We start from the raw sequence: 138,592 nt of genomic DNA on the forward strand, positions 1-138,592 counted from the left end.
CTGCATCGGCAGGCAGACTCTCAACCACTGCGCCACCAGGGAAGTGCCATATGCATATATCGCTTTTATATCTAGTTTATTATTCTGCTCAGGCTGCCATAACAATACCACAGATTGGATGGCTTAAACAACAGAAGTTTATTTTTTCACAGTTCTGGAGACTGAAGTCTGAGATCAAGGTGCTGCCAGAGATAGTTTCTGGTGAAGCCTCTTTCCTTGGATTGTAGACAGTTGCCTTCTTGCCATGTCCTCAAATTACCTTTCTTTTGGACACACATGGAGAAAAATCCCTGCTGCCTTTTCCTCTTCTTAGAAGTACACTAGATTAGGACCCCACCCTTATGATCTCATTTAACCTTAATTATCTCCTTAAATGATCTGTCTCCAAATATAGTCACATTGGGGGTTAGGGCTTCAACATATGAATTGCGGGGTGGGGAGCACAATTCAGTCTATGACATCTAGTAAACTCGTTAAATCCCCTTATTAGGTCTGATAAATTTTCCATAGATTCTTTTAGATTTAGGACAAGAATATCATCTGTGAATAAGGACACTTCTGTTTCCACTATTTACATCCTTTATTTCTTTTCTTATTTTCTGCTTTGACTAGGACCTCCAGCCAAGTGTTAAGTAGAAGGAATGATAGAAATTTTTGTCTTATTCTTGATTTTAAAGGGAAAGATTTTAACATTTCGCTATTGAGTAGGATATTTGGTAGAGGTTTTGGGCAGATACTTTTTGCCAACTTATGGAAATTCCCTTCATAGCTGCTAAGAGTTTCTACCATAAATTGAATTTCATCAAATGCTTTTTCTGGAAATATTGAGGTAATCCAATGGTTTGTCTCCTTCAAGCTGTTAACATGGTGAATTTTCCTAATATACTTTCTAATGTTAATTCAGCCTTGCCTATCTGGATGACATTTAATTTCATCATAATTTGTTTTCTTTTTTTCAACATTTCTGGATCCAGTTCACCAATATTTTGTTTAGGATATTTGCATTTCTGTTCATGAATGATATTGACCTGTAACTTTCCAAAACTTAGCAGCTGAAAACAATAAACATTTATTATCTCACAGTTTCTGTGGGTCAGGAATCTGAGCATGGCCGTAGCTTCAGTCTTATCTGATGGCTCAAGTGAGGAAGATATGCTTCCAAAGAGATCTTAGTGAATTGGATCCAGAAATGTATCTGATCACAAGGAGGAAAAGATCATGATCAATGGCTACTCCTTCTCTCCACGGAGTGAGCTCACCAACAGCCGGGTCCCGCATTCCTCTCCCTCCCCTGCTCTCAGCCACAAAGCAGGGATCCTGGGTTTTAGTATCCCAACAGCATTCACTAGCTATGTGACTTTGGGAAAATCATTTAAACTCACTCTCTTTTCTGGGTGGAAAATACCTTGGTCTTTTGAAGAAGCACTTGAATGTGACAGATCAACCTCAGATCAGGTCTGAAAAGAAAAGGCAGAAGAAAGGGATAACGAAATGACTCTGCATAAGGAAACGGGCTGGGGGTTTTGTCCCTGAGAAGTAGAGGAAAGACAAGGGCTCTTATCAACAAGAATAACTAGTATTTAATTTTAAGCTCTTTATTATATAAGCAAATCTGACTCAATAAAGTCTGACACTCTCAAAGGCCTAAGGACTCTGTGTGTGTGTGTGTGTGTGTGTGTGTATAAACCAAGGAAAGGAGATGAGGCCCACAAGGGAGCCGGGTGCACATACAGAAGAGAGACAATCTCTGAACTGGGTCTACTCAGTCAAGACAGCAGCTCCGAGCTTGAAGGCGATATGGAAGCATAGCCATCTGGAGCCCCCAGAAACCTTGAAGGGGGAATGAGTCCACACAGAACATGGAAGGAAATCTTGAGCCCATCTTTGTGGTTCTTTACAGGCATGGAGTCCCAGTTGTCATGGAGACTGGAGGGACCTGACAATGCTTCCCTGAAGAAGGTGGCTTCCTGGTGGCTCTTACAGCTTGTCCCCTGTTCAACAGCCTTTCTGCACTGAAAAAGGGAAAGACGTGTGTCTCTCCGTATGTGCAAAGAAGTGTTATTCTCCCTGAGAAACAGGACTTGGGACCATAAAAGTTTTGGGGAAGAAAGCGTAGGGTCTGGAGGGTGAGGAGGCCTCCTGGTCATCAGGGGGAAACTGGGTTCCCGACAGCTCCACACAGCCTGCTTCTGGAGTCTTCTCTCCTCTCTTTTGGCTTTGGAGGTCTGAGCAGTCCTGGAGCCCCACCTCTCCCTTCCTCTGGACAAAGGTGGCCTGGGCTGGCAGACATCGAGTGGGACAGGGACCTCAAGTTAAGGCCCCTATGCACAGTCCTGGAAATCCTAAGCTGCTGTCTACAGGGGAGCAGCTGCTCCATGGTTGGAAGCCTCAGTCCGGGCTCCCAGAGAAGGACTGATGCAATCATGGTGGTTGGGAACATTCTTGGAACAGCTCTGTTCCATCAGAGTCCTCAATTATGGCTGCTGGGGCTTCGTCTGAAGCTGTCCCAGGAGATGGCCTGCTCGGTAATTGCCCCGTTTTATCTCAGGATGCAGATCTGGAGGCTGATCTCCCAGACTTATGAAGTTACAACCGGCGCAATGCTTTTTCCATTTGCATAAAGCAAATCTGAAACATACACGTACATACATTTTGCCTTGAACTTGTGAAGATGTACAAACCCCAGCAACGCCAAGAGGACTAAACTCCTGACGGTTTTATGAATCCAGGTTGTGCATCCCAGACCATCTGGGGCAGCGGCGGACCTGTTTCAGTGTTCTCGCAATTTCACGGGAATGTCTTTCGTGGATCATGTTGGGTTTTCCCTGCTCCAGCCACACACATTAGTGGATGGTGGACATCCCTGGGGGACAGCCAAACTGTGCCCAAACCATGCCACCACTATTCCACAGAGTCCTGTGAGCTGGCTTGTCATGTTCACAGTGTCCCCCTCCAGCCTAGAACCTTGATATTTTGATACTCCACAACCTTGAAAGATTCACAAATGTGAACACACGGTGCCTGGAAGCATTGTCATGTAGCCCAGCACTTCCCAATCCTATTCCAAAATTGTGGTTCATAGGAAGCTGATTAGTGGGCTTCAAAACAAAACGAAATGAAAGTGTTTATTAAATGCTGGGTTAAATTTTTTAAGAGTTCTTAACCTTTTTCTGCAGGACTTCTCAGAGCCTTTAGTATGCCAAGGTGCCTTGTGAATTTCTAAGAGGGGGATACAGTATGTAGCATTTCCCAAACTAAGGACCACAGAGCCCTTTTGTGGCAGGTGCAGTGGGCAATTCCTGTTTTTGCTTTCCCAGCATCCCTTCCCTCTTTCAGCAACAGATTCTTCTTGTTTCCATGGTGGTTTGAAGGGGCTGAATCTGAACCTCTGCCATTTCCCTCATCACAAAAATAAACAGGTGATTCAGGGCTGGTCTAAAAGAGTCCTCCTTGGAAACTCTCTGCTGGCTCTATTTGTGAAGAAGTCCTTTTTTTGTCGGAGTTACTGACCTGATAGGATCAACTATCAGTGGGACTTAAAGCTAAGAGGCACAACATGGTCAGGGTCTTTGGATCCAGCCATGCCTGAAGCCATCTCTTCCTCAGACTCAGAATTGGGTTTTGTCCCAAGGAGCAGGAAAAGCCCTAGCTGGTACAGAGAATAAGCTAAAGGACAATATTGGTACACACCAGAGAATGCCTGTGTTGGTCAGGATGCTTCCAGCTACAAGGAACAGTCTCCGCCCCTCCCCCTCAAAATGGCTTCACCAATACAGAACATAGATTTTTATTATCCAACCAGAAGCCCCTGTAGGGTGGCCCCTGGTTTGGTGAATACAGATGCTCAATGTTGCATCAAATAACTGGTTCCTTCGCAGTTTCCATCCAGGATGGGGTCCCTTTAAGAAGTGTCACTTGGGCTTCCCTGGTGGCGCAGTGGTTGGGGGTCCGCCTGCCGATGCAGGGGACGCGGGTTCGTGCACCGGTCCGGGAGGATCCCACATGCAGCGGAGCGGCTGGGCCCGTGAGCCATGGCCGCTGAGCCTGCGCGTCCGGAGCCTGTGCTCCGCAGCGGGAGAGGCCACAACAGTGAGAGGCCCTCGTACCGCAAAAAAAAAAAAAGTGTCACTTATACTGGTGCCTTCACATTTCCAAGCCGCAGTTTCCTCATTTTTCAGGCTAAAACCTTGGAGTTATCCTTGATTTCTACCTCTTTCCCCTTCTCATCTGCATCCAGCCCATCAGCAAATGCTTGGAAATAGCTGTCTAAACTGTGTGGTCCAAGCCACCCTCATCTCTACCCTGGAATTTTTTTAAACAGCTTTATTGAAATGTAATTTACATACATTTCATCCATTAAAGTATATCATTCAGTTTAGTGTACAAACATCACCACAATCTAATTTTAGAACATTTCCATCACTCAAAAAAGAAACTCCCTACGGTATAGCGGTATCCAGCACCTCCATCCACCACCACCAGCTCCAGGTAACCATTAACTGTCTTCTGTCTCTATAGAGTTGCCTATTATGGACATTTCATATAAATGGCATCATACAATATGAGGTCTTTTGTGACTGGCTTCTTTCACTTAGCATAGTGTTTCCAAGGTTCATCCATGTTGTAGCATGTGTCAACACTTCATTCCTTTTTATTGCGTAATAATATAAATAATAATATAAATAGACCACATTTTGTTTATTCATTCATCAGTCGATGGACATTTAGGTTGTTTCCACTTTTTGACTTAAAGGAATAAAGCTGCTATGAACATATTCACATATAGGTTTTTTTGTGGACGCATGTTTTTACTTCTCTTGGGTATATACCTAGGAGTAGAATTGCTGGGTTGCACGGCAGCTCTGTTTAACCATTTGAGGAACTACCAGATTGTTTTTCAAAGCAGCTACACCATTTTACAATCTTCCTAACAATGTATGAGTGTTTCATTCTAACTAGTGTGAGGCAGTATCTTCACTATAGTTTTGATTTGTATTTCCCCGAGGATTAATGATCTTGAGCATATTTTCATGTGCTTATTGGCTATTTGTATATCTTCTTTGGAGACATGTCTAAATTCTTGGCCCACTTTTTAATTGAGTTCTTTGTCTTTTTATTAATTACTGGGTTATGAGAGTTCCTTATATATGCTAGATACAAGACCTTTGTCAAATCTGATTTCCAAATATTGTCTCCCATCCTATGGGTTGCCTTTTTATTTTCTTATCCTTTGAAGCATAAAATGTTTTAATTTTGAGGAGGTCCAATTTATCGGTTTTTTTCTGAGGTTACGTGTGCTTTTGCTATTGTATCTAAGAAGGCTTTGCCCAATCCTAGTTCACAATAATTTATTCCTATATTTTCTTCTCAAGTTTATAGTTTTACCTCCTGCATTTAAATCTTTTATCCATTTTGAGTTCATTTCTATAAAGGGGTGAAGTGAGGGCCTGGCTTCATTCTTTTGCATGTGGATTTCAAGTTGTCCCCATACTGTTCATTGAAGACACTATTCTTTCCCCCATTGAATTGTCTTGGTATCTTGGTTGACAATCGATTGACTATATATTTGAGAGTTTATTTCTGGACTCTCAATTCTATTCCATTGTTCAGCATATCTGTCCTTATGTCAATGCCACACTATGTTGATTACTGCAGCTTTGAAGTAAGTTTTGAAATGGAGAAGTGTGAGTCTTCCAACTCTGTACTTCTTTTTCAAGATTGCTTTGGCTATGATGGGTCCCTTGAATTTCAACAGGGATTTTAGGATCAGCTTCTGAAAAAACACCAGCAGGGATTTTGATAGGGATTGTATGGAATCCGTAGATCAATATGTATCGTATTGCCATCTTAACAATATTAAGTCTTCTGCTCCATGAATGTGGGATATTTTTCCATTTATTTCAGTCTTCTTTAATTTCTTCCGCAGTGTTTTGTGCCTTTCAGAGTATATATTTTATACCTTTTAATTAAACTTCTCCCTATTTTATTTTTTTGATGCTATTGTAAATGGAATTGTTTTCTTAATTTCGTTTTCAGGTTATTCACTGCTAATTTGTAGAAATACAATTGACTTTTGTATATTGATCTTTTACCTGCAATGTGGCTGGACTTGTTAAAGAGTCTTAATAAATTTTCAAAGGATTAGTTAGGATTTTTATACACAAGATCTTGTCATTTGCAAATACTGATAGTTGTACATTTTCCTTTCTAATCTGGATGACTTTCATTTCATTTTCTTGCCTAATTGCCCTGGCTAGTACTTTCAATATAATGGTAGATAGAATTGGCAAGAGAAGATATCCTTGTCTTCTTTCTGATCTTAGGGAGAAAACATTTAGTCTTTCACCATTAAGTATGATGTTAACTGTGAGATTTTCATAGATGCTTTTGTCAAGTTAAGGAAGTTCCTTTCTATTCCTAGTTTGTTGCGAGTTTTTATCATAAAAGAGTATTGGATTTTGTCAATAATTTTTCTGCACTTATTGAGATATTCATGTAGGTTTTTGTCCTTTATTCCATTGATATAACAATTGATTTTGGATGTTGAACCAACCTTGCATTCCTAAGATAAATCCCACATGGTCATAGTATATAATCCTTTTTATACACTGCTAGATTTGGTTAGCTATTATTTTGCTGAGGATTTTCATCCATATTTATGAGTTATTAATCTATAGTTTTCCTGTAATATCTGTGTTTAGTTTGGTATCAGGCTAATAGTAACCTCACAGAATGAGTTGGGAAGTGTTCCCTCCTCTTCTTTTCTGGAAGACTTTGTGAAGATTTGTTATCAACTCTTCTTTAAGTGTTTGGTGGAATTCACCATGGATCCTGAGTTTTTCTTTGTGAGAAGTTTTTAAATTAGTAATTCAATCTCATTACCTATTATAGCTGTCTTCAGGTTTTCTATTTCTTCATAACTCAGTTTTGATAGACTGTTTCCTGGAATCTGTCCACTTCACCTAAGTTATCTAGTTTGTTGACATAGTTATTCATAGTATTTCACTGTAATCCTTTTTATTGCTGTAAAGTTGGTTGTGGTGTCCTTCTTTCATTCCTGATTTTAGAAATTCAAGTCCTTTTTCTTTTTCTTTTCTTTTTTGGTCAGTTGAGCAAAATATTTGTCAATTTTGTTGATCATTTCAAAGACCCAAGTTTTGACTGCATTGATGTTTTTCTATTATTGTTCTATTCTCTATTTCATTTATTTCCTTTCTAATATTTATTATTTTCTTCCTTCTTCTTGTTTTAGGTTTAGTTTGCTCTTCTTTTTCCAGCATCATAAGTAGGAAGGTTAGGTTATTGATTTAAGATCTTTCTTTTTGAAATATAGACACTTACACCTATAAATTTCCATCTAAACATGACTTTAGCTGCATTCCTATGTTTCAGTATGTTGTATCTTCAATTTCATTCGCTCAAGGTATTTTCTAATTTCCCTTGTGATATATTCTTTGACCCATTGGTTATTTAGGAATATGTTGTTTAATTTCCACATATGTATGAATTCCTCTAATTTCCTTCTATTATTGATTCTAATGTCATTCTACTGTGGTTGGAGAACATACTTTGTATTACTCCAACCATTTAAAAATTTATCAAAGCTTGTTTTATGACCTAGCATATGGTCTATTCTAGGGGAATAGTCCATGTGCAGTGAGAAGAATGTGTGTTCTGCTACTGTTGGGTTTTATGGATGTTTGTTAGATCTAGTTGGTTTATAGTGTTGTTCAAGCCTTCTAATTTCTTGTTGGTCTTCTGCTAGTGGAAATTTAACCTTATGAGCAAGCTGGTGACTGGGGCCCCAGTAATCTTGTCCTGCTTGTAGCCTCAAATGGGAGGAAGGGGGAGAGGGATCGATCCTATATTCTTCACTCCACTCACCCAGAGTAGAGCTTTTGTCATGCTAAGCTGGGAGTGGAAAGGAGGGGGTGGATTGTACATCCATTGTCACAGATTTAATAGCTTTTATTTTATTTTTTTATTTATTTTTGTGTGTGTGTGTGGTACGCGGGCCTCTCACTGCTATAGCCTCTCCCGTTGTGGAGCACAGGCTCCGGATGCGCAGGTTCAGTGGCCATGGCTCACGGGCCCAGCCGCTCCGCGGCATGTGGGATCCTCCCGAACTGGGGCACGAACCCGTGTCCCCTGCATTGGCAGGCGGACTCTCAACCACTGCGCCACCAGGGAAGCCCTAATAGCTTTTATTGAATAAATGTCTCTTTATTTGCTGTATGCCCTTAGAGTAATTTCCAGAGATTTTAATTGTTGTGCTTTTATGATTTTCACTAGTTGTCATTATTTCACTAGGGAGGGGGTTTGCAGAGCTTCTCACACTGCCATTCAGGAAGCCATTTCCTCTGCCATGAATTTTTGCAACAACCTGGTAACTGGGCTCCCCATTTGCACCCTTATTCCCCTACACCCATTCTCTACCAGCAATCAGATTGATTCTCAAAAAGCATAAATAAGGTCATGTCACTCCCTTACTTATCACTTTCCAAAGACTTCCCATCAATTTTAGAGTATCAGTGGCCTCTTTATTCCAGAATATTCCAGCTACTGTCTATCCCTCTAACCTCACAATGCATCACTCCTCTCCTCATTCTGACCATATGAGCTTTCTTTCTGATCTCAGAATATGCCAGACTGTTTCCCACCTCAGGGCTTTGCACTTGCTCTTCCTTCTGCCAGGAACACTTTTCTCTCCAACTGTCACATCACTGGCTGTTTCCTGTTATTCAGGTCTCAGCTGAGATGTCACCTCCCCAAAGAGGTGACCATCCATTCTATCAAAGTTGCTCTCCCTCCACCCAGAGCTGCATGTCACTTCTCTTCATCATATTGTCCTGGTCCATTTTCTCCATGGCTCCCCCCACTCCCTGAACTTATCTCACTCATGTATCTTATCACTTTCTCATTATCAGTTTTCCACCAGTACAGAATCTGAAGCCCTGCCATCCTACTTCCCACTTTTTCTCCAGTACTTGAAACAATGCCGGACACGTTGGAGGGGCTTGGCAGCCAGCCAAATTCAGCACTGGATTTTATACTCCTTTTAGGTAGTTTGGTAAGTGTGACAGTTAATTTTACACAACAACTTGGCTAAGCTATGGTGCCCAATTGTTTATTCAAACATCAGTTTTGATGTTGCCGTGAAGGTACTTTTTAGATGTGATTAATCCTTAAACAAGTAGACTTTGGGTAAAGATTAACTTTTAAATCAGTAGACTTTGAGGATAGCAGATTACCCTCCATAATGTTGGTGGGCATCATCCAATCAGTTGAAGACATTAAGTACAAAGACAGGTTTCCTGAGGAGGAGGAATTCTGCCTCTAGACTCCCTTTGGACTCGAGAATGGCAATATTAACTCCTGCTGGGATTCCCACCTTGCTGTCCTGACTTGCAGATTTCAGACTATCAATCCCCACCATCACATGAGTCAATTTCTTAACATAAGCCTCTCAGTAGAGAGATAGGAAGAGAGAGAGAAATACACACACATATGTACATATTCCCCACCATCATATGAGCCAATTTCTTAACATAAGCCTCTCAGTAGAGAGATAGGAAGAGAGAGAGAAATACACACACATATGTACATATATACACACATACATCTTGTTGGGCTGTTTCTCTGGAGAACTCAGACTAATATGATAAGAGTCGGTCCTACTTTAGGAGAAGGACTGAGATTCCTCAAAGGCAGGAACAATAACATACCACACTTTCCATTTCTCCACGTCTCCCCAGCACCCAGCGTGACACCAAGCGTACAAGAGCTCCTCCATGAGGCCTTGATGACTTGACTAATAAATCAACAAACATCTCTGGATCTTCTTGCATATGGACCCTTCGCAGCTGTGCAAGAAAGGGAAAAAGAAAACCTATCTGTGCCCCAGGTTTCCAATCTGTTTCCTTTAAAACCAATGAAGTTTATATTATACGGGAGCCTCTTAAAGGCAGCAGGCTTTAGCCCATTGAAATTGAGTCTGTAAATGCAAAACATTAAAAAAATAACGAATTGGTATTTGATATTCCTATATTTCAATATTCCTTTGATATTCCAATATGAAATTGAAACTGCTGGGGTTTTATGCATTCTTTGTCTTTCCTTTGATTTGGCAAACTCGTTGCTTTGAATATGTTTGCTTTAATCACTGGACCATGGAGCAGGAGGGATGTGCATCTTGTTTGGGGAGGGGCTGGAGCGGGGGTGGTGCAGCCATCTGGGCCCAGAAAATGACTGCCTTCTGCGATTCACTGCATCTTCCCGCTGGAACGCGGCTGGTGGGGATTGCCAGGCCCGTGGGGAGGGGCGGACTTCCCTGGCCTTGCTCCAAGGGGGACACTTGAACCTCTCTACCTTACAGTTCAAAGGCAGAAAAGCAGAAAGAGCAGCTGTGGCAGGGTCCCTGGCAGGTGTCAGGACTGGGGACAAGATCCTGGGACATCTGATTGGCCACAAGTGTGCTAAGTGCCCGCTGCCAAGGTTCTGTGCAGGGGAGTCGGGGGCGAGGAGGGGTGGAAATATGGGGAAATCTCTCCTCATTAATCAGGCAGGCTTCTCCTAAAGAGAAGACCTGACTTTGATGATCACAGGGTGTTGACGGTAACAGTGTTGATGATGTGACAGGGGAATGATAGAGCTACAATGGCCCATGCTTATTAAGCCTTAACTACATGTCGGGGATGGTGCTAAGCTCTTGAGATGGACTGCCTCATTTTACCCTCAAAATAACGGTCTCCATTTGCATTCCCTAAAAGCAGACCTCCCCGAGACCAGGACTCGGGTGCGGTTGTTTATGTGGAGGCTGTCCCAGGAACAGTAAGTAAGGGATGGAGAAGCCGAGCAGGGCAGGAAGTGTGTGCTAATGCATTAGTCACCTCTACAGGCACTGGGGCTCCACCTGGTTGGGGACCCTCTCGTGGATTATGGAATACACCTCAGAACTGTCCCATTGGACGACGTGGAGGCTGGTGCATTTATCCACGGACACCCCACTCCCATTGGTGGAGGGTTTCTCCGAGGGCGAGAACTTCCCTGCAATTCTTGAGTTGCGGTAGCCAGCTGGGGACAACCCTCATGGTGACCTGGAGCCAGACAACGCCCGTAGGCAGGACAGCAGGGCGACCCAGCCTCTTGACAAGGAGAGCTATCCTCCAGCCAGAAACAGTCCACCACCACTAAGGTGAACCTGGAGATGGGCCGAGGAGATACAGGACCTGGCATCAACAAAATCTGCTACAGCACTTTTTGGATAAGTATTTTTATGAACCCCATTTGCCACAGATGAAACTGAGGTTTAGAGAAGAGACCAGCTCTTGTCCAGGTTTGTCTGCCTAGAAAACGTACATAAACCTCAGCAAATATTTACTCACCACCTACTGTGTGTCTGATGGGCTCTGAAGGCTGGGAAACAGATATGATGACGACAGTCCGTGTCCCCAAGGATGTCGTGCAGGACGTAAGCAAGCAAACCCCAGCCCTGAGTGACACATGCCACCTGAAGGCAAGGACAGAAGGAACACGGGAGAAGGGAGGCTCCTACTCGGCAGGTGGGAGCTGGAAACGCCCCCTGGAAGAGGTGACAGCTGTTATGGGGGTGGATTTTGCTGTATATCGTTTATTTTTATGTCAAACCATCCCGTTTGTTGAAGAACAATTGAGAAATATCTATAAGCAAAACAAAGCTGGGAGACTTGTGCATGGTCCTGGCTGAGGTCCCGGCACCCTCCACGCCCTGGGCCTTGGTAACCCCACCCGCCTTCTGCGCAGAGGAACCGAGGATGGCCGGGGGCCTCACCAACCTGACAGCCAGGCTGCCCCCTTTCTAAGCGCTGGTTACTCTTCAGAGGGACCCCAAGCAGCCTGACGGGCTGGCATTAGGGGAGTTGGCATGGAGTTGCCCTGAAGGGGGACAAACGAAGGAAGAGTAAGGACTCCGAGAGCGGAGCCCTGATTTCCACTGTGCAACCAGCCACGTGCCCCAACTTTTCTCCCACCGAGCCTGACCACCCAGTGGATCCAGTCTGCAGGAAAGAGCCCCAAGGCCGGGTGCCGTCTAAGTCCCCTTCGTACACTTGGGACGTCTTTGGGTGCAAAGGACAGAACCCAACCCAAACTGATTTGGACCAAAAGAGGGTTGATGGATACCTATAGGGGAGTTCAGGGGTGGCTCCGGTACCGGGCACAGGCTCCCTGGGAGCCCCAGGGTGTCAGAGGAACACGCCCCTCGGGCTGGACTCTGCATCCCCCGTGTGGGTTCACTCCACGCAGCTCTGGATCCTCAGTCCACCAGCGCAGCCAAGGGGACGTCCTCCTTCCGGAAGGTTCCGGCCAAGGGCTCCCATTGACCGAGCTGGGTCATGTGCCAGAAGGAGGCTGGCCTCTGCTTTGCCTGACCTGGCTCACTGTCTGGGGTCCATGGTGGGCTCAGCCCCAACTGAACCGTGTGTACTGAGACCGGAGAGAGGCAGGTCCCCAAAGAAACAGGCTGCTGATGCCAGGAGGACCGACACGTGCGGGGTAGAGGAGGGAAGTGGGCTCACAGGCAAAATGATGATGCTTCCAGGAGGGGACACCTACCCTCACTCTTCTGTGGGGAGGAAAAGAGTGTCCTTGTGGAGGGGTGTGTGTGTGTGTGTGTGTGTGTGTGTGTGTGTGTGTGTGTGTGTTTGAAAGGACATGTGTGGGCGTAGTATGGGATGGGAGTGAGTACTGGGGCATGGGGGTGGGGGACGAGGGAGGGGGAGGGGTCTGAGGGTGGCTGCAGGGGCCCATGGTGGGAGGAGTCTGGCCAGCCAGGAGGACACACAACGGGGTCCTGCCACTCCCCCGCCTTTCCCTGAGGCTTCCAGATGGCCCCGAGGATGCAGAGCCGCAAGTGGACATAACAGGCCACCCACATGCCTCCCCGCTAGCCAGACAAGATGGGCCACGCTGCCCAAGGCTACATCTAGGAAAGGTCTGCACCATGGCTGGCCAAGGGGCTTGAAGACAGAGCTGCAGTCCTGTTCGGCCCTGGGCCACCCTGTGGCCCCGTGTCCTCATCTCCAGGACAGCACACCCGGGAGGGGACTGGGCCATCACACATCCCTTCCCAGAAGAGGGGCTCCGAAAGCAGGCGGCACAGCTCTAGATCTCAGGCTCCCAACCCAGGTCCAGCCCAGGACCCCTGGTCAGTCAGCTCCACCACTTTCCTACGCCCAGACCCCTCACTTTTTCCCCTGAGGGTTTCAGCCTCTGCTGGAAAGACCAGCTCCAGCCTCAATCCACCCCTGAGCTGGAGACTTACCCTTTGCTTCTGTTTAAACAGCACCAACCATGCCCTCGGGCTCCCCAGGTATTTACAGGACAGAAGAAAAACCAAACAAACATTCTAGAAAAGGAATGTGGCCCAGGCTGGAGCAGGGGTCCCCAAGCCTCGGGTCTCCCAGATAGTTTGGGCAAGGGTAGGGGGAGCACTTGTGCTCCTGGGAGGGGTACTGTGTGCCTGTGTGTGTGTCAGGATATGTGGCAGTACGTGGAGGGGTGGGGAATCTCCCGGGAGGGGTACTGTGTGCGTGTCAGGATATGTGGCAGGTCGGTGGTCTCAGGACCTTCCCACACCCTCTCGCCTCCTGACTTAGCACTCATAGACCTGGACCTTGACCCGAAGGATGAGAGTGACACAGAGGGCATAGAAGCGAACACTGTTAGTCAATTCATCGTGCCTGGCTCAACACCAAAAAGGATTTGGGGCAGCATGAAAAGATGCATAACATGTAATATGAAAATGCTGTGAAGAAACCAGCCAAAGGGAACCAGAACAGGAGGAACAAGATGAAGCCCAGAGTCAGATCAGGAAACAAAGATGAAACTGAGGTCCCGGGCGCTTGGGCCGTGGTGACCTGCAAGTTGGAACTGCACCTTCCAAAGAGCAAAGTTCTCTGCAAGTCCTGTCACCAAGAGCCACAATATTTAAAACAGATGGGAGTGGGGGAGGGGAGAACTCAGGAGCCCAGGCTCCACCCTCTCCGCTCCCGCTGCCCCTCACAGCTGCCCTGAGCCACCCCCCAGAAGGCTCCAGCTCCCACCATCTGGAAACCTCTACACTGGTTGGTTCTGTCTCCTGTGCGCTCACAGCAAACCCCTGGGGCTGGAGCAACCCAAGCTCTGCCTGGGACTAAAGGAAGAGAGAAATGTCCCCCTTGGGTCCTCATGGGACATGCTGCCATGAGCCGATCATAACATCCTGACAACATAGAAGTGGGTTCTAGGTCTACTTCCCTGTCCTGTGAGGCCCCTGCCGTGCCAGGCACCTCCCCATCCCTTGAGATGGGCCCTGTCCTCCCCCCATCAAAGAGGAGCACATAAAGTGTGACAGCCCAGGACTCAGACTCATGCCTGGCACTGCCACCTCTCTGAGGGCTGTCCTTGGGAAAAGAGAGAGGCTGGTCCAGTGTGTCCTCAAACCCCAGAACTGAGACCGGGAGGGCCCGCCTCACGGCCAGCCATGTTCACAGTCAGGACCACCCACAGGCGGGTGTCCAACACCACTGACCCAGAGCAGCACAGGGGACCAGAGGCCACAGGGTCGGGAGCTCCCACCCACCCCGAAGCCCTGTGCACCCAGAGCCCAGGGGATTTCTCCCTCCAGCATCCCTTCACCTCCCCTTCTACCCCACACATCTGGACACCCAGACGGGAGCTCGTGCCCTTGCTGACCTGGACGCTGACCTCTCTCTGAGGTCATCTGGACCCCGCACTGTTCATGAAAGCACAGCCATGACTCTCCACCACCAGGGGACAGGGTGCAAGGGAGTTAGTTTCCCCTGACTGGTCGCCTGGCAACGGGCATCTCTTTTATGCCCTCTCTGCGGTGCACATGTCATTGACGGGAATTCCTCTCCTCTAACAGTTTGCGTTGTCAGAGGGCAAACTCTGATGAGTAGCAAATGTCTCTGAGTTCATCAGTAATAACCCCCAGGAGATCACGCCGAGGAAGTTATCTGCTACCAAATAATAAAATATCTGCCTCTACTTTCAGAAGCTTTGGACGGCAAAGAGAGACCGCCAGGGGACTCCGAAAACCTTCAGACAGGATCTGTCTGGCTCGTCCAGCCTAATTCATAGTGACTTAATACATCATGGGGAAGGGGTGGCGGGCCCAGGAAGCCTAGCACAGCCAGATTTCCTCGATATAAAATACCATCAACTGAAAGATTTACCAACCGTTCAGCGAGGGGCTGGGGGGTGAGTAGCCACACAGATGCAAGATGTACCCTGACTTCAAAAACGCTGCAAAGTAGGAGGAAAGAGAAAGATCATATCCATTTCACATGAAGGAACTATGGTAGATTGCTGCCCCTTTAGACCCGCAGTCTCTGTTTCCAGCCCCTTTCCCTGGGTCATGCTTTTTAGAGGTCCAGTAGCCAACGTGCAGTATGAATCACACACTCTACAAATTAAAGAGAGAACGTTGCGGGCCCAACACATCAAAGGGTCCCAGGCAGTCCAATCCGTCCCCTCAGCCCACTGTACTGCCACCCCCATGCCTCACAGCCTCCCAGCACTGTCCATGTGTCCCTGGACAAGGAGACTCTCAAGGAAATTCAAGGAAAGGGAAGAAATGAACAAGCCTTTATGGAGCACCTGCCCCGGGTCAGGCACTTACTGGATGCTGGCATGACCAGGCTAAATGAGACCCAATTCCTGCCCTCAAAGAGAGGAGGTGAGAAGATGATGACAACCCCCTGAGTGCCTGTTGCACCAGCCACTGTGCTTGGTACCATGCACAGAGTACCCCATTTTGTCCTTGCAACAGCTCCTATAGATAATGATTATACCCATTTTACTGCTGAGAAAATAAAGGCTGGGTGAAGCTAAGTGACTTCAAGCACTGGTCGCCAATAGAAGGCATAGCCAGAACCTGGACTGAGCCACTGTCCCCAGAGCTTGTCTGTGTTCTTTCTACCACCTCAAGTAGCCTTTTCTCCATAGCCTCAAGCCCAGAGCGCCATCGCTTAGCCCAAGATAGTGTCAGGCCCTGAGGTGTCTCTACACGCGGGTCACATCTCTTCCACCTCCTGACTCTCAGCCTCTCCAAGCTGTCCACCTGTCTTAACTTCCACTGCCAAAGACTTAGACCAGACCCCCATGGTCGTGGCCCCAGGAAGCCACCATTACCTCCCAAAGAGCCTCCTGGCTTCCCTTCTCACCGCTGTGGTCCAGTATCCACACCCCAGCAAGCACGGTGTTTGTAAGACACAAACCATACATTTCTCTTCTGTTTAAATGCTCTGAAGCCTTCCCCTTGCCCTGGAGGCAAAATGCTCCACCTATGAGGACTCACACTATCCAGCCCAACCTGACCTCCACCCCCGGGATCACGCTTCAGCACTTCTGCGTTCCTTCTATCCTTCCAGAATGTGCACTTCTTTCCAGCCTATGAGTCTTCGCACATGCTGTTCCTGGGCCTGGAATGCCATTCCCCTCCATGAACCGACACCTCTTCATCTTGCTGGGAAAAGACTGAGGCATCCACGCTACCCGAAGTTATCTTCTCTCCCAGATCCTGGCTCTTTTCCTTAAAGGCCTTATCACAAGGTATAACTATCTATTTTCCTGTTTAATTGTTAAATATCGTCTCCTTCACTGAGCCGTAAGTTCACTGGCCTCTGGAATTGGGTCTCTTCTTCACCATTGAGTTGCTCACAACGCATAGAGTCGGTGCCAAATAAATGCGCTGATTGAATGTGTGAATCAGTGAATCGGAAGAGGGTTGCCAGTCACCATGGTACGTCCTCTGCTGACCGGCACGAGGCCTGGCCATTCCTTGTCATTGTGTCTCAGGCAGCTACCACCAACTGGGCAGACTCGACAGTTCTGATGGGCTTCGGATGACACAAACCATGGTACGTCCACCCTGGGGACTATGCCTCGGTCATAAAAAAGGAACCAGCTTGAATGGATCTCAGGGGCATCGTGCTAAGTGAAAAAACCAGTCTCGAAAGGTTACATACCATATGGCTCCCGGATATGACATCCTCGAGGTGAGCAAATCATAGAGACGCAGAAAAGATAAGAGGTACTGGGGGATCCGGCACGGGGAAGGTGGGTGTCACTAACCCAGGGAAGCAGGAGAGAGTTCCTTGAGGCACACGATCTAGATCTTGATCTTGGTGGCGGTTACATGAATCTACAAATGGGATAAAGTGCCATAGAATGATACACAAAGACACACAAGAAATAAAACCACGTGGACACATGTAAAAACTGGGGAAATCCAAGCAGAGCTTAGAGTCCTGGTCCCTGCAATGTGCCGAATGATGTGCTGGTTTTGATAATACACGTTGTCACCACTGGCAGAAGCTGGGAGAAGGGTACACAGGACCTCTTGGGACTATCTTTGCAACTTCTTGTGGGTCTGTAATTATTTCAAAATAAAGAGTAAAAAAATAATTAAAATTAAAAAAGATAGAATTGATGTGTGACCCCAGACTCAGGCTCTCCATACCCACCTTTCTCCCCCTTCCTTCCTTGGGACACCAGGTGACACCTGCCGCAGGTGGTTGCCTCCCAGCCAGGAACTTGCAGACGACCCAGAGCCATGGACCAGGCTCCCCCAGGAGGAAGGGACTGGACCCTTCAGACCCACCCCCCGGTGTGGTTGGATAACACGTATGTAAGTCGGGCACCCTACACAGTCTCATTTTTGCACCAGATTCTGAGGGAGGATCCCATACGCTTCTGGTGTGATCTGAGATCCAGTAAGAGAACACGTTCCTCTGATTATCTGTTGCTCACACCCGAAGCCCTGCCTCTACGTCTCAGAAGCAGCATCTGGGGAAATGGCCACATGCAAACCCCACACTGGAAACCTTCCCTGTAGACCCCTCCCTGACAATTTAGGAATGAGGAGTCTTTAACTGAACCGCTTTGTCCCAGAGAGGCCAAAGCTTTTATCTATCAACTGTGTCACAGGCCACAGGCAGAAAAGCTGCTGGTTTTTGCTGAGGGTGAACCCTTGCCTGTGCCGGCTGCGTTAGACCGTAAGAGGGATGCACACGGAGGCCCGCTTGGGTCTGTGGCTCAGAGATGGCGGGTCTGGTTTGAGTTTGGTCCAGATTCTAGTGGGGAAAACTGGAAAAGTAAAAGTAAGTTCCCGGCTTGTGGCCACACAGAGAGCAGGGGCTGCGTCTACACTGACACAGGGCTGTGGGCACAGTGTTGCCTTAACCCCTGGCTAGACTGAGCACTGATGCCTACGCAGGCAAAGTGCGGGCAGAGACGGGGGTCTCTGGGGTGAAGCGAGTGACTGAGCTGGCCTGGAGTAGGAGAATGCCCACTGGATGAGGACTCCATGGGGTCCTAGCCCCGGCTCTGCCCCCGATTCACCATGTTACCCTCCATAAGCCCCTTCCCCACCCTGGGCCTCAGTTTCACCATCTTCAAAGTGCCCTGACTTCTGAGGTCCTCTTCAGAGCTAAACATCTACCTGCCCCACAGTTTCTCAATCTTCGCACTATGGACACTTTGAGCCAGAACATTCTTTGTTGGGGGGGTGGGGGGAGAAATAGTGAGCCCTGGAGGATGTTTAACAGGATCCCTGGCTTCTGCCCACTAGGTCCCAAGAAATATGTCCCTCTCCCCCTACCGTGTGATGATCAAAAATGTTTCCAGACGTTGTCAAATGTCCCCTGGGGGTAAAACCGTCCCTGATGGAGAACCACTGCCCTAGACTCACGGACGCTCAAATCAAGGAGGATTGGAGGGTCCAGATCTGCCTGAGGGCGGAGCCTGTATACCTCCTCCATCGGGCCATCTTCCTTCCATCTCGGCTCCAACATCCTCTGCTCTGGGAATTCTGGAGCAAAGTCCTTCCCTCCAGGACAACACTCCCCAGTGAAAAGGGCTCTTTGAATTGAACTGTAGTGTCCATCACTGTTTAGGACCATCCAGAAGTGGTCTGTGCCACCCCTGGTGTTCCAGGCCACTGTCTATTTGAAGAGAACCATAATTTCCCTTCTCTTGTCCAATGCCACACTTGGGAGAGGGCAGGCACATGCTGGTGGAAGGACTGATGTAGAGGGGAAGAGGTGGCCCCCCTGGGCTCCGGGAAGGTGAGCCCGCCCCACTGCTCAGAGCCTGACAACCAGAAACGACACCTGCCTAATGTGATGGATCTGCTGCCTCACTGCTAGGTTAACGACCGACCTTGGAGGGTCACTAATAGCCTCCCTAGGTACAGTGTCCTTACCTGCCCTGCCCTCTACGTGGGTCGATGTGAAGCCCTAGAAACGAGTATAAACCAAAAACACTGTAGAAATGTGTGTGATTCTCTCAGGGTTTTCCTCTTTCCCCACAGACATTTTATTGCATCTAAAATGCCCTGATCTGGGACAAGAAATAGTCACAAACTACCCAGGGCAGATGACCCAAGAAATCCTTTATGTCAGCAGGAACAAAGCCTTATTAGAGAGGCTCTCCTTGAACACTCCCAGCCTGAACTCTATCTTAAACTCTATCCTCTCGCCCTGCTCCATCTTTCTCCTTGGCACTCACTGTCCCCTGGCAGGGAGTACACATCACGTTCCCCCTTCAATGTCAGCTCCATGAGCTGGGGTCTTTGTCTTGCTCACGGCCATCTCCCCAGTACCTCGAGAGGATGTGTAATACACTCTTTTTTTTCGGTATTTATTTTCTTTATTCCCATCATGAGAATTAGTTTGTGCTTCCCTTGGTGAATTTTGTTCTATTTTAAAAAAATTTTATTGGATTATAGTTGATTTACAATGTTGTGTTATTTTCTGCTGTACAGCAAAGTGAATCAGTTATACCCACTCTTTTTTAGATTCTTTTCCCGTATAGGTCATTACAGAGTATTGAGTAGAGTTCCCTGTGCTCTACAGTAAGTCCTTATTAGTTATCTATTTTATATATAGTAGTGTGTATATGTCAATCCCAACCTCCCAATTTATCCCTCCCCCCACTTCCCCCCTGGTAACGATAAGTTTGTTTTCTACGTCTGTGACTGTGTTTCTGTTTTGTAAATAAGTTCATTTGTACCGGTTTTTTTAGAGTCCACATATAAGCGGTATCGTATGATATTTGTCTTCCTCTGACTTACTTCACTCAGTATGACAATCTCTAGGTCCATCCATGTTGCTGCAGATGGCATTATTTCATTCCTTTTTGTGGCTGAGTAGTATTTCATTGTATATATGTACCACTCTTGTTACATGAAGGCAGAGACACTGAGTGAGTTTTCATTGGGGAAATGGCCAGTGGAAGGCAGCCAAGTGAAGATGGAGGACCTAGCCTGAGCTGCCAATGAGCTGGGGTGGTGAGGATTTGGGTGAATAGGGTGACATTTAGAACGTTGGTGCTGGGGGCTTGAGACACACAGGGACAGAAGAAGAAAACATAGAATGCTAGGCTTGACAGCAAACTTAGAGGCTCCAGCTGCCACCGTTATGCACACGGGATTATATACGTGTCAACTACCATGGCAACATACATTAGTACATGAATCGATATATAAATACAACTTTGAAAAGCATTTAATTTGTTTTAACATATGTGAGTGTATGTAAACAAACCAGATGTTATTAATTATAGTAGAAATGGCTCAACAAATCGTTCTAATAATTACTCAATGGACGGTTGATTCTTTTTAATTTTTTTTATTGAAGTACAGTTGATTTACAATATTAATTTCTGCTGTACAACAAAGTGACTCAGTTGTACATCTATATACATTCTTTTTTAAATATTCTTTTCCATTATGGTTTATTAGGAATGGACGGTTGATTTTTAACAATTGTTGAGCGATCCTTTGACCTGGCTGTTACTAACTAAATGACAGCCCTGTCCAAGGCATGGTTTGACATGGGGAACCTCCTGTCAAACTAAGGCCCTGACTAGGCCTGACTAGGGCCTTAGTCAGCCCTGGCTGCAATCATGAAATACCCCTGACTGGGTGGCTTAAATGACAGATATTTATTTCACACAGCTCTGGAGGCTGCATGTCCAAGGTGCTGGTAGATTTGGTTCCTGGTGAGGCCTCTCTTCCTGGCTTGGGTGTCTGTGTACATTGTGTGTTCACAGGAGTTCTCTGTGTGTGAGCAGAGAGTGAGCTCTGGTGACTCTTTTTAAAAGGGCACTAATCCCATCATGCGGGCTCCACCCTCATGAGCACATCTAAACCTAATCACCCCTCAAAAGCCCCACCTCCTAACACCATCACATTGGGAATTAGGGCTTCAATATACCAGTTTGGTGGGGGGACACAAACAGTCAGTTTATAGCACCCACAAACTCTCCCAGGGGCCTGCCATCGAGAAACATTAGGACACTGGTGCCAAGCAGGTGGACAGTAGCACCATCTGTGTGACCGGACCACACACCCACCTGGTGTGGTCCTTCCCAGTTAAACCTGCCTTGGCCACCCTTCCTGATGCTTTAGCATCCCCACTGCTGACAGCCCCTCTGCCTCGTTTTCTCCCTGCATGGGGCCCCAGCTGGCCTTCCATGCTTTGTGAGTTGGGAAGGAAGGAGCAGAGGGTGAGGCCCTCCTTTGGGGAGCCAAGTGGATGCCATACAGTGGCCTATGGCCGCCACAAGTATTTTAAAGGAAAGCGGAGGCCAAAGGAAAGGAACTTTCCCGAGGGCCCAGCACCTTCTGTCTATTATCTCTTTCATTCCTCCCAAGAACCTATGAGACAGGTGTTTTCACTCCCACGTTCCAGAGGTGAAATCCCAGGCTCAGAGGGTTGAAGCTCAAAGTCACAGAATCATTAAGCAGAGTCAGCCCAGCTCTGAAGCCCGGGTCCTCTCTGCACAGCCTCTGCATCTGTGAAGCAACGATCACAAAAGACAGAAACCAAACCCTTTCGGCAAGGAAGCCTTCTTCTATTCATGTCCAGCCCGGGAATCCAAAACGCCTGGATCTCAGCGTCTTCAGAGGGACGTTGGCGGCAAAGACCTGACACTTCGGAGCCACGAGCTTGCGTCCTCCCACCGAAAGGAACCCAGACCCTGTGCCCTGCTCTGTGTTCCTGCCCGTCAAAGCTGTCTGCTCCCATCAGGACAGGGCCCCTGACGTACAAAACCCAGGCCCTGCCTCGGGCTGGTTTCAGGTTTCTACAACACAGTAAATCGGCATGTTTTTATTTCTCCATCTGTAAACATCTCTCTATCTAATACAGTAACTGCTGTTTATACAGAGCTATAAAAACAGAGGTCAGAGCACAATAAGATTATAGTCTTACTTCAATACATCCAGCCCATAATAAAATAAAATCTTACAAACCGTCCAGAAGACCCGTCGAGGCGTTCTTTAAGAATTACTGTCTGTCGTGTGTAAGGATTCTAGCTGGGCATAATATTTTCCACAGCTGTCAGGACCTATTTAAAAGGCAATATCCTTTTGCTGGCATTTGACTTAGACTCTGTTTATACCATGTGGAGGATTGTTAATTCTGCGACATCTGACTCAGGGGTGTTTGATTACACTGAGGCCACCGCCAAGGGGACGACGCATGATGTGGTGTGAGGTCGCGCGGCAGGACCGCGGCCCCGCTCTCGCCAGGCTCCCCCTTGCTGACGAGGTGCACAGGAAGAAGACAGCCATCTACAAGCCAACAAGAGAGGCCTCAGAGGAAACCAATCTAGGCATGTGTTTCCTACTGCTGCTGTAATAATGAATGAGCACAAACAGTGATTTAAAACAATACACACTTATTCTCTTACAATTCTGGAAGTCAGAAGTCCAAGATGGGTCTTACAGGGTTCAAAGCGAGGTGTAAGCACGGCTGGTTCGTGCTGGAGACTGTAGAATCCATTGTCTTGCCTCTTCCAGCTTCTAGGGGCCACCCACATTCCTTGGCTTGTGTGCCCTTCCCCCGTCTTCAAAGCCCGGAGTGGGGCAAGTTCTAAGCTCGCCCTCCCTCTGACTCTGCTTCCTTCCGCCAGCGCGCCTGACTCTCCACTGACTCTGCTTGCATCTTTGCCCCACACAGTTTCTCTCCCACTAAGCAGCCCAAGTGACGCTTATGATGTGTATTTAGATCCTGACACTGCACTCTCCAGGGCTTCACCTCCTGGGAGCTGAGCCGGCCTGGGGCGGCCCAACAGCCCCTCAGGCTCCAGCTCCCGATGCCTCTGGCCGCCTCTCCTGCCAGCCATCCCTCGCTAAGGCCGCTCCCCTCACGCTGGCCTCCTGCTTCTTTCTGGATCGTGCCAAGCTAGTTCCACCTCAGGGCCCACGCCCTCTGCACATGTCACCCAGAGACCCTCACTGCCTGCGGGCGTTGGCGGAAACGCCCCTTTATCAGAGAGCTCCTCCCTGACCCTACTACCTAAATAACACCCCAATCCCCCCAGCTCCCATCCCCCCGCAAACCTCTCCATCCTGCCCTGACTGCGCGCTTCTGCAAAGCACTGATCACAGCCTGTGGCACGTTCATTTGCTGACTGTCTTCCCCACGAGGGTGTCAGCTCCGTGGGAACAGGACGTAGGCTGGCTGCATCCCCACAGCTGGCCGGCCCAGGAGGCCAGGTACACACAGTCAGGGTTGAATAGACACCTTTGAGTGATCTGTGGTTGACGTTGAAACATGAGGAAAATCATTAAGTGGTTCTTTTTTTTTTTTTTTTCCTATCTGCTGTGAATTTTATTTTATTTACATCTTTATTGGAGTATAATTGCTTTACAGTGGTGTGTTAGTTTCTGCTTTATAACAAAGTGAATCAGTTATACACACACATATGCTCCCAGCGAATGTCTGAGCTGGAAGGCCCGTCAGGATCGCCCTGTCCTGCCTTGCCCCACCTTGCCCACCCAGAAATCCCCTCAGTGCTCTGTACGGCAGGTGGTCCACCTGGCCTCAGGTTGAAGAGCTGAATTTCCCCAACTATCCCAGGATTCCCTCAGTGGCAAGGACAACATAGTCATCTTTTGAATGTCAGGATTCCAATAAACAGCTTGATATAGATTGGGCTCTCAGTATACGTTTGAAGGATAGATAGGTGGATAGTTGGGTAGATGGAAAGGTAGATGAATGGAAGAAAGGTAGTTTGGTGAATGGATAGATGGATGTGTTAGATGGTTGGATGGATAGATGGGGGTGATGCAGAAGATAGATGGGACCCAGGCTGAGAAGCAGAAATTTGTTCCCTGTGGACAGATCCTCCAAGATGAAGGGGAGGAGAAGCTGAGCCCTGCCCAGATAAAAGATAGAGTCCACGTATTTCTTATTCTCGAGGTCAAGGAGACCTTCCTGACTATATGTGAACAGAAAGGCTCCTTGGACGTCAAAAACAGAGTGATGTCAACCTACCCATAGACCTCTTCGCTGGAATCCATCTTGGCTAAGAGATGCGTGCACACACATGGAAGGACCCTGAGATAAACCAAATACAGACTCAGAACCAGACAAAGCAAGATGATTGGCCGAAGGAAACCTGGAAGAAATATCCCACATAAGTGATTCAAACTACCACGAGGGCACAACTCTCTCCCTGAGCCCACCAGCGTGTCTATCCATACGTACTCTTTTTCCTCCTAATAAACACTTTACTTGTTTCACTACTTCCGTTTCTTTGTGGACATTCACTTTCTACAAAGCTGACAGGCCAAGGGTCTTGTCACTGGCCACTGGTCTAGAGGCTACGATTCAGCACTCTCACTGCTGCAGCCTGACTTCAGTCTCTGACTGGAGAACCGAAATCCTGCTTCAAGCCGCTGCAGGCCAAGGCCACCTGGGATTAGGTGGATGGATAAATGGTTGGTTAGATGGATGAATGGACAGACGGATGGATGGATGAATGGATGGAAGGATAGGTGGGTAGATACGTGGATGTATGGATGGAAGGATGGATGTTTAGACGGATTGATGAATGGATAGGTAGCTGGGTAGATGGATGGAAGGATGAATGGATGGATGGACTGGTGCATGGATACATGGAGGGATAGGTGGGTGGATGGATGGAAGGATGGATGGGTGGATGGGTGGATGGATGGATAGATGGGTAGAAGGATGGCTGCTTGGGTGGATTGATGAATGCATGGCTGGAGAGGTGGGTGGATGGATGGCAGGTTAGAGGGTAACAGGCATGGTTGGATAAATGAATGAAAATCAGTGACGTAGAGCTCATCACCTCCGAGGCAGCCCTTGTCCATTGGAAAGAAGGGATGGACACAAAGCCCTTCCCTGAGTTGCACTGGAGCCCATTTCCCTGTGTGTCACACTGCTGTTGTCCCAAGAGCTGTGTTCTTTTCATCTTCAATGGATCTTGGGGCAGAAAAAGAGACTGGCAAACTTTGTTATCCCTCGTCTGCCCTCAGCTAACACCTCTGGCAGAGCACCACCTACTGGGCTGTGGCCCGTTAGGTGCACGTCCCCCATGCACCATGGGCTCTCAAGGTCCAGCACAAAACTCAGGACATCATGCTGCAGTCACATAGGACAGCAAGATCCCACCCCACACCTGCCCTGCTCGTTCACACTGTGGTGACCCCATTCTGAAGGAAGTGTCCCCCAAGGGCCGTAGGGAGCCATGAGAAGATGCAGCTTGTGAGCCTATAAAAAGAAGGCAAGGCCAAATACTTCACGCCTGCCCATTCCAGGAGATCAGCAAGAATCACTGGTGTGATGTTTTTACAAATGTATAGTAAATACCAGGCCCACATTCTCACCTACTTAACCTTCAGAACAAACCAGTGAGATAGCATCACCACTCCATCCTGTAGACTGGGGAAACGGATGCTGAGTTCAAACTGGTCTGCCCAAGGCCACACAGCTAGTACAAGGTGGAGAAGGACCTGAACCCTGCTCTCCTGCCAACCCTGTCTCTACAGCTCCACACTGTGCGGCGGGAAGGGCGGGTCACTGGCAGGCACCTGTAGAAGGAGCTGCAGGCAGGACAAGGTGGGCCTTTGTGGGGTCCCAATTTCTGCTCTGCTCCTCTGGAGACCTTTGACTATTCCAGACAGGGAGATTCCCAAAGGCCACCTGTTACACAGGGAGACCAGCACAGATGGGGAAACTGAGGCATATAGCAGGAAAATGCCTTGGCCGTGGTCACAGAGCAAAAACATGGCAGAGGTGGGCCCGACCTCGGGCGTTTTGCCCTGTCCCTGCCCAGACACCACCCGTTTTCCTGCTCTGCAACCTATTTCACCCCTCACAGCTCCCTGGCTTGACCCCCTTCCTGGGCCATGCAGGGAGCCCATTTCAGGCTATGACTCCTATGGTGACTTCCGCTCCCGAGAAGATGTCTCAGTCAGGGTTTTTCAGAGAAACAGAACCGATAAGATATCGATATATAAATATGTATATATATGTGAATTAACTGGCACAGTTATGGAGACTGGCAAGTCCAACATCCGCAGGGTGGGCTGGCAGGCTGGAGAGCCAAGGAGCATGCCAGTGCTTCAGCTCAGGTCCAATGGCGGTCTGCTGCAGAATTCCCTCCTGCTGGGGGAGGTCAGTCTTTTGTTCTAGGCAGGGCTCCACATTAGGGAGGGCAATCTGCTTTACGCAAAGTTCACCAGTTTAAACGTTAATCTCATCCCAAAACACCCTCACAGAAACATCTAGAATAACGTTTGGTCACGTATGTGGACGCCGTGGCCCAGCCCAGCTGACACATAGAGCAACCGTCACAGAAGGTGGAATCATCCCCGCAGCAGGCAGCTGGCGCTCACACAGCCCAGCAGCTCGAGCTAAGGCGCCACCCGCAGCGCCACTCCTCGCCGGCTGTGGGACCTGGAGAAGTCATCTCGTGTGTCCACTGAAGATGGGAGTAAGAGTCCTGTACCTTGAGGCCGGGGCGGATTGAATGTGACAGTGTTGGTAAGAGCTCGGCAGGTGGCCCGCACACAGGGATGTCCAGGAGACGCTGTTTCTCTGCAGCAGCTGCATGGTCCCATTGGCTACTGTGCCGAGGGCCTGCCCCACACCGTCCACTCCCCTACTGCTCTTCCGCTGGCCTCTTTGCGTCTCACACCTGCCCTTTGCTGAGCCTTTAGCTTGACCCCCTGCCCGCCTCCCTGGGGGCTGATCCGTCACTGCTGACCTTCTCCACTCAATTCTGGATGCTTCAGCCCCTAGCTTCTGATTCAGCCACGCCCTTTGGACCCCTTCCTGGCATCTATCCATGTGGCCACCAACACAGCCCACCCTGGAGCTGATCCCCGTTCCCCCGTCACACACATACACACCCAACACATACACACGTGTGACACACACACAGAGGCACCTAAACACACACATGCGCACACGACCCAACCCACATACACACACACACACACACACACACACACACATATGCACGCACAGTCCAGAACTGGGCAGCTCTCCTCTCCTGATTTCTAAAAGAAAGCGTTTGGCGTATGAAATCCCCTTTCATCTCCAGGTTGACATGTGAGCCAGTCACATCCAGCCCTCATAGAGGGCTGTCATCCTGAACTAAATGGTTCTAAATATTATACAGTTTTGTTCAGAAGTTGTTTACAGAGACCTGCTCTGTGCCCGGGCCAGCGCGGCATTATGCATGTATAGACCCAACAGTGAGAATGTGGGACGTAATCTTCTCAGCGTCACGATGTTACTTTCAGGGGTGATGTGGTCGAGGAGCAGACGGACGCTCAGCACAGTAAAGGGGCCGACGGTCAAGGCACTTTCCTTCATCCCACGGTGACTGAGCCCCTACCCGTGTCCTGGGGGCTTGCCTGACCCCTCTGAAATTTCCCACCTGAGCATGTCATGGTCCCAGCCATGAGCTGCCCCTTGGACGGGTCCCATGGGCTGTCCCGCCCCCAGTGTTGCAGGAGCCCCAGCTCCAGGCACGGTCTGTGACTGCCTCCCTCCTCTGCCCTGGGAATGCTTCTCTGCAGAGCCAGAGGTGGGGCCCCATCGCTCAGAGAGCGGCAGGACCCTAACCCCACGTCATCTATGACCAAGCATCATGAGCAGCAAATCTGTACCAGGCCCAGAGACACTGAGATGGATCACCATGGCCCTGTCCCCAGGGAGGAGGATGGTTAAACAAATCCCCTTGGATCACAGGAGCTGACCTTCAAGGCCACTCTGGCTCTGTTAGTCTTATACACAGGGAATGTTCTACATTCTTTCTAGACTGGCAGCAAGCTGTAGCTTATGAAACTTTTACAGGTAACGTCATCCTAGAAAACTGCTAGAAACCATAGCGACACAAAAATTGTTGATAGAAGAACCCAGGGTTTGTCCCAGACATGAATTAGGGCCTCAGATGGGCACCAACAGTGTGTAAGAACCCAGCCTCTGAAGTCAGACAGACCTGGCTTCTAATCCTGGCTCTGCTACTAGCAGGCTGTGTGACCTTAGGGAAGTCACTCGACCTCTCTGGGCTTCATTTCCTTCATCTGCAAAATGAAACTGATGACAGTCACACTGACCACAGAAAGAGAGGTGAGGGTGAAAACATCACACAGGTACTTACCAGCAAACTGCCAGACAAATAATAAGTGCTTCTTACATGTTTGTTGTTATTATTATTATTGAAATGTGTTCCTGGACATATTTCATACATGAAACCCCATCCACCGCAGCCAGCCAGCCACAGGGCCGAGCAGCTCACGGCAGCATTTTGCCTACAAAAACATTTTGGTGCAATTTTCTGACCCGCAAAAATATTTTTACAGTGAAAACGCACATCTGGCTTGCACTGCTTAGTCTCACTGGCGTGCGTAGCTTCTCAGGAAAATAAACAAAAGTGAATTTGCGGACACCAGGGGATGGACTCAAGTCAAACAAACGTGGCCCCGGACAGCCCCCAGCGTGGCCCCTGCCTGACCCGGCTGAGCAGAGGAAATCTCAGACCAGGTCGCCCGACGCAGCCTCCTGAGAGGCCACGGGACGCAGAGCCTCACAGTCTGATGGCGGCTGGGACCCCAGGCCAGAGCCCACCTCTGGCTTCTCAGAGGAGGTGACAAAGCCCAGAGCAGGAAGGGGACCTGCCCAAGATCACACAACAAGATTGAGTCTGCTCTTTTCTTCACTTGTTTGGAGACTTGATATTATTTATTGAAGACACAATGATTTTTTAAATTAATCAATTAATTTTTAATTGAAGTATAGTTGATTTATAATGCTTCAAGTGTACAGCAAAGCGATTCAGTAATACACATATATATATTCTTTTTCAGATTTTTTTCCTTTAAAGGTTATTACAAGATATTGAATATAGTTCCCTGCGCTATACAGTAGGTCCTTTTTGTTTATCTATTTTATACATAATCATATGTATCTGTTAATCCTCTACTCCCAATTGATCTCTCCCCACGCTTTTCCCCTTTGGTTAACCACAAGTTTGTTTTCTATGTCTGTGAGTCTGTTTCTGTTTTGTAAATAAGTTCATTTGTACTGTTTTTTTAGATTCCACATATAAGTGATATCACATGGTATTTGTCTTTCTCTGTCTGACTTACTTCACTTAGTATGATCATCTCTACGTCCATCCACATTGCTGCAAATGGCATGGTTTCGTTCTTTTTTATGGCTGAGTAGTATTCCATTGTATATATGTACCACATCTCCTTTATCCATTCATCTGTTGATGGGCATTTAGGTTGCTTCCATGCCTTGGCTATTGTGAATAACGCTGCTATGAACACAGAGGTGCATGTATCTTTTCGAATTAGAGTTTTCCACACACCAATTTTTTAAGGAGGCCATTCAGATCACTGTAGGGAAGGAAATGCAGTTTGGGGAGACGGCCTGATGTCCCCAAGGTCATCATGTCCAGGGTCCAAGCTTCCTTCCTTCTCTCTGCTCTTGGGAAGCCGCTGCCTTGCCCTGGATGGCTGTTTCCCAATCAACCTACTTTGTCCAGAAAGACGGTGGGAAGGTAAGGAATAAGCGCAAGTTTGGACAGAAAACGGTTTCCAGCATCACAGTTGATTAAATGTGTGACCACAGACATGCTAGTAAATGCCTCTACGTTCCAACTTTGTCCTTTGTAAGATGTCAGGGACAGACGAACAAGCAGTGACAGCTCTGTACAATGGAATATTACACAGCAAACTGCCCCCCCACCCCGCAACACACACTCCCCTCCGACGTGCTGAGTCTCCCAGACGTGGGTGGAGTGAAGGAGGCCAGGCAGAGAAGCCTGCCCCATTTTGTGAAACTCAAGAACAGACAAAACTCTGGGGGTGATAGGGGCCAGAACAGTGGTTGCCTCTGGGGTGGGGCAGGGGCTGAGAGGGCACCCACAGGGGCAGGGCCTGAAATACCCCACATCTGGGTCTGAGTGCTGGTCCCTGACTGCCACATGTGTAACAATGTACGCAGCTCTACCCTGAAGTTTCCTGCACTTTAGTATTTGTAAACCAGGCCTCGACACAAACAATTAAACAAACAAAACAAACAATTAAAACAAAATGACAAGGACAGAAGCGGCTGCTGTGCAGAGGTCAGCGGCACTGCCGACACGCTGTGGGGTATTTCATTCATTGCCTTGATCACTACCTCGAAATCGCACGTTTTTCTCCTGCGTAGATTCCTTCGTGACTCAACTGTTCATTCATCCACTCAGTGGCCCTTGGGCTCCACGAGGGAATTTGGTGCAAGGCACCGCGCGATCGGGCTGGCACCTCAGCCAAACCACTCTGGCGCCAGTGGAGAGGGATTGCTGGAGGGGCCAGAGGGGAGGCTGCAGTGCTGACGGTGCCGGGCAGGGGATGCAGGAGACAGGCACACCTGGCCTCTGCCCTCCTGGCATATGCCAGTCTCCAGCAGGTGCACACGGCACTGCAATCAGCACCGTGACAAGTGCTGCAGGGGAAAAGCAGGGACGCAGGACGCGAAGGTCAGGAAAGCTTGGCCTTGTCTGGGGTGCAGGAAGGCCTCCTGGAGGAGGTGGCATCTCAAGGATGAGACAGCAATTGACCAGAGGAAAAGGGGGGTGGGGGAAGGTACGCCAGGTGGAGGAAACTGCATGGACAAAGGCCCTGCATGGATAAGGGGTGCGCAGGGAGCTCTGGCGGACGAGAGGGGTGTGGTACCTGCCAGCGGGGAGTGTGGACAGAGCAGCACGAGATGAGGCGGGGCCAGCTCAGGCCAGGCCTCCAGGCCGCGGTGAGGATTTGGGTCCTTCTTTGAAGATGGGCCAAGGGGCTGGGGCTCTGAGAATTAAGCAGGAGCCTGACTTGGTGGAAACTAGAGTTTTTAGCATCATTCTGCCCACCAGGTGGACAGTGGCTTAGAGGAGGTAGGTCTGCACAGGACAGGAGAACTTTAGGGCCTCTACGAGTCGTCCAGGCAAGAAGGAGAGACTGACCACGGAGATGGAGAGAGAACAGACCTCCTTTACAATCCCCAGGGCTTGGTGACCAGGCTGGGTGGAGGGTCAAGAAGGAAGGATTCCGGGTGATGCCCAGGTTTCTGCTTGAAGCACCTGGGTGGAAGCAGCGGAGGAAGACAAGTTTGGAGCCCATGAAGACCAGAATGTTCTCCTCCCGACATCAGCCCTTGCAGACCCCAGTTTGGATCGGTCACCCCAATTCCTGTGGAAAACCCAACTGGGCCAGAGGCACTGGAGAAGCAAGTCCATCCATCCTGCTACCCTCCTCGTCCCAGGCCCGGAGCTTCTGCAACACCACATGCCTGCAAGTCACCAGACATCTTGGTAAAATGCAGGTTCTTGTTCGGTAGGTCTGGGCTGAGCCCGAGAACCTGAGGTCAAACAGCCGCTGCTCTTGGTCGGCGACCACACCCAGTAGCGAGGCGTTTGCAAACTCCGCCTGGGCTGAGTGGCAGGCCGGCCGGCCCCCGCCTGGGCCAACCAGGAGCACAGTTACCGCCAAACAGTTTTCCTCTTGCCTGTCCCCACCCTCAGAGACAGGCTTTCCTCCTCTCTCTCTCCCAACCCCATCCTTGGCTGTCCCCGGGAGTCCCAGTAGGTTGGCAGTGACGTGCTCAGGACCACGTCCTCTTGGCCACCAGGTGTCTGCTAATTTTCTGCTCACCTGCTCCAGGAGCCCAGGGCCACCACAGGAGCACGACCAGGTCCTGCTGCAGGGAAGCTGAGCTGCGGGGCCCGAGGAGCGTCCAGGTAGACACGGCCGAGTGGTACTAAGGTAGGTGTGCGTGGCGGGCGTGAGCCGCGAAGGCACCCTAGCACAGGCCTGGAGGTGGATGTGTGAATCAGTGTCGTAGGGCGGCCGTAACGAAGAACCCACACGCTGGGAGGCTTAAAGCAGCAGAAGCGTACTCTCTCTCGGTTCTGGGGGCAGGAAGTTCAGCATCGAGGTGTCGGCAGTGCCAGGCTTTCTCTGAGGGCTTTGGGAAGAATGCTTCCTTGCTTCCTGCATCTTCTGCTGGCTCCTGGCAATCCGCGGTGGTCCTCAGCTGTGACAGCCCAACGCCAATCCCCGCGCCTGTCTTCACATGGCCTTCTCCTCTCTGTGTCTCTGTGTCTTGGCCTGGCCTTCTCATCAGAACACCAGGCGTGGGACTCAGGGCCCATCCTACTCCAGCATGACCTTGTTCTAACTCAATTACATTTGCATAGATCCTACTTCCAAATAGGGTCACATTATCGCGTATCTGACGTTAGGACTTCAACACGTTTTTGAAGGGACACATTCAACCCACATGAGTGGGAGGACCCCAGAGAGTGTGTCAAGCCAGGCGGGAGCCAGGGGCCTCCCGGAGACGCCCAGCCAGGCGGCCCCAAGCAGCAGGCGCGTCCCTAAAGTGTGCGGACCGGCTAGAAGTCTGCTCTCTCCGCAGCCCCTCAGGGCCGCCGGGCAGTGAGGTCCTGGCCTGTCAACTCTGCTCCGCTGGCTGTAAACTGTTTGTAAGGTTTTAAATAAACAGCCACAGTCCCGAAGTCTGGTGGCTCGCCACTTCTCAGGGCTCTGGTAGTTGTCAGCAAACTCCACAGTCCCAGAGCCTGAAAACTAACCAATGGGCAGAGCCACCCACAGAGGCCAGTGAGGGGTGCCCGCGGGGGCCGCCCAAACCGAGCACCTCCCACGGCCCTGCCGGGGCCAAACCAGCAGTGGGGACGCCACCACGGAGACCGGGGACGGCGGGTTCCTCTCTGGTTCAGACGCTGCCTGCAGGGTGGCAACTCGGCACCTCCTTGCCCTGCCGGCCTCGGTTTCCCGGGCTGCACAGGGAGGTCCCGTTCAGCCATCCCTCGGGCGGCTGGTCCAGGAACAGGTCCTTCCCTTCTCCGTGACAGAAGTCGGGGGGGCCTCGGAAACATGGATGCCCGTGTACCCTTGTAGCCCCGGGGCTGGTGGCATGTCTCAGCCAGGGTCACTCGCTGGTGGGTCCTGGGCAAAGTTCAGCCCCCAGATGGGGTTATTTGGGCTACGAAATGGTGGATTTTAAGCATTTTTAGATAATGGCCAATATTTTAAAGTGAGGAAATTTCATATGGAAATCTGGATTTCACGCTTTTCATAAAATATCCCATCTGGCCGAGGGGAGCCAGCACCGCCTCCCAAAAGGCCACAAGCATCCGCCCTTGTGCTGGGGTTTCCTTCCGGCAAAGCTGAAAAGACAGTGGTTCCCGTGCCCGGTGCCTGTATCAAGTGGGAAAGGAAGACATCAGTTAGAAAGGCAATGTTTCCTCCTGGGTGTATATCTGGGAAAGAGGAAAGCTCTAATTAGAAAAGATATATGCACCCCAATGTTCATAGCAGCACTATTTACAATAGCCAAGACATGGAAGCAGCCTAAGTGTCCATCAACAGAGGAATGGATAAAGGAGATGTGGTCCATATATGCAATGGAATATTACTCAGCCATAAAAAAGAATGGAATAATGCCATGTGCAGCAACATGGACGGACCTGGAGATCACCATACATGAAATAAGTCAGACAAAGAAAGACAAATATCATATGATATCGCTTATATGTGGAATCGAAAAAAAATGTTACAAATGAACTTATTTACGAAACAGAAACAGACTCACAGACATCGAAAACAAACTTATAGTTACCAAAGGCAAAGGGGGGGTAGGGATAAATTGGGAGTATGGGATTAACAGATACACACTACTATATATAAAGTAAACAACAAGGACCTACTGTACAGTACAGGGAACTATATTCCGTATCATGTAATAACATAGAAAAGAATCAAAAAAAGGATATAGGTATATACATATATATGTATAACCGAATCACTTTGCTGTACACCTGAAACTAACACAATATTGTAAATCAACTATACTTCAATTAAAAAGAAAAAAGAAAGGCAGTGTTTCAAAAAGAGTAGTGGGATGGGAGGGACGGCCTGCAGAGCTTCTGGGCTCGTAGGACTCCTTTTCAACAGTCGCAGGTGCGCCCCACATCCACGTGGAGACTTCCTGGATTACAGCCCACCAGCACTTTCCCCGGCAATGCGCTTCCCAGACGGTTCCGCCAAGGGCACCAGTCAAAGTGGCTGTTTGCCTAGAGGTTGCAACGTGGGCTCTGACTCTGTAGGAGCTGGAATACCAGCTCCACTCTCACGGGCTGTGAGGCCTCGGGCAAGCGTGTGACCTAAACCTCAGCATCTTCCTCTGTAAATAGTACCTACTGCAGGGAAACGAGAGTAAGTGAAGACGATGTACGGAAAACGGGGAGCCGGCTAAGTGGCAACTATTTTTATTGCTGTTACGGTGTTTTTCTTGCTGTTGCTGTTGGTAGGCATCCCAGGTCTTAGTTTCATTCTCCCAGAAGCAGACTCTGAGATCAGGAGGCAGATGGTTGGTGGGAAGGAAGGATCCCAAGACACACCATGGTGGGGGGGAGGGGTGGCAAGAGGAGACAGGGAGGCCAAGGCAGCCAAGAAGGGGTGCATGATTAAGCCCTGTATCACTGTGGGCAACTGCCCCCCACTCCTGCTGGGGCCTCCGGGACCAATGCAGCCCACAGGCCTCACAGTGTCCACCCTTCCCCCCACCACCTGCGTGAGCCTGGGAGCTGTGGTATTGACACACCCATGCCCGCTGCTCATAGGTTGAGCCGACCCCCAGAGACTGCTCATCTCCTGGCCTGCATGGGGCTGGGTGGTGTGGGCTTCTGCAGCCAGAGAAATGCGGGTGCCAACATTTGGGTGTTGGGTGGTCAGACCCGAAGGACTGAAGGTGAGGAGATCTGGGCAGGACACCAACCGCATCGGCTAGAGCTCTTGTTACTCTTTTACGTGGAGGCAAGATTTGTATTCAATGCCATAATAGGTCCGTGTTTATTTTAATATAAAAGTATTTAGAAAAATGTATATATTGGGCCCCAAGAATTGAGCAAATCTGGCATTATTAAAAAGTGCTTCATTTTACCCTGCAACTCTTTGGACTCCCTGGCACACTGATAAACACACACACACACACACACACACACACGCACACACACCCCAAGATATCCATGACCCAGTTTGTGAAAATAGGACCAATCTCACCTCGTGTGAACCTCACACCAATCTTGTGCATTAGGCATATTTTATCCCCACAGATGAGGAAATGGAGACCGAGGGTTTGGGGTGACTGACTTGCTTAGACCTCAGCTAGAAAGTAGGTGAAAACCTCTGGAAGGTGGCCCTGCAGCTGCAAGACCGTCTGTCACACAGGCTACAGAGGGGGGCTGCCGAGACAGGTGCCCCAGCTAGGCTCAGAAGGAGGACCACCAGCAAGAGCTCTAACAGAAGAATTGGCGGGACCGGGGCTCGCTGGACGGGGGCAGGGGAGGAGGAGGGAGGGAAGGAGCCTGACTCCCAGGTTTCCAATTTGGAGCACTGGATGGACAGAGGTGCCCTCAGTTAAGACAGGAAGCACAGGAGGAGTGGCTTTGGAGGGACTCAGAAGACGACGGTGCTTCATGAGCTGACGCTGAGGGCCATCCGAGGGGAGAGTCCAGCAGATGGACGGATAGATGGGTCTGGAAGTGGGAAGACTGGTGGGACTGGGGACTCAGACCTGGGAAGCCCTTGCCATAATTACTGAGAGTAATTATGACCATGAGGGTAGAAGACATCACCCAGGGAGAAGGAGGAAAGGGCAGGGGAGAGCAGACCCCGGGGCAGAGGAGCTCCCACATTCAAGGTCAGGCAGAGGATGAGCCAGTATGACGACTAAGGGTGGTCACAGTGGCCAAGGGACAACCTGGATCACAAAGGACAAGGTGGTCGAGGGCAGAATGTTAGGGTCCCCAGAGCCTCCCTGGGGCTGGCACACAGTCTTGCTCTAAGATGACTTTTTTTTTTTTATTGAATGAAAAATTCTTTAAATCCTGTAGTGCTTTACAATTTTCACGAGTTTCACACACATGGTTTCATATAATCCCATAATTACCCTTTTCTCCCCCTACCCGTATCTTGCCCCTCCCCCTTCCCTCTCCCCACTGACAACCACTAGTTTGTTCTCTGTATCTGCGAGTCTGCTTCTTTTTTGTTTTATTCACTAGTTTGTTGTATTTTTTAGATTCCCCATATAAGTGATATCATACAGTATTTGTCTTTCTCTGTAAGACGACTTTTTTGATTGAAAAAGTGCGCGAATGAATTGCATTTCCTTAGTGCTTTGCAGCTTGCAAAGTTCCGCCATAGCTCTGGGCCCATTTGACCCTTGGAGGGGGCAAGCAAGACTGACCCCGGGCCTCCAAAAACTTCCTCAGTTGGTGGCGAACTGAACTTACAGGTGCTTCATGGGGTAATTTCTCCTGCCTCCAGCCGGGCAGGACACTTGGGCCCTTCCCTGGCTCCCCAAAGCTCTGTCTGGCCCTGAGGGCAACTAATGGGTGCCCTGGGCTTAAGCGCTTTCCCAGAGCCCCCATCTGCCCCCGTCTCACGCCCCTAAACCCTGAGCTGGTTACTTGCACTGAGTGGGGCTGTTTGGTGTGTGAGAGCTGATTGGTTTTTGACAAATCCAGTTTGGCCTCTTTTTAGCACCTACTCATCCCCCAGGGGCGGGAAACCTGATATTTTAATGATTTACTCCAGACCCTTTGGGGCGTGGGGCAGTGATTGTGTGAAGCCAAATTCCCTGTGGAGGCAGGCCTGGTAGATGTAATTAGCAGGCAGGACTCTCTGGGTTGGGAAATCAGGTGCTGTCAGCGCACAGTGGGCTGTGCCGTTGTTAACCCACTTCCATTCCAGCCGGAGCAACTCTTCATCTCCCAGAAGCACAGGGACAGCCTGCCCAGTCCCGGAAGGAGAGAGCCTTTCAGGAGAGGGGGCTCTTTTGCGTCACGACTGCACAAACGTTTCCTCTGTTTCTGTTTGTTTGGCCCCCACTTGCCTGTTTTCCCCCAACCCTTTTTCTTTCTTCCCTAAAAGATTTTCCTACATTTTGCTGATCCTTTCTTTGGATAACAGAATCTCAGAGGAAAAAAGAGGCAGAAGTTCAACCTCTTTGTTTTATACATGGAGAAACTGAAGCCCAGTGAGGATAAAAGACTTACCCAAGGTCCTACAGCGAGTTAATACGATCATTATCATCGCCACTACCATCATCACCATCATCACTACCATCGGCCTCACCATCACTGTCACTATCACCATCACCACCATTTATCTGTTTATACCCAACATTATTTCAAAAAGGATTTAGGGCACCTTAGCCACCATCATCTTGGGTCTACAGACTCCTTCTTGGGTGTCCTCCTTCCCCCATCTCATCCCCCCCTCTTTCTGCAGGTCTTACACTGCCTCTTCCTCCCCCACACCAGGAGATGCCTTCTGTCTGTCATCTAGGAACTTCCCTCCAGTTCTCCTACCCCCTTTCCAGTTATTTCTCATGTATGACCTTCTTTTCAAATCCCCTCTGTCTCTACTTCTTCCTTTTGCTTTGGGGATGCTAAAATAGAAGGATCCTGGAGAAGAAACATGTAAAACACAGAGGATGGGGGCTGGAGTGGAAATGCATGTGGTATAAAGTGAAAGGGCCCCAGGCAAGCCGCTGCTTCAGCTCCACGGCCACCTTGGCGACACAGTCAAGCCACTTCCCATCTCTGCGCCTCAGTCTCCTCGTTCAGAAAATGGTCTGAGGAGAAGGAAGGAAGGACTTTGCTGGAAGATCTGAAAGCCCCATGCAGTTTTCACATTGCACGATTCCAAGAGCATGAGAAGGAGGGAGGAGGGAGGGGGGCCCTAGTCTGGGCGTTCCTTGAAGAGGGCAGAGGAAACTGTCATCACAGCCCCCAGCCTCTAAAATCTGGGCTGCATCTCCACACCCCACTGGGGGATTAGGGTTTCAGCTCCCAGCTCTCCTGACAGGCCCTTCCTTTCTCTGGATGCCTCTCACTGGAGCCTCCTTACGTGGGGCCCAGCGGGCTCACTCATGGAGGCATCAGTGTCCTGATCTCTGCAGAACAGCCACCCCGGCAGGGTCACCCTCCAGGCTGTGCCCTCCTGGGCCAGCTCCTGAGTGCAGAAATCTCCAGCCTGTATTCTTCCTGCCTCCACCCTCCCCACGTCCTCTTCCCTACGCTCCACCCTCCCAGCCTTTGCTCTGTGCAGCCTGACGCTTCAAAATGCAGGGTCCAACTTCAGCTGGATTTGGCCAGAAAATATGCATCCATCACAGCTGCGTCTTTGGAAGGAGAATGAAATCCACAAACTGTCCTCCAGGAGCCTCCCAGCCGGGAGGAAGGCGGCTCCACTCTCCTCCCCAGAGTGATGAGCGAAGGGACAGATGACTTCAATCTGCCTGGGGGGCCCCCTTGAGCCCAGGGCAAGGGGCCCAGCCAAGGCCTGAGTTATGCCCGGCAGAGCAAGTCTGACAGGCCGGCCGGGCTGCCTTCCCCGAGGCGGCCTAATGAGGCGCTTCCAGTGAACGGCTGCAAGGAGAGGAAGCCAAAGCTCTGAGGATATCGGGGGACCAGCTCAGTCCTGGACAACGGACCTGGCCACGCCTCGTTCCAGCAATCCATCCCCAGCTCAGCCTGGCAGCTCTAGTCTTCTTGGATGTTCACGGCTCCCAAGGGCTGCGCCCTTTCGGGAAAAAGAATGCAAGGTGGCCCCGAAATAAATGGAGGTGCAGCCCAGAGCAGCGCCCTTCCCCTCACTTGGGGGTGATGGAAGGGGATGCACAGTTGTCTTCCAGACACAGATGAGACTTCAGTAAGGACAGGCACGTTTACTGCACATGCACTGTGCCAGGCCCTGTGCTGGGCACTAGAACTTCTGCTACGGTGTGGTCACAGTCACTCTCGTGTGGTGAGGTCAGACAGCTGCTAAGAAGAACAATCTGGGTTCGAACCCAGCGCTGCCTGAGTCCAAAGCTATGCTTCTCCCTGTTATGTCATGTCGACTCCATCTCCGACCATTCGCTCCAAACAACCTACTTATCACAGCGATGCGAAAACCGAAGTCGGGGGTAAGTGGCTTCCACAGATCACCCAGCAAATGTATGGGGCCTAGTCCTCTGTGGCCCACGTGAAGGCGGGTGGATGGCGAGGAGGTGAAGGAGGAAGGCCGCAGCCAGGCAACGGCGGTGATGGGCCAGCTGAGGAGTGAGCCAGGAGGCCAGGGGGTGGGGTAGGTGGGGACGGCGCCGGACGAAGAGAGAGGAGGTGGAAGACGTTTGAGGAGGGCTGGACATGATCTGAGCTGCCAAAAATTCTGCCAGCTGCACGGGACAGGGATGGCAGGACAGGAAGACTGAAGACGGGGCTGCGGCTTAGGAGCCAAGAGGAGGGTCCAGGTGGGCCCGAGCGGAGGGCAGAGCCCGGAACGGTCATAGAAGGATGCTGAGGACAGGAGCAGGGCAAGGTGGCCTGATGTTTCTGGAGATGGAGAAAAGCAGAGGAGAAATGGGTCATCTGGGCGCAGGCTGGGTTTGGGGCGAGCTGGGGAGGCGCCGGGAAAATCAACCTGGGCTTAAGGTCAGGGCTGCAATGTGCGTTCAGGGGCCACTCTGCACACTCAACATTCATTCCTTCATTCACTAAATACGCATTGAAACAACCTCCTGTTTCAGGCTCGGGACTAGACAATGAGGGAGACAAAGATGACTTTGCAACGGTCCTTGCGCTGCAGGAGCTCAGACTCCCCCATCCCCGCAGCAGGGGTGACAGTTCAGAGTCCTCACCTTCTCCTTCCTCTGAGACAAAAGACCCAGGATGCCCTCATCTCAACACCCCCCAGCTCGGTCCATCCCCCTCTCCATCACCCCATAGCCATAACCCCCATATCCTTATCCCATCTCCATCATCGCCTTCTCCATCACTCCCATCTCCACCTATCCCCATCTCTATTCACCCTCCATCTCCATCATCCCCACCTTCATCTACCCCCCAACCTCCATCACCCCCTTCCCCATCCATCCCCATCTCCATCACCCCCATCTCTCACCACCCTCATCTCCAACCATCTCCTATCTAGACTCCCCCATCTCCATCTACCCCTTTCCCCATCCATCCTCTTCTCCATTCACCTCCATCTCCCTCATCCCCATCTCCATCCACCTCCATCTGCCCCCATCACCCTGTCTCCACCTATCTCCCATCTCCACCACCCCTGTCTCTATTCCTCCCCCATCTCCATCCACTTCCATCTCCATCACCTGCGTCTCCCTGGTCCAGGTACGGGTTTCGTCTCACTGCGTCACTCTCTGGTTGCCTCTGTGCATCACTTCCCCAACTGGACTGGCGTCATCTCTGTGGCAGGAGCCACCACCCCCCCCACACACACACACAGGGCCCATCGCACAGTAGAAGCGCAGTAAGCAAATAAGATAACCTTGATTACGGTGCCTCTTTGTTACCAAATAAAGATCCCCACTGACAAATAATCATTGAACTGTTCCAAGTTTTGGGATTTTTTAAAGCAATGTAACTTCCCAAATTTGCGGCTGAAGATAACTCTTTGGGATCAGCTCCCCCATTTTGTTTTCACATTCATTCAGCAACAGACGTGGCCACCCTGAGTACGGATACAGAAATGAATCTGCCCCCAAGTGGCTCCCAGGGGGATCCAGGAATGCAAAGAGTAAGACTGATAACATGTGATAGGTGTGTGAGGCAGGCAGACCCAAGGAATGGTTCTGCCAAGAGGAGGAATCCAGGAAGGCTTCCTGGTGGTGGTGGTGGTGTGTGTGTTGGGGGGGGGGGTTCCTTGAGAGCTGGGTAGGGCCAGCCAGGTAGAGAGAGAAAGTTGTTCTGCAGAGCAGAAGCCAGGAAGTTGAGGCCATGACTGTGGCGTGTGTGGGGAGGCTGAAGAGTATGGATTTGCTTGTTTGGGGGTGGGGGTGGGGGGACTGGGGCATCTGCCAATCTGTTCATAACATATGGACCAAGCTAGGCTATTAGCCTTATTGGATTCTGGAGTTTCCTAATCACATTGTCATTCCAAATCAGTTCTTCTGGGCAACATTCCCAGCCCTTAAACTGTCTGGCACGGATGCCCAATTGACTTCCGGAGTCTGAGCTTCCTGGAAAGCCCGCTCCTACCACTGCTCCAGGGTCCTGCCAGCATCCACCTCCCTTCCCAGGTGCCCCCGATTCCACCTCCACCCACCTTCCCCACAATCCATCACTCCCTTCTGACTCTGGGACCCCTTTGGTACCTCCCTTGGGGTGCAAACTGTGTTCCGGTTGGTTAGTCGGATGTTCAACTATTTCCTTACCCCTTTGTAGGAGGCAGCACAGCATAGTGGGCGAGAGCGCAGGCTCTGGAGTCAGAACGCTCCAGTGGGAGGGCAAGGGAGGAGTTGGAAAGCTTCCTGGAGGAGGTGACCAAACTATGTCTTGAAGGCTGAATAGGAGTTTGCAAGATGAAGAAGGAGGGAGGAGGGAAGAAAGTTCAGGCAGAGAAAGTTCCAAAAGCAAAGGGTAGAGGTATGAGAATATTTGGCATATTCAGATCCTGGTAAGAAGTTGGGTGAGGCGAAGTATAGGATGTTTGGCTGACTAGGACATGGAGTTCCTGGGGGCTGGATCAGATGAACTGCCCACAGAGTATCTAAGAAGGCAGCCACATCCGAGGCCCCCAGCAGATGCTAGCCGTGCAGCCACCTGGATGACACGATACCTTTAAATGTCTCGACCCTCCAAAAAACCAAGGCATGTCCTAAAAGAGTTTTCTAAGTGACCCTCCCAGTGAGGAGCGTTCTGGCCGGACCCCGCTTAGCCCTCCTTCTCCCCTCCTTTCCCAGCGCTCCAAGTCTGCGATCCTATCAGACATCTTTTCTTTTTTTTCATTCATTCACTCAGTGATCATTATCCTCCACCCTTCCGACGCTTCAGACAGGCCGTCCATTTAATTTTGTAAAACTAAACAGCATGCTGAGTTCTTTCAGGACGCACTCGGAGTGTGATATGTTCTGGGGAATGTTTTTCCGAGCAGTGAAAAATTTAATTTTTTACCCCAGCATCAAGATGTGTCAAACATAATTTATGCCTGGACATAATTCATCCCTAAAGATAAATATTGAAACCCAAGAGAGGAGAGACGGCTGCAGAATTGCCAGGGGCGGGGGGTAGGAAAGGGGGTCTCCCTTCCCGATCCCACCACTGAAGGGGTGAAAAAAGTGTAAACTAAATGCAAGCAAGTAGCTAACTCCAGGTCTGGTCCCAGTCTCCTTCTACAACCGCTGCAGACTTTTTTTTTCCCTTTTTCTTTCTTTTTTTTTTTTTTTTTACAAGCCTCTTTTGTGTCTGTTGAACTGTTGCTCTGTCTTGCATAAAGTCTCTTGCCATACAAGTCTTCAATTAAAGTCATCTGCTGGTCTTTGTCAGCTGAGCTTGATGCTGTCAAATCAGGCAGAGCTCCTTAAGCCAATACAAGTCATTAAGGAGGAGGTGAATTAGAGATCCGACGTGGCGGACAGGAGCCATCCATAATCAATTGATATCTTCCTCTGCTGAAGGCGGGGTCTCGGCGAGCCCCCTCCCCATTCGCCTCATCCACCGGGGCCTCTACCCCTGGATCTAATTAGGCTGAGGCTCAGCAGGTCCGAGGCTGTGCTGAAAGGCCATCAGTAGGCGAGCCCATTAATAACTCGCCGGTGCCCTGCGTATTGTAATTGTCAGGCTGCAATTTACAGTAATCCTCTGATGCAAAAGCCTACATCGCCGCAGCTGATTGGAAATTCATACACCCATTTGAAAGAGAAAAACGCAAGATGCATGGGTTAAAAGGCCAAAGCATGCAAGTGTGTGTGTTGAGTGACAGACATTTTAGTACTAGCCTGGGACCATATTTTAAAAGGTCACTGAAAACTCTTGGCTCGGGCCCTCTGACAAACAATGAACGTTCCCTATATTTATTTGCCATCTCTTTGTTTTTACAGCACGCAGAATAAATGAGTTAAATGACGTTGTGCGGGCCTGCATATTGTCAGCACAGGTTATAAGTCATTATTAAACTCCATCAAATCAAACCAACCCCGGTCAAGGCAATGAGACTAAAAGTTATTTGCATTCCTTCTGTCATAAAAAATCATATCCCCTTACTCAAGACTTTCGTTTCTTTATTAAATGCAGCCACGAGAGTATTTCAGGTCTGGCAATAGAAGCTCAGGGAAAACCTTCTCAGTATAACTCAGTGTAACTGCTTAGACCCTATTCCACTAAAAAGTCCCAGTTGAGCGTATCTGGGCACTCAATCAAGACATACATATTACTTTTAAATAAGATTAGCCTTTATATTTTGCTGCTTAAGTTAAAACTTTTCATGTCATTCTCTACTTTTATGTAAACTCCAACATAATTCTGTTTTAGCAAAATACTTCAAACAAATTAAAAACCTCAAGTCGAGCGTGTCCTTAACAAAAACTTTCTTAATGGCATCACAGTGTGTTTGCTGACACTAAAACACTTTTAAATAAGATGGATTTTCCCTCCATTTCCCTGCATCTGTAATTACTGCCGTGCAGAGCCAGGATGCAATGGCAAAAGCAGTTATCTGTACTGCAAGTATTATTTGACCGATAACTTAACCAGTGACCTGCAGCAACTGTGTAAAAATTCGTCTGTCCCTATCTGTCTCCAATTGGGTTCTACATTAGCTGTGAAATGGAAAGTGATGGACGGGGACTATTTGGGGGAGGGCTACCAGGAGGCCAGAGGGTAGGTAGGTGGGCAGGAGGGGCAAATGCGTCCCACCGAATGGCCCTCATGTGGCAAATCACAGGGTTGTTGATCATGGTGTCTTTCTGAACCTGGGGAATGGCTGGGAGGAGATTAGGGAGTCAAAGTAAACGACTGGACACTGCAACCACTCCCAATCCAGAAAAGATGTCAGTGGTCGTTATTAAAAGTGTGAGGATTTGGAAAAGCAAGTGTTTTGAAAAATGAACTACAAGCAACTTCAGTGCCCATTCAGGTCACTGATCACATGAAGGGGAACTGAAGACGTGTCCATGGTGTCTTCAGTTTTACACCCACTCAGTGTATTCAGTGGTACCTGCAGCCCCAAGCAGGTAACACTCCCCACATCTTATACGTCCACTCAGGCACCTCTACCTGCCCGTGGCATGCAGCACACTGCCTGGGCACCGCACCAGGGGCTGCCCAGTTTACCCCCTGATTTCCTACACATTATCTCATTGAGGCTGCCAACATCCTTCCAAGACAGGTAGGAATTACTCCCCATTTGACAGTACATCAGAAGGAAAGCTAAAGAGGTGAAGAGACTTGTGTAGGGTCACACGTGTGGTGTGGCAGGCAGAATTCTAAGGTGCCCCCAGGATTCCCACCCTTTGGCATACACACCTTCTATAACGCCCTCGTCTTGAGCGTGGGCGAGACCTGGGAATACGATGGGATGCCGTTGTCATGGTCAGGTTATGTTACGTGGCAAAGGTGCAAGGATTTTGCAGATGTAATTGAGGTCCTTAATCAGTTGACTCTGAGTCAGTTGATGTTATCCTAGGTGGGTCCGAGCCTTCCCCGAAAAGAAGGACTGACGTGGGAGAGAAGGTCTCCTGCTGGCCTTGAAGCAGCAAGCTGCCAGGAGCTCTGCATCTGCAAGAAAATGAATTTTGCCAACAACCACGTGAGCCTGGAAGCACCCCGAGCCCAGATAAGACCTCAGCCCAGCCAACACCTTGACTGCAGCCTCACGAGACCTGCGCGGAGGACCCAGCTAAGCCGGTGCCCAGACTCCTGACCCACAGAACCTGATAACGAATGCATGTTTTTAAAAAACAATTAATTAATTAGGTTGCGCTGGGTCTTGGTTGCTGCGGGCAGGCTCCTTAGTTGTGGCTCACGGGCTCCTCAGTTGAGGCATGTGTGTGGGATCTAGTTCCGCGACCAGGGATCGAACCTGGGCCCCCTGCATGGGGAGCGTGGAGTCTTACCCACTGCGCCACCAGGGAAGTCCCGAATGCATGTTGTTTTGACCCATCAAATGCATGGTTATTTGTAGCAGTAGAAAACAAACATGCCTGACGAGTAATGAACTCAGGGCCTCCTGCCCACCAACCTGGTAGACTTGCCCCGACATCTACGCTGTGGCCGTATTTCCACCCCAGATGTGTACTCCTTCCTCATGTTTACAGTCTACACATCAAATATAAACTTCCTTTTAAGTTGCTCTTATTCAGCCATTTTCTTATCCTAAAATATACTCGAGTATACTAAAATCCACTTCTTGATTTGACTATTACTGTGAATATTACCGAAGAGCTTTCTTAGAATTCGAAAAAAAAAAAAAAAAACTACAATACCTTCTCTTTTTTCATTTCAAAGGCCCGCAAACAGCAGCCTTCTTGACACCAATACGAAATTTGCTTGTTAAGCCCATAAAAATTAGTACCTTATGAGTAAAATCATACCTTTAAAAACACCTGACTAAATATTTCATAAATGCAACACACACCAAATTCCTACAGTAGATTCACTGGATTTACAGCCATCAAACTATATTAAACTTACAATATCAAGATTTATCACCTATTAAATGGAGCCTCATTTTAGTAATATCTCACATTCGATCCCAAAGGATCTCAAATACCTTTGACCCTTCACCAGGGCACTGTGCTGTAATTCACAACGAGGTAATCAAAACTCTCATTGTAATGCTGCCGCTGCCACATCTGGGAATTAGCTCACCTATCAAGGCAAGGTAGCCAGATCTGGGAGAGAAGGCAGCTGCTTTACAAAGTGCAGAAATGGTACCAAGATCCAGCCCTCGGGGGAAAATCCCACAGAGAACCGCAGATGTAGAGTCAGAGGGTCCGAGCAGGCTTCTGGGCCAATGGTTTTCAAACATGAGTTTTGGCAGTAGGGCCCTTTCTTTCCACACAATGTTCTAAGAAAGCTCAATGAATAGAACAGAGCCAACTGGAATGGCTCTGGCCGAGGAAAGAAGCAGGGGCCTCATCAGTGTTCCGCAGCACACCGGGGAGACCCTGCTTCCGCTCCCGTGGCCCCTCACCTTGGTTACACATTAGGATCATCTGGGCAACTTTCTTTTAAATGCAGACACCTGGGCCTCACCCCAGACATTCTGATTTCGGTGTGATACTAACTCAGAATCACTGGTTTGGCTGAACCCCCCCCACCACCACCACCTTACCTCTGAGGAACCTGAGACCGTGAGATTTGCTGAAAGAAGTACAGGTTTAAAGCTCCCACCCAGAAAAATATAGCCTGCTCCCAGAATGTCTGCAGGGATGTAATTAGCCACATCGACATTATAAATCTGGGTTAAAATGTGTGAGTTAATTTTGAAGACTTATAGTGATCACTCCCTTTAAATAATTCCTCAAAAACATTCAGGGCTTTATGAAATGGCCATATAACATGACCCACGTCTCAGGAGCCTCCCTGGATCCATCATGCCAAAGAATTACGTGGTCTATTAAAGAGCCTGCAAATATCCACAGTGCCATGGACCAACAGCTCCCACAGGGAGACATTCTGTGAGAACTTCTACTCATCCCTCAAAACCCAGCTCAAGTATTGCCCCTTCCTACCATAAAGGTTCCATTAATCCTCCAGCTTTGTTCCACTTTGCCCTGGTCAGTGCTTCATCGGAGAGGACACGGGATTGAAGTTATTTGGTTATACACAATTGTCCCCACCATACGTTGAGCCCTGAATGCAGCATCTTGTGTTTTACTCATTTTCAAGGACATCAGCAGCATCTCTGCGTATCTTTACTCATCTGTAAACTGGTGGTCGAACCTCCTCTTGTATGAACCACAGGGACAGTGCTTAGAACAGTAAGCACTCAATAAATGTTATCTATCATTGTAATCTAACCTTGGCCACACCACTGCACATGCCGCTCGCTTACACTACCTTGTTTCACTGTCTTCCAGGCAATTTTTCTCCAAAACTATCAGATTTCTTTCAGATCTGTCTTCCCTCCCACCCCCACCCGACCGGAATGTGAGAGACCTAACTGACTGAATCCCATTGACTTCGGGGGCCTGGACATTCGCGGATGATTGCATAGCTGATGAGTCGAGCGAAAGAACAAGAACATGGTCTTGGCTTCCAGGAATTCATGATCTCGACCAGCCATGACTCAGATATCTATTACTTCTGCATTCACAAGTTCAAGTTTTGTGGCTATATCAGCTGTTGGATCCTTTACTGTAGAGAGAGGAGGCAGAGGCCTTGGGAGGCTAATGACTTGGCCACAGTGCAGGCTCCCGAGGACCAGCTGACGGCTCCTTTCAGCATCCTTGGTACAGGAGGGTTAAAGCTGGATCACCCTGGGGGCGTGTCTGGGACTCAGGAATTCCCGATGCCTAGAAATGCTCAGACCACTAGCTGACAGTACCTCACCTTTGTCAACAGAATTGGTTTTAGTGAGTTTAGTTCTGGAAAGCTCTGATTTTCTATTTATAAACACAGCCTCAAGCTGGAATTCTGGCTTGTTAAGGACTGATTCAGCCCTTTACTCCAAAATAGGTAAATGTAAGTAAAAATAACTAACCACCAAACAAAACCCAAAGTGGCCTTACGGCTCTTAAGAGAACTTAAAGCTCAAACACACTTTCCCATAAAATCAACTTGTGTCCCACTGCATCTGCCCACATTTGAGCCTGGGCTTGGGAGCGGGGGGAACACCGAGAGCACGACGCCCCCTGTCATGGGAGAGCACGGCTGGCCGTCGCCTTGCTTGTCTTCACAAAACAGCGCGTGGGCTGCGGCTGTACCCATTTAACAGGCCGGCCCACTGGGACGTCACAGCAAAACCGGAACAAAGTTCAAAGCTGTGACTCTACTGGGCTACCGGCCTTCTCAAGAACTACCTTAACTCATTTAGGTCAGCTTCAGGCCGAATACTTAGTAGCTGCTTAATGCATATCCTAGACCAAGGCGTATCGATATGCTTGTTACAGCCCATCTTATTCCCAAGATCTGTGGCAACGACGGTAGAGATGCTGTAACAGGATAGGATGGAGACTTAGGGGGATGAGGGCAAAGGGAAATGAGAAACTAATACAAACACAGGGTTTTATTCCCAGAAAGCAACCACCCGTTGGTTTGGCCGTGGGATGTGACAGCCTGTGATGAGGACGAGGTCTTCGTGCCCCTCACAGCTCTGTCCTCAGTACCTGGAAGAGTGCCGCACACAGACGGTGCCCACAAATGTTTCAGTGAACAGGTGACCCATAGGCCTGCTGCAAATCTGGCTCTGAGCTTCCAAGCAGTCAAAGCAAAAAGGGGAAAAAAGATCAGTTACAAGATCAGTGTCCATTCAAACCAGATCTTCAGGAAAAGCACAGGCTCTTCCACACATTTCTCGACTGGGTTATCAGCTCTGCATGAACCAACTGTGTCCGATGGACCAGAAGACCCACTCTTCACCCCAGACTATGACACAATAGTCAGGAGGACCCAGGTCCCATTCCCCTCGGTGAAGACATTGGGCAAAGCGGGGATTCTCCCCACTCTCTTCTCTGCTGCCTCCACCCTCAACCCTCTCCTGAGCCTGCCCTTACCTCTTGAAGGACCATTAACACCTGCAGATCGAGGGCACACGGCACTGGGCTTGGCAGGGCACGTCTTCAAGTGTGTCGCTCAGAATGCTGGTACCTAAGATCGACTGGGAAGGGGTCTGTGGTCTAATAAGTTTGGGAAATGCAGCCCTCTCTCAGGCCCAAGGCACTTCAGCATAATAAAGGACCTGAGAAGCCCCGCAAAGAATCCTGTTCAACTATGTTTAACCCATAAATGCCCAAACTTAGCGAACCATGGAACCTTTTTTTTTTGCCATATCACATCTATGAACATCCCTGGAATCTACTCAAGTCTCCATCTCAAAGGCAGATTTAGGCACTGATAGGAAAGTGGGGGTGGGTAGGGAGTGTTACGAGTGAGAGGCAATGTTCAGAACAAAAAACCCAGGCAACACTCAGCACTAGTAAGAGGCTCATCAAAAATTATTCCCTAAAAATGTTAGAAAAACATTTCAAGACACCAATAGCACTCGGGTGCTGCTTCATCACCAGATAACTTCCTAGGTACAGATTTGAGGTTGTGCACACACCAACCACCACACCCGGTCCCACAACCACGGAAAACTGGGAGGAGGTCACCAAGATCAGGGAACATCCCCTTCACTTTGCACGGCATAAACGCCATCGTGGGCCACACTTCTGCTGCAAGGCTGTGTGTGTGTGTGTGTGTGTGTGCGCGCGCGCGCGCGTGCATGCACGCATGTGTGTATGCGTGCGTGCAAAGAACACACACTTTGGACTGCAGCCCAACTTCACTCACTCATTTTGGTCCTGTTATAATGGCACCTTACAGCATAACGGGAGTGGCTTTACTGAGGTAAAAGGGCTTTCCTTTCTTTTCAAAATACAGTGAATGCAAAAGCAGGAGGGAAAAAAGCAGAGAGGTTAAAATAAACGCTTATTTCTTGTTGGACCAGGAAGAGTGTTATTTAAAACGGGGAACCAATGGCTTCTCTTACCAAGACTACTGGCCTCATGCACAGCCCTTAAACAGCCGCTGGGCACATCCCTAGTTTTTCAGACTAATGTGAGTTGGGTAACAGAGTAATGGTAGGTTTTAACTCGGGCTCTCTAACAAAGACCATGAATCTTCTCCTCAGGAGCTACTAGGGTTACATACAAAACAAAGAAACAAATCCCACAATTGCCGCCCATGTTCGTTATGAGTCACCATCTGGTTTTCTTCTCAGCGTGAAAAATCTATGACACACACACACACACATTCACATGTTTTAATTTCACCTTTATCTTAAAGGAGCCACATAAATTAGGGAATTGCTGAATGACGGTTAAACACTCCTTTTGATTTAGGCAGATGGGTGTTCAAGGGCCAGCCCTGACTTGCTGTGACCTCAGGCAAGTTACTTCCCTTCTCTAGGCGTTTTTTCCCATCTGTAAAATGGGGATTATAGTAACAATGAGCGTTCATTATGGGCTTAGGATGTGTGGGGCCCTGAGCCCAGCGTTTTACACGAACCCTCACTGAAGCCAAATGACTCTCCCTCATTGTAAAGGCAAGGACGTGGGGCTAAGGGTGGCTTAACCACTTGCCTGAAGTTGCACCGTGCCGGAAGCCAGACACTGTGACCCCAGTTCTCAGTGTGATGCACTACGCTCTACTTCCCTCCAAAGGCTACCATTTCTGTAATCGTGGTGAGGAGTAAATGGCGTAAAATGTGTAAAACATTTAGGACAGATCAGGCACCTCGTACCCGTTCAATAAATCTTAGTTAGTATAGGTCCGAGAGCCCTTATTTGAAATCCTTGAGGCCAACGTGCCTTGCAATTCAGAATTCCTCAAGACAGAATTCTCAAGGGAGTAAAAAGGCAACCCACAGAATGGAAAAATGTATTTGTAAATCACGAACTTGATAAAGGTTTAATATCCAAAATATATAAAGAACTCCTTAAAACTCAACAACAAAAAACAACCCAACTCAAAAATGGGCAAAGGACTTGAAGAGTTATTTCTACAAAGACGTACACATGGCCAATGAGCACAAAACTCCAATAAGATACCAGCTCACACCCACCGGGAGAGCTATTATCCAAAATAAAAATAAAGAGCTGGTGAGGATGTGGAGAGAAACTGGGATCCTTGTGCACTGGTGGCGAGAATGTAAAATGGTGCAACGCTGTGAAAACAGTAGGGAAGCTTCTCAAAACATCAAACAGAGAATTTACCCTGTGATCTACAATTCCATTCCTGGATACATACGCTGAAGAAATGAAAGCAGGGATTCAAACAGGTAAATGTACACCAACGTTCACGGCAGCAATATTCACAACAGCCAAAAAGTGAAAGCAACCCAACGCCCGTCGGCACATGAACGGATAAACAAAATGTGGTCTAGATAATATACATACAACGAAAGGTTACTCGGCCCTGGAGAGGAAGGAAATTCTGACACACGCTACAACACGGCTGGACCCTAACAAACAAGCCAGACGCCAAGGGACAAACACTGTCTGATTCCACTTACCTGTAAGTAGCTAAAATAGTCAAATTCAGAGACAGAAAGCAGAATGGTGGATACCAGGACTGGGGGACGGAGCAGATGGGAGTTAGCGTTTAACGGGGACAGGGTTTCAGTTTGGGATGAAGAAAAGTTCTGGAACTAGATGGTGGTGATGGTTGCAGAACAATGTGAATGTACCTAATGCCATTAAACTCTACAATTAAAAATGGCTCTGTGGTGAGTTTTATGTATAATTTACCACAAAAAGAAAAAAGAGAAATAAAAAAGATCTACGAGTTGTTCCCACATTGCCTTGCACACAGGTCGGGAACGCTCCTGGCCGCGCGTCTACCGTGAGGGCACTCCCTGGCCCCTGGTGTCTCTGCGGGGATCACAACTCAGTCCACGCCTAAGCGGGCTGCACCCAGCACCCACCATTCCATCCAATACCTACATTATACACTTATGGATCCACAAAAAGAAACAAGCTCACTTCCATCTGGACTCTTTTCATGCACATCACAACCTGCAAGCTGATGTGCCTGGCCTGGCCTGGCTGTGTTCCCTGTTCCAGCCACAGGAAGGGAGGGCGAGGCAGCGGGAAAGGGCTGTGGCTCCCAGGCTTGGCCTGAACCACGCAGTGAATTCTGGGCAGTAACACCAACGAACGCAAGTACGTAGAACTCAACCAAATTCCTCAGGATTAAAATACGTATACTTTTTTCTCCTTCAGTTTTGAGAAGTCAGAGTGAGGGGAAAGGAAGAGATTAATTTAAACTTTTATAAAGGAAAACCGAATTTTTTTTCTCATTCTAAGAAACTTATACTTACCATCTTGTTCCTACGGCAAAGGCATTCCTTTTAGTGCTTGGTTTACTGAGTTACAGAAAGGTTAGGTCAAAGCTTGAAATAACGGAATTCTTTCTTAACCAATACTATATTGGAAGTGGGTCCTAAAAACCTGGAAGCCGAACATTCTGTCCACTTGACTTCAGAATAACCAAATTCCCTTAAGGAATGTGTCAAATGTGTCACAGATAATCCAGGACCTGGAAAACATCAGTCAATGTGGCAGAATTTCAGGCAAACACACTGGTATTATTTAAATCAGAAAAAGAACAAGGCAATTGTTAGTAGATAACTCCACCAGTAGATGGGAAGCACAACTTGGTAAACAACGTTTTATCATATTAAAGTATGCGTTTTCAGATGACCATGGAATTAAAACACTTTAAAGACATTTCTGCTACAACTATTTAAACTTGACCTGAATCAAAACAAGAAAAGAAAAAGACAAAAGGACACAACGTGAACTGACCATAACTTTATTGGAGATTTACTTGGCTACAATTATTACAAAAAAAAAACGACTAAAGGTAATTGTGACCCATAAGGTGCAGACTGCGAACTTCTGCAGCATGATTACTGTACGAATGAATGACATCATGTTCCTTAAAAACAGCTGCAGCATGTGATGGTAAATACTGTTTTGTCAATCAAATTATATATGTGTTAGTTTTACTTGATTTTAGTCATTTTCCTTCACTCTATTTACAGCAGAAAAGCCAGAAATTTCACTTCCTGTTCACCTTTGTGTTTTTGCTATGTAACCTGCTGCTGCAGTGAATTCTGAGTGCATCTATAAAATTTAAATTGTGGGTGATGTCCAAATAAAAATGGACTAGAGAAAAAAAACAATTAACGATTAAAATATATTTACAAGTTAGCTTCAAAAGATCATTTTCACTGCTAGTGGAAAATACAATAGTCTCAATGCAAATTCCCTAGATATTGCTACTGGCGAATCCAACAACTTTTAAAATCATTTCAATATTCTTGGTCTTAAACATATCTTAAAAACTTCTCATGTATAATATAAAATAAAGAAATTTATTTGGAAATAATTAAGTTCCTGAAAAGTAATCAGTGGTTGAAAAAATATACCTATTTAAATGTAATTAAAATAACCATATAGGTAATAAACAAGACATGAGTTTCAATTCCGCAGCTAACACAAACTGGTTCGGGGCACTAAAAACTTCAGATGCAGTCGAAATGAAGACATCAAGGTCTCCGTTTGGTGGCTTAAATTTTGTGTAAAAGGATCAGACACCCTAACAGAGGAAGACAGAAAGTTTTAAATCAACTGGGCCTTAAGACTGAACTGTGGTAGGTCTGGGTCTCGATTAGTCTCTGCACTCTGCAGTTACACAGGCTGATGTCAGGTAATGACTAAAAGAGCCGACTGCTGGGTGAATAATTGTATTTATGAACTGAACCAACAGAACCAAAGTAGCCTCCAGTCTCTTACTATTCAGGCAGGGCAATTTGAATCTTTCTGAGGGCAAGCTATTATTAAGAGAGGAAAAATATTAGTATTTCAAAAGGTAATTACAGGAGTGTTAGAGGTCATTCTAAATTTAATCACTTCACATAATGTAAAAGAGAAAAGAAAAAAAAAGTAACAAACATCTTTAAAACATAATTAAGAGTTCAGTTAACAAATCTTCGTCATACTTTCACAAACAGTAAAAATGCCACAGACAAAAATGACCTATTTAAGTTGTGCAAGTATATGACACATTGCAGGCATTATAATTATCTTTTTCAAATTCGGTAAATCAAAACAGCAGCGAGGCCAAACCACATTTTTTCCTCTCAGTTAAGCATATTTTCCTTGAAATGAGGTAAAGCATGGTACCAAGTGCAATGCTTATCTGTGCTACATGAACAGAACAGAGGGGAAAAAAGCTATTACAAAACGCAGCATAGTCAGGACTGCTGAAAGTGTATTATAAAAAAAAAAAAAAATCAAAAAACATTTACAATGAAGGTTCATGCCAACTAACCTCCACACAATCATCGTAAGGAATTTCTGCAGTTGCTTTTCAAAACGCGCCTGCCCAGTCCTTCCCGCATGTGCTGGCCGCACAACCACACCAGGGGGGGTTTCCAAATCACACTCAGTCTCACATGGCAATCACAGGAACAAAAGGATGACAGACAAGGTGGTAAAGTGGAGCAACAAGAGTGATTTTTTTTTCCTTAATTAATGGATGGGAAACATTTCAATAAACGAAACTAGGGGAAAGTTTACAGCATTAAAAATCAGCAGCACAAAAGCGTTCATAACCATTCCATACGTCTAACTCATAGTTTTTATTTTTTAACTTAGTAACCAGGGGATCACAGATTGCTTCAAAGCGTGAGTCACAATTAAAATCAGCTATTGTCCTCCAACCAAAAAAATAAAAAAAGCAATAGCTGAAGTTTGCTGTTGATAAAAACATTTTGAATGGTAGCAGGAAATTTGAACCCCTGAGACTGTGTGACCTAATCTCATCCGAGTCTGAACTTTTCAGTATTAACAGAAAATACTCGTCTTAAGGTTACAAAATATACTGAGGCATTTTTCTCCCCACGGGCATTGTAACTGTGAAACAATCTGATTTTGGTGCCAGGAGGCCAGTGAATCCCTTAACACTGGGATCAGTGCATTAGACACAATGCAAGGCCCTAAGCTCCTGGCATCAGGTAGTTTATAAATTATCAAGAGATTTGTGATACAACTTTATCACGAATCACCCTCAAAAGTGAAATTCACATCCAGCCTTACTTGTTAATTGTATACATTTACAGTTACATAATCCAACAATTGCTTGGTTTTAAATTGCCAGGAGATCTTACATGGAGGTTTCTTAAAAAAAAACCAATAGAAATCTAAGGTTCCAAATCAGAATTAAATATTTTAAAAACATGTCCACCCAAACTGATTTGCTCTCAAGCTCATTTAATAATTTAGATCTCAACTGAAGTTTAAGATTGGAGACAACAAATCACACTGGAGAAGCTTAACGTCCCCTTCACTCAGGTCTCCTTAGAAAGCAGAGCTGACAGTTTTCTGTGTGCACACGCACAGAGGTGTTTCTCCGGGGGTAGGTGGTGCAGATAAAGCAAGAAGTACAGTATTCAACTGCAATTAAAACAGAAATGCAGCACTGCATGAGGCATCACGTTCACAATGATGTGCTGGAAATTATTTAGACGCCTCTGCTCAGCTTCTTGAATTTCAAGCATAATTAATGGGGCAAATTGCAGCAAAACTCTACTGGTATGTTGGTGGGAGTGCAAGACTGACCCACAGCTTTTAAAAAGGTAAATTAAGAGGTATTATAGTTACAGTGCAAAAAAAAAAAAAAATTAAAATTTCAAGCATAATACATAAACATAGCACCAAACAGGGGAAAAAATGCATGCAAAAGAACTGAGGTATTTAAATGAAGAGTGCCTACAAGTCTAATTAAAGAAACTTAGGCAAATGCCTAAAAATGCCTTTTTTCTTCCTTTTCCAAAGATGGAAACAATGAGCTAGTTTGTCTAAATTAATGGCCTAAATCACAGATGTATCAAAATTACGGCAGTTTATCGCAAACGTTAAACTTTCGTGGCATTGACAGCACAGCTTTGGTAGGTGAAATACGCATGCAACACTCTGAAAAGTACAGTCAGAAATGTATGTGAGAAGACTAAGGGTAAGGTGCTCTGTTTTGCTTCTTTAAATAAGTAACCAATCCATTATAAAATCTGCAGCATATTTTAGGTGTGATATGTCTAAAGTTTATTTTGTTAGAGCAACAGCCGACAGGGCAAAATTATTTGCCACAAACAATTTCCATCAGCGGAACTACCTAGCAGGAGGTTTTCAGTAAAATTGGGTATTTAGCCAACGATTATTTTTATGATGGTATTTTAAAAACTCCATAGACTACCTATTCTGGTTTTGAAAATGTCTTCAGTACACATATGACAGAAATTCTCATATAATCCCGTCATAAGTTAGGTTACAACTATACTAGTGAGTTGTAAGTATCGCGCTGTCTCAAGGTCTAATGCATAATAACACAACGAAGGGAATGTAAAACAGTTTGTTCCAAAAAGATGAGAAATGAAAGAATATCCATGAGGGTTTTACTCTTAAGGCAAGAACCTCTTTTATGCAAGACAACATGGCATGAGAAAACTAAAATGTGATTTGCCAACATGCCAGCCAATGTTAATTAAAAATCTGTCCCTTACTATTAAGTGCAACAGCGACCAGGAAACATCATCTTACACGCTCTAACGTGGAAAGGAAAGACAACACTGGCACACTTCTCTCGCAAACTGCATCGCTCTACTCAGCTTATCAACTACGCAGGACTGGCACTGCCACACACACCGTCGGGTGTCAAGAGCTCTCAACAGAACCCTGGGGGCTATTCCAGGTTTAAGCTCCTTGGCCTCCGAACTCTAAGCAAAGCTGACAGAATTAAACTAAAACGAAACAAAACAAAACAAAAACTCTCAATTTCTTTGAACACTTGCTAAATGTCATCAGTAAAGCACTCTTGTGATTTAAACAAAGCAGAAGTGAGGAAAGAAGACAAGATTGTGTTTGCGCAAAAAACTAAAACTACAGTTAGTTCCAAAATTTTTATACATGTGTTAAATGTTTTATTCTGTAACCTATCTTGTTATCAAACAAACTTTAAATTCTGCCTTCAATTCGTTCCACTCACTATCAGTTTTAAATCATCCTTTTCAACTTAAATATTTTCCACCTTAATTCTGCTTTTTTTTGCTTTTTTTTTTTTAATTTTAAAAAGGGGTTTCAGCTGTTGGGAACCTGAGGTTGATTAGCTTTGAGGCTTCGTAGGGCTCTTCTTGCCGCTGCAGATTTGGCAATCCTGTAACTCCGGCCAACACCTTTGAATTTCCCCTTTCCTACTACTTCCACGGTGACTCTGACCTTGCCATCGTAAGTTCTCTCAGCCGGGCTGTAACAAAGCCAAACAGCTTGAATTAGAAGTCAGAAGTATTTATTATTATAGTCAGTCAGCACCAAGTATGTACTCTCAGGCTGAGAGTCCCCGATACAAGCTGACACCACACGAAGGAAACATGCGTTATGACTGCTACATACTACCGACAGACAGGGCTGCAGCTCTTTCTCTCACTCAGCGTTACTTTACAAAACAAAAAGAAGTCAATCGGGCTACAAACAGCAACTGCACAAGAGCATGTCCCAGGGTAAATATTTTTCAAAATCATTCGCATATGGCATCTTCAAGAACTCTTCCCCCTTGTTTTTCAGTAATTTAACTGTTTCCACGCATATTTTTGCTTACCTAAATTTGGCGGTTTCTGGTTCCATTTCAAGCAATTCTCGCACAGGGGAACGGGGCACATTTGCAGAAAATTTTTCTGTAATCAAAATGAAAGAATAATGTGATTAGTACCCTTGAAGTTGTTTTTAATTGTGATTCTGCCTCTCTCGAAGGGGAGCCAACTGTACCTATCAGCGGCCGCATCATAGGATAGTACACCTGCCAAACCATCTCCAGCGACATCCCGCTATCCATGTAAATGGCACCAGCAAGCGACTCGAAAATATCCCCCATGGCCTTTGGAACTTCAATATCCTCTTCCTTCTCTTCATCCTCCTCAGATCTCCTAAGCTATTATAGGGAGAAAAGTGACTCGTAAGCAAAAAGGCCGCTTTGAAAGGCAGTCTACAGAGATGTGTTTCTTTTCTTGGATATGACTCTTACTACATCTTTAACAAGGGTAACAACATCAAACATTTATGACATGCCAATTACACCGTTAATAGGTTCTTCACAAACGTTACCTTACCTTAAAAAAAAAAAAAAGAAAAAGAAAAAAAGCCCTTCCCTAGTTAGTATTCTATAGTCAACAAAGGAAAAAAGATTACTTCCAAATAAAAACAAAAACAATCCTAACACAAACTGGAAATAGGCAATAAATTGATGGAAAAAATTTTCATATTTCACTCATAATCACAGAACTGCACACGGAAACAGGTCTAGCCCCTGGCGGCTTGGCAAGGGGCAGGCAGAAGACTCATCAGGGCAGCGCAAGCAAGGGTGTACGCTGCCTTGGGGAGTGGAAACTGCCACTTCTTTGACAGGGAAATTCTATTTGGAAGATATTTTCCTCCAAGCTCCCCTTTTATTAAACCACTTAATAAATGTTCACTATGACAGGGAACCTGACACACAGTAGGTATTCAGATTAATAGAATAAAAACTCACATACGTATCAAACGCCTTTTAAAAGTTCATAATTCTTTGATGTGGCAATTCCGTCTCTAGGAATTCATCTTAAGGAGGTAACTGGATATTTAAGTATATTTACCGCATCCACGTTTATTACAAACCCTAACAAAAAATACCTTAACCACCCAGTCGCAAAGGATTGTTTAAACACATTACATTATAGCCATATACTCACTAGCGTGCAGCTACTGAAAGTTGTAATCCCAATTATTAATGATCGGGGAAAGTCATCCACAATATATTAAGTGAAAAGAATAGGGTATGGTACACTATGCATGCTATAATTTCATTTTATATCGTACATAACTTTGTGTCTATGTACATTAGGAATAAGACATCACAAAATGTTAATTTCGGTTATTTGTATTTTCTAAAATACACACACATTACTTGTGAAAGAGAAATAAAAAGAAGAGGGGATAGTAATTTCTAAATGGATGGTTTAGCCACACAAAGTTCTATATAATAGATGCTGACTACCGGAAAAAATAAGATACTTACTGTTGTAGATGGGAATTTTTAAACTTATCAAGTTTAATTCTCTCCTTTTACAAATGAGGAAACTGGGGCCCAGAAAGGTGGAGAGACTTTCTCAAGATCAAACAGTAAGTTAGAGAAGCCAGACCATGACATTCCCAATCAGTTTTTGTAACTTCTATACATATGTTTATATAAATGAAGGGAAGGAAAAGAATGAACAAAAACTAACAAAGCCAGTATGTCCAACTGTCATCAAAAGAGAACTTTGGGTTTAGCTAATTCCTCAACTTCTAAGCTTAAATATTTCTACAGAATGAGACTAGAAATAATATTGAATATATCTGAGATGGTTCTAATTCCTGGTCTCACCGCTAGCTGTGCTCCAACTCAGACCATTAATCTTGGAAGAGTGTGCAAGGGTGAAAGGGGAGAGGAAGGGCACTGCCTACTGATTCCCCTTCAGCACATCCTCCACCCCGTTCAACACGCTTGACCCTTCTGCCCCGTGGCTACACCTCAAAACCCAGGCTCTTCATCTCTCCCACAGGAGGCCGAGGAAATGCACTGCTCCCTAACGACGGCTTGTGCGATGAAAAAACAGGAAGGTACAAACTAAAGAAAGAGTAATTAAAATGGCTACCAGAGTTATGAATGGATTCCATGACTTATAAGAAATCTACAGAAAGAAGAACAAAGGAATCAGAATGAGGAGAAGAAGAAATGCAAGTGCTCTCCTGGGTACCCAGGTATGTGGATGGATGTTAGCGAAGGATTAGAGGAGATTGGAAAGATCTCAGCAAAATCCTTTCCTACAAAATTTCAAAATAGTTCACAAACACATTAGAATTAGCTCCATCACCAAAGAACCTTTGGCTGAACTTACAGCAGAAACCTCTCAAATTCCAGTCCCTAAAAATTTAGAAGTTTGGGTTTTAAATGAGATTTTCCCATTTCAAGTAGAAGCAGAACATACATTTGTGATGCTTACCTGAGATATTAGCAAATACTCCTGACCTATTTTAAACAGAAAGAAAGACAGAACCAGCCACGCCGAGCTCTCACTGAGGTTAAAGCTTCTCTGGGGGCAGGGGGAGGGCTGCACCGCTCTGGCGTGCCTAAACGCCTGGAGCCCGGATCAAGGACTGGGGGTGGTGAAGCAGCTGAAAGCCCCCTGGCTCCCTCTCCTCGCCAGAACGACCACAGTATGAGTGGTCAAGTTGAAAAGGCCTCCCCCTGAAGACTGAGACCCATTCACTTCTCCCTGGAACACGCAGAGCGTGCTGGGGACCACAACCCTGGCCTTCGGCTGGCTCTCTAGACAGCTCTGTCGAGAACCCTAGTCGGAAGGCTTATTTTAAACACTGACTTCAACATATCTTAAAATGGCACTAACCTCAGAATCCATCCCTTGCATTTCATTCTTCTCGAGCTGAAACTGCACAAAATCATCGATGACGTGGAAGAGCTCAGGAGAAACTGCTTTAAAGTACTTGTGGTAGTCATACTTCACAGCCAATGATGCAAAGATGGTGTTGTTGACCAGAGCCGAGCGCAGGTCAGTCAGGACCCCTGGGGAGTGCTGCCGTGGGTCTTCATAAAGGTGCTTGGTTATGAGGTAGTCCAAAATTGCATCTCCCAGGAATTCTAAGCGCTGGTAACAATCTGAGGGAAGATCCAAAGTGAAGCCCTGAGCTCCGGCAAAAACGTTTCCACAATTTTCAAATAATAACTCAGATAAAGAACTGATCCCCCAGACACACTGAAAAGACTTTTATTGGGATTCGTTTTCATATATATTCTTCAGTGACAAAATTATTTGACATCATACGGAAGCCTCTGGAAATTAAATTCTAATGACAAATTAAGCATATTTCTTACATAGAAATTGGGGTCATAAAATTTTTAAGTGGCCAAAAGACTAATGCTCGTTAAGAAAAAAGCATTTCCCAAGTGACATCATCATCACTCAACCCTTTTCCTTCGGCACTGTGCTGGCCAGGCAGGTGCTGGGGCACCTTTCTAAAGGCTCCATCACACATCGTCACCTAGCAACGAACGCCGGACCCTGCACATAGTCCTGCCCCACACTCTGCTGTCACCCCTGCACACTGTCCACTCACACTCTGGAAAGTGTGGGAGTGATACCATGCCTCGCCACTCCTGGGTTACATTTGCTACACAAGATGACAGTTAGTACAAGACAGTTTTCTTCTCAACTTGAATGAAAAATGTTGAATTTCACACAAACCAAGAGGCTGAGAAAGGAGAGTCGTGGAGGCGAGCAAAGACCTTAAGCAAAAATGATCGATGTCAAAATGTGAGAAGTTATCGACACTGATCAACACCTCTATCATCTCGCAGTGATTAAAAAGAAGCTGTTCAGGTGAGATGAACTGGGAGATTGGGACTGACACATATACACTATTGATACTGCTATAAACATAGATAACTAGTGAGAACACACTGCAGAGCACAGGGAACTCTACTCAATGCACTGTGGTGACCTAAACGGGAAGGAAGTCCAAAAGAGAGGGGAGATACACACATTTGTGTGTGTGTGTGTGTGTGTGTGTGTGTGTGTGTGTGTGTGTGTGTGTGTGTGTGTGTGTGTGTGTGTGTGTGTATAGCTGATTCATTTTGCTGTACAGTAGAAAGTAATACAGCATCGTAAAGCAATAAAAATTAAAAAAAAAAAAAGAAGACGTTCAACTGTGGAAAGTGAGGCGGGAACAGAGATAGTGAGCTGCCCCCGCACAGCCGATGAGCTCAGAAGCAGGGACCGAGGCAGACTAGAACCCAGGGCTCCTGCCAGTACAGCATGGTAGAAAAGGAGGCCTCGTTTCTTCTCCACAAAGAAAAACAGGTTTTAGTTTCACCAGCCTTTCTAGTCCAGAGTCAGATAATTTTTCACTTTTGGTTTTACATTTTTCTGATCATCTTAACCTACACTGTTTTTCTTATACAAACTTTATACTCGGCTTTGGTTTTCTGAATTCAAGCGCTTATTACTCTGACACAGAGAAAAAATACAGACTTTAGCTGTTTCGAAACCTGAAGCCGATCTTGGTTTTAGGCGCCTATTCTCCCTTCTAATCGAATGGATTGGGAGCCTATTAAATAAAGGAGGAAAAAAAACACGGAGCACAGCGCAAAGCAGAAGGTGACAGCAGAGTCAGAGCAATGAAACCTTCCTGTGAAAGAGTTTCTTTTAATCGGTTCATCTTTAGATTTTAAAAGACCTTAAAGGGAGGGGACTTTTTGTTCAGGAAGAACAATAAAAAGATATGGAAAGACATCCAGAATATACGAATAAATTATTCAAGAACCAAAAGCAGCAGTGACTGGGCATCAGAAGGACAAGGGGGGGGGAAGCATAAAATGGCAAAAACACACCGAAATACTAAGGCCCGAACCTGTCTAATTATGCTGCATATCAATGACAGAGACACGAGGAGCTAAGATAGCTCTGCTCCCAGCTGTCAAAGGTAAGGAACAGTACATGCTCCCAAAAAGAAAGGCTTCTTTCACTTTCTTGTGCTTCCTCCCCCCACCGTGCACACTAAACTCTAATGTACATGCATAGATTATTCTTTTTACATTATTCTACAGAACAACTCCATTAACACAAGGTCTCATTTTCAGAGCAGTGAGCTCTGGTCTGGGGCTCCTTACCAGTGATAGTGTTGTAGTGGTAGGAGGCGTGTGTAAACGCCTGTAGTAGGTAAGCCTTATTCTTGAATCTGTAGTTGATTTTCTTTTCGAAATTTTCAAACCCCGAGATAAGGTGACTCAGTGTCCTATCTGCATCTGGGTGATCAAACATGCACCTCGGTGGGATCTCCAAACACCCATACTCCACGTCTTTCAACACGGAGGAGCGGGGGCCAGCTCCAGAGGCGGCAGCGCGGCTCCCTGAAAGGTTCTTTTGTTGGCTGGTGAAATTCTCCCTGGTCGGGCACATGGCCTTTTCCCGATCAGTCCTCTTAATTACCGGGAGCACCTTCAGCCCCAGCGAACAGAGGAAAAGCTGAGCAGCCCTCTCGCCACAGCTGGTTAAATAGCAGCCCAGCAGGGCTTCCACACAGTCGGCTATGCTTTTGTCAGCAATGCACTGCTCGGTGTGCAGGTCGTAAGAAATGGACTGTTTCCCTGTGTCAACACCACAGTTTTCTTCTGATGGATTCCAGAACCCCACCACAAAGTCATCCTCTTCGACAGCTTTGCTAGGATCCAGATAGCACATTGCATCCCAAGAGCTATAGTCAAAATCCTCAAAATCTGATGAAAATGGTATACTACCTAAGGAGGATTTTTTGGGCATTTTCCATTCATAGGCGGAATCAGTGGCTGAAAAAGCAGAAAGCGAGATTTTCTTGACAAAAGCTCCGGATCCCATCAGCATGCTATCTATGAACTTGATGTGCTCCTGGTCGTACTCCAGGAAGTCCTCCTCGTCGTCGGCGTCCTCCTTCGGAGCCCCCCACGTCAGGCCCCCCCCCTCCTCCTCCTCTTCGAAGTCATCGTCCAGCTTGCCATTAGCCAACATGCAGTCTTTTGTCTGCAAGAGGGAGAATGGGGAAGGAGGGGAGACATAGCTGCTGTTTTTAAAAGGGCTTGAGACTCAATAAAAGCAAGGGTTATGGATAATTTCAAATGACAACCACAAATACTAAAAGGCAACTTTCAAATCATGGCCATTTGTTTTCAATTAACATAAAATAAGTTATTTAATCATATAAACAAAGTAAAACACGTTCTTTGAATGTTCATTTTCTGAGTTATAAAATGACCTTTATCCAGTATGAAGCTTTAAGTCAAGGATTTTATACATGGATATAAAGTTTAAAATTAAGCTCCACAGGGCAAAACTTCAGCTAAGAATTCTAACTGTAGCAGGAGACACAAGGAAAGCTCTCACATGCTGATCACAGAGAGCTTCAAGTTGGCTGACAAAGTTTTAAAATGTTTTTTAAAAGATTTTCAAATTAATAAAATTAAATTCCAGATGTAGAAAAAGCATTATCTTTGCAATTAAATAAGAGAATAATATGTAAACAGATAAAATTATTTTCTTTACAACATTAAAAATGTACAGTGGGGTTTCATAATAAAGTTTTGGTCCCTATTTCCACTTCAAAGCTCATTCGCTACAATGTAAAACTAAACTACTTTGCTTGGAAACTAAAAGTGATCACTGTGAACTAAGCTATGAATTTGAGAAATTATGCTTTTCCCTTTCGGTGAGCTAGAGTAATCAGGGTAACAGATTATAGCATAACTGACAAAAATAGAAGACAATTTAGACTAACATGAAACACAACAATCCAATTTCTGTCAGAAGATCTTTGCTAATTCCAATTTCTTTGGCAAAAGCTTATTTGTGAATGACAACCTTAATAATGGGCCAGGATTCAGTAATGATGTAACTTTTTTGCAATGCTAGAAAGATACCAAATTTCTGTTGTTCAATAAAAAATAAATAAATAAACAAGACTACTTGGAGGGGAAAGGCGGGAGGGAGTGCTTCAATGAGGGTGTGCTTCAATTTCAATAGTGACAACTTTGCAGAGTATTCTGATAAAAAGGTTTTCAAACTTTGTCAACCATTTTTTTAAATGCTGCAAATATTCTCATTTTAAGCCAGACTCAAAAGAGATACAAACAGTGCATTTGTTTGAAAAGAAATAAGTGCAATGAGCCAAGCCATCCATATACCTACAACTATCTGTCTGTATATTTTAATTAAAAAGTTTACAAATTTTTTTCAAGAATAAGGAAGAAAACCAAAAAAAAAAAAAAAAAAAAACCTGAAACGGTGGACACCTCTAGGGACTATTACCTAATAAAAATTACACTTTCCCAAGGTAACGTGAGATGTTTTTGACTAGCTGGTCCTTAGGAAACAAAGGCCAAATTGCAACTAAAAAAATAAATAAATAAAGACTAAATAATATTTTTAATTTTAAAAAATCCTTATATATCTTTAGTAAGATGCTATCATAACCAGACACTGGCAAAACTCACAACAAGGGCTGGGTTTTATCAACAAATAAGCTGTGTAATCTTGGGCAAAGTTCATTAATGCCTTTGGGTTTTGGGGTTTTTTTATCTGCAAAATAGTGGGAGTCTGCCTCACTAAATGGTTTCCAAGAGCATTTCAAGCTCTCAAAGAAAACCCCCCAAAAAACCCCAAAAAAACAAACACAAACAAACAAACAAAAAGCAAAACCACCAGCATGAAACTCCTTTTACAGTTCAAGTTCACTTTCCACCTGCGTTATTCCCACCTTCGGCGTCTGTGTGCAAAGCTTTCACTTAAACCTATCTGCTGAGGAGCGAGGCAGGTAGAACAGGAATGGATCCAGCATATGCTTTCCAATATCATATAATGGTCCACTTCAAGAAGCAGAAATTATTAAATGAAAATATAAACAGTATTTAACGTATTCTAAGAACCAAAGTGCCAGGTCATTTGAAATGTTAAGGAAAATAACTTCATGTTGTATCTTAAAATAAAAAAATTTTTTTTAATTAAAAGGACATGCTAACATCACCTCTATGCTAATTTTTTTTTTTTTTTTAATTTAAAGAACCAATGATACTATGAAACAGGATTTATAAGGCAGGATATGTGTTACTGGAATGTTTTCCAAAGAAATGCAATATTTCCTCTAAAGTTCTCAAAATCTTACACATGTTCCTCTAAGGTTCTATTTCTAAATTAATAACATATATAATTTTTCTAACCCAACTTGCATTAAAATATTCTCTTAATGCTTTTCCAGATAAGTTCAATTTCTGTAGTAAGTCGAATACTGCACGAGTTAAAAATATACTCAATGAATAAGTAAAAATCAAAACAGAGTCACAGAGCATGCTACCTGGAAATGAAGTAACAACGAGCCAGTTTATCATTAGTGCAAAATAAATGCCTGAAAAATGAAACTGCCTGCGAGATGGCCTCCCAGCCAACCACACTGGACAGACTGCTTCCACAGCTCTCCGGCTCGCAAGGCCCTCCGAGGTGCCCTCTGGTGGCCTTCGAGACAGGACAAAATGAAGCAGCTGCAGCTAACGTTTGGAGACTTAAAGTCATTGGCAAGATTTTAAACTATTTCCAGAAAACTACCTTTATGTATTTTTTTTTTTAAGGTCACAAGAGGAGAAATAGTCCTGAAAAAGCCCTGAGCTGCAAAAGCAAGATTTTACTGAAATTACTGCACATACAGATTGGAGATCATAGGTCACTGAAAAGTCATTTCACTGAACAGAGCTAAGGATCTACAATAAATCGTAATATGTAATATTAAAGTGAAATGTTACAGAGCTTTGCTTTTTTTTTTTGAGTCACAGCATCAGATACTCTTTTGCCTTTGGAAAAGGAAGATCACAGAAATTGTTCTCCATCAAAATTACAACACTGTTCTAAATTCATGAAAAGACATCTGTTTAAAGGAATTAATTCAATATATTGAATTTCTACTCTACTATAAACACACCAGGGAAAAGAAACAAAAAATTAATAGAACAAGACTCTGCCCCTCACCAAAAAATAAATCCATCCAGTTACCAAAAACTTACTATTTCATCTTTTTCCCATTTCTCTGTGTTACTTTTGTCTTGATTTACTACATAACCAGGAGGAAGCCAATTCACAGGGGGATCAAATATTGACACCACCATGCGGCTGGGCAGCCCCTTCTTTTTTCCAAGCCGATACAGATTACAGTTGCTGACCTTTAGCAGAAAAAATTTATAAGATACTTATCCATAAACAGTCATTGCTGAAATTCATATAAGGCATTAACATAATTTTTTAGCTAAACATTCTTCATATTCCACAACTGGTCATCAATTATTCAGACTGTATAGTTTCTCTACCTCTTCATGATAGGAAATATTAAATTCTCATGTAATCTGATGATATAAAATTCAAACTGTTAATTGGGACTATCAAAATAGAAAAGAATGCAATTCCACATAAGTCCAAGATGTCACAATATTCTCAATGAAATAAAAGGAGGAAATACCATAAACTCTAGCTATAAAGTGAAAATTGGCACTGAACTGAGCTAAAATAATTTTATGTTCCTAGAACCTAAGCTATAAATATGATTTCGACTGCAATGCTTTCTCAAATATTATTCCTTAGTTTTGGATGGCATTTCAAGATATTTTGTTCAACCATTTTAAAATAGAGCAAAAGGCAATAAAGAAAAGCTCCATGTTTACTGTCATCAATAAAACAGCTTTACTGTCTACCCTCTAGTCTGTTTCTCCTAAGGCCTCCATCTCCTCCTTAATTTACTCAAAGCCATGTTTCCATCTCGTTTTTACTTGGAAACCAAGGTTTAGAACGCTCAATCTCATTTTCATTTTCTAAAAACTGGGTTCCTTTTTATTTAAGTACTTCATGAGCCCTTTTTCCACGTAACTCAATACCCCTGAACAAGCACCCACGTCGGAGAGGTGCTGGCGGGCAGCGAGGCAGAGGAGCGGTCCCTGGAGCCCGCAGGCTGGGCCGGGAGCCCCCCATGACGCTCACCCTGGGCCGAAGCCCTTTCCCACGCCGCCTGCATGGCTTAAGTACACACTGGCTTCCCTTTCCACACCATGGGAACACAACATCACAGATGCCAACAAGAGGATAAAGTACGACAGGGGCGTGAAAGGGACAGAAATCACATTCAAAGTCAGCAGAAATGGTCTGCCGGGTGGAAAAGGAAGAAGAGCTCAGTAAGGGCCCACGTGAGGCACAAGGTGGGGCAGGCAGAGCTCAGCCCGCAGAAACGGGGCGAGCAGCGGGGAAGGAACGACAGCAGGTGTGTGCGCGGGTCCCGCGAAGGACAGCCAGGGGCGGCAGCCCGGCCGGGACCCTTGGGGGCGGGGGGCACCCTGAAAGGGCCTTCACCACCATGCTGCGGGAGCGACAGTGATTTCTGCAGCATGTAAGGAGTCAGAGCTTTCTGAGCAGACGATGGATGAACTTTCAAAAAGGAAAATAATTTCCTTCTTACCTAAGAGTGTGCTGTTACTTTGTGCTCCTTCTCAGCCTCTGATACTTTCTTCCTGCAACCGCCCCTGGGAAATCTCATTTGTTCTCAATTATCACTCTTACGAAGACTGTTTCCCCAGACTGCACCTAAGTCCTAAATTCTTAATTACCTGAACATTCCACTTCCTAGTCCATGAGGTCTAAAAACTCTAGCCCCAACTCTTACTCCTGTACTTCCGTCTTCCTCAGCAGCAGCCCCGTCAGCAGCCCCAGCCGCTATGGTCGTTAGTTCTGCGTCACCCTCTCTACCGGGAGGCAGCAGAGAAGAGTGGGCGAGGCTATGGGCTCTGGCCTCAGTCACGCTCCCGACCATCCCAGACTAGCTGGATGACCTGCACGAGCCAATGAAACTCCCTAGGCAAGAGTTTCCTCAACTGCAAAATGGGGACATGTCATCTACCGCTGAGGGGCACGCTGAGAAGACTGGAAAGAGCAGGTGTGTAAACACTCAGTGCAGTGCCTAGTGTTACAGACAACTTCAGAGGGAGGTCAGTGTAGTGGTCAGGAGCGAGGTCTCTGAAGCCAGGCTGTCTAGGCCGCGCCACGCACTCCCCATGTTAACTTGAACAAGGTAATCTCTCCTGCCTCAGTATCCTCAGCTATAAAATGGGGATGATTAAAGTATACACAATTACAAAAAAATAAAATAAATAGAAGTATACAGAATTAAATCAGGTAATTAATATATGTAAGGTGACGAGGGTAGTGTCTGGCTAGAGTAAGTACTCATAGGTGTCGGCTAAGAATCTCATCGCCTCTGAAATCTCACTCCCCTCAGTGCTTTCCTTGCTGCCAGACTCTACATCTGTCTCATTTTCCACTTAAGCTTAGACTTCTTCAAAGGCCCAAATGATCACGCAGCGCGGTTAGGTTTTGCTTTTCAACTCATGCCGCATTCTGCTTCCAGCCTGACCATTTAAAACTACCGCTTTATTAATATTAATAGTCCCTTACACAAGAAGTACCCTCAACACGCACCTCATTCAAAACAGTGCCGACTCTTCAGCCTGGCACCGAAGACCCTCCATAATACAGCTTCAGCCCACCCGCCTTTTTAAGTCTTTTCTCGGATCTTTCCCCACTTTCTCCACAGTTTATTCACCGAGTCCTGACACGCTCTGCCATATGTTCCCTGTTTACACACTACAAACGCACCTCTTCTGTTAACGCCTCCCCTGATCACAAGTGATATTCCTTCCTTCTGAGCGCTTAGCAGTTTTGTGTGTTACTTGTCAAGCCGGTGCATGGCGCCTCGTGACATCTCTTTCATCATCATTTAAATATTTATCTCCGTTACTTTTCTTCCCTCAATCTTAATTCCATGCTAAATTTAGTGTCACTCCCACGGGGGTACAGAGGAGGCTCCAGCTGCCCTGTCGGGTGTGGCAATCCCTGCGGTAACACTTTCCTCAACCTCTGAAATTTATCCGATGCTTGAGACCACTTTTATGCACACTGAATAACATAACTGCTCAAAATCAAAGGACGCTTTCTTACCTTTTTGCTTCTCATATAGGAAAGGCGGCCCTCGTGAGCATCGGGGTAAGTGCAAAAGAGATACGTGGTGATGGCATGCTTTAGGAAGGAGTCGCCAAGCATTTCGAGCCGCTCCAGGTTAAATCCATCACTAGCATTTGAAAGGGTCAAAGCCTGAAGAATAAGTCCAGGGTTTGGGCCAAGCGTTCTCGAGGAGTACCCGGGAGAAGGGCTCTGCTCAGAAGCCGTCCTGTCCGTGAGCGCCTTACCAGTCTCTGTAGTACCAGGCACGGCGGCCATCGTGGGACTTCCATCTGAGGTAGATTTGTTAGCATTTCCATCAAGGTATTTATTACTCAGTAGAGTACATTCATCGCTGGGCTTGGGCTGGTTCTCATAATTGTATAAATTCTGAATGGGATATGAGGTAGTTGGTTGTACAGGTATTTCCTGCTTGTAGTAATTCAGATGGTTTCCTTGGCAAAAGTCTCTGTTAGCTAAATCGTAACTGCCATTGGCGAGATTTTTATTGTAAGAAAGACCATTAATTGCTGTCAGATCTGTTGAAACTTCAATTTGGAGCTTACCAGGTGACTCGAACAACGTTCTGCAGTTCACAGACATTTGGTCGTGATTTTCTAGACAGGAGGTTCTATTAGCACCTTGACGTGCAGCATTTTCAAGGACGACAACTGTGCTGTGCTTACAGTGATTCTCATTTTCAGCTGAAGAGGAGTTAGCAACTGAGATGAAAGATTTGCTGTCAATAGATTTTTTCCACCCGAAGTCTAAGTTGGGGTATCTGCAAAGACATTTTTATAGCTTTTCATCAGATCCTTCAAAAAGGCTAGGCTTAGAGCAAGAGCAATTTGAGGAAAAATTAAATAAATGAAGATCCCTATAAATATACTCCTACCTTAGAAGATAAATAAGTTTCCAAGGCAGAAACCAACACACCTGGAACTCTGCACAGTGTAAACCATCAAGTGGGACATGGGTCTCTGCACGGTGTAGGGCTTAGCTCATGAAGCCTGGGGCCAGGCTACGGGACCTAGAGCCACCGACTGCGAGGGCTGGGACCCGAGGCCAGCCAGGTAACTAGCTGGGTAACCTGGGACAACTTACTTCATGTGTCTGTACCTCAGCTTCCACACCTGGAAGAGGAACTAACACCTCTTACACCACAGGATCCTAACAATGAAATCATCTGACATGAGCTACAGCATTTAAGCCAGTGTCTGACGCTGTAGTAAGTACTCAATAAATGTAGGCGTGATCATTGCTATTATAAAGTTCCTCGTTTCCTGAACCATCTTGGTCTTGCCAACTGGCTAATTTCTTTACAATGCAGAGTCCTGACAGGTGAGAAGAAAGTAATGAAGACAGAGACCACACAGAGGCAGTTGCTCTTTCATATACATTTGATTTTATAAAAAAAGGAAGCGTCTTAAAATGTCAGCAGTGGCAAACAACTGTTTTCATTTTCACTTTAACTGCCATCTCTGAAGGGGGAATGACTGTTTTTGACCTCAGGCTCTCCTCTCCAGCTGTAACTTCCCAAGAATGTTAGACTCATTGACCCAATGTATAGATTTTCACTTATGAGTCAAGCGATGCATTTATTTCACGTATTAGATAGGCATCCACGTTTTCTTTCTAATCTTTTCAAAATTATTCTACATACAATTAAAATGTGAACTTAATTCCGCTCCTCTGCCAGCAGGACCTCACAAGCCGAGCTCTTCCTGGCCCACAGCACAGGCGTACCTAAAATCCGCGGGCAGTGACCTCACTCCCACACCAGCGTCGCCGGCTGTCTGCGCTCTTAGCTCCTCTGCAGTCAAAAGGCAGTGAAGGCGATAAAGTATGCTGGGGAGACAAACCGCTTTTCTCCACAGTGATGCTGGAATTGGATGTATAGCACAGAGTTCTGGAACCAGTATCTTTGAGTAAGCAAAAATGTGGATAAATATAAATTGTGGATAGACAAATAGAAAGCAAACACACAAGAGAAGAAAAAATGAAACTTAAGGCCAATTTCACTAATGAAAAAAGACAAAAATCATAAACACTAGCAAGAAATCTTAAAAATATTCTTTAAAATAACCCTTTAAGGAAAATGGGATTTATCCTAGGATTTACATGGATGATTTCATGATATAATTGCTATCAGTGGATCAAGTATAAAAGCCAAACCTCTCACACTTACCAAAAAGACATTCAAATGGAAGTCAATACATCATATTAATTAAAGCCAAACAAAACCTAAGGGTTGGGCAACTTCCAGAAACCTCACGAATCACTCAATTCACTTGATAAAATAAAATTCAAACTTATCTTTCAAAACATTAAGTTATGCTAGTCACGATTAACTCACTACCTGTTTATTCTGCAGACTTTCCCATTTGGCTTTCCTCTTTTCAGCACTGCTTAGAGGAAGAGCTTTCCCCTTCTGATTCAAATGGCGAGGTGTCAGAAGATTCAGTCTATAAAAATTTCAAAATAATTTTATCCAACAGACAAAAACAAGTACACTCTCACAGTGGTTCTAAAACCTCAGTGTGTCTACAAGTCACCCGAAGAGCTCATTTAAACTGCAGACCGCTGGGCCACACTCTGGGCAACTCTGTGTGCAAGGGACCTCCTGAGTTCAGAGCCCACATACAGGTGGGCTGTGTGGACTGTGAACCTCCACATCTGCCTACTGACCTCTGGAAATAATGCCACAAGTAAAATCAAAATGTCGTTTCTAGAGCTCCTTTACCTTGAAGATGTGTGGTCCACATCCAGCAGCGGCTGGTTGAGATTGGTCAGGTCAAGGTTATACTTTGTTTTATAATATTCTGCAAAAGTTTCATATTCAGGGGAAGGAAATTTACTCAGGGGGGTAAGATCAGTGTACACATCAGCTACATAAAATCGATGAGGCTGATCAAAATTGCGGTATCTAAAAAGGAAAAACAATCAGTGACTTTCTGGTTTAAATCAACTATTCTCAAAACACAACTGTTTTAATATGCAGTTAATGCAAATTATTTGATTTTAAAGAGTTCAAAAAGGTTAAAAATAAATAACATTAAAGAAACTTCAATTCTAAATAATACATTTCAAGTGGATTTAAGACGAGAAGAACTACATTTATATCAAGTAAAAACTGACTCCCCCCTTTCCCTATTTTACTACCGTCCTTGTTCTAAATATCTATACTTTGATAACACATGAAAACTAAATGGCACCTTTAAATATCTCTTAATTTCATCAGTATAAATAGTATAGAAAACTTTCAATCTCTAAACAACCAAGTAAATACTTTGTATATTACTAATGCTAAACATGAAAGACACTTGCCACATAAAATGTATTACTGCAGCATTTATGATATTGATAGGTTGGTGTTAGCTAACATTTAAAATATGGCTTTGAAGTACACAAAGAAAAAAGAAAACAAAAACAAAAACCAAAGACTGAATTGCAGCCAGTACTTTACTTCTTTAAAAAGTGCAGTGTTTAATTTTATTGATTAAAAACCCCATCCCCTAAATTTTTACAAAGTAAGAAACAAAGCATAGTAATTTACTGTTTTCACTGCACTTAATAACACTATGCCTTTGAACAATTCTAATAAACTATTATTTACACCCGAATTCTTTAAGACTGGGGATTAAAAGGATGGAGGTTTTAAGAAGAAAACCTATCAACATCATTCAGATGATCTGACCTTCACAAAGTCAAATCCCTTCATCAACAGTGTTATGGGTTTTGTTTTTTAAGTAAGTAAACTGGAGCGAACAGGTCCACCATGAAGAGATACCTATATTTTCTACTAGTAACATCAATGCCAAAGTCACAGGTCACTTACATTCCCCATATGAACAAGGGAATCTTCTGAAACGACGTATCACCACCACTTAGCCTTCCACTTAAAATCTTACCTTGGAATGATAACTGCATCTTGGTAATCTTCTAATTTAAAAACAAAGGGAGTTTCTTTTGAATACTTTGTACTGGGAATGCCTATGCGAGCTTCAGACTTCTCGATATCTTCCATGAATTTAAAGTCAATGTCCAAAGTGCTGGAGTCATTAACTTAGGGAAGAAAAAGACCCTTTAGCTTGTTAAAATACAATAATACAGGTAAGATCTTTACTCAAGCTATATATTCATTACATGTGTCTAATTCAGAGTTATCAAAGATATTCCTGTAGTTTATACAATAAGCTCATTGTTAAGCAACAGTTTCATTTTCTAGCTAGTATACAGAAACACTTTAGAGTCTGGGTCCTTCTTACCAACATTAAGAGGTAGAACACAGTATGCTGAGTCAGCGTCTGTGGGTTTAAATTCTAGTGCAGGTTTTTCAAGCCGAAGAATATGTGAGAATATATACTGGTGAAGTCTTGTAATCAACTCAAGCATTTGTAGAGATAACGTGAAACCAGACTTCTTCAACTCAATAGATATGGTAACCTCTCCAGAGCGTGTGTACACAGGAAAGTGCGGAATCTTAACAAAAAGAAAAATAACGCACCCCCAAGGTTAGCAGATGTTTCAGTCCATTACAAACATTTAACTTCAGAAAAGGAATGGTGCTTTGTATCAGGGGAACAGAAGAGATACCTTAATTTTAAAATATTAAACATTCGGAGGTAACAAAAGATAGTTAAAGTAGCTTTTCCTTTTTTAAAAAGGAACAAGACAGTTCAACATAAACAGTTATTATGAAATGTCTACCTGAGGTATGGGTTTGGCTGTCAGTATTCCAAAGCATCTTGTGGTATCCTCAGGGGGATAAAGCTTCCGCCTTCTAAAGTTGAGTTCATCAGGTAAAGGTGTCGTTAGAACCATTCCTATCACATACAGGTAACAAGGCTGATCGGGCTTGGGGTAGCTATCCCTCAAACATTCTGGAATCTGGGATTGGAAAGAAAAATTAAGCATCAAGTTCAAGTGTATTAACCTCTTTTCCAGATGTTGGCAAGATAACAAATTTATTCCTGGCTTTACTAAAAGCTGATGAGAGAAAACTGAGAAAATATCCAAGGCAGGAGACCTCCTAATTTCTTAACCTCACTGGACAGTCGGCACTTCTGGGTCTGCAAAAGTATATAAAACCGTCAAACACTGCAGGGTCTTTCAACACAATACTGTGCATTTGATCTATTTCTTTTGACTAGAGAACAAACTCTTTTCTTTCTTGGGTTTCTTAGTCTTTACTCACTTGTAGAATACCAGAAAATAAAGGTAGCCAAATTTTTAAAATCCCATGTAATCCTGAAACTCAAAGATAACCTTTATTAACACTGTGATATACTGTACCATCTTCCAGACTTTTTCTGGAATAAATGTATACATTCCAGAATAAATGTATATAAACATACACACATACATATTTTTCACTACAAATGGAATCACAAGAAAAAGACTGTATCATAACCTGATTTTTATCTCCAGTTACTACGAGAACATCTTTCAGGGTCAACACAAATCAGTATCATTTTTAATGGCCATCTCATTGAAGGCGTAAACCATGACTTAAACTAAGATTGCTTCTGAACTTTCAATAATCATACAACCTCACCCAATAGTCTTGCAGTTTCTGAGGCTCAATAATATAAATAATTATGCCCACAGTTAAAAGGTACAGAAATGCTGGCTATGGGATAATTATAGTTAATAGAATATCAGATAATACAGAATGCACCTATTAATTAAACAGGATGCAAAGCAGTACTATGCTTCTCAAAACACTTATTGGTGATAACATATGATGTCATATGAAACTAGTCCAGTAATCTCTAGGATAAATGTTAGAGCAGGAAAACTGGATATGAGGAAATAAGCATTTCAGAAAATCGGATAACTTAATTCATGATTTTTGAAAAACTGACATGATTTTGAATCTTGAAAATGTTTAGCTGGGTGCAAACTTTTTAAAAAAGTAAAAACTCAATAAAACTGCAAAAATAAAACAAAAAAATCATACATTTAGGCCAAGATCAAAGTACACAGCAAATTTTTGCTTCTGTTTGGGGTTTTTATAAGGTAAAAATATTGACAAATATTTTTTAAATAAGTATTTCAGCCCAGTATGGTTACAGCTAGAACTATGCCACAGATCCAGCTAGACACAATACATTGAAAAAACTAATTTTAACTCCAGTCTAGCCACATCCTAACTCCCGACAAGTAACTGTGCTTGCACCTGCTGGTGTGCCCCTCATCTGGATGGGCACTTGCCTGTTTTATCATACACACCCTCTACGTTTTAGCTCCAAACATAAGGTAAAGCAAGAACCTTGACACTAAAGTGAATGAAACAAAGAATGTCCCTTTAAATGACATTAACACACTCTGGATAGAATCTGATAGATGAAATTGAGCTATTTGTAATGACGTGGATAGACCTAGAGTCTGTCATACACAGTGAAGTAAGTCAGAAAGAGAAAGACAAATACCGTATGCTAACACATATATATGGAATTTAAGAAAAAAAAATGTCATGAAGAACCTAGGGGTAAGACAGGAATAAAGACACAGACCTACTGGAGAACGGACTTGAGGATATGGGGAGGGGGAAGGGGAAGCTGTGACAAAGCGAGAGAGAGGCATAGACATATATACACTACCAAACGTAAGGTAGACAGCTAGTGGGAAGCAGCCGCATAGCACAGGGAGATCAGCTCGGTGCTTTGTGACCGCCTGGAGGGGTGGGATAGGGAGGGTGGGAGGGAGGGAGATGCAAGAGGGAGGAGATATGGGAACATATGTATATGTATAACTGATTCACTTTGTTATAAAGCAGAAACTAACACACCATTGTAAAGCAATTATACCCCAATAAAGATGTTAAAAAAATAAATAAAAAATGAAAAGCCAATAAGAAAAGAAAAAAGAATCTGATAGATGAGTCCAGGAATCCTTTTGAGAAGAAAAACAAAAGCAATGTCTGAAATGAGAAAGAGTACACAGTGTCCACATGACAGCGAAGGGGCTGATCTGAGAGAAGCTGTGAACGAGGGAGGGAAACGAGCTGAGATCCAGAGTGGGCTAAACTACAAGGGTTTTGGAAGCCAAGCAAAGGAACCTGGACTTGATATAGCAAGAAATAAAGTCAGAAAGGCTAGATTTTTACTCGGTTCTAACCAATACTAACCGCTTTTGGGTAGCACTGTCTTCGTTTTGTGGAGCCTGGTCTTCCTGGAACACTGGTCTCTTCTTCGTCATGTAAATCAAGCTCTTCTTCGTATTTAACAGTCTCTTTCCCAACTGGCATCAAATGGTCATCCAGTTCGCCTAAGAAATGTAAAGAGAGTTAACAAACAATCCTGATTTTGCCTCTCTGACTCATCAGTGAATAATCCAGAGGAGCACTATGTTAGGAAGCAACTGGAAAAGTCATGAAAACTAAAGCATCTGTGCCTTTAATAATACAAAAGTTATCAGATGTGATACTTAAAGTCTATTGACATTTGTATATTCAATATGATCAGGATTATAAATTCTGTTCTAAGATTAAAAAATAAAAACATGAACAGAAAACTAGCACATGTCATCCGTTTACAAATGCCACTGGAAAACGAGTCTTCCCATTAAAAAACAAAAGTTTTAATTTGTACACTAACATAGACTAATTTGAGACCGATACATTAAAACACAAAACACAAATGTTCATGATTCAACAGTTACTAGAAGACCTTTACGTACTTATATACTGAAAAGAGGTCAGGAAACGGGAGCAAATAAATTGTAGCTGTTAAGCTGTGGAAAACAGAGCTCCTCCACCTTACACGGGATCTTCAGTTACACCATACTTACACCTGTCTTCACCGAAGCACACCAAGAGCAACAGGCTCACAGCCCGCATAATCCTTAGGCACCTATGAAGCCCTTGATGTGCTTTTGTTCTACAGTGTTTTTAACTTTATTTTTATTTACACGTGCCTTTCAAACACTCTTACCAATTTTGTGCAGTTTTTCACAGCAAATGAGAGCTACGACTCTTTCAGCCAATCGTATACAGCTCATTGGGGGACCCTGAAAGTAACAAAAAATGTGACCATTATATATGCAAGAAGCCGTATTATCATTAGTGTGTAAAACATATACGAAACCTCTACCCCGAAATCTTTAAAGTTGAAATTTACCAGAACAATGTTTCATTTTGAAAAACGTCAGCAAGTTTAAAAAAATCCTAATCTCCATAATTTGAAGAGCCATCTTTAAAAATCCTGCCCAGGGCTTCCCAGGTGGCGCCGTGGTTAAGAATCCGCCTGCCAATGCAGGGGACACGGGTTCGAGCCCTGGGCCGGGAAGATCCCACATGCTGCGGAGCAACTAAGCCCGTGCACCACAACTACTGAGCCTGTGCTTTACAGCCTGTGAGCCACAACTTCCGAGCCCGCATGCCACAACTACTGAAGCCCATGAGCCTAGAGCCCGTGCTCTGCAACAAGAGAAGCCCCCACTCGCGGCAACTAGAGAAAGCCCGTGCGCAGCAACGAAGACCCAACACAGCCAAAAATAAATAAATAAAAAAGCCTCCTGCCCAGTAAAACCTACATAGTTATAACTAAGATTTTACAATTTTGATGAATTTAAATTTTAGTAAGAACTTAATATATCAGTATTGAGACTAAGAATAGCAGTTACACAAAGGCTGATTTTCAAGTCAACAACAAAATAACTAGAGCAACCCAGCTGCATTTAATGAATTCTGTGTCACTGTAAGTATCTAAGCCACAGATCAATGATTCTGCCAGAAATGTTTATAGCAGTAAGATCTTAAAGGAAACTTCAGAGGTTATCTAATCTAATTCTGGGAGTCTACGAATTATATAGTCTATTGAAGATTGGAACATATAGTTGACTACAAAAGAGATTTACAAATTTACTTTTTAAAGTAGATTTAAAGCCAAATTTATCTGCAACTTGCATAGCCTTAGAGAAGTTGAAAACAAATCTATTAATGACATATTTTAAGGCACAATCATTTCTTTTTCTAAACTTACAACAATGGAGGCTCGAAGAGGTGAGTTAATTGGCAGATAAAGAGTTGAATAAAATGTACCATCAGGCAACTCTCGGGTTCTACATTTAGGAGCCAGGTGAGTAAACGGATCACTTGGTAATCTAGCACAGTATCTGTGAAGAAAAAGAAATTCTGATGCTGAGTCTACAACTGAGAAACAGAGGAAAAATTTTTTATTGATATTCACATTCTAAAGTTTGATTTTTTTATGCCCCTCTTGCCCTCTACTGGATTGGTATTTATATGTGGAGTCTGAGCTACACTGCTTCAAACTTGCAATAAGATGGAACAGTACATTTATACACATAATGGAACATTCTGCAATGATGTTCTTTCTGTATCTGTGCTGTCTGACAGGGAGGCCACTGAGCACGTGCAATGTGGCAAGGGCAGCGAAGGAACTACATTGAAATTTGAATGTAAATAGCCATACGCGTCTAGCGCTACGACTGGACTGTGCAGAAAGTACTGCTCAGAACCCGTTAAGGGAATAAACTGGCAGTGTTGGTCCTTAATGACCTTACATTTGCCCACAACCGCTGGGGTCTATGCAAGGACGGCATCAGAAGCGGGCCCAGTGTTCACACAAAGGAGGGCAGCAGAACAAGACGACCACCCAGCAGCAGCACAAGGAGAGCACTGCAAGCAGGGCAAGAAGCCAGCCTCGAGGGAGCTGGGGCCCAAGTCAGGAGGGTGCTGGGACAGGAAGCCAACCCAGTGGGGGCCAGGACACACGCAAGGAGGGCAGCGGAATGGGCAGCAACCCTGCAAGGTCAGGACCTGTGCAATGAGGGCACCTAAACGTGGTGGCAGCCCTGCAGACTGCTATATATAGGGAGACTGAACAGTCAAGTAATTCTTTTGAGGACAATGGGAATCAGATTCCTCACTATTAAAAAAGCCAGGAACAAAGATGGAAAAAAGGGAAGCTAGAATAAACCCTCTGGTGTCATGCTAAAAAATGGAGTAAACAACAGACAGGTAGTCAGGTACAGAAATAACTACAAACGTGTATTTATATAAATGTTTATATAAACGTGTATGTGAATAGGTATAAACATTTTCTAGCTCCATCTACGAAACAGCCTGGTAGCAGTAATACTCCAGAGGCAATGAACACACCTAGTGCGCGGATCTTGGTTTCTAAACACAACTCATTCTCCACTAAAAGGAACCAGGACCTTTTGGAGAAATAGCCAATATCTAGGCTGCGGCAGGGAAATCATGAGCCTAGAACATCTTAGTGTGCCATAAAATACAGAAATGTTCAAAGAATAACGGCGACATGTTAAAAAGACATAGAAGCTAGAATGAAGGGGCCCCACCAGCCAAATTTTACACAATTTTAACAACAGAATAAATGACAGCAAAAGACTATAAATGACTGAATAAAACAGAAGCCCATTAGTTCACATTGGATAAAAAAATAAAAGGAACAAATAAACGGAGAGAAGAGAAAGCTCTTCCTCACAGTAAAACGACAATAAATACCAGAAAGAATAATGCAATCGGAAAATCACCATTTTGCAGACATCACAGAAATAATCAATTCAGGCAAGAAATATCAATTGAGTACTGACACTGACGGGTGAAACTGGGAAGAGGAATAAATTTCATATAATCTCAAAATATCTCCCCACGAAACAGTCACTAATTATAAAGGGGAAAAAGGCAACTTTACAGTAGAGAAAGCTGGCAGACCTTACGTAAGTGATCAAAGTCACCACCATAAAAAGAGGACAAATAAACACTGAGTGACCCCGTTAGAGAGAATGAAAGGAACGCAGCATCACTTCCATGATATGCTGGCCGAGAACACATAACCTGGGTCTAATCATGAGAAAATATCAAATAAACCCAAACTGAGAAATGACTGGCCTGTCATCTTCCAAGGTTTCAAGGTCATTAAAGTCAAGGAAGGACTGAAGAATGGTTCCAGGTTGAAGGAGACCAGACAGATGAGGAAAATGGGTACAACCCACGATCCTGGACTGGACCCTTTCACTCCAAGAACATTCTCGTGAAACTTGAATGGGTCTCTCTGGGTGAAGGGTATATGTGAGTTCTCTGTAGTACTCTTGCAATATTTTAAAGTCTAAAATTGTTTCAAAATAAAAAGTTAAAAAGAAAATCTTGTGTTTTCTGCTCCTTTATTTTGCCTCTGCACAAAATTTATCCTGATACATAATCTAGCTATGTATCTGCTTTTCTTAGTTCTTAGAAATGTTATCACTAACTCAGGACAAAGTAAAACAGAACATACTCCAAAAAAAAAAGGTTAATTTATCATAATCTTCCATTACTGCTAATGGAAAATTCAACATCCACCAACATTCATGACACAGAACAAGTTTCAAGATTTATAAAAGAAGAGTGAGTGTTGCAAAATTAATTTCAATCTAATTAAAATACGCATGCCTTCATTATGTCAGCCTTGTCAATGAGAACTAAACATTTATTACTATGCAACACTGGTTTTGCCTTCTGACAAAAAAGAACAATGAACCAAAAAAAGCAACTTCTTTTCCTTCTCTCATCAAAGTATCACAGGCCATAAGCAGAAAGATTGGTGATTGTTTGCAAAAGGTAAACAACACAATACTTATAGGTTTAGACTTAAATCTCGCAATTCTCACAGGCTTTCCATGCAAATGATTTGATGCCATACCTATTGATGTGTCCAATGGCCGTGTTGATTGTGACTCGTGGACCACCATCATCGGGCCTCAACACATATGGTGGGAAAACATCATCATCATCCACAACAGACTCAATGTCAGTCTCCCCGGTATCAACTGACTTGGAACATTTGTTTCTCAAGATCTGAACATTTTAAAAACAGAACTTATGAGAACAAATGCTTTTTCTGCCATTAGTTGTCTGCTTCTGTACCTACAGAAAAAGCTCTTGACATGAAACATCTCTCCTAGATACACTGCAATACTCCATAGTTGCCTGCTGCTGAAAATTTCTCCTAATTAATCCTTTCCAGCTCCAATCATGTGGAGACGTTCCCCATACAGGTAATAAGGCTTAAAAGGTACTGTACCTACCTACACACACACACACACACACACACACACACACGTGATCCCCAGTCTTTCATGAGTACAGGGGCTATGTCATCACTCTCAAATCACTCTGCATCTTAAGCAATCAACTGTTACTACACTGTCCACATAAACAGTACACTTCGCAGGTCTTCCTCCCCAATAATCCATATGACCACTTTCACTGCTATTTTCCTGTAAAATACTGCTGGCTCTGTGTAATTACTCTCAACTTTCTAATAGTGTACACACTGCACAGCTCTGTTGAGACTATTCTCTGAAGATAAAACTATTTCTAAACACATAAAAACAACTTAAAGATAACACATGAATCTTACCTTTTCAATAGCTTTGTATGTTTTAAGGTCCTCTTCAAAACTTTTTATTTTGTCTGTATCTGCTAACATTACATAATTAGAGATCGGTGCCCTCGCTCTTCCCTTAGATTGAACATAGGATCGATACTCTGTGGGCAGATCAAAACGAACCACCAAGTTGCATTTCGGTATGTCAACACCCTCCTCCACAATACTTGTTGCAATAAGCAGGTTGGTTTCATGTGCTCGAAATTTCCTAAGTACCTGAAAAAAAATCCACCAAGGATAGCAATTCTAAGAAATTTTCCAAAGAAAACAATGTAGTAAAATTAAGGGACAACTGTCATTTCTGACAATACTCTGAGCACGCTTAATCCAGGCCAGGCTGAAGATGATGATAACACCTCACAAAACTCGAGACGCAAGAACACGTGACATTTTCAACTGAATATGCCTTGAAAAATTCAAGTGCCTTTCTATTTTACAGAAGCACCCACGGACAAATCACAGCCTTCAAGATGAAGGCGCTGGCTTCTTTAATAACCAAAGTGACCAAACGAATCCCCTTCTGGAGTCCTGTTGCCATTCTGAGCCTCCGTAATGGGATCTTATGGCTGTGAGTTTGTGCCAACATCCCTCCAAAGATGTCAAAACTCTTACTCTAAAATCCCTAAATCACTTGGAATTAAAAATTACAAGCAAAGCATTACTTATCTTCTGGCATCTTAGGACACATTTAAGGGATCAGAAATGATTTTTTTTTTAAAGTGAAAAATGTTTTCATACCAGATTTAAGGTAACATCGTTTCCCAATCCAGAATAAGTTAAATACGAAAGTAAGTTGGGTTTTAGACTGATCTGTCAGACTCTGGCTGTTAGACTCCCCAAACTTGGAATATTACCAAAGAGCTATCACATAGAAATGACTTCAACGTGAATTATTCTGCTACTTTTAAGTTAAATAACAAATTTTAAATAAAAAGTTTTTACTTGCAAGCTGGAACACTATATTAAGTTTTAGCATCTTTACAATGCTATTTCCTATACCAAAATCTTAAAAAGCATGAAAAAAAGTAGGCCAAAATCTTTAAAATGTATTGTTATTTTTAAAGGATTCAACCAAGGCAGGACTTTAAGTAGAAAACAAAACACTTTCTAGGAAAACATTTCAGTTTGTTGCTTCAGAGTCGTATGGAGTCAACAGGGGTTAAGTTTACGCAAGCTTTCTTTTCCTATAAAATGCAGTTGTGTGCCATCAGCCCGATAATGGAAGACAAAATGGGTGATGGCGATTAAGACACAGAACTGATTTTCCAGATAGATTCTCAACGTATGAATCACTATACAGCTACCGCAAAGGAGACGGCTAGTTTCTATGAACAAGTACTCTATATTCCCAAAAAATGCAGAGGAACTATGAAGAAAGGAAGTTCCTATGGGCAAAGTTTGTGTATGTTCTGAAAATTGTTATTGTACAATTATTTGAACTTAGTTACCTCTTCCTGCTTTCTGAATTCCGCTTCCATCTGTTTGTTGCGAGGCTGATTCTTTCCAATGCCATGTCCAGTTATAAAATTGCTGCTGATGTAAGCCAGCTCTGGATCTTGTTTGCCAGCTTCCTTTATCAATCTAAGAAAATTATACACATTTGGAAGTTAAGCACTGCTGAGGGAAAAAAATTTAAACTTTTGTTTCTAAGGTCTCCCTTAAAATGGAAATACATATCCTTTTGCCAACATACCTAACAAAATAGTCGGTATTTTTTTTTTTCAACTAGCTTAAAAAGAAATCACTGTCGCTCTTCTCTGAGTCGATCTGTGGACCAAATACTTATAACACCAAATACAGGGCTGATTTACACTGATGAATGAAATGGTCACAGTCCCTCAAACTTTCTAATTTGGCAGTGATGACCTTCATAGAAATGTGGCCCAGGAGGGGACAGCGCTAGGCAAAGAGAAACATGGATTCCTCATGTATTTTGGCTTTAGTCCAAGTCTCATAATGAAAAAACCACACACTCTTTCTCAACGCACTTCCCTAAGCACACACACAACTTGCAGCAATGGTCATGCCCTTGTGTCCACGGCCAAACTTACGCAAAGTACCAAATACCCCAAAGGAATACTTCATTCTCCTCTGCACGTAGTAAGAGAGTTCCAGCTGTGCATGAAAAGAAGTGCGTTATTTCTTTTAGATTTACCCCAGCACTCTGTACCACTGGAAGCACGGCTCTAGGGAAAGCGATGCCTCCATCCACTGCTAAGCATCTCCATTCCCAACACTCATGTCCCTGGGCAGGCTGCTGACCACAGTTCTGCATAAAAGGCCACTGAGCTTCGGCACTGCAAGGCCAAGAGAGTTCCCACCCCATCCTGTCAGGAAAGAGCACATACTCCCGAGCTCATCTCCCTTTCTGCCTGCACCTCTGTATTAACCCAGAACGCTTGTCCGCTCAGACGGGTCCTCCACTAAGAAACGGAAAAGAGCTACAGGACGGGCTCACATTACAAGGGTGCAGAAGGTTAACAGTTAGTGTTGCCATTACAGCTATTTTGGAAATATCCACATTCAAAAACTCAGCACACAGGATAAATGGTTCCACACCTGACCTAAGCGATTCCATATGGTTCTTCTGAAGTCATACAACATAGTATAAATTCCTAATAGAAAATTGCATTTTTAAGTCAAACCATTCTTTTTTTTTTTCCCCAATAAGTACATGAAACAGGCTAATATCAAAGCCCTGGAAGAAACCTTGAAGGGCCATCTAGAATATCTTCCTGCCTCCAAATCAGTAAAACACTTGTGTGTCTAGGTTAGTTTGAGAGTCTGCTCTATAGTTTAAGTACTTAAAAAGTTCAAAATCAGAAACTTCTTTAATATGTTCCAAGATCCGTTTAGTTATTATAAACTTATGATGTCAGTAACAGAAAACAGTGCTACATGCAAACGGCATGCCCCCAAATCTAAAATATGAAATTAATTATCTTAGAAATAATATATACTTCCAAATTTTAGTTTATGTAAATTAGCAGCAATTTGAACATAACAGAGGTTTTAAAAAATGCATTTCAAGTTACTCCTAATTAGGTATACAATGTATTTTAATTTGCCTAAAAAAATAAATCTGGTAGACTTCAACTAGCTGAGAAACAGAAGCACTACAAGTACATTTATTTCTCCTTAATCAGACTCTCACCAGTATGCCGGGAAGAGAAGAAGCAATGTGCACATTAATGATAAAAAAAAAGTCTCTTATAAGCAATAGCTGAATTCTATATACCTATGCTGACAATGTTTAAAGAGAAAAATTTCTCTATCAGATAAATTTAAGAAATCCCTGCAAAGTTATGGGCTTCCAGAGAAACAAAACAAGGTCTACTGTTGTCAGGGAGCTTGTTACTGAGTAACACACACTGCCTAGAGATCTCACAGTACCACAGAATTGCTGGGACAGAGTCTTATTTGTTTCTTTTAATTTTATACTGAGTTTATGTGAGTTGTTCCACAAGCAAGCTGTTTGATAAAGAATGCTGTTCTCTAGTGCACAGAGTTTCTCAAACAATCTATAGCAAAGAACCGGTTATTTTTTTCCTAATTTCAAACTCACCCGAAACCAAAATTTTTGTAAAATTCCACGAAAATTAACTACTAAGAAAATGTAACTTTAAAAGCATTAAAATTCAATGGCCAATTGTATAACATTCAGCAGACATAAAAAACTAAGAGTTTATGAATATAACTGTATGACATTCAGAGGACATAATTTACTCTTAAAACTAAGAGTTTATGCTTTCCCTCAATCTCTGTATCTCACTCAACGCAGCTGGCACAGACCCACAGGTCACAGTGCATGTGTGTGTGCATACAGCCGCCCCAAGTACAATGTCAGGTGGAAAGACTGCCATTTCTATATACAGTGTCTCTTATTAACAACCCAGTAAGAGAGGGAGGTATTATTACTATTTTATAGATGAAGATGCTGAGACTTTAAAAAGGTAAATAACTTGCACAAAACATACACCTATAAAGTGAGTAGAAATAAAAGGAACCAGGGCTCCTTGGAGAAGTGGCTGATCCTATGCAAGAAAAATACAAGATGAGCCTGGAACATCTTGCAGTGCCAGAAAGTAAGGAAGTGTTCAAAACACAAAAGGATGAGGGCATGTCAAAGGGACACAGGAGCTAACCTCAAACAGCCCCCAATGGCCCGGGGTGGAACGACTTATACAAAAAAAAAAAAAAAAAAAACTAGTATCAGATTATAACCGAAGTATAAAATAAACAAACACGAGTTCATAATGATAAAAGAACATGATTCAACAAATATAAACAGATAAATAGGATAAAAGAGACACACTTTCCTTACAGAAGAATTTCTGTAACATACATATATAAGCCCCTCTCCAGGAATGAAACTGAATCCCTCCCTCCCCAGAATAAACTAGATTTGGTGACTTGCTTCCAAAGAATTAAGTAAGAAAAGAGAAAAACAATAACTTTCCCGTGGAGAAAACTGGCAAACGCAATCATAATCACATGATGAAGTCTAACATCACCAGTGATGCTCTGTGTTAATACCATGAATCCCTCTGAGACGAAGTGACCAGAAGGGCACTTCACGTCTGTAGTATTCTTCCAAATCCTAAAACCCAGTCTAATCCTGAGAAAAACATCAGACAAATTCAAACTGAGAGGCCTTCTACAAAATATCTGATCAGTACTCCTCAAGAGTATCAAAGTCATCAAAAACAAGGAAAGAAGACGCTGTAACAGACCAAAGGAAATTAGGGAAATAAAACAACTAAATGAACTCTGGTACACCTTGGATTAAAAAGAGGACATTAATAGGGATTTCCCTGGTGGTCCAGTGGGTAAGACTCTGCGCTCCCAATGCAGGGGCCTGGGTTCAATCCCTGGTCAGGGAACTAGATCCCACATGCATGCCGCAACTAAAGATCCTGCATGCCGCAACAAAGATCCCATGTGCCGCAGCTAAGACCCAGTGCAGCCAAAACAAATAAATAAATATATATATTATTTTTTTTAGAAAAAAGAGGACATTAATGGAAAAACTGGTGAAAGTCACACAATACTAGTAAATTACACACTGAAAAGAGCTCTAGACTTGGAGAGTGGAAACCACTTTCTGCCACTTGATACTTGTATTACTTTAGGAGGTCACAAACTGTGTGTTATTTTCCTCATCTATGATATAGCAAAAACATCTACCTTCTTCCCTCATGGACTGTTCTGAAATTTTAAAAAATATATAAAGGTAAATTATAAATGATAAGGCCCTAAACACAAAAGGCAAAAGAAAAACTATAAACAGAAGACTGTACACATACTACATTATCTATAGAAGTAGCTGTGATTTATTTTTTTAATTAGGAGAATAGAAAACTGCCTGTGTATTACAATAGCTTGTACTCCCATTAAACTGTTCACTGAAGAAGGGTTTTTCCTCCCATTAAACTGATGGAAGGAAAGAATCTGGATTTCAGGAAGTTTTTCTAAGCTTATTAAAAAGCTTACCGGGACAAGACCTCTATTGTATATTTAATTAGCTGCCCATAAAGCCAAGCCTCAAACCGCTCCTGATTCATCATCCAACACTGAATTCCAGCCACATTTTATGAAAGTTGATCACAACTAATCTGATCCTCAGAGTCAACAGGAAGTAACATTGACTTCTGATAAACCTTTTCAGGCTAATATTCCTGCAGTGAAAGCGAGTACATCTCTACACTTAAAAACGCATGCAGAAAAGCGGGGAAAGGAAGAAAATGAACCCCGACTTCTCTCCAAGCCCCAGAAAATGTATTTAATTCTTAAACCATCCTGTATAGGGGCAGGGAGTACGTCTATAACTCGGCTTACAACTGTGCCAACGCTAAACTTTTCTGACCCCCAAAATGCCTTTCCCCCATTCTAAGAAACAACTCGAACAGATACGCACTCCCTGGACTGTCTCCTGGCAGCCTTCCCACTGGAAAGCACTGGTTTTTAGTGTTCTGTCATACCCAAGGGCATTATGATTACACAAAGAACTGAAAACTGGGAGGCAGAATATCAGGATTCTAGAGTTGTCTCTGCCACTGAGTGGCAATTTAACTCAGAGCAAATCACTTTTCCTCCTGAGGCCTTTCTCTTTTTTATAAAAGTAAGTGGCTTGGATTAGATAGTCAGTGAAGTCCCTTGCCAACCTTAAACTTCTGATTCCAATGTAATTCCCTACCTGAAGTTACTTTACCTCCTATTCATCACAAGGATCAGGCCCAATGACTATGAAAATTACCAGACCGAAAACCGCCAGATGACTTCCCCAGAGTCCAATTTCTCGTTATTCAAGTAAGTTCTCGAGGCCCCCAAACACTCAGAGCAGTTTGAAAAAAAAAAAAAAAATCCCAAATTACCTCAGGAAACAAAGCTTAATTTCTCCTCAGAGATCAATACTTGCAGAAAAGGCTCTTAGGGATCAACTTTGGCCAATTAATGGATCTTGTAGAAAAGTAGATTGAAGTGCAAAATAAGGACCCTTTTTGGCCCTTGTAAATAGTAGAGCATCCATCCACAAGTCAAAAGAACCATACAGTAAGTGACCATTTGACACAAATCTGAAGTGTAGCTCCTCAGCTGGCTGGGTCTATATTCAGGAAAAATACACTTCTATTGAAGAAGGGGGTAGGGTGGGAATTCACAACCTAATTGGCATTCGCTGTCACCTTTGCCAATATCCTCTGAATTCCTCCCTAACATTTTTATTTTCCTCTGATTCAGAAAATTTTAATATGTAGTCTATGAACCAATCCAAATTTCAAATCCAGCTGCTGAAAACTTTTCACTGCAAACGTGCCAACTTGAATCGACATTTGGTAAGGAAAAAAGCTAACACAGAAAAATTAGCCACAGTAACACCCCGATAAAATTTATCTTTAAGATTTACCTGAAGGAGAAAGCTTGGTGTGAAATGCTCAACACAATGCCTAACACATCATAGTCACAGGTTAGTAAATATCTAACTGAATCTAACAATTAATATAAAACAAGGAATGCTTTACTGTAATGTAACAATTTTTCTACACTTGCACTCTATTTTAATGGATTAGAAAAGATTAGCACCCTTTAGGGGAAAAAACCTCAGTCATATCAAATCTAGCCTTCGGGGAAAGCTACTGTATATATAAACATCCTGTCAATCCCAGTAGAGTGTAACACATGAGTTACAGGGATGGTGCCAAGAGTACAGGACGCTTACATCAAAGCCTTCTGGCAGCTCTTAAAGCTATTACAACACATCACTTCACAAAACAAAGAGCTGCCTGTTCTACTATGGGAAAAATGTTAATCTTAGAGATTTACCTGTTTAAGACAACTGCTGTATATCTTCTTTCCACAAAAATAATTCCACACAAAATATTGGTAAATGGAGAAGGAAAATTTGTCTCTGGCTTTTCTTTTTCTTCAATTTCTTCATCCTCCTCATCATCCTCAGAATCACTCCAAGACACGTAATTATCCTGATTCCTATTATTATACCACTCAACGCTTTCAAACTGCTGTCGCTCATACGGTTTATATTTGCGTAAGATTTCAAGCAGTTTTATTACTTTCGGAGTTACAAATTTCAGGTCAAGTGAGGCAGGTGAGAAGTGCTCTTCACATAGTGCATGGATTTTCCTTAGGAAAGTGTCTGTAAACAATAGAAATTTCCTGTGCAGCTCCTCTTGTTCGTGTTTGATATATTTCTGTAGTTCTCTTACCATCATTCCAGCTACCTTATCTGCACACCAGGGTCCCAGAACTACCAATACCGCACGACAGTCTGAGAGTATCTACAAAACAATGTAAAGGCCCAAATGCTGAACAATAATCATGTAGTTATTTTCATATGGAGTTTAACTGGGATTTAAGTTGTCTTTAGTCTGCCCCTTCAAAATAAATTTACCCCTCTAATATAAACACTGAGGTTAATTCCCCAAGGTTAGGGGGAAGGGCCAATGGTCTTTTCAAGCTCTACTTTTTCATATATATGCCCAGAACCATCCTTTTGTTTTCCCCAGCGAAAATAATCAAATAAGAGAAATTAAAAGATGCAATTGTATACAGTTAATAAAGCAATTTTAGAACTGTGATTAGTTCGAAGTACAACTGAGTCATTTACTTCTAGGTAAATATGCAAAGAACTATGTAGCAGAATATACATATACATGTACATGCAAATGCAACAGAGTATGTAATTTTATTTTAGGTATCAAAGAAAAACAAAACAATTTTCCTTGAACTTTATCTATGCCCAGAGTGCCACATCTTACAAGCCGAGCTCAGAGCAGAATGTAAATCCTTATTAAAGCTAAAAACTGAGGGACTGCCAGTTCTGCAGGCAAGTAAAAGACACACTGGGTTGAACATGGACTTAATGAGAAGACAAGTGTTGAGCAGAGCCTGGGCACTGCTGCTCCAGAAGAAAACCAGCAGGAGAGAATTAAGACTTAGATTCAGTACAGTGCTACCGTTCCCAACTGGCTGCAAAGTCCTGGGACAACGGTTCTCAAGTTTTAATGGCATCGGGATAACTGAAGGGCTTGTCAAATCTCAGACTGCTGGACCCCACCCACAGAGCTTCAAATTCAGCAGGTCAAGGGTGGGGCCTGTCATCTGCATGTCTAAAAAGTTCCAGAGGGAAGCTGCTCATCTAGGGCCCACACTTCGAAGGCCACCGTCCTAAGGAATTGCTTCTCAAAGCTGCACTGTTCAGGGATGACGAGCTCATATCCAGTCACATACAAAGAAAGAGCCGAAGAATTCATTCAGCCCGGGGGTTTGATCAGGAACTAATTCATCTGACCAAGAAAAAAAAAAAAAAAACTGGACTCACTTCTTATACTTAAATAATCATGACATCTCCTTAAACCAGGGAGGTCTATATTTAATAATATAACTGTCTGTCGGGTAATAGTACACTCAACCCAATGCGATACATTCAACAAAAAATGTCCAGAGATAAGAAGGTAAGGCCTTAAACTAAAATGTATATAAAACAGCCTCATTAGAAGAATATTCATTTCAACATTAAAAATAAATAGAAGCCTTTTATTATACTCCCCATACTTACTTTGTATATGCTTACCTGTTTAGAAATTAAAGTAGAATCTCTTTCTTTTGAATGTACAGATATGTTACAGTCATTGATAAAATTAAGTGCTTCTTCTAATTCCATCAGCAGTCTTTCATAAAGCCCACTTCTGTCAGTAAATGGTCCACAGTCTACCACAATCTCACATGGCTGAGAAGTATATCTTTAATGTCAGAAACAAAAGTTGTCAACACACAATACACAAATTCCCTCCAGCATTACAATCCATTATGTATCTACACCAAAAAAGAAACTTCCTGTTTTCATCTGGAGTAACAAGCAGCCTCACAACAAGCATTCCTACAGTGGTGCTCCTTCTATCCGTACTGTGATTGCCTGTGAGGTCTCAATATGAATTTTGTTACTGCATTATTATCCCAGGTTTTTCATTTGTTTTTTTAGGTTTAGCCTTTCATCTTTTGCCCCCTTAGGCATCATCCAGAATGAGAAACAATGTTAGTCAAAATACTCAAGAAACTCAATAATGATGATTTCTCAGAAGCAGAAATAGGGAAGGGGGAGGGGAGAAGATCATAGAGAGGAAGTGTTACCATTAAATTTATCCATTTCCACACTATTTGAAAACGTTTAGCATTTGCAAATGTCAATTTTATTTTTAATGTGTTTTTAACATATCTTCATAAGGAAACCTCCCCCAAATTTCAATTACATTATCATTCACGTAATTGGATCTTTCATGACTTTCATAATACGACAACCAGAACAACACACAAAATCCTAAAAGCACATATAATAATTAATTAAGGAAAAGAAACACAATAAAGACATATTTAAATACTACAGTTTTCATTATTCCCAAAGAGAATTTTTAAGAGTCACATTTTGAGAATTAGGTAATGCCAGACTCAACAGATTACTTACCAGTTTTACCCAAACACTCTAATTCCACTGCTTCTCCTGAAGACTTCAAGTAGTACAGGCCTACCAATCTAATTCAGGTCAGATAAAAGCAAAAGTACAGCCTTTCACTTCTACATCACAGACTGTCTTAGCTCAGGAAAATCAGAAAACAGCATGTCCTTAAGGCGGTGAGATTTGTATTTCACCTTACATTTGGATTCGTAAGTTTTATGAATCTACAAGTTACCTTTTCACCTCACTCCACAAAGAGAACTCTTTCCAAAATCCTACTAAATGACAGGTACACCACAGGTGTTTTCCATGCCATCAAAGAATCCCTTGAAACCACTAATGCCATTTTACAGGCTCAGGAACAATAAATGACTCACTTGAAGTCACATGGCTTACAATTAGTGGAGGCAGTACTCAAAACCCATGTGTGACTTAACTTCATAACCTGAGAAATAAGTCATCTCTATTATAACTGTTCTAAGAACCACCGCTTGGTAATCTTTAACCTTGTTAAAGGCTATATCTAATAAGGGTATTTTAATATGAAATGAATTAGTTATATTTATTTAAAAACCTCATTTATATAGGCTCACTTCCACCAACTTAGATCAAAAAGGCTGTTTGTGTCTGCACGTTTTAATGAAACTCGAAACAGCAACCCCTTCGAAAAGAGACAAACCTCAAAGTCATAAACATCTTCTCAGAAATTCACACCCACTTTCAAAACTAGAGGGTGTTTCCTATTATTTTAAAGCAGGTTGTAAAATATTGAATCCTGTAAATAAATAAATGCTCTTTCAAAGCATCATGTGGGACACATGGGTCAAAACAACAAAGTGTCCACACTTGCAGAAAAGGACGCCGATTTCCTGAGTTCCCCAGTCCTCGTCAACACCAGCAAATAGGATGGGCCCGCGCTTATGCAGCATTTCCTCTTAAGGCAGAAACACCTCCATTACTCTCTGTGGAAATAACATCAGATTCTTGCATTCGAAGATGACTGTCCTGATAAGGAATTCTTAGCCTTGCTCTTTCCTTTTAATAGCCATTTGTTCTCTTAGAGACTATCTGCAAGGCACTGAGACTGAAGGCCTAAAACTGTCACAGCAGGTCTCATTAAAGCCAAGTCAATACGAAGTGCATACCTGTCTAAGACCACCAAGTCAGTTGCAGTTTCAGCATTACTCTTAAGAATTTTCTCCAGTTTCTGAATCTTTTCTTCCAATTCCTCTGGATCACATTTCCCATTTAAAATGGAAGCAGTTAGTCCCAAAATACGAGGACATGATGGACAATTTTCACAGAGCTAACAAAACAAAAGATACTGACAGTAAGGGATTCATTTTGCAAGGCCCTAACCAGAGAGACAGCATCCTATAAAACATGTCAAGAAGACCTAACAAATACTAAAATTATCACTTATAGAATTACTGTAGCTTGTTTAAAAGATCAGTTTATCAAAAAGGAACATTTAAATATGCTATGATGGATTATGAATTCACTTATGATAGATCATATAATTTATTGATTTATATTGTGTTTAAATTTTTATTATAGATTTAGAACTTATTATAAATTTATTACAGTTTAATATTATAGGTTATAGATTTAAATGAACATTAATTTAATATTCATTCATTCATTCCTACACTGGAACCAAGTTCCCCAAACTGGTAACTAATACTGCTTTTGATCTATAAAAACATTGCTTATACTCAGTAATTTGACCTGCATTATTAAGACTGATAAAATCTAAAAACTTACCTTCATAATTTCTCGGTAGGGGTGGTCTAGGATTGCAAGATGACACTCATCGAACACCAAAAGGTTAATGTCTGATAGTGATAAGTAACCATTTTTCAAAACATTCAAGGCGACATAGCAAGTCATAACGAGAACCTAAAATAAAGCTGCTATCAGTATACAACACATGCCATTCACCTGCCTGGACACACTTCTATGAAATCAGATTATGGAACCACTGTATTTTAGGTGAAGATTAAGACACTCATCAGTAAAAATTAAAACCCAAATCCTCAACGTATGGAAGCTCGTACTTGAGAACCACGGTGTAAAATTAGGAAAACGCGGAAAGAGACAAGAAAGAAAATTTTGATAATGGAGATCATGTTTTTATGATAAATCTACTAAATCTACTTCAGGTTTTTAGGTTCCTAGAGCCATAATTTTGACTGATAAGACCTATCAGTTTTATCACAGTTTTTCCCCATCAAACTGACAAGGTTTTCTGGAAGCAGACAGGGGCTTATCATTCTGTGGATTTTAAGTGCTTTACTAATGAGGGCTTTACCCCAATATGTAAGACATACTAGCAAACTGGGGACTGCTTAGGTTAGTTAGGAAGCATCTCTTAACCACTTCAGATCCAACACACGAAAGGCCCTCAACACAAGCTGGCTACATGGAAACGTCTACGAGGAAGTCTTCCATCAAAGACGCTAAGATCTCAACCAAGAAACGTCTCCAGTTTCAAGACATTTAACTCAAGAATAAACTTTGTGAAAGCAAGTTATCTGCAAGATGGAAATAGGTCATAGGAATTTGTGTTTTTCAAGCAAGTAAATCATACTGTAAAAGCTGTTTCTTTTCTATCGCGTAAGAGCAATACATGTCAGTCGTTTACCCGGCTTTAGGATGAGATTACCGTAAGAAAACGCATGAGGGCTAGCTTCTAGGCTGACAAAGTACAGAAAAGTAGAGTTTTCAAACCCAATTCAGACAACCAAGGCTACAGATCATCTTATAAACCAAGGACTTGCACAGATTTATTAAGTGAAAATTCTCTACAAGTCTTACCTGGTGCTTAGTAAACTCTTGGTTCCATTTCTCTTTTGTCCAAGATGCACTTACTTCCAGGTTTGAGTATTCCCCAACCTTGAGATCTGAGTGAGTTCTGACAGCTGACACTTGTTGAGCAACCTGGTTTGCTGATTACAAATATAATATTCCGTGTAAATATGAGAACTCTTCCCTAAATGGCTCTCTGGACTACTAACAGTTAACAGTTAAGGAAATCCTTATTATTATATATTACACCTGACCACCAATTTTTTAGATAGCCAATTTAAAATCATATTTTCACAGTAATCTCCAAAACACACTTATTAGACTCACCACCCCACCCTCTGTCATTCACTTCAGAGAGCCTTATACCACCTTCCTTCTTTAAAGGTGATTTTTCCCCAATCTAAGAATATAATTTCTAGGTTGGAATGGCAACTACTCCAGATCCACCCTTCCTGTTTTCTTCAATAAAATCAGACTGTATCACCAAGAAATAAGACAGACTAATATGTATTTAAAGCACATCACATGCTGAGACAATCTAAAAAAAAAAAAGAAGAGGAGTGACATGGTTATATTAGTACCCGAGCAGTTTATGTTCACATTTTATACTTTTTAGTTTAATATCTAATCCCAAACACATAAAACCCAGTACTTTAAACTCTTACTGAATATCTAACTTTTAAGTTAAGCATCTAACTTTCTTTCTACAACTGGTATAGCAAGATCATAAATCAAAGTTACCTATTTCATAATCAAGCACCTTTTGATACACTGTGTGAAGCTAAAACATCAAAAACAAAAATAACTACTTAGATCAGATTATATTCCGAAAGTAATCCTTCAAAAAAAATGCAGAATCGGAATTAAATGCAATTACGTTTTAGAAAAAAGCTGAAGTTTAACACCTATGAAGTAAGATGACTAACATTTAAGAGAAATACTATAAAGTTAAGAAATAAGACAGAATGATATTTCTGCTTCAACAAACATTATTCATCAACCTCTCTATACTTTCAAGAGTTTAACTTAATACCCACAGAAAAAATCTCCTTAACCATAAAATCTCATCCAGTTTTCCTCCACACAATTTGATAAAATAATCTTTTATTACCAGAGTTGACCAAGAACACCGTCCTTTTGCCATTTCTGTTGAAGTCTCCCCTGATCTGATAGGACAGCTCTTTAGTGAGTAGTACTGCAATAAACGTCTTCCCTGAGCCAGTGTTTAAACAGACTATGGTATTATGATCCAGAGCTGCTTCAAGCAGTTCAACCTAGAAATACAGTGGGAAAAAGAGATTATACACTTCTTATCTAAGTACAGAATTTACAAAATTGGATTTGTTTTAATTCAGAAAATTTCACTGTTTTCTAAAATCTTCCTCCAACAAATCTGCCCCTTCAAAAAGCATACGTTCTACATCTTTATATAAGAATAATAATCAGAGGCATTAAAATACCGGTTACACATAGCTGTGCTGTGTAAATGTGTTGAAATGGCATTTACAATTTCTTTAAGAATTATTTTCACAGGGACAGAAAACTTCTCTAGAAAAATATGAACTGAAATGACTATAACCATGGTTCTTCTGCCAGTCCAAGGTTGTTCAAACCAATCTCAATTCCTACCCAGATCATGAGGACAGACACACCCAAATAGATACTAAGGAACAGTGAAGTTTTCACAGGGGGAAAAAAAAAAAAGAAAAAGGAATTTCACCAATAAAACTATCAAATCAATTACCCAGCAGATGTTAGAAAAGAAAAGGACTATTAAGAAATAAAGTATCTGGAATGAGAAAATTAATCAGAAGAGGAAAGCTTGAAAAGGTAAAGGAGTTTTATATAAGTTGTGTCAACTGTATGCTAATTTATTCCATTTTAGTGAAAATGCTCCAGTATTAGTGTTCTCATTAGTACCTGATATTTTCTTGGCGTATAAATGTTATCATGAATTGCTTCTTGTTGCCATGGCAGTCCAAAGAAAGGACCCATTGGTGAGGAAGCAGGGGTCATGAGCTGCAGGCCTGCCATGCTGAGGGGTTGCAAAGCAGGGCTTTTCATTCATCCAGTGTTTCTTTCATTGCATTTTTGTTCTAGCACAGCTTACTACAAAAGGGAAAAAGAATACCATTACACAACCATGCAGGGTTAAAAACAAAAGAAAGCACGGAAACAAGAGGAACATCAGAATATCATTCCTATGGGCCTTTTCAAACTCTTCATAATTGTTTTAGCTTTTTCGTGATCTAAGAGGATCGTTTTAAAAGTCAAGCATTCTGTACTCGCCAACCCAGCAATTCTACACCTAGAAACCTGTCTAAAAGAATTAGGCGGCTGCACAAAGAGGTAAACACATGAATATTTATTGCTGCATTATTACTTAAGAACAAGAAATAACCTTAAAATGAATTAATCAAAAATTAGCTAAGTAAATTATGGTCTAGTCTTAAAATAGAATACTATAAATCCATAAGATAAGACAGATCTGTATTTACTGACACAGAACTGTGTCCATAATATACCTTTAAGAGAAAATATGTACAGTATCGATGCCCTTTAAAATAACGTGTATATATACAAAACATGTAAATACATACGTAAATATATTTCAAACATTCTTTGTAAATTCTATGATGCTACTATTGATAAAATAATGAGAAAACTGTATGGAAGGCACTTCGCACTGTGCCTGCACACAGGAAGGATTCAAATGCCTGCCAACGTTTGGTCATTTTATCAAAGGACCATAAACACAGAAGGTCATTCTTCGCAATTGATAACCTATCACAACTGCACAGCTGCTCAACTATTTACATATGTATCTTTAAAATTATTCATATCCTAGATAAATTAAAACAAGGCAACACCATTCTGTGAAATAAAAGTTATTTCATGGTATCTAAGCACTCTTCTATATTGCATATATTCTTCCCCAAAGATAAAAATGATTATGTAAAATGAGAAAATAATAATTCAGTCTTTTTAAAATTCCTAACCTGCAGATAGAGGGTTAGGGTTTCAAATCTCTACGTGAAAGTCCATCATCATCAGAATTTACCTGCCTTGTAGAAGGGAATTTTCTCCCTTGTACTGCTTTGCAGTGTTCATTGTTATTACTCTATGACACTGGAAAGAAAGAATCCCCACTCTTTGTTCCTTGACAACAAAAACTCTGAATCTCTTGACATGTTAAATTTGTAACCATTGTACAACACAGTGACTTAAATTGTTGCAGCTAATCCAGCAAGAAGTCTCTAGAGCAGAGTCTCTTTCACGCATAGGTATGATACCAAATTCTGATTTCAGAGCTCAATTCAGTTGACAAGAATTCAACATCCAGCTAATACAAGTAGGATCTCAAGTAAATGGTAAAGGGGCAAATGGCTGCAGGGCCAAGGACCTCAGCAAGGCAGGCGTGTCCGTGGACCAGACAGCACAACCATTCTCATTATCCCTCTCAGAGGAAGATGGCAAGCACAGCATTCCAGAGTACATTATGAAAAACTATCAAGTCATTATTTTGCCTGGGTCAAGCAGAACTATGTCTTTCATGAGAAATAATGTGCTCACCCTCTACTGAATCAAAGTCCCAACAGCCTTTCCTTTTACCCCTTTTACACTCAGCATTCACTTCTCCCAACTCTACAAGCCCACAGGATAAACACCCTCAGGTTGATCATTCAAGCTTCTTAACGCCGCTGCAGAGAACCTGAAGCGGAAGGCTATACCTAACCTCCGAAGACCCAGCAGGCCACGCTGAAGGCCCAAGAGATTTGCAGGCACTTCCCACCTGCCTACCATTCTTGGGATATCTCTACGGTCCTCCTTATCCACGGGTTCCACACCCGCAGGTCGAATCTATCCTTGGTTGGATGAATCCAAAGATACGGAGGGCCAACTGCACTATGCAAGGGGGCATAGTACACGAGCATCCACGGATTTTGGCATCTGCAGGGGACCTGGGACCAATTCCTGTGGGTACTGAAGGACAACTGTACTTCTCCTTCATTACTCCAGGCTGCTTACTGGTAGGGTGATTTATCACTGTTAAGCCTGACACCTCACTTTTCACCCAACCCAAATGTTAATCCAAGACCAAACAAAGACATGGTGGAAGGGATCAGGAAAGAAGCCTAAATCCTGGCGGTGGACGGAAATTTTGAAAGGAGAAAAGAGGGCAGCAGTGTAAATCCCCAAACACACTTCTTCCACCTCCAGAAACCATGTACAGCAGGAACCCTCCTTCCTATCACTGTCATCATTTCTTTTCATGTAGACAACATTAATAATAATGACAGTGCCAGAAAATAGTCTAAAAAGTAAATGAATGTTCTATTTTTAGAACAGTCTAAAAAATAGTCTAAAAATACTCTATTTATAAATATTTAAATATTTAGTTAAAAATTTATTATAGACTATATAAAGTAGTTTAAAAATAAAGTCTATTTTTAGAATAGTCTAAAAAATAGAAGCATGTTCCTTTTTTGCTGCTGTTGTTCCATTTTCTTAAGGGGGAACTATATTCTTCAAAATTATCAGTATCAGTACAAAGAAAAACTATGAAAATGTTCCCGATTAAAGAAGACTCTAGAGACATGACAACTAAACGCAGTAACTGACCTCAGACTGGATCCTTTCCTGAGAGCAATGCCATAAAGACCATTACAGAGTCCACTGATAAGGCTATAGATACAGCAGTGTTACATTCACTGAGTTGATAACCGCACCATGACTATGCAGGGGAGCATCCTTATTCTTGACAAATATATAGTGAAATATTTAGGAGTAAAAGGATCATGTCGTATGCAACTTATTCTCAAATGGTTCAGAAGAAGAAACTACACGTAGATATACAGAGAGAGAATGGGTGCAACTGATAAAGCAAATGGGGCAAAATAGGTAAAGCACATATTCTTTGTCCTAATCTTATTTTCTGTCCGTTTGAAATTACTTCCAAATAAAGAGTTTTAAAAAGTAAATAAATAAATATTACCCATTAGACTAGGATCTCCTTGAGTACAAGAGCTGTATGTCTCACACATATTCCTACCACCTACTGAACCAAATCACACCCCAGACATGGCAAACAAAAAATACAGGTTCGTAAAATGCAAATATTGTCCATGTGCGTGACATGAAAACCTTCAAACAGTTTCTATTTGCCTTTTATAACTTACATCACATTGCATACATTCACAGAGACACATACATACACGACTTATTCTTTTACTGGCACACTGGCAAACATGCTCCACGAGAACTAGATGTGTGTCTCATTCTTTGCAGCTCTTATTACCTGGTATAATGTACCATATGTACATTTAAATAAATATCTGATGAACTGAATCAGAGATTCATGAATGTCCACACAATACCATACAGAACAGAATCATAGTTCAAAAGTTATTTCTACAGTATTTGGTTTGGAAATCCATACCCGCACCACTCCTACTCACCCTGAAGGGTGGATACAAGACAGAGAATTTGCAGGGAAATGGAGGACGGCAATTGAACCCACCCCGTTACATTTCCAGAAGGTCACAATATTTAAATTAATTTTCATTCATTTAGTACACAGTGACTGGCCCCAGCGATACACTATCTGAAGAAAGCAAATCCAACATTAAAAAACTCAACAAGTAATCCAATAATGTGAAAACTGAAAAACCTATAATTTTGCCAATTTTTACTTTCTTTGGCATGTTTAAATAGATTTTTTTTTCTTAACTTGGTCTTAATGAAAAGCTCTGAATCCCTGCTGGTAAGTGAAAGTTCTATAGTTTCACAGATTAACTGACTATGGTTTACTGCTTCAGCAGAGCCAACAGAGTAATCCACATGACTATTTTCCAATCATAGATTTCAAATTTCTGGTCAAACAATTAACACTCATGAAAGCTGTGAGGTTGTTTCATAGCTTTTATATGGTTCATTTAGAAATAACTTAGTAAAACACATGAATAAAAACTCTCTTCCTCTTTCCACATACGATAAAGCCCAGATTTACCGTCTTAATGTTTGAGATCTCTGTGTTGCTGTTGTCTGAACTGCATTTTGACATTGTGATAGCAGTTTATTGGAAAATCACAGCATACCCAAGCTTCTGCTCTAAAAATAAATGCAAAAATAGCCAAGTTTAAGACTCCTGTACTTAAACTAAATATAAACGCATCTACAAGAAAGCCTTATGGATATGAAAAGCTGAATAAAAGGCCATTACTTTGGATTAAAATTTAAACAAAAGACATCTGGGTTATTTTAGGATACTAAGTCGTATTCTGAAACAAAGAACAAGAGAATGAGCTATAACAATAGCATGCCTAATTCCCAGAGACTGGGGTGGGGCGTGGGCTGTCTTGAGAAAAGTTAGAGGAAAGATTTAAAAATGAATGCAAGGAAATCAAACAAAGTACATAAATTCTAAAGACAGTGATTAGGGAAATGGAAAAAATAAATAAATAAAAGGACAGAGATGTGTCATTTCCTAAATTCATATACACAAAAGAAGTAAAGAAGATCACCAGAAGAGTACCTGGCTGAGTAATCCAAATCACCCGGCAGCAAGTTTTCACTACAAGTATGAAATCTATCAGCAATTTCAACTTCTCAAAGGAAATTAAAAATACGAACTCAAAGAACAATTTAATCTAATGATAAACTCTTTTATAAAATTCATTTATGAATAAAAATTTAAGAACACAGTTCAACAATGTCAATACTGTGGAGAAATTTATATTTAGGGGTGGTCCTAAATAATCCTAAGAGATTATAAATCAAAATCAAAATTATAAGTCAAAAAATAAGGAAGCGTAGGGCTTCCCTGGTGGCGCAGTGGTTGAGACTCTGCCTGCTAATGCAGGGGACATGGGTTCGAGCCCTGGTCTGGGAAGATCCCACATGCCGCGGAGCAACTAGGCCCGTGAGCCACAACTACTGAGCCTGCACGTCTGGAGCCTGTGCTCCTCAACAAGAGAGGCCGCGACAGTGAGAGGCCCGCACACTGTGATGAAGAGTGGCCCCCGCTTGCCACAACTAGAGAAAGCCCTCGCACAGAAATGAAGACCCAACACAGCCAAAAATAAATTAATAAATTAATAAAAAAAAAAATGAGGAAGCATAAAGTACTGAGGTGAAAAGCTTGATTTAATCAACAAATGCTGCTTTTTTTAGATTTGATACCGGATTTCATTTATGCTCCTTAACTGCAATGCTTCTACTACCACAAGCTCAGGAAAAACAAATTGGCAGTGGTTTCTTTTCACTTATTTGTGTCTAGTCTAGGCTAGTCTACAGTGCGTGCATGGAGGTTAAACTTTCTCATTTCATACACAAATTGGTTTTGCTAATAGGTAACAAAGCAGAATGGGGAAACCTTAACACTACTTTAGTATGTACATATTTACCTCCAAATGCTGATTCTAAGTTCTTTCAGTTTCCAAGTCTGTATTAATTCATACCCTAGGTAACCTAAAAGCAATCAGAGAGAATATTTTAGAACATACAACTCATTTTTAAAAAACAACTTTAAGAAATTTCCTACTTGACAAACTTTTCTGATATTTATCTTATCAGAATAAGATCTCTGATAAAAACAATTTTTGTATTTATCTATTGGGAATCAAGAAAACAGTGTATGTATGAAAGGGCTGCCCTTTAAAAATTAGTATTTATTATGTTCTATTACAATTGGGAATTTTTAAGAGTTGTTAGTACAATCCAATTAGATATAAGGAGAATTCCTGGAAGTAAATTACATTTCCCCCCCAGTAAAATCTGGCTTTAAAAATACTAAAAGAGGGCTCCCCTGGTGGCGCAGTGGTTGAGAGTCCGCCTGCCGATGCAGGGGACACGGGTTCGTGCCCCAGTCCGGAAAGATGCCACATGCCGCGGAGCGGCTGGGCCCCGTGAGCCATGGCCACTGAGCCTGAGCGTCCGGAGCCTGCGCGTCCGGAGCCTGTGCTCCGCAACGGGAGAGGCCACAACAGTGAGAGGCCCGCGTACCACAAAAAAAATAAAATAAAAAAATACTAAAAGACTACAGTAAGTCAGTACCATGCTTTATTTTACATGAACTTATAACCCCTTACTCTCCTAATGAGTAAGTTCGTGTTTTCAAAAACTACCTCATGCTTTGACTTTTAATTCCGTTCTGTACTGCCACCTAGTATGATGCAAATGCAATACACCAACTTGGCCTGATGTGTCACACTCGACATCTTTCCAATTCATATTCACCTCTTTTCTAGAAACACCGTAGCCAAAATAATAAGCTGATAATCCTTTAAAACTTAATGCAACTCCACTATTACAAAATTATTGTTGAGTTATCCAACTTACTTCCCTAGACAATTCTGTATAGAGATAAATTAGAAAGTTAACATGCCAAGTACAATGACAACTTATGTTCATACTACGGAGCCAACAGGTCAAGTTTTCTCATTTTAATTGATGACTACGATTTAAATTACATACATGACTCATGTTTGATAGGTCCCTTTAAGATAACTCTGAAAAAGACATGCCACATACCAGATGCTCAGTCAAGTTCTAGTATAAACCAACAAACTTAACCTAATCTAGCATCTAGATCCCATATATGGCGGTACTCTTTCAGACAAAGGCTTGTAACAACAGACAGCTAACCCTCCTAGTTTGAAGTCTAAAGGCATCTAGAGCTTCCTGGTACATATTTTCAAAATTGGTAACAGAAAACTTCCAACTCATTCATTTTATTATGTGTCACAGATTCTGATACTACTAACTTTACAAATATTACTGTCCAGATTTCATTCCTACTCTCATGAAGCCCAAAATGCGCAACTACCATGAAGTTCCATAGTGAACAAAAGAACACACCCACACAACATCAATACTGTGACATTAAAACACTGTCAAAAATACTCCTGGAAGCTAACAGATAAAACTAAAAAACGTCTGAAGAGCTTTTAGTCTCTAATACAGTAACAAATATGCTATGGAGATCCAAGACATTAACTTTAACTCCAGCCAAAGCCTAAATGCTAAGAGCATCCTTGGCTATGGATATAAAATAACAGGTTTATAATACAGGTTGCTGACGTAAGGGCAAATTAAAAATAAGCGGTTCAATTCTCCCACTTGAAAATAAAGGAAAGAGACTCTTTCCCCTCCTTTTTTTTTTCAGAACTTCTTTTTCAGTCCTTTTGTGCTGTACTTGAATCTTTATAAAAGCCAAATAAGCCTCTAGCCAGTCTCACTTCTCAGGAATGTTTCCTTAAGATATGTCATCACCAAGAAAGATAATGCCCAATCTCCCAGTTTCCTAGGATGGCCTAATTTGGCAACTGACTCCAAATTGCAAAACCTACCACCAGTCATAGATACGAGAAAAGTAGCAATTTTATCTTGAAAACATGGGTGTAAAGTGTTGTAACCACTTAGCTATACAAAAGAATAAGGTTTCTGTCTTTGCAATCTCTTTAGTGGATAGCCTGAGATACACATCACATTCTAGTTTAATGCTTACTCAATAAAAATTCTTCCTTCCCTTCTACATTTTTGGAGAGATTTTCTGGGTTGGGAGGAGATTTTGTTTTTAATTATATTTCCCCAACATTAGCTTTAAAGAAAAAAAAATAGTCCAATTCTCAAAAAGTATTCACGCCAAATAACAAAATCCACTTCTTGAAACTTAAAACAGTAGAAAAATCCTAAAATATACTGCTCAACTGCACTGGAGAGAGCAGTTTTAAAAATGAAAATAGAACTTAAGTGCGCAAACACCTCCTCTTGTTCCTAAAAAGGAATCTGCACCCAAGAAGGATCCAAGGTATTTACAAATAACTCCAAACAACCTCCCTTTTCTAAACTGAAGTTAGAGGAGAAAGAGAGGAGGCTGTTTTAAGTTAATTCCTAAGTCAAGCCAATGCTCTCACTTCTTAATATTTTGGAATATAGTCATTCCCTCCTCACCGAGGCCCTCTGATGTGGGAGGGACACTGGGTAAGGCCACTGGGGATGTAGAAAGCAGTCTTTTCTCTTTCTTTCTTAAGTATCTTTCATTTAAAATAATCTGAATGCTAGCAGAGTCCAGTGTCAGGAAGACCAAGGTTTATCAGACTCTACTACCTCTCTCTAAGGTTGTTTCCTTGCCTATAAAATAGAGCACCTATTATGACGATTAAGTAATTAAACACATAATAACCTTGGTAGAGCAAAAGTCCTTGCACAGAAAATGTTCAAAAAAAGATAGTTTTAAAGAAACCACAATACCATCTCTTATCTACAACCACTGTTGTCATACAATTCTTAAGACTTTAAGGAACTCCTTAAAGAACCTAAAATGTTGTATCAATCCTAAGATTCAATATAAAAAAATTATTCTCATACAAAGTTAAAGTACTATACAAGATGTTATACAGTATTTTTAATCAGATGAACCTGAAAAACCACACTACCTAGTCATTATGAATTTCCAGTACGATGAAAATCAAACAAATTTAAATCACAAAACATGGTATATAATGTAAAATAAAATTAAACACCTTTGTGTCCACTAGTCCTCTTTAAAAGCAAAAACCAAAAAATACTACGTGCTACTTCTGTTTGGCTCCCCAGACATCACTGCAAACGTGACTGAACTGTTTCTTAGGCAATGAAATGGTACACAGCTGGGCAAGTAACCGTCGTCATCATCATCATCACCATCAGACAAGTTTTGAAAATATAAAATGCAAGAAAAGAGAAAACAAAAAGATAGGAAACATCCAAAATACCCATCGTACATAAAATAAATATTTCAAGGATTTATCAACTATTATTTGGTGAATATAGGTTATGAAATGACTAAGGTCAAACCAAAGAGTGACAGACCAAAGAGAAAAGGGATAATAATTTCAAAAATTTAAACACTGGAATTTTTAGTCTTAGGTAGTTAAATACACAGCACGAAAGAAATATTTCCATTTTCACTTTTGTCATATCTGTCATTATTAATTAGAAATCCTTGCATATAAATCTAGCTTACAACATTAACACAAACTACATTCAGATATGCACCCTTCAGCATTACCATTTATAATAGCAAAAAATGTCCCTCCCACCTCCCCCAAAAACTCTAAATGTCTAACAATGAGTGAGGGAATGGTTTGGTAAACCATGGATGGCTCACTTTATATGAACTACAGTTCAACTGAGCTATTAAAATGATGACAGTTTATAATAAACAAAAATGCTTACGTTATGGGATTCAATGAAAAAACTTTTATTTGCAGGAAGATCTGATTGTGTCCTCAAGTTAAAAACTAAAGAAAAGAAGAAAGGGAGGAATGGAGGGAAAGAAAATTGCACCCAAAATTGAGGCTGGGATTACTACCATAAGTAATTTCTTTCTCCTTAAAACTTTTCTGCATTTTAAAATCCCCTACAATTTGAACACTTTATTACTTTCAGAATTAAACACACTCTTAAACTGAGGATGAAGACAATAAAGATATATGACTCTGTCTTAAGTATTGGGGGAAAAAACTCCCTTCTTAAGCCACTGAATGTGGTAAAATTTACCCCAGTTTCTACAATTTAAACCACAAATTCACCAGCCTTCTTTTCCTGCACTACTCTATGAACCAAACAAATTTCTGCATTTCTCTAAAATCTGTAGCATAAACATATTATATTTACATTTCCATGTAATTATGCCTAAAATGGGATTTGTCCAAAATTGAAGTTGAATACAGGTCAAATACCATTTTAACAAATTCCATCTACCAAAATCTCCATATAGAAAGTCACTCTAGGCTGCCAGCCAATGGCCCACTTACTTGGAATACTTCTTAAAAAGACAACATTCCAACACATCAAAATGGCACAGATACCCGCCCCTGCCCTTCAAGTCACCTATGATGACCTTACTTTGCAATTTTGTTTTCAGAAAGGTAAATATTTAATACATCACTAGCTTCCAAGGTGAGTTTTAAGGTTAATGTTTGATTCCAAGTTTCTGTACTTTACTCAAAAATATTGTTCAACAAGTGCTAGAATGTTACTCAATTCTACCTTTTACAACACATAAGAACATCCACAAGGGAAAAGGGTCCACAACTCTCTATGTCAAGCTGCTTTAAGATGCTACAATGTGAACATTTCACTACTAAAGAGAGGTCAGTTCTGAGACAAAATGAGCCTAAGAAACGTATGATTATGGATGGACGCTTAGTCAATGTTGAGTCAGGAAGCAAACACATCAAAGTTCCAGGTGAGAGGCAGAGCCTACACCACAGCCACGTGCAACCACTCATGCTCTCTGCTTTCCCTGTAACTCCATGACGAGTGTATCACAGCCTCCACAGATGAGGAGTATAAAAAGTGATATTTAAAGTGGTTTTCCCCACTTAAAAAATTCTCATTGCACCTCCTGCCCCTCAAATTATTTGTTCATTCATTCAACAGGTATTTATTAAGCAAGACATCCCTAATGCAAACTTGTATTCTGGAGAATGTGAGAACTTGAGTTCAGTTTTGAAGAATGGGTAGTAATAGCACTAGTTAGGGAGAAGATAATACAGGACATCATGGGGACGAGGAGACAGCATGTGAAGCAGCATTTAAACAGAAACCAGGCAAGTCGAGTTGAGGGAATTACAAGCTGTGTGCTGCAGCGCAGTGTCGCACAGGAGAACAGCAAGACCATGAAAGCGGTAAGATAAGCAGGGGCGAGACCAAAAGGGCCTTATACACAGCTCTAAAGGGATTAGAATCTCGTCCTGTGGGCCTTTTTAGTCTCAGCATACACCAAGGGTTGTCACCTACTTAATCTCAGCCTAAGAATGACTCTCTATCAAGGCCCATAGACAAGAACATCTGAATACAACAAAGTAACAGACTCCTGAACTTTACCCTTTCCTTTACAGGGGACATTCCTTTTCCTGGTTACAATCACTGCCTCTACGAATACAGGTTTGGCTGGAGCTGTCCCTGTTGGTGCACTGAAATCCCTTGTCCCAGGAACCACCCACCCACCCAGTCCAACCACGGAAGAACCAAGATGGTTGGTCACCCCATCTCTAGCTCCAATTCACTATCCCTGACTGCCTACAGTACATTTCCACTTGGAGATCAAAGGAACTTCTCCAAAAATTCCAAAAATTCAATTAATCTAAAAAGAAAGATGAAGACCTGCTACTGCTAAATACAATTAAGAACACACCCCCTCACACAACCATTCTTACAGGAATTTCAGAGATGCTTCAAGAAAGAAAAGCAGCATCAAAATAAATGCAGTCTCCTAAGGTAACAACTCTTATTTCACTCAATTATGTTACAATTAAACCCAATATACATATATTATAGAAAGAATCCAGGTAAGAGAAGAAAGGAAGTAGTCTCCAAAGTCAGAGTGGTGAATGAGCCCGTTAGCTCTAAGACTGCGGGCAAACGACCTCATTTCTACAATGGCACCTACACAGATGGCAGCCCCTTGGCTCCTCCTTCTCCCTACATAATCCACAACACACACATTTAACTCTAGCGTAAGTCAACTACGCAAATCACTAAAAAAAAATAGGTAAGATGTTTGTTGTGGAAAAAGGAATTGCACATATTGGAGAGAAGAGGTGAGGGACTGCGGGAACCATGCTCAAAAAGACTCTCAGAGCCTCTCCTTGAGAGTCAATTAAGAGTATGCTACATGGTTCACAAATCTGGGGACTACTGAGAATGGGAAGAAGAGCAAGAACCAAAACTATAACTGGTCCCACCTTTCAGAATTGTTATAGTCCTCTTTAAAAAAACAGGCAAGCGCCCACACTGGACCAAAGGACAAAACTGGCGGCTACCGTATCCTGCAAGGATACCGTATCCTAGTGCTTTTAATCCTACATTGTTTGAACATGAGCAAAGCCAGGAGGATACCCCATATGTATCTGCTTACACATGATTGCAAAGATAAAGTCTGGCACCTCTAAGGGACCTACTCAGTAAGTAAACTGTCTGAATGGCAAATAGACGATGTGACTGAGACACAGTATCCAACACTAAGAGCAGAAGAAGTAGCTGTCATTTGCCAAACTCAACCTCTCGCCAAGGACTACCAACAAGCATCAGTCCCAGAAAAAAAACAAAGGGATTAAAATCAAAAGTATAGTACTCATGGAGCGTAAAGCTCCAGGTGACTCTGGGTACGAGAAACATGATGAATCAAACCAGGACAGCAAGACAGCTCAAAACCTTCAATGAATTCCCTTTGCACTTAGGATAAAATCTAAAATCCTTACTATGTGTGACCCTGCCTCTCCCTCTCCCTGACTGGGGCTGGGTAACTCCCCCGTCTCCCACTAGTCACAGGGCCTTAGGCCCTCCACCAAGCTCTTTCCTACCTCAGAGCCTTTGTACACACCATCCCCTGGCCATCTGCTCCTCAATCTTCAAGTCTGGTTATGTTTTAATATGTTTAATATGTTTAATATGTTTTAATATCAATTATATCTTACTCTGGAGAACACTTTGGATGATATGGACAAATTTCTTGAAAAATACAATTTACCAAAATTAACATCTAAGAAAGAGAAAATGTGAAGAAGCCTATAGCTTTTAAAGAAATTTAATTAAAAACTCCTTATGGGGCTTCCCTGGTGGCGCAGTGGTTGAGAGTCCGCCTGCCGATGCAGGGGACACGGGTTCGTGCCCCGGTCGGGAAGATCCCACATGCCGCGGAGCGGCTGGGCCCGTGAGCCATAGCCGCTGGGCCTGCGCGTCCGGAGTCTGTGCTCCGCAACGGGAGAAGCCACAGCAGTGAGAGGCCTGTGTACCGCAAAAAATAATAATAAATAAAATTAAAAATAAATAAAAAATAAAATAAAAGAGAAGGAAACAATCCTTAATACAATGTGTAAAAATTCTTCATATACCATGGCAAGTATGAAATATCAAAAGCTCCCAGAGTAAAGAAGGAAAGGGAGAAAATTTACCTTTATTGAGCACTTATATTCTATTATCTGGTTTAATCCACAAAGCAACACTAAGACAAGTTATCATCTCCATTTTAAAGGGATTTGAAATAACTTGCCCAAGGCCATGTGGCTAATGAATGGGAGAGGTAGAATTCTGCTTAAAATTTTGTCTGATTCCTATTTTTATTTTCACAATATACAAAACACTATGGTCTCAAAGGAAGTGCCCATTTACACTGATCTGCCGGTCAAAATATGTATCTGGATATGTTCCCCTTGATCTCCTCAGGGGACTGAAAAAGAATGTATCCATTTTAAGATTAACAGATGCCCACTGAATATTTTACTTTTAACTGAATCTGCATAAACACATATAAGTAAATATTGCTTTAATTATAAAGCCTTAGCAACTGAAATCAGCCCTGACTATGGATATTTCTCTTGGCCTTTCTAGTTTAGGTGCTCAATAAATACACAATAACAGACTATATATCTCACCATTTTTTTCAATACCTTTATTACATTTAGCTGAAGACTAAACGTGATTTACTGCTTGACACAGAAACTACATAATGACTTCTTTCTCTAGTGAAATGAATTAAGTGCTACCTTAAGACAGATTATTATAAAGGGGGTTCAGACATAGTGAAATAAACTAGATTAATTAATATTATAGAAACTATAATGTACCATGTAACTTTTTCTTCACTCAATATAGACAACACAGGTAAGCATTTTGCCAGAGCATTTGCTGCTGAGGCAAGACACAGATTTCATACATGTATATATGTAGGTATAAGTGTATGTTTTGCATGTGTACATGTATGTGTGGGTACATGCGTGCACGTGCACATGTATAAGCGTGTGCATGCTAAAGAGGCCTTAGGAAAATTATTTTTTTCCCTACTCCTGGCCAAAATATGGACCCAATTCATATGTAAAAAAACTTCCCGGGGACTTCCCTGGTGACGCAGTGGTTAAGAATCCGCCTGCCAATGCAGGGGACACGGGTTCAAACCCTGGTCCAGGAAGATCCCACATGCCGCAGAGCAACTAAGCCCATGCACCACAACTAGTGAGCCTACGCTCTAGAACCCGCAAGCCACAACTACTGAGCCCACGTGCCACAACTACTGAAGCCCACATGCCTAGAGCCCGTGCTCTACAACAAAAGAAGCCACCACAATGAGAAGCCTGTGCACCACAACAAAGAGTAGTCCCTGCTCTCCACAACTAGAGAAAGCCTGTGCGCAGAAACGAAGACCCAACACAGCCAAAAATAAATAAATCTCAAAAAAAAAAAAAAACTTCCCTGAATTCTCCTAATGTTCAGCAACAGAAAAGCTAGAGATGTACAAAGATTGATTTTAAATAATAACAATAAATATTCTCCTTCAGAATTCTGTTATATGTCAACAAAAACTTTTTTTTTACAAATTATCCCCAAAAGAAAGCACCCTTTGACAATGCTTCATTTCACATATTTTATTGAAGAAAGGTTGGAAACTGAAGTCCATGTGTTATGTAAGCAATAAAGAATTACTCTTTTTAAGCACTAATAGCATCTGGAAATTATAGCTTGCCTTAACTCCAGTAGAATTTACACACTACATTTAAATGCCTAATTTAGGTTGTTCTATTATTTGTTCGTATGTTTTTAATCAACAAAATTATGCATTTTCCTCTGAACACCAAAATTATGTTTGGTCTAAGATAAATAAATTACTTGAGTTTATTATATGTAACAGGTACATATAAAGATTTTAAAATTAGGGGTTTTTTCTTTTTAATGTTTAGCTATACAATATACAAGACCCTTGGAAAAGGTAGGTAATACCGGTAGTGTTACATACAAAATATAATAAGCATTTTTTTTAAGATTTTTTTTTTTAATGTGGACCACTTTTAAAGTCTTTATTGAATTTGTTACAATATTGCTTCTGTTTTATGTTCTGGCCTTTTGGACACGAGGCATGTGGGATCTTAGCTCCCCAACCAGGGATGGAACCCGCACCCCCTGCACTGGAACGCATAATCCTAACCACTGAAACCCCAGGGAAGTCCCGTACAAAAATATGATAAGCTTTTACAATTAAAATACGAAGGTGCCTATCAAATACTTTCTTCCTCTTTAATAGTACCAGAGGCCTCTCAGTGGGTTACTTGCTCTTCATCATATTGATCAGATCAAGAGTTTAAACAGTTCCCATCAGACTCTCATTCATTCACAATCATTCACTAAGCTGTACTAGATGCAGAGATAAAAGATGAAAAGACTCAACTGTCTCTGAAAGATCTGGCCGTCCTTTCAAGGCACAATCCAACTTGACCTACTTTCCAAGCCTTACTTCCCATGGTTTTCACCTTACCTTTCCTGCTCCGAACAGCTCACAATTCCATCACCTACTTTCTTATAGTCACTACATACAAACCTCAATGCTCAGTAAATGCAGCCTCTCTTTTCCAAGTCTCACATGTAGTTTAGATTCAGCTTGAAATGGAGAAGTCCCTGAATTATACAGATGCTTCAAAGATTACCGACTATAAGATAGCCTGGAGCCTTACAAATGTTCTCATTTTAAAAGTGAGAAAACCAAAACTAAGTCTAGAAAGGCCAGGGTGACCTGCCCTTAACATATCTAGTTATTCAGAAGCAAAGCCAAACTAGAACACAGGTTTCCTAACCACTCGTTATTTTACATTGTTCATTCATTCCACCACTCATGTCTGCCTCAATTATCTGAAATATTTTTATCCTTGGTTAACCTATTACTTGTCTTTATTTGTGTTCATATAGCTACATCAGCGTGTACGGATGGGGTTCAGCAGGCGTCCCTGCACCTCCTATAACTGTATATAAAATTCTGAATATGCACATGCACATTTTTCTGGGGATAAGATTCGTATCTTTTGTCAAATCAGGAGTCTCCAAAGAATAAGAATCACTGGACTACATCAAGTACATATGATATATATATATAAAGTTTATGCTGCTTCAAAATATAGATTCAAGGATGATGCATTTATTCATACATAATAGAAGAATGGTAGTTATATAGGGAAATTGAGCAATACTTAAGGCACTATTACGCTTGGTCACTATTATAGAGACCCAGCTAAGGTAGCTGAACCATTTGACCCAATACAGACAATCCTCATACAGAATACCTGTCTGTGAAATATTGCACTCAAGCCCTCTTTTCTTTTTCATCTTCCATTATAAAGCTAAGCATAACATCTCAATAGTCATAATTCTGGGGGAAATCACAATATCATCAAATCACATTAAGAATATATTCTTGAGCAAAATTTCCTCTAATGTACGTATCTGAAGCAAAATAACATCAGCTAAATTTTATGAAATGGTGGTTATGTGACAGAACTGGGTTAAGAGTTTAAGAAACTCACTTTTTCCTCACAACCTCAAGAAGTAGGTACTATTATTATGAGCGGATTTCAGATGAGGGAGCTGACTCAGAAAGGCTGCCAGACACCCTGTGCTCCTCAGCTAAACTGGAGGAATCAGAATTTGAACCCTGGTCTCTCTGACACCAAAAACTTGCTCTTAAACGTCCTTATAATGCTTCGATAAAATACTAATATTTAATTCTGCAAAATGGAAAAAGCTTAAAATACCACTAATCAGAGCTACCCATGAGTGATGGCAGTGTAGCAGGATGGGCGAGAGGAGAGGCCACGCGAAGCTCTGGGCTCAGCATGTTAAATTCGCCCTCTCAAAAAAAAATCTCAAAATATCTCAAAGTCTACTGCCTTTCTCTTTCCCTTCAAACAGAGTTACTGATCTAACTCCTTAATCAAAGAACCTTTCTACATCATGTCAAAGATCAGTTCTTAAATCGAGATCCTTCTCTCGTTATCTGAGTTCTTTAAGCACATTATTTTTAAAATTCTGAACTGGTGTGCTGACATATTCTAATCAAAAAAGAATTTCCAAATGTGTTTTCTAAATTCCTACTTTATTGCACACATTGAGCCGTCACCTGAGGAAGAACCAAGGGTTAGCCAGCTTCGGCATGAGAAAGCCTACAATACCAGGAAAACTCCCCATTTCACAGTAATTTGCTTCTATGAAATCCTTCTCTCCATCCACAATGTCTCTGTGTACATAATAAGTCCTCACTAATGAAGAATGAGGCAGCATGATCTGTCCAAAATCAGAACAGTAATGATCTTTTTAAAAGCCTTAATATACAAGCAATATTATTTTCCATAAAACTGTTAGCTTCTAAGTCCCTTAAAAACTAATATAAAAGTAATTTATTCACTCAACAAAGATGAGCACTGTCTTTACACCAGCACTGCTCTATTCTACCCTTACTATCCTTACCATTCCATAAACCTTAACACGGCACATTTAGTGTCACGATGAGCTTCAAACATCAGAACAGCAAGGCCAAAATTCAAGTCTTTCGTGACTTATTTCTAGTAAGTCTTACTGACAGCCTCAGACAATGTTTTCCTGTGGCATCTTCTTAGCCACCTACTTAAAATGTATAGCAAATTTGCATATTAAAGGAGAACCAACAATTCACTGACAATTCTAGGAAAATAGGAAAGCCATTTTGTACTCAAAATTTATTTTAACAAAGGCTTTCTTACATGACTGAAAATTTCAATTTCATCAGCTGGACCTCAAAAATAAGGCTATACCACTATACAAGCAATCCTACTTTTTAGACCAACACACAATTCCTAAAGACAGGCAGAGAGAATCTGGAAAATCCTGACTGCCTCTACTATCCAGAAAAGAGTACATTGTGAATGGATTATTACTCAGCGTCTGTCAAAAGCCTGAATGAGACAACTGATATATGATGGACATCGTCTGAAAGAGAAATTAACTAAACTAATGAATCACATCACCAGAACGTGTATACCTACATTACTAACGCTTTTCCATTATGTCTGAGGCCTTTATCCAATTTCTCTAAAATGGCATGTGAAAACTATTTCTCCATCATTTATAAAATGTAAAACGTTTTCTCCATATATTGTTAATGTCATTTTACATAAGAATTCAAATGCTTATTCATCATACAAGAGAAAAGTCTGCTTCTCCTGATTAACTGCTATACTTCCTTTCACCAATCAATACCAACTATAATTAGTCCTGTTTCCTCTTTTGCTTTGACTAATAAAATATTAAAAAAAAAAAAAACTTTAGTGACATGCAGACGCTAATTATCCTTGCGCTGAGCTTCTCATCTAATTCCCTCCACACTCTACCCCTCAACCTTCACCACTATTTTCACTGTCCTCTCAAACATCTGTCTATCGTAAGACCATCTCAAATCCTTTCTCAAAGGAGACAAATAATAAAACACATACATCCATCGGGCTTTGAGAATGAGCTGAACTCTTGAATGTCCAAAATGCAGAGCACAAGGATAAATCACTTGGCTCCAACTTAACTATTTACACAAGTTAAACAGGGACCTGACCAGTACCTTCCTCTGACATCAACAGAGCAGAACATGGCTCCATGATGGATCAACTGAATGAATTCAGTTACTTGCCAAACACTGGTGGGAACCGAGATCATAAAAACAAGTAAATCCTGGGCCTCAAGAAGATTAAAGTCTTCTATTAATAAAAAGTTCCTATTTGTAGGGAAGTATAACCACCTGGAAAAACCCTGAGAAAACTCATGCTGCAATAAGTTCTGAGTCTAGTGTTCTGATGATCTAGAAACAATCCGACCGCTTCCGGGTATACACAAAAGAAGCAGAAGCTGGGGCTCAAGCAGGTATTTGTATACCTATGTTCGTAACGACATCACTCACAAGGCCAAAAAAGTACAAGCAACCCAAGTGTCCATCAAGGGATTAATGGATAAGCAAAATGTGGTGCATACCTATAGAATGAAATAGTATTCAGCCTTAAAAAGGAAGGATATTCTGACACATGCTACAACGTGAATGGATCTGGAAGATGCTATGCTAAGTGAAACAAGCCAGTCACAAAAGGACAAATGTTGTACAATTCAGCTTCAATTAGGTTCCAAGAGTAGCAGATTCATAGAGACAGAAAACAGAATGGTGGTTGCCTGGGCCTGGGAGGAGGGTGGAATGGGGAGTTAGTGATTAATGGCTACAGAGTTTCAGTTGAGAAAGATGAAAAGTTCTGGAGATGGATGGTGGTGATGGCAGGCAAACAATGTGAACGTAATTAATGCCACAAAACTATACACTGAAAAATGGTTAAAGTGGTACATTTTGTTATATTTTACCACAAAAAAAGTTAAAAATCTTAATTATTCAGATAACCAGAGGTCACCTGAACATTTAAGACAGAGTTCCATTCATTAAACAAGTATTAACTAAAAACTTACCTGCAAGTTACACAGGTTTTTTCCCTAAAATCCATTTGGAACAGCAATGCAACGTAAGGAAGACAGCCCACATGCAAAGATTTTTAAATCAAACCATGATTCAATCCTGGCTCTGCCACTTCTAGATTCGTAACTCTCTGAGTCTTAGCTTCCTTGCATGTAAAATAAGACAATACCAAGTCTGTCTCAGGGTCACGGTGAGGATTAAATAAGAACACACATAAAAGCACCTGAAACATCTTGGCACACAGTTAAGGAGGACCTTCTTATGAATAAATGTTTTCCCTTCTCTCCTTTGCCACAAGTAATGACCACAGGATGTTAGGGTCACAAGGGAGAGAATGTTGATGAAATACCTATTTTCTCAAACGAAACAAGCATCTCACACATCAGACAGCGGCAGGGAATAAATCTCTCAATGCCATAAAAGTCATCCTCCTTTGAAGACAGCACTACACTGAAAGTACTACCCACTATATACTACCACAAAATCACTATCAAATAAGAATCATGAGCCACATCAAAATACAATGTCTGCTAAATCAAGACAATAAAATTCAGCAACGGCAACACCACCTCACTTTACAACACATACACAGTGCCACAGATATAAGACGGCAGACAGAACTTAACCTTTAATCATGAGATGACAGCATAAAAAGTAAAACAAGCCCTTACTGAAATAACTACAGGAAAAGAAGGTCTTTTCTTCCCAAATTAAATGTGCTCATCTTTTCTTAAAACAGCATTTTGATGCCTTGAGTAAGTCCATTATCCAACACTGCCATTTAAATGTTCATAAAGATCATATTAAAAGCAATCTTTGTAGTGTTTCTAATCTTTAAAGTTTTATAAACTATGTCCTAAAATAAAATTTTGAAATAATTATATATGTAACTATATACAGTATATATTACATATAATATACATATGCCACAGATAGCTACTAGCTAGCTTTAAAGACAACACTGCAAAATAAGCTGATTATGGCAACCTAGTTCCCAAAGATATTGATACTAAAATTACTATTCACTAGCAGCCTCATTCAGCATCTTGTACCATCATCCACCATCTTGTACCATCATCCACCCTCTAATAAATTATTGGAGCTCTGGGTTAAGATGGGTATTTTTATTTCAAAAATTTAATGTTTAGGACACTATATTTGCAATGGAGTTAACCTTTTATCGAAGCACATTTTTTAAAAGTATTTTCCGAGTGACTCCTAATTTGTACCCTTTTCCATTCACTGAGTGTGCTGCAGTTGAAAAAGAAGCAACACGAAGACAACTGAAAATCAGAATTGTGAAGATTCAGAAAAGTTAAAGACCAAAGCACGTCAAGTAGCAAAGACTTCAAAGTAATATTCTTTAAAATGATGAATATTTTTTAAACCGTGATAGTCACAATAATAGACTTATCATCTGGGTTAAGTAACGTGTCCCCATAAGCATGACTTTCTTCACAAAAGCACTGACACTCTACAGCAAGGAGCCCCACTCATCTCTGTCTTTGCAAATCTTCAGGCCATTAAAGATACATTAAGTAGTCTGTTAGTTCTGTACTGCGGGCAAAGCTATGGGGCAGCTCAGCTTTTCTGGAAAATCTACAAAATATCTGCCGTGCCAACTTAAAACATACACTGATTTCCCCAAAGACTGAAAACCCTCAAGAAAGCCTCCTTTGCAGAGTCCAGGCGTGCTGGCACAAAAACACCGGAGAGGAGGGGCTTAAAGATGGCCTCGGCCACCCGTCCCTGGGGACCCAGATCTGGTCACCTGCCAATAAACACGAACAATCCTCGCCGGGCGCGCCCCGAAGTCTCGCGCTTTCCTGCCAGCGCGGACGGCCCGGCTTCCTTTCCTCCCGCCCCCTCGAAGGTGTCCACCCAGGAGGCCCAACGCGGCCACCGCCACCAAGCAGGCTCCCGAGGATGCTCCCGAGTCGCGGCGGTTGACTCCGTACCACCGTCGTGTGCGTAACCGGACCTGTCAAACCCCCACTCTCCGCGGGCCGGGAGCGACCTGCGAGGACCCGCTCCACTCCGGGAGCGAGGCGCCCGCGTCCCCGTCCCCGTCCGGTGCCAGGGCGACCGCACAAAGTCCCTGGGAAGCACCGAATCAGGATGGGCGCTGGGGTCGGGGAGGCGCAAAGCCCGGCGGCGTGGACGTCCGGCCCACAGGCCGCGTCGCCCGGGACCAGGCGAGGCCGCGCCATCTGTCCGCGCGAGTCTCGCCACCGTAGGCCCCGGGCCGGGCGCCCACGCGGGCCTCGGAGCCCAGGCAGGCGCGGGGCCAGGCGGGGCCGCTCCCCGCCCCGGACACAAAGCGGCTCCGCGGAATCCCGCCTCACCTGCAGCACGGGGCGCCGCGGGCCTTCGAGAACCATCGGACCCCGCTCCGGCGCGCGCGTCACAGCCCAGGCCTCCCGCTGCCGCCCGGCGCCGCCACCGCCGCCGCCATTTCCTCCCGCTCGCCGTCGCCTCGTCCCCGCTGTCAGGTTACTCCATTCACCTGGGCCTGAAGCAGCCTGCGCCGCGCTGCGCCGCGCCTCCGCCGCGACCCCTCCCGCCGGCGCTTGCGGAGACTGCGCAGCGCCCTGCTCGCCCGCAGCCCGCGCACGGCCTGCGGCAACTGCGCACAGCGGCTTGGAGAATCCGACCGGCGTCCGCACCGCCCCCTCCGCGCCCCCACGCTCCACTCGCCCCGCGCCGGCATGAGAGCGAGCCTGTGATTGGACAGAGCTCGGCGGTGAAAGGTTAATCCCGGCCCCCCAGCCACTCAGGAGCCGGGAGACAGTGGACGCGAGCGGCGGAGGCCCAGGCGGTGTTTGCGGCCCAGAGCCGGGACGGTACCCGGACGTTCCACTGCCCGCCGCTCGGCACCTTCGCCACCATCCCGGGCCCGCGCGTCGGGGTTGCGGACGCTCGCTTGAGTCGGCAGAATCTGCTGGCTCTCGGAATTCGTCCGCCTGCATTGTTGCCCCTTCTGGCACCCACGGCCCCCGGCCCCCTAAACGAGGCCCTTCCCCATGGTCGTAATTGTTGTGCGCAGGGCTCGGATTTCCTTTCGCCGCCCCCGCACCTTTTTTAAAGGACCGACCCCCTCGCCTGCTTTTCCCCTGCGTTAGTGGTCCAGGGCCCTCCGCATGTGGGGAGACAACTAATCCCACCCCCCCAGCCCCACCCGGAACAGGGATAACCAGAAAATGAGATGGGGGCAGCGGCCCCATTTATGTAAATTGTTCATTTGCATAGGTCAGAACAGTGTATTTTATCTTGCAGCTGTGAATTAAAATACAGAGATCCAGTAAGTGACTGGCTAAAAGAAAATTCTATTAATTTATCCCCAAATGTAGGCCTGTCTTCCGGATGACTCACCTGATAGATTGCTTTACTCCAGGCGAGGTATGGTAACAGCAACCATGCTTCTGCTAAGAGTTAGCCCTTAGCACATACTACATGCTAGACATGTCTAGAGCGGCGCTGGTCCATACAGCAGCCACCAGTTCCGTGTGACTATTGAGCACTTCCAATATGGCTAGTCCTGGTCGAGATATGATAGCTGGAAATCAGATGTATGTGTTCTTTACCACAAAAGAATGTAAACCATCTCACTAATATTTATTATATTGATTACGTTTTGAAGTGATAGTATTTTTGACATATTAGGTTACATATGGGTTTCATTTTTTTTTTCAGTGTAAATACTAGAAAGTTTTTAATGTCTTTTGTGGCTCGTATATATTGCTATTGGACAGGCTGTTCTAAGCTTTGATTGATATGTGGACCCTGTGAGTAGATGCTGTGATTGCCCCCCATTTTAACAGATGAAGACAATTCATAACCTCCAGCAAGTAAGCTGCTAATAAGCGAACAACTGAAATTTGAACCCAGGCGGTCTGGCTTCAGGGCTGGTATATTCAATCACTACAACGTCCACATTTTGGTCATATATTTACTGTGAATTGGCAAGACGTTTCACATAAACAGAATGTTCATGGGCAAAATTAGGAAGTAGTCAGAATGCACTTGGCGGACCTCCATAAAAATAACTTTTCTTAAGTATATACAGCACTTATATTGCACTGTAGGCAGAAGACCTCCCCAGTAATATAAATAAAGCCTTTTTGGAGATAATCCTTTATGAGAAGGATGGCCTCTTAGGGTGGGAATAGGCACTGGGGTTCACTACAGTGGAAATTTGTGGGCAGGTAAAATTCCCATCCCCTCCTACAGTCGTCTCAATCTGTCAAGACTAGCTGAGCTTCTCCATCAACAGGTTTGTCTGATTTTCAACCATTTTTTGAATTTTTAAAAAGAGAAGTGCATACGTATGGTTCATTAATTAGAAAGCATAAAAAGGTATACAGTAAAAAGAATTCTCCCCACACCTGTCCGTCCCCATGCTCCAAACAGGTAACCACCGTTTCTTGCTGCTTCTCCTAGAGAATTTTTTTATGCAGTACAAGCCAAGACATTCCTCATTTACAAAAGTGGTAGTGTGCCATGCACGTTTACTATGCCTTGCTTTTTCTTTTTAACTTAGTATATCAAGAATATATGTCTGTAGCAATTTATACAGAACTCCTCGCTCTTTTTTTCAGTCCCCATAACATTTAATGGCAGGGATATGCCCATAGTTTATTTAACCAGTTCTCTACTGAAAGATGTTTTGACTTCCAGTCTTTTGCAATTAAACATTGATCCTCTTGGACCTGATTCAGTATATGGTGTGAGGTATGAATCCAATTTTTTTTTTTCCAGATGGCTACATAGTTTGCCGTTTATTGGCCATTTGTTGAAGAGTTCACTTCTAGATTCTGTGTTTTCTTCCAGTGGTCTATCTATTCATGCTCCAGTTGCTGGTTTGTTTAAATCTGTAGACGTAAAACCTTGTAAGGGATAGTGTTTCACACTTCGTTTGGATCACAAGAGATCTTAGAGCTAATATTTCAGCGCATGTTAAGCAACAGTACAGTACCATGTGGTATGCGTTTTCTGTGGGCTGATTTTTTATTTTCCCTTTTCCCTGATTATTTCCACAATTTGTTTTATCTTTTGTAGAACAAGCCAGGATATAAATATACCTTCATTTAAGACTCTATTTGCATGTAACAGAAACCAACCTGAAGTAGCTTAACCAAAAGGGAAGAATTTATCATAAGGATGTAGGAGCTTCTCACAAAAGCCGCGAGCAGGCATACAGCTGCACCTTAGCAAAAGGCTAGAACCAGGAGTTGGAAAGCTTCCAGGAACCCAGAAGGTACTCTCTGTGTCCTTCTTCTGTGATTATTTTCTGTGTGCCTGTCTCATCTGTGCATCCCTCTCTAGTGACTGGTTCTCTCTACTCTTCTATCTACACAGGAGAATATAGGCACCCCCATATTCAGCTAGGAAGTCAGCTCAGTGTGGGCGTCAGAGCCCAAACAAGGGGGGGAGTCGGTCCAGCAAAGTCAGGTGACTTATCATGTACAGGGAGACTTCACAAAGAAAAACTATGTTAAGAATAAGGCGAGCCAGATTTCTCACTGTTGGAGAAGGGGGTTAAAATGCAGAAAGGGGAACAGCAAGAAGACTTGAGTGATTGGATCAGAATTGGAAGTATTGATGTGAATTCAAAGTTTTCAATATATATAGATATAAAAATAAATATACATGTGAAAGCATCATATATAAATAAGCCTGGAACACCTTATTGTGCTAGAAAGTATGAAAATGCTCAAGGAATGATGGAGAATTTCAAAAGGACAAAGCAGTCAGCTTGAAGGGGCTCCCAATGGCCAAATATGGGACAATTTTAGCATCAAAATTATGATAGTAAGAGATTCTATCCCATGGAATAAAATAGAAGCCGTGAGTCCACACTGATGTTTTTTAAATGAATAATCAAATAGGGGGAAAAGATAACTCTTGCTTAAAGTAGATCGCAACTAATAAATTTAGCAGGAATAATGGAATTAGAAAATCATCATTTGGCAATCATCAGACAAGAAGTATCGGTGTTTGCTAAATTTAGTGGGTAAAAGTTGAACAAAGAATGAGATATTTACGTAGGTTCAAAGCATCTCCCCATAAAATTCTTATTTAAAAAATGAGAACTTTACAAAAGAGAATCTAGCAGACACCACCTTACTCAAGTATTCAAAGTTAACTGACATACAAGGAGTCGCAGACACACACCCCACTAGTGCCATGTGGTGCAGCTATAACAGGGGGCTTACTGAGGGAAACTTACATGCAGACAAGTGGCAGGATGCACACAATCCCCTGAACTTTCCTTATGACGCAGCATAGTCCAGGCATAGCTGCTGTGTGTGTACCATGGTCAAGTTTCCAGGCCACAGTTCCAGCAGGACGAGGCCTGCCTTAGCCAGCAGCCAGATAGGCAGACAGAGCCAGAGCCCAAGACAGAAAGCATGCCCCACGCCCACACTGCATTAATATTTATATGTTAGCCTAACTGGGGTTAGGGAATTCCTAGTTTCTCTAGCAAGGAATACATCAAGGGAAACCCTGTGTCCAGTGCAATAAGCATACCAAGGGCAAAGGTCTGCTCAGAGGGTCCTAGAAACAGCTTTGCCTACCCAGCCCAATGTCTTGTCTCCCCACAGCCCTGCTCAGTGCAGCTCAGCCAGCTCTCACCTCTGCTATGAAAAGAGGGAAGGAAACGAGTCTCCAGAGACATGCAGATTTGTCTCTGAGCATTAATGTCACAAGGGTTGGGACAAATCGACACCAGGTGCTATAGCATCACTTCTGCAGTATTTCTGCCAAAAATGCATATCTTGAATCTTAATAGGAAACATCAAACCCAAATTGAGAGATAGTTTACAAAATGACTGGCCTATAATCTTCAAAAATTTTAGATTATGAAGGTCAAAAAAGGACTAAAAAACAGTTTCAGAATGAAGGAAACTGAAGATATATGACAAGTACAAAGTATAATCCTGGTTTGGCACTTTTTGCACTAAAAGATATTATTGACATCACCGGTGAAAGGTGAATGGGTGAAGGGCATATGAGAGTTCTTTGTTCTTATGTATTAGTCAGGGTTCCCCAGAGAAACAGAACCAATAGGATATAGAATAATAGATGGATGGATGGATGGATAGATCAATTGATCGATTGACAGACAGATAGATAGACAGACATAAGAGGAGATTTATTCTAGGAACTGGCTCCATAATGCAGTTATGGAGATGGAAAACTCCCACAATCTGCTGTCTGAAGCTGGAGAACCAACAAAGCTAGGGGTATAATTCGGCCTGAGTCCAAAGGCCTGAGAACCAGGGGGCTGTTTTTGTAAGTCCCAGAGTCCAAAGGCCCAAGAACTAGGAGCTCCAGTGTCTAGGGCAGGAGAAGGTAGGTGTCCCAGCTCAAGAAAAGAGAGGGAATTTGCCTTTCCTTTGCCTTTTTGTTCCATCCGGGCCCTCAACAGATTGGATAATGTCTACGCACATTGGTGAGGGTGAGGGGTCTCTTTACTCAGTCTACTGAATCAAGTGCTAATCTCTTCCAGAAACACCCTCACAGACACACCCAGAAACATTGTTTTATCAGCTCTCCAGGCATCCCTTAGGCCAGTCTAGTTGACACATAAAATTAAACATCACAAATTTTTTGCATCTTTTATGTTTGGAATTATTTTCAAATAAAAAGTGAAAATTAAAAGCAAGGAAAACTGTAGAAAGTTCTAAATAATTTGCAAAAGACCTTCTAGACCTAATACATGAGTTCACCAAGATCACTGGATACAAGGTTAATATGCAAAAATCACTTGTATTTCTATATAGCATCAGTAAAGAATTGGAAATTGAAATTTTAAAATATCACAGTGATCAAACACATGAAGTATTGGGGGATCAATCTAACAAAACATGCACACGTTTTACATTGAAAAATACAAAACATTGATGAGAGAAAATAATGAAGGCCTAAATAATTAGAGATACCATGTTCATGGACTCAGTATTATAAAAATGTCAGTTCTACCCAAATTGATCTATAGATTCCAATCAAAATCCCATCAGGCTTTTTTCGGGTAGAAGTTTACAAGTTGACAAGTTGGAAGATGCAACTACTGGATTTCAAGACTTACTATGAAGCTGTGGTAATCAAGATAGTATGGTACTGATGTAAGGACAAACATCTGGATCAATGGAAAATAACAGAACATCTCACACACACACACACACACACAAGACCCATACATATATAGTCAATTGATTTTTCCCAAAGATGGCAAGGCAACTCAATGGAGAAAGGATAGTCCTTTCAACAAATAGTGCTGGGACAATTAGACACTTAAAGACAAAGAAGAAGGAGAGGGAAGAGTAGGGGGATTGGAGAGGGTAAAGAGGAGGAGGAGGAACTCAAATGGATCATTGGCTTAAATGTAAAACCTAAAAGGGTAAGACTTCTAGAACAAACCATGGGAGAAAATCTTTGTAACCTTGGGTTAGACAAAGGTTTCTTTGATACGAAAAAACTGTAAACCAGAAAAGTTTTTAAATTGATAAATCCGACTTCTCAAAATTTTAAACTTCTGCTCTTTGGAAGATGCTGCTAAGAAAATGAAAGGCAAGCACAGACTGGGAAAGATAATTCTGAAGTATGTACCTGATAAATTATTTGTATCCAGAATATATAACGAATTCTTACAACTCAATAATAAAAAAGACAACCCAACTAAAATAAATGGGCAAAATATTTGAACAGAAGCATTATCTGTGAAAATATACAAACAGCAAAAACATAAAAAGTTCCTCAACATCATTAGTCATTAGAAAAATGTAAGTTAAAACTACATCGCGGAGCTTCCCTGCTGGCGCAGTGGTTGAGAGTCCGCCTGCCGATGCAGGGGACACGGGTTCGTGCCCCGGTCCGGGAGGATCCCACATGCCGCAGAGCGGCTGGGCCTGTGAGCCATGGCCGCTGAGCCTGCGCGTCCGGAGCCCGTGCTCCGCAACGGGAGAGGCCACAGCAGTGAGAGGCCCGCGTACCGCAAAAAAAAAAAAAAAAAAAGAAAAAAAAAACTACATCGTGTACCTACTAGAATGGCTAAAAAAAACTAACCTTATGGCTAAAAGGACTGACCGGAATATAGAACAATTAGAACTCTCATACATTGCTGATGGGAATGCAAATAACCCCTCTGGAAGACAGTTTGTCAATTTCTTATAAAATTAAATATATACCTTCCATATAACCTAGCAATCTCACTCCTAGATGTTTACCTTAAAGAAATAAAAACAAATGTCCACGTAAAGACCTGTATGTGAATGTTATTGCAACCTATTCACAGTAGCTGAAAACTGGCATCAACCCAAATGTCTATCAGTTGGCAAATAGAGAAACAGATTGTGGTTCAGCCGGAGAACGAAAGACTATGCAACAGTAAAAAAAGGAACGAGCTATTGATATAGGCAATGACACTGTCGAACCACAAAAGTATTATGCCAAGTGAAAGAAGCCAGACACAAAAGGTGTCTGGAAATGACATTCTGGAAAAGGCAAAACTATAGGGAAAGAAACCGCATCTGTGGTTGCTGGGGGCAAAAGGTGAGAAGGAGAGGTTTGACTACAAAAGGGCTCCAGGGAAATGAAGTACTAGTAGCCAGGTAAAGGATAGGAAGCAGTCCAGGTAGAAGGAACAGGATGCCCAAACCCCAAAAACAAGGAGTTATGGCTCATTCAAGGAATTGAAAAGTCCAGTATTGACCCAAACAGAGAGCAAGAGACGAGAGAGAGGAAAATGGCAGCAGAACACAAAGGGACATGTGTATCATGTTAAAGATTTACGGTTTCATAGAAACCATAGAAAAGTTCTTAAGCCAAAGGTGATGTGATCAGATGTACGTTTGAAAAAGTTAACTTCATTCAGCCAGTGTAGAAAACGGAGAAGAGCAAAACGGAAGTGTTTGTTAGCAATAGTGTGAAAGATGTGGTGGCATTGATGAGGTTAGGCTTAATGGGAGAGAGATGTAGCTGAATTAGACATATTTGGGAGGTAAAAATGTAAGTGTTTTACTCTCCTTTTTTATAGTTGTGGTTTCAAGACCACCAAGGCTCTATTTTCTAGAAAGTTGAAGGTGCAATTAGAACACTGCCAGGCAGTAGAGCTTTTCCACCTGACCAAAAAGCCTTGCTAACTGTGCTTAAGATTAGCAGTCTTTGTCACAGGATTAAAATTTTGTTGTTATTTTGCTCTGTTTTTAACAAAATACTTAAAACAGCTAAACATGAAACTTAATCTACTCAAATAGCATCTTCAGTTAGAATAAAATGTGGGGAAAATATATACCAGTTGGGGCACATTCAGTATCTTTTTCATTGCCCCAGATCATAATTATATCATGCCTCTCTTTAGACTTAAGTGAAATTAACTCAGTATTTCTTGGCATCTCCTTTTTCAAGTTGACTTTTACTTCAATGATGTCTTTTGCCTTCACATCAGTACTGAATCCCTGAGGCTTGTTTAATTTAGAACTGAAGAACCTTTACCTCCAGAGTATGCAATCTTTTGCCAGGAAGTTATCTAAAACTACTTTCTGCTTTTCCCAGTACCTTGAATAGCTCTCCTACAGAGTTTCAGTATCTTTTCACTCCTACAGGGGAAAATAAAACAACAGAAAAATTACAGCCATGTGGTACTCACATCAGTGTCACAGCATTTGATTGACTTTTCCCACCAACTGGAATAAAACAATTTTCCTCTACCTTAGCATCAGCTCTTTTTCATTTGGAAAACACGTAATCTTAATTTATATTGCATTTTACTTAGTAAACAACATTCACGCGGTGTTAGTACTTCTGATAAATGATTTTCTAAAGGAGCTAAGAATTACAAAATCAAGTTTGCCCAGATTTTTTTTAATGTGGTTAAACCAAACTACAGACTTTAAAATTGATTTTAAATAACTATATCATTCTTTCTCTCTTCACTACCCCTCACCAACCTATTTTCTTAGACAAATTAAATTTATTATGGTTTTTCCTCTTAGTTCTCACCCTCACAGATTTTCTTCCATGCAATTCTCTTACATCTTCCCCGTGTGACATGAGCCAAGCAAATCAGAATAAAAATACTACCAGGGTAGTTCCCTGCTGTGATCTGAATGTTTGTGTCCCCCAAAATTTATATGTTGAAATCCCAAGTTGATGGGTTTTAGGAGGTGGGCCTATACAGGTGATTAGGTCATGAGGGTGGAGCCCTCATGAATGAGATGAGTGTCCTTATAAAAGGAGCCACAGAGAGCTTGCTTTCACCTTCTACCATGTGAGGACACAGCAAGAAATCAGCAGTCTACAACCTAGAAGAGGGCTTTCACCAGAACCTGGCCAAGCTAACACCATGATTTTGGATTTCCAGCCTCCAGAACTGTGAGGAATAAATTTCTCACCATTCATACGAGCCTGTGGTATTTTGTTATAGTAGTCCAAACAGACTAAGACTCTCCTATGTACATCCAGTATCTGGGAGAATTTTGACATACTGTATTAGCTTGCTATGGCTGCCATAACAAAATACTACAAACTGGGAGGTTTAAACAACAGAAACTTATTTCCCAAAGTTTTGGAAGCTGGAAGTCCAAGATCAAGATGTTAGGAGGTTTCGTTTCTTCTGAGGCCTCTCTCCTTGGCTTGGAGGTGGTCACCTTCTCCCTTTGTCTTCACATGGTCTTTTCTCCGTGTACCACACCCTTGGTGTCTCTTTTTGTATGTCTAATTTCCTCTTCTTGTGATGACACCACTCATTGAATTAGGGCCCACCATTATTTACCCATTTTACCTTAGTCACCTCCTTAAAGGCCCTATCTTCAATACAGTCACATTCTGAAGTACTGAGGGTTAGGGCTTCAACATACGAATTTTGTGGGGACACAGTCCAGCCCATAACACTATACAATGCTTCTGCCATCAATAAGGTCTCAGGATGCACATAACTGACCCCCGGAATGCCATCCTGACCTGAACACTGGTGGCAGCCACCTCCTTTGCTTGTTCAGTGTCCTATTATAACCTTCTCTCTTACTTAATAATTCAGAGGAGAAAGAGAGGCTATTAGGTGTGAATTCCCTGAAATCTCTAGCACCTAAAAACTCATTTCTTTTCAGATCTAGGGGCACCTCTCTCTATGTCATATACCACATTGCTTCTAGGCCAGTTTTTTTCTGACACAGAGATCTGATTAGCTCATCCCACTGCTCAAACTCTTCAGTTGCACCTCATCCAAACTTCTGAGCATGGCACTCAAGCCCCCCATGACCCAGCTTCGATCTGGGTTTCTGGCCTCCCATCCTGCTCCCTGGACTCCTTGTTGCCTAGGTTCCAGCAACACTGACCTCTTCGTGCTGCTGGGAAAACACTCTCCTTTCCAAAGGCAGGGTGTTTGGGTCCCTGTGTTTTGACTTATTAATGGAGTTATTCTCTAGGTACTTGCTGGAAAACCTTCTCCCCTTGTCTCTGTCTGCAGAGCTCCTTGTTCTTCCAAACTTTGATTGATTATGACCTCATCACGTCACTTCCCTGACTCCTCTCCCCCAAAGCGAGTTCATGCTTCCTCCTTGGTCCCCCAGCCCACTTCCCCGCTAAGCCGAGCTCCTCAAGGACACAAATAGTGGTGCTTGTGTCTTACTCATCCCTGTATCTCCAAAGTCCACACACAGCAAAAGTAAAAAGAAAGAAAGAGAGTGGGGGAGCGAGGAGGGAGAGAGAGAGAAGAGAATTCAAGTCTTTGCATGAGTGGCACTCACCACTCCCTTCGCGCTATGTCTCCCCACCTGAGCTGGCAGCCCCTTGGGAGCAGGAAATGTGCTACATTCCTCTTTGTACCTCATGCACGTTGCATCATTCCAGGCACAAAGCAACAGCTCAGTAAAATCCTGCTGAACAAATGAACCCTGAAGGCAAAGACATCTGTCCTGTCGAAGTGACCATCACTGAACCGGCTTTTGAACAGATACCAAATAATATAGACTAGGCTGGAAGCAGAAACAAACGCATTTCCACAGGCTTCATCTGTGGCCGCCTCTCGTGGAGCCCCAGGTTTCAGCTGCAGGCTTCTTTCCTGAAGTAGACCCACTTTGAAGAGCTCTACCGCGTGCTCTGTGGAACCATGAGTTTTTAGGGTGGTGAAACTATCCACGTCTTGTCTTTCCCGTGCGGTTTGGCGACTGGGCAGTGGAAATGTTTCTCCAATTTCCCACCCACGGTCTCTCAGCAAAAATCCAGTAGCGTCTCAAGAATGTGCACCTTGACTCAAGTTGACATTTCCTTGAGGCCTCCCCCCAAAATGAGCTGCACCAGGCCCCCTTTGACTGTGCCAGGCCAAGGTGAGCTATTTCCTCAGCAGTCCAGCATTGTTCGGAGTTTTGCTTTGGGAATGGCATTGCAGCTCAGATGTGCTGCAGAGCATCTTGTGGCGGGAGCCATTGCTGTCTGCTTTAAAGCCACAGAAGCCTGAACTGGTGCTGCCAGAAAGGCTGCAGCCTGGTGATTTGTTGCAGACACGCTGTTTTCTTAGTTGATTGTTCATTACAGCTTGTCTGTATCAATCAATTTTGGGAGGTGGCAACTAATAAAAACCAAAACTTGCTACCTTAATTGACAAAGGGATTTTGTTGGAAGGATACTGTTAAATCCCACAATATATCCCTGTTGTATCCGAAGGATTGCTGAATAATCTGGGGGGAGGGCAGGAAGCAGGAGAGGTATGAGAACCTTGGCCGCAGAAGTTCGCACACCATCTCTCTGGCATTCTGCCATGTATGTGACTTAACACCCACAAGTCCCAGCTCAAAATTCCACAAACCTGGGAGAAAGAACCTGATTGGCCCAGCTTAAGTCATGTGTCCACTCTTAGACCGAGTGAAAGAACCAGGGCTGTTGAGTCTCCCACTATAGGTGGGTGTCTTAGTTTCCTATCGCTGCAGTAACAGGTTACTGCAAATTCAGTGGCTTCAAACAGCAGAAATGTATTCTTTTACAAGTCTGGAGGTTGGAAGTCTGAAATCAATTTCATTGGACTAAAGCCAACGTGTTGGCAGGGCTGGTTCCTTCTGGAACCTCTGAGGGGAGAATCCATCTCCTTGCCTTTTTCCACTTCTAGTGGCCACCTGTATTCTTTGGTTCATGGCCCCTTCATTTATCTTCAAAGGGCATCATTCTGCTCCCAACATTACATAGCCCTCTCCTCTTCTGTAGTCAAATCTCTTTCTGCCTCCCTCTTGTAAGGACACTTATAATTACCTTTAGCATTGACCCAGATAATCCAGGATAATCTTTCCATCTCAGGATCCTTAACTTAAACTCATCGGCAAAGTGCCTTTTGCCACCTAAGGTAACGTTCATAGGTTCCAGGGATTCAGACTTGAACATCTTTGGAGGTCATTATTCAGTCTACCACAGTGAGATAGGTTTTCAGAGAATGACAGGTGGACAAATCGTCCCAAAGATACCCGCTCCTGTGGCATCAACTGATGAAATCAAGTGATGGCTGCGCCCCAAGCATTATGCTGAATACCTTGCATGCATTAATTTATTTGACTTTCACTGCTGCTTGAAGAGTGGCTGTTATTGTTATCCCAATTTTGCAAATAAATTGGCTCATAGACAAGGACACAGATTATCAATAGAAGATTTGGTAATTAAGGACACAGTCAGACACCAGTTAGTAGTGGACTTGGGATTTAAACCCAAGACTGACTTCAAGGGCTGAGTCACTAGACTTTTTATCCCTAGGCTATGCTCTCCCAAAGCCAATCCATAATGTTTCCAGGTTCATTGACCTATGGGAGACACTGGGAGATTTGTAAGGACAAATTCTAAAGTGGACAAAGTTGTCTTCCACACTCTTTATGACATTTTTTCCTCTCCAACAACCTTTTCCCAATACTTCATGCTGCTCCTTGGTAAATTCAATCCTTCCTCCAGATTTCCCTTCCCCAAATAAAAACACATGATCCTGACTCATCCCACTTCGTTAAGGTGACTATTTAATTATTGTCAAAACCTGGGCAATAGTGAAATAGGACACTATTAAAAATAACATCAGAACGATACTTGTAAACTGGCACTGTCCTAGGCAAGCTGGGTGTATAGTCAACGCACACTTGTGTGTTCCGTGATTTATCTCCTCAGGGCCCCATTTGCAGGCAGCTCATTGAAAGCAAGAAGGAAATAGGACACTGCAAAGTTTTAACGGATAATGATGGATAATACATTCCCTCTCAGGGGTATGTATTAGTAACAGATAATACATTCCCTCTCAGGGGTATGTATTAGTATTCTGAAAGAGATTTCTGGAATCACAATGATTTTCACTCCAAAAGGGAAAATCACAAATGATAGTATTTCGTTCCCAAGCACGTAAAAGATGGATTTCCAGCAAGTTCTGCCAGTGTGACACCACAGCAGCTACTCTGACATCCAGTAAGCCTGCCTGCCCTCTGACAATTTCCAGATATCAGCTCTCACCCCTTTTTATACCTGCAATTCCTCAATCCTTTAGCGTTCTCTTCTTAATAGTCAATCCCTCATGACACCAATCCCTGTTATAGTTAATAATTCTTTATATTAAAATTTCCCTTTCAGGGACTTCCCTGGTCCACCTGCCAATGCAGGGGACACAGGTTCGATCCCTGGTCTGGGAAGATCCCACGTGTTTCAGAGCAACTGAACCTGTGTGCCACGACTACTGAGCCCGTGCTCTAGAGCCCGCGAGCCACAACTACTGAGCCTGTGCTCTAGAGCCCGCGTGCCACAAGTACTAAAGTCTGCATGCCTAGAGTCCATGCTCTGCAACAAGAGAAGTCACCGCAATGAGAAGGCAGCACACCACAATGAAGAGTAGCCTCCATTCGCCACAGCTAGAGAAAGCCCGTGCTCAGCAATGAAAACCCAATGCAGCCCAAAATAAATAAACAGATAAATAAATTTACAAAACTAAAAAAAAAAAAAATTTTTTTTAATTTCTCTTTCAAATTCCTCTGTGGTTTCTGTCTCCTCACTGAACCCTCATTAATACAGAGAGTTTGATCACAGAGCCCGGGCATGTACTGAAATGGGGCTTGTGGCACACTCTGTTAATGCCACCCAGTCTCCATTCTCTTACACTATTAGTGAGGGTCCTTAAACTAGGTTCACAGACCCCAAAAAGACTTTGAGTAGAATTCAGGGTGTCTGTGCACCAGGCTGAGAAAAAAATCACATCTTTGTTTTGACTACCCTCTAACTGAAATTTAGCATTTCCTTCAGTTATGAATGTAGGTGATGGTCACAGTAGGATTAATACCGCCTGTGACTTTGTCACCAGAAGGAATCACAGATATTTTTACATCACATTATGATTGCAGATACCTTGAATCTTTGTTTATGCTCATCATGACTTTGAAGTTATAGTAGTGATTAAACCTGCTGCTAGGGCTTCCCTGGTGGCGCAGTGGTTGAGAGTCCGCCTGCCGATGCAGGGGACGCGAGTTCGTGCCCCGGTCCGGGAAGATCCCACATGCCGCGGAGCGGCTGGGCCCATGAGCCATGGCCGTTGAGCCTGCGCGTCCGGAGCCTGTGCTCCGCAACGGGAGAGGCCACGGCAGTGAGAGGCCCGCGTACCGCCAAAAAAAAAAAACAAAACGTGCTGCCATATTTGTTATCAATGCAATAATAAGAAGCACGGTTGCAACTATTTTCACATTATTTTTAATGCAACTATTTTAAATGTTTTTTAATTAAAAATTTTGTTTGAGAATTCTGTGAAGCAGTTTCATCAGACTGACAAAGGGGTCCATGGCATAAGAAAGGCTAACAACCACTGCTCTAGAATGATAGAAGTTTTAGGGAGGCATATGGATAGCCAACTAAATGCTTCATTTCCCAGCATCCCTGGTAGCTAGTTGTGGCCATGTGACCAAGTTTTGGTTAACGAGATGTGAACAGAAATAATGTGTGCAACTTCTGGGTCAAACCTTTAGGTATGACCTCCTTTTTTCTCCCTTTTTGGGGACTAGAATGGGGTGGGGCATACAGTGGTAGGGAACCAGATCTGTTGTTTTAGATAAGATGATAGAAGCTGCATGTTGAAGATGACAGAGCTTCAAGATGGAAAGAACTTGGAATCCCAGTATCTTGGAGCCACCGTTGAGTCTAAACTTCGGTGATAAACATAACCTTGTACCTTGTTTAGATCACTGGCATTTGGGGGTTTATTCTGGTAGAGGTATCAATATCCCAATACAAAATTCTGCGAAGTCTGCAGAAAAATCTGAACAATATTAGAAACTGAATCTAAATTATTTGGGCAAAAACCTGCCCTCTTTGATGAATCTTGCTAGCTGAGAGAACTGCTCTGGAGATGAGGGATGTAGGTGGCTTTACCTCAGCTGCTCCTGGGTGGGCAGCTGACTGGCCCTTGTTCACTGTGGGTTCCAGTGTGTCTGGCAAGGATTCATTCCACTCATCCCTCGGCTGCATCATCTGACCAATTTCAAGTATGACACACATTATATTTAATCCAAAAGAAGGGGTTTTTTTCAAGGATTTAATTTTTTTACTGGTCCATCCATCCATCCAACCACCCATCCATCCATCCATCCGTCCATCCATTTATTTATTCATTCATTCTTCAACAGAAGTCTTTGGAGCGCTGGCCATATTCTAATATTCCCCTAAACACTGGGGACACAATGGCAAATAAGTCCTAGTATCTGACTTTGGGAAGCTCTCAGTCCAGTGTGAGGGCAGGAGATGAAGGTAAACTAGGTGTAGTATTACCCTAATCCTTTGCAGTTGCTTTATGGGGCAACATTGAATAGACAAAGTTACCAAGGCTCTGATTTAAGGTTTAATGATCTTGTATGCAATAAAACAGGTTTTCTAGAGACCTCTGTGATTCTAGTGATTGTATTTTGCTTAATATAAAGAAAGCCAACTATATAACTTTCCTACAAAGTATCTATGAAAATGAGTATCTGAAAAAATCAACAAAAGATGACGTAGTTTTTGAGATAAGTAAGAATAATAATAATAGTAGATTACATGGATAGAACACTTTTGATGTGCCATTTACTCTGCCAACAGGTGGATCATAATCAGATGCCTGATCACTCCTTCTCTGAACATCCTGTCCTGTTTAAGATGTCACCCAAGTCCAGTTAGTGGCCTAGTGCCATCCATTGCAGAGGCGAATTTGAACTCCTTCTGAGATTCCGTTTTGTCCTTTTTATACTGTCACTGCCCTGGTTCTGATCCTCTATTTCTCTTCTGAACTCGTTATAATAGTTTCCCAACCAGTCTCTCTGATCTCTAGTCTTAACCTGCTACAATCTATCTCCGCTTTGCTTCCAGATGACTGTTCTCGTCTCTGCCCTGCTGCGAAGTTCTCAGTGCTCCCCAGTGTTTGCAAACTTATCACCCTGGAGTTCAAGGTCCTGCAGAAGCTGGTCCCTGCTTATGTATCTTCTTGCCCCACCGTCTTACTAAGCTTCGGCCAAGCAGCCTACCGTTTCCTGAACGCATGATGAAATTTCACACCTCTGTGCAGTACTTCATGCTGTTCCTCTTGCCTGAAATGCCCTTCTTCTCTTCCTGTGCCCTTACAAAGCCTCCTGAGGTGACCCCGTTCTGAGACCTGATGCCTCTCTGCTCCAGCCCCTACTCCCTGCGGCAGAACAAAGTCTTCCTTCTCTCTCCTTTCAAGGCACATCGCATATACTTTTATTCTAGCGCTTATTACAGGGTATGGTGACCTGGCCCTGCGTGGAACCATCACCTCTGACCATGTCCTTCTGTTACCCTGAAACGCTGGTCAGCTGAGGGTAACTGAGAACACCATGGCCTCGCCTTACCCTCACCCCTAGATTTCCATTTCCCTCTCACCTCTCCAACGCTTTCCAAAAGTCCTTTCCCCTCTCGAGGGTCATTTAATTTCATCCCATCCCAATGACTGTGGCTTTAGGGAAAGCAGAGTTATTCCTTTTATATCTTGAAACCTCAGCCCTTCTTGGGCAACATAGGATCGGCAGATCACCAAATGTCAGCCTGGGCTAGAGGCTGCCTTAAAACTGTTCAACTGTTCAGAGCTCCTGATGGCAGCATCCTCGTGTTAATTACGTTTATATCTCTCAGAGTCTTGCAAAATGCTCAGAGCATGAAATCACTTACAAAACTCCTAAATTAAATTCATCATGAAAGCAAACTAAGATCCATAAAGTACAAACCCCAGAGATATCCAATTCAAAGTATTTACAGTAGATGGAGCTATATATTTCCACTGTGATCTACTCTGTACTTCATATATCATGTGAAATTATTAACATGTCGGCAGTTACTAATCAGTTCTTTTTGCTTAAATAAATTAAAAGCCATGGGACTCACTTGCCCTGTTTATCCTTGTTAGCTATAAATTGTTAGAAAATGTTATTGAAGAGGTTCCTTAAAAACTGTACTCTGATTAAAAGCATTTGGAACAAGTAATAGACATTATTAAAAGCCAGAGATAAACCCTAATGTAAACTATGGACTTTGGGTGATCATGATGTGTCATCAGTTGTAACAAATGTACCTCTCTGGTGTAGGATGTTGATAACAGGAAAGGCTGAACGTAGCTGCAAGGAAGGCTGGGAAATTGTCTTTACACAGAGGCGACGTGCTGAGCTAAATACCTACAACAGATAGTAAGGTACTGCTAGTAGTATGCCACAATAGGATGTTTTAAAATTTTTTATTATGGAAATTTTCAAGCATATAAAAGATGTATAAGGGGGCTTCCCTGGTGGCGCAGTGGTTGAGAGTCCGCCTGCCGATGCAGGGGACGCGGGTTCGTGCCCCGGTCCGGGAAGATCCCACATGCCACGGAGCGGCTGGGCCCGTGAGCCACGGCTGCTGAGCCTGCGCGGCCGGAGCCTGTGCTCCGCAACGGGAGGGGCCACAACAGTGAGAGGCCCGCATACCACAAAAAAAAAAAAAAAGATGTATAATGAATTTCAAGGTACCCATCATAAATCTTCAACTGTTAGCCAACCTTGCTTCATCCTGCTCACTTCCCCACCCCCTACAGGTTTTTTTCTGGATTTAAAAAACAATTGTGGTAAAATACAGTCCCGTGGTATCTACTGGGGATTGGTTCCAGGATCCCCATGGATACAAAACTTCACAGGTGCTCAAGTCCCTTGTATAACATAGCATAGTTCACTGGTCCTTTGTATCCGTGGATTCTGCATCTGTGGATACAACCAACCGCAGATGGAATTCAGTCAGCAGCTGGTTGAATCTGCAGATACAGAAGGCCAACTGTGTACGTACATAAAAGCTGGATTATCTTTAGCATGCCATCTTACCCATAAATACTTCACAATGCCTCTCTGGTAATGATTTTTAAGAACATAATCGTCTGCCATTTTTATACATTACAATGTTAATAATTTGTTAATATCATCTAATTTCCAGTCCATATTAAAGTTACCCCAGATACCCAAAACGAACAAACAAAAAAAACCCCACCAGGCTTTTTATAGTTGTTCATTCAAATCAGTCCAGACAAAGTCCATACGCTGCATTTTGTTGTTATAAGTCTCCTTTATGCTGTAACATCTCTCCAACACCTGCTTTTTAAAATGTCATCAATTTATTAGAGAGACAGGCCATTTTTCCTGAGTATAATATCCCACAATAAGCTGATAACTTCGGTGGAATTAGGTCCTCAGGAAACCTTCTTTAGAATAAACCTCTAGAATTTTCTGGTCCAAGGGCGTGAACATCTTTGGGGCTGTTGCTCACGATACTTACAAGCAGAAGTGTTTCTTCAGTACCTACCTAACTGCCACTAGTTAGGTATTATCAACCTGTCACATTCCTCACAGCTTGGTGAACACCAGGGCACATTTGAAATTGTATGCTAATTTAGCAAGTGTAAAATAATAGCTTTATTTACATTTTATAAATGTAACATGCTTAAAGTAGCACTTGTTACGTTTCTTCGGTTGCCCTTTCCACCCGCGCATTTATTTACAATTCATGCTCTCTCTTATGTGACTTGATTGGTCGGATCCTCTAATCCTCTAAATGCTGCACCCCTCTAACCCCTCTAGGTAATTCTGTAGTAACTCCCTGTTATCATCATGGCTGTTCCTCATCTTTTTTTTTAATTAAATTTTTTAAAAAGTTAGTAAACTTTATTTTGTAGAGCAGTTCTTGGGTTAGGGAAAAACTGAGGAGAAAGTACAGAGGTTCCCATATACTCTACTCCCCCTTCCAGTTTCCCCTAGTATTGACATCTTGCATCCATTTGTTACAATTGATGAACCATAGTTTACACTAGGTTCACTCTTTGTGTTGTATAGTTCAATGGGTCTTGACAAATGTATAATGTCAGATATTCACCATTAGAGTATTGTACAGAATGGTTTCACTGCCCTGAAAATCCCCTGTGTTTCCCCTATTCACCCCTCCTCCCCTTCCCTGTGAACCTTGCCAACTATTGTTCTTTTTACTGTCTCCATAGTTTTGCCTTTTTCAGAATGTCATGTAGTTGGAATCATACAGTATGTAGTCTTTTCATTCTGTCCTCTTTCACTTTGCAATATGCATTTAAGAATCCTCCCTATATTTTCATGACTTTGTAGCTCATTTCTTCATAGCTCTTTTTTTTTTGGTTTTGCCCCATGGCTTGTGGGATCTTAGTTCCTCGACCAGGGATTGAACCTGGGCCCTCAGCAGTGAAATCATGAAGTCCTAACCACTGGACCACCAGGGAATTCCTGCTCATTTCTTTATATTGCTGAATAATATTTCACTGTCTGGATGTACCACAGTGTCTTCATCCATTCACCTCTTGAAGGATATCTTGGTTGCTTCCAAGTTTTGGCAATTATGAATAAAGCTGCTATAAACATTCATGTACAGGTTTTTTTTGTGGACATAAGTTTTCAGCTCACTTGGGTAAGTACCAAGGAGCATGATTTTTGGATCTTATGGTAAGACTATGTTTAATTTTGTAAGAAACTGCCACTGTGTCTTCCAAAGTGGCTGTACCATTTTGCATTCCCACCAGCAACAAATGAGAGTCCCTGTTGCTCCACAGCCTTGTCAGCACTTGGTGATGTCAGTGTTCTGGATCTCAGCCATTCTAATAGGTATGCAGTGGTATCTCATGTTGTTTTAATTTGCAGTTCCCTAATGACATATGATGTTGAGCATCTCTTCATATGCTTATTTACTACCTGTGTATCTTCACTGGTGGGTGTCTATTCAGATCTTTTTCTCAGTTTCAATTGAGTCGTTTGTTTTCTTATTGAGTTTTAAGAGTTCTTTGTATATTTTGAATACAAGTCCTTTAACAGATACGTTTTTCAAATATTTTCTTCCAGTCTGTGGCCTGCCTTTTCATTCTCTTAATGCCATTTACAGTTAAACTTTTATTTTCAGATAATTGTAGGTTCACACAGAGTCGTAAGATGTAATACAGAGAGCTCCTCTGTACCCTCAGCTCAGTTTTCCCAATGGTAACATCTTGCACAACTATGGCACAATATCACAACCAGGATACTAACATTGATACAGTCAAGATACAGAACATTTCCATCACTGCAAGGATCCCTCGTGTTACCCGTCCCCCA

At 43.1% G+C, this 138,592-nt stretch overlaps 1 protein-coding gene across 8 annotated transcripts; it reads right to left on the minus strand.

The window, feature by feature from the left end:
• Nucleotides 1–52,664: 52,664 nt before the first annotated feature.
• DICER1 (dicer 1, ribonuclease III) lies at nt 52,665–118,649 on the minus strand. Of its 8 annotated transcripts, none has more exons than XM_027120460.1 (29): nt 118,495–118,649; nt 102,109–102,172; nt 100,713–100,813; nt 96,623–96,811; nt 95,814–95,976; nt 94,712–94,842; nt 93,659–93,793; nt 93,040–93,200; nt 91,016–91,184; nt 89,248–89,720; nt 83,376–83,508; nt 81,901–82,143; nt 81,181–81,335; nt 78,493–78,625; nt 77,443–77,518; nt 76,638–76,777; nt 74,216–74,395; nt 73,774–73,987; nt 73,417–73,570; nt 72,249–72,431; nt 71,865–71,970; nt 71,252–71,427; nt 69,506–70,286; nt 66,535–66,690; nt 62,626–63,511; nt 60,347–60,615; nt 57,690–57,852; nt 57,523–57,598; nt 52,665–57,171 (listed from the first exon to the last, which is right to left on the minus strand). In XM_027120460.1, the coding sequence occupies exons 4-29, from the start codon at nt 96,764–96,766 to the stop codon at nt 57,006–57,008; spliced, it is 5,766 nt and encodes a 1,921-aa protein (XP_026976261.1). In that variant the 5' UTR covers nt 96,767–96,811; nt 100,713–100,813; nt 102,109–102,172; nt 118,495–118,649; the 3' UTR covers nt 52,665–57,005. The 8 variants fall into 8 exon arrangements, with proteins under 8 accessions (XP_026976261.1, XP_026976260.1, XP_026976262.1 ...); XM_027120459.1 differs by having other exon boundaries at nt 118,334–118,649; XM_027120461.1 differs by lacking the exon at nt 118,495–118,649 and adding an exon at nt 105,229–105,384.
• Nucleotides 118,650–138,592: the final 19,943 nt, after the last annotated feature.

The sequence above is a fragment of the Aethalodelphis obliquidens genome, unplaced genomic scaffold, assembly GCF_003676395.1.
Source record: "Aethalodelphis obliquidens isolate GAN/ISIS:26980383/991018 unplaced genomic scaffold, ASM367639v1 scaffold21, whole genome shotgun sequence".
NCBI classification, from domain to species: Eukaryota; Metazoa; Chordata; class Mammalia; order Artiodactyla; family Delphinidae; genus Aethalodelphis; species Aethalodelphis obliquidens.

Bases quoted from the DNA above. Each gene is read 5' to 3' on its own strand.
- DICER1 (XM_027120466.1), bottom strand. From the start codon at position 96,766: ATGAAAAGCCCTGCTTTGCAACCCCTCAGCATGGCAGGCCTGCAGCTC. The intron at 94,843-95,813 runs GTAATAAAAGAT...ATTTGTAATCAG, and splicing joins GGTGTTCTTGGTCAACTCTG to CAAACCAGGTTGCTCAACAA. The intron at 71,971-72,248 runs GTAAAGGAGCTC...AAATTTTTATAG, and splicing joins GTGGACCACACATCTTCAAG to ACTGAATCTTCTGACACCTC.